The 124654-nt window shown below is 38.8% G+C and overlaps 7 protein-coding genes across 11 annotated transcripts in view; 5 read left to right on the plus strand and 2 right to left on the minus strand.

Moving 5' to 3' along the window:
* znf385c (zinc finger protein 385C) overlaps nt 1–932 on the plus strand; it is a 151745-nt gene extending 150813 nt beyond the window's left edge. For all 4 annotated transcript variants that reach the window (XM_017721222.2, XM_017721223.2, XM_017721224.2 and 1 more), the window contains one exon: nt 1–932. This exon is cut by the window's left edge and continues 7856 nt beyond it. The gene's annotated coding sequence lies outside the window, so the exon portion shown is untranslated.
* Nucleotides 933–5859: 4927 nt separating this feature from the next.
* nkiras2 (NFKB inhibitor interacting Ras-like 2) lies at nt 5860–10493 on the minus strand. 2 transcript variants are annotated; one of them, XM_017721220.2, is made up of 4 exons: nt 10416–10493; nt 9521–9644; nt 9114–9355; nt 5860–8059 (listed from the first exon to the last, which is right to left on the minus strand). In XM_017721220.2, the coding sequence occupies exons 2-4, from the start codon at nt 9612–9614 to the stop codon at nt 7817–7819; spliced, it is 579 nt and encodes a 192-aa protein (XP_017576709.1). In that variant the 5' UTR covers nt 9615–9644; nt 10416–10493; the 3' UTR covers nt 5860–7816. The 2 variants fall into 2 exon arrangements, with proteins under 2 accessions (XP_017576709.1, XP_017576710.1); XM_017721221.2 differs by lacking the exon at nt 10416–10493 and adding an exon at nt 9944–9963.
* Nucleotides 10494–11233: 740 nt separating this feature from the next.
* On the plus strand, nt 11234–35475 carry dnajc7 (DnaJ (Hsp40) homolog, subfamily C, member 7). Its single transcript, XM_037544918.1, has 14 exons — nt 11234–11357; nt 24086–24174; nt 24748–24872; nt 26099–26212; nt 26453–26527; nt 27845–27963; nt 28438–28591; nt 29507–29671; nt 31262–31353; nt 31429–31502; nt 31615–31761; nt 32081–32230; nt 32662–32724; nt 32910–35475. The coding sequence occupies exons 1-14, from the start codon at nt 11290–11292 to the stop codon at nt 32945–32947; spliced, it is 1473 nt and encodes a 490-aa protein (XP_037400815.1). The 5' UTR covers nt 11234–11289; the 3' UTR covers nt 32948–35475.
* An 818-nt stretch (nt 35476–36293) lies between these two features.
* On the plus strand, nt 36294–45785 carry odad4 (outer dynein arm docking complex subunit 4). The gene is made up of 12 exons (XM_017721236.2): nt 36294–37081; nt 37220–37351; nt 37830–37983; nt 38465–38526; nt 38817–38973; nt 40461–40685; nt 40816–40944; nt 41562–41640; nt 41784–41870; nt 41959–42155; nt 43564–43664; nt 45619–45785. Exons 1-12 carry the CDS (start codon nt 36965–36967, stop codon nt 45652–45654), a joined length of 1476 nt encoding a protein of 491 aa, XP_017576725.1. The 5' UTR covers nt 36294–36964; the 3' UTR covers nt 45655–45785.
* Nucleotides 45786–49413: 3628 nt separating this feature from the next.
* LOC108441601 (2',3'-cyclic nucleotide 3' phosphodiesterase) lies at nt 49414–55592 on the plus strand. The gene is made up of 4 exons (XM_017721219.2): nt 49414–49607; nt 52121–52814; nt 53187–53314; nt 53783–55592. The coding sequence occupies exons 2-4, from the start codon at nt 52139–52141 to the stop codon at nt 54257–54259; spliced, it is 1281 nt and encodes a 426-aa protein (XP_017576708.1). The 5' UTR covers nt 49414–49607; nt 52121–52138; the 3' UTR covers nt 54260–55592.
* A 3845-nt stretch (nt 55593–59437) lies between these two features.
* Nucleotides 59438–98470, plus strand: aclya (ATP citrate lyase a). Its single transcript, XM_017721218.2, has 28 exons — nt 59438–59562; nt 65307–65484; nt 67411–67533; nt 70376–70438; nt 70815–71005; nt 73453–73532; nt 74556–74686; nt 76532–76650; nt 80053–80189; nt 81415–81476; nt 81585–81702; nt 83017–83171; nt 84943–85036; nt 85922–86063; nt 87434–87602; nt 89157–89261; nt 89444–89640; nt 90307–90388; nt 90688–90798; nt 90928–91055; nt 91310–91403; nt 92074–92228; nt 92718–92868; nt 93598–93741; nt 94501–94614; nt 94705–94787; nt 96691–96767; nt 97402–98470. The coding sequence occupies exons 2-28, from the start codon at nt 65326–65328 to the stop codon at nt 97494–97496; spliced, it is 3279 nt and encodes a 1092-aa protein (XP_017576707.1). The 5' UTR covers nt 59438–59562; nt 65307–65325; the 3' UTR covers nt 97497–98470.
* Nucleotides 98471–111760: 13290 nt separating this feature from the next.
* si:ch73-141c7.1 (coenzyme Q-binding protein COQ10 homolog, mitochondrial) lies at nt 111761–119485 on the minus strand. The gene is made up of 5 exons (XM_017721216.2): nt 119271–119485; nt 117262–117414; nt 116866–117058; nt 115081–115182; nt 111761–113221 (listed from the first exon to the last, which is right to left on the minus strand). Exons 1-5 carry the CDS (start codon nt 119372–119374, stop codon nt 113063–113065), a joined length of 711 nt encoding a protein of 236 aa, XP_017576705.1. The 5' UTR covers nt 119375–119485; the 3' UTR covers nt 111761–113062.
* Between the last annotated feature and the right edge of the window lie 5169 nt (nt 119486–124654).

A 124654-nucleotide genomic window follows, 5' to 3' on the forward strand; every position in this document is an offset into this window, starting at 1 on the left:
AAAATACGTTATATTCATTGTGGTTTAGAACAAAATGTCAAACCAAATTGTGTTTATTTTTAAACAGACTCCAAGTCTTTTTGTTTGGAAAATTCTTTCAAAAGGTGGCTGGTGAGTTTAGACTGTTATAGCTTGAGCAGTTTCTTTTGGACTGTAAATTGCTTTCAAAATGTCCTCGTACACGTCTGAGCTCATCAGTAAACCCAAGTTCACCAACACCATTTAATTGAAAAACAGAACAACAGCCCCAGACTTTAACATTTGCTCCTCTGTGTTTTACAGAACCCTTAGTTCAGTCTGCTTGGAACTCTTCTCCAGACTTTCTGCACTCAGAAAGTCTACAATAAATATTTTATGAAGTCACCTAAAGAACCTCATTAAAACTTACTAATGGCTAAACTCTCTAAATGTTTTTTTAGGGACCACTGTAAATACAATATTGATAATACACTCAGAACAGTTTCATAATGAGAAAAGTTTAATATTTCTTACATTGAAGATGTTTTCACTTGTCGAGATGTATATTTTTTGCAGTGTGCACAAAAGCACCCACGCAAAGGCACACAGAGACAGACATGAGCACATGGTCAAAAAGCACAAATGAATGTGTCCAGTCTGCCAAATACATGCTTATGTAATAATTCCATCTATATTTCTGTGTTGAGAGTGAGTGTGTATGTTTGTTTGTGTCTGTCGGTGTGTGTGTCTGTCTGTCCTTGTCTATATGTGAACTGTGCTGTTCAGAAATCTGTGAAATACCACATCAAACAAATCAGACATTTCTAAAAGACGTTGGTCAAACGAGAAGATGACCAGTACTCTCTTGAAAGGGACATGGCCAGTATTTATGGATGGAAACCCATGTGTTATTTGTTCATTGTACTATTGTCATTGCGTCTGATAAGAACAGTAAAAGGTGAACGTATTTTGAACAGTTTTTGATCCTCGCTTATCCTTACGTTGGTTGCTATTTCTCTGTACAGAATGTGAGTGTGAATATGAATGAAAGTGTGAGAGAGAGAGAGAGAGAGAGAGAGAGAGAGAGAGAGAGAGAGAAATAAATCAATTAGATCTTCCACTACAGCATGTGCCTGTTGTTTCTAGGGCTTGTGGGAGCTGATATTATTGGCAGGGGTGAGACAGCTCATCATAATGCCACGCTCCATAATGACAGAGGTGTCAAAACAGCACTGAAGCCTGAGGCCAGTCTAACTCACCTCCCTAACTCTATCACTCACCCTTCTATCCCCAACCTGCTTAACATAAGTGAGAATACCACTGATTTTTCAAAATCTCTGCATAATTTAATCATCATCAAATTAACAAAGTCATTCAGAGTGGTTTGATATCAAACTCTGTTCTAGAGAAGCTTATTCAGTCCGAGTTGTGGTTGTGCTCAATACCTCTAAAATCTACCTAAAAAAGCCATTACATGAAAGATCACTTAATGAAGATTCATTACCTGCTGCCTGAAGCATTATTTTAGTTTTCAAAGATATGACTTTGGCCTAAAACCCATTTTTAAAATCCATTGATGGCAGAGAGATAAATGCTGGATGTTGTAAGAAAAAGTTGTAAGACTAAAGTAAAAGACATGTTCACTGGTTGTTCAGATAGTAAATAAAATATCTATATTTGCAGCCCCTGGTTTCTTTCACTATTACTGTAAAGAGATCACAAAGTCTCTGCACTGAGACATTTCATATCAGACCACTTTACATGTCTTTGTTTGCATCTCAGTCATTGATATATGCAGATATTTAGAAAAATCAGCAGATTCCCCTTTAACACCAAATCCCAATGTTCCCTTTCTTCTACACAAGCTACATACTTCATTTGCTTTTTAATATATATATATATGTACGATGCCATGTGCTGCCCCAGAATTAGAAAGACAGTGGAGGCGCGGCGCACTATTGATCAAAATCATTTGCCAACTGTCTTTGCACACAGAGGAATTAGACCTCTGCATTTAACCCATCCATGCAGTGATACACCCTCATATATGCACACTAGTGAACACACTCTAGGGGGCAGTGAGCACACTTACCCAGAGCAGTGGGCAGCCCTATCCACGGTGCCCGGAGAGCAGGTGGGGGTTAGGTGCCTTGCTCAAGGGAACTTCAGTCACGTACTGTCAGCCAAGGGGATGGAACCGGCAACCTTCTGATCACAAGGCTGGTTCTCTAACCTCCAGCCCACGACAGCTGATGTACAAGGATAGCTAGGACTTTTTTAATTGACTTTTTTCCAAAAAAACAAAACATTTGTATGTGATAAAAAGAAAAAAATGGGGAAGAAAAAAACTAAATCAGGGTCTGTTAATCAAAAAATATTAATCGGAAAAAATTTACAATTCTAATAAAACAATAGCAAGAGTGTCAATGTTTTCATTACATCTGTTGATAAACAGTTAAGGTACTCTCTGGAAGAAAAGGATGTGTGCATATTGAGTATTTTCCTGCTTCAAACGTGGCTCAGCCAATCATATTTTAGAACTGAGATTATCCCTTTAAACTTAATGCTTTTTTCATGTACATGGAGCAGCAGAAGAAGAAAAAAAGGTGCCCTACACAGTTAAAACATTAAATTCTAAATTCTCCTTTCAAAGAAACAATTTGAATCATAATTAATACTGCAAAGATCTTTTTTCTTTTCTGCCATTTGCAGCTTCATGCTGTAAACTGACAGGAGTCTTGTGATGCCCTCTAGTGGATGAGAAAACTACTGCAGACACACTGCAGCACTAATGCTGCAGACTTGCTGAGGTCTGAACCCTTTGCTGTTCCTGTTCCTTCATGCTGGTATTTCCTCTTTTAATGTGTCTTTGAATGGACACTACAGGCGTCATTACAGGAGTGGACACAAGTGGGGTGTATTCTTCAAAAATGAATTCTAAGCCTTTTCAGACAGCCTCTCACTCTTTCTCCTGGCCTTTCTTCTGTAAACACACTCATATTCTCTCTCTCTCTGTCTCTCTCTCTCTCTCTCTCTCTCTGTCTCTCTCTGTCTCTCTCTCTGTCTCTCTCTCTCTCTCTCTCTCTCTCTCTCTCTCTGTCTCTCTCTGTCTCTCTCTCTCTGTCTGTCTCTCTCTGTCTGTCTTTCTCTCTGTCTGTCTCTCTCTCTCTCTGTCTCTCTTGCTCTCGCTCTCTGTCTATCTGTCTATCTCTCTGTCTCGCTCTCTTTGTCTCTCTCTCTCTCTGTCTCTCTCTCTCTCTCTCTCTCTCTGTCTCTCTTGCTCTCTCTCTGTCTCTCTCTGTCTGTCTCTGTCTCTCTCTTGCTCTGTCTCTCTCTGTCTCTCTTGCTCTCTCTGTCTCTCTCTGTCTCTCTCTCTGTCTCTCTCTGTCTCTCTCTCTCTCTGTCTCTCTCTGTCTGTCTTTCTCTCTCTCTGTCTCTCTTGCTCTCTCTCTGTATATCTCTCTCTGTTTATCTCTCTGTCTCTCTCTTTGTCTCTGTCTCTCTCTTGCTCTGTCTCTCTCTCTCTCTGTCTCTCTCTATCTGTCTCTTTGTCTCTCTCTTGCTCTCTCTCTCTGTCTCTCTCTCTCTCTGTCTCTCTCTGTCTGTCTCTCTCTCTCTCTCTCTGTCTCTCTCTCTCTGTCTATCTCTCTGTCTCTCTCTGTCTCTGTCTCTCTCTTGCTCTCTCTGTCGTTCTCTGTCTCTCTCTCTCTCTGTCTCTCTTTGTCTCTCTCTCTCTCTCTCTGTCTCTCTCTGTCTCTCTCTCTGTCTCTCTCTCTCTCTCTCTCTCTCTCTCTCTCACTGACACAAACACACACACATTTTATCAGTGATCTACTGCCTGGAGGGAACAGCCCCCATTTTAAGGTCACTGCAGACTTAGCCAAGAATGAAATGAAATACCTGCACCATAAAAGAGAGATAAAGGCCAAATAAAAAAACAATTCTGTTGCTTTGTCCCTGAGGAGCGATGCTGGCACAGTTCCAGCAGGGTTCGGACAGAGAGAAAATGGACTCAGTTGCAGCAGTTATGGAGCTGCATGCTGGGATATGGGAGTGAATATGGCACTTGACCTTAACTAAGATTTGTTCACTTGCACACTGGCTGCTGGTGAGGGAGGGAATCATGAAAAGGCTTTGCAATACAACACTCTCACAAGCTGTATGATATGAGTATTACAGTGTGACATATTGTGGTATATTGCAATTCATTACTTTATTGTGGTACATCATGATTTATCACTTATGCACACACTTTAAAAAATGGTTCTTCAGGGGTTCCTTAGTAAATAAAATGGTTCTATATGGAAGCATAAACACTCAAAGAACCTTCTTCAGATTGATGGAGAATGTGCTGTCAATTTTTCTATATAGAACCTTTTTGAAAAGGTTTATAATATATAGCACCCAAAAGGGTTCTGTTACTATTATGATTGCAAGCCTGTAACAATAGAATAACCCCTTTGGGTGCAGTCTCCATCAATCTGGAGAACCATTTAACAATGCAAAGAACCTATTAATCATGTAAAGGCTTTTTGAGTTTTCATGGTTCTTTTTAGAACCATTATCCTTTGTAAAGAACCCTTGAAAGACCACCATTTTTAAGAGTGTACCAAGCAAGGCTGTGTTGTTGCAGAAACTCAAAACTAAACAAACTGGAAAACTTGAATTTGCCATTACATGACAAAAAAATAACAAATAAAATCATCAAATAATGATTACAAATTAATACCACACTAAATATATATATATATATATATATATATATATATATATATATATATATGTGCCCTGTGGTAACCAGAATGCTCCAAGCTTGATGTTTTGCCATATGGTCATTTTACCCCCAAATGTGGAGTAATTTTACAGCCAAATGCTGAAGCCTCTGAATTATGAGGCTAATAAGCAGCTGAAATACAAACATTGCAATACCCAAGCCAACACTGCTGAACTTCAGTAACTTCGCCAATAGCCGACAGTTTCAGTTATATGTTTTGGTATAAAACAATGTTGATGTTTAATAGTGGACTACATTTCACACATCACCATCTCATTGCGTAGTGTTACCTTGCTTGTAGCATGGATGTAGCATTGTTCATATTTCAATTGCTAAATGATCTTATGACTGAGGGTCTAGCTAAAATTCAAGGGGACAAATGTACACAGTATTCACAGGCATAATGAGCGGCTACAGATTGATGCACCACTTCATAGATCTACTGATGCACCAAAGCTTCTTGAGTGCTAATAGCTCCCCCTTGTGGATATTCATCAGCCTGCAAAACGCCAGTGAACCCGCAAGACATGTTGCAGCTAATAAAAAGCTTTCCCTCCAATATTTGCATATTTAGTAGATGCTTTGTCCAATGTGATATGCATGTGTAGGTGAATGTAGTCTGAGGAGTCTTGTTCATGCACTCATACTGATATAAGCAGCTGTATTTCTGATTTTGCAGGACTATCCATGATAAAACAACTTCTCAGCTCCATCTTGTGGACTAACACTGTGAATTTTGGTATCCTGTTAGTCTGCAGGGCTCATATTAGATTAAAAATATGAATGATTCACTTGTGGTTTGCTTGACTGTTTGTTATTATATCTTTTCAGAAATTTTTACAAAGGCATTTTATTTACATTGATTTTTTTTAATACATTTTCTCTATTTATTTTTGCAAAAAAAAAAAACAACATTTGACCATGTTTAGTTAAAGAGATACATTTTTATGCTGCCTTTTTTCTTGACAAAACTAAAAAAAAAAAGGTTAAATAATAACCCACTGATTCTTTGGCCAAAGTATTGCACTATGACATTGTATTGTTGTTTTTAGAGGGTCACTTTCTATACATCACTGGGTCATATTGCACGAGAAACTCTCTATAAGAACAAATAAAGAAGCACAAGAGATGTGAAACACAGCTTTATTACTCAACAAAATGCCCCAAGATGTAAAACATTAAAGAAGTGAGCTAGACCTCAGGATTTCTCAGTAAGTATGCACAAGCACCTGATCTGCCAGATTCTGCACCTTTATTCAAACTAATCAGACAAAAATGTTTAAAAGCACATGTTCATTTATAATGAGTGATGTTTTACAGCATGTCAGAACAAACAAACAAGTAGAAACGTTTAAAGTATGCATTAATTTTTTTTGTCTTGTCAGCTGTTTATTTTCCCGGCAGCGTTTTTCACACACGTACTTGTGTCAAACACAGATGTGCACAGATCAGAAGGTAAATTGTGTTGTACTTGCTTCCAGTTAATTGAATTGTGTTTTCTATTTGCTGAAATAGCACAGTCAGTGGTTTTGGATGGCAAATGAGATCACAGAAACGGGCAGTTCATTTCCTGAAGGGAAAAAAGTTTGCTACAAAGTTTCAGCCAGTTACAACCTGCTCACTACACTGAACTGTGTTTGAGCAGGGAGAGTAATGTCCAGTACTGCACACTTCCATGACCTGTCCATCTCTGGATTCATCAGTAACATATACATTCAGCAGGTTCAAGTCTGCACTTCTGAATTTTCTACTGAAAGTTAAGTATCTGTACATTTGAAAAATGCCTCTGCTTGTTTATTTGTGCTGTGAGTGAGAAACAATGTTGAATTGCATGCATTTGTTATCGCCAGCGATAACTGTGACTTCTGTCACATGATTTGTAGGTCAGTAACACAGATTCCCTTTCACAGATTCAGCTGTACAGTTGCTCACACACACACACTAATGTGCATTTGTAATTCAGTACGAAAGTGAAACTGGTGTTCTCTTACAGACGTATGCAAACGTTTGAACACCTCCGATCAGATTACATGTTTTGTTGAGGTTCTAACGTGGTGTTTTCTAAGTTACATCTTCTACAGAGAACAAACGTCTGCCTATTTAATGCACAACACCTGTTCAATTGCTGAATTTAGCACAGTGGATTTTTAGTCAACATATTAAACTTTTTGAATTGTGTACGAAAATGTTATATTTAAATGTCTTCTCTGTGGAGGATGTGTTAACTTATTTTTACTTAGAAAATCAACAATACATGCAATCTGATCAGGAGTGCATACAGTACTAAATAATACAATCTAAATGGCATGTCCCATTCTTCATAGTCTCTGGTTTTCCCCCATAATAATTGAATAATTAGAAAAACAGCTGAACAATGTTTTCAGTGAGTTATGGTTAACAAGCATGAAAGGAAAAGCTCTCAGAAATGCATTAAATTCTACACAGAGTCAAGTCTGGACATATTTTTCTCCATCAGCCAACAGAAGCCGTAGGCCATATGAAATACAGCAGACCAAGAATTAAGTACATCAGTATATCAGTATCTCTCACTATCAGTCTATATTTACCTACAGCTTATTAGATCACTGTCAAGAGAAAACCTTGTATTACTGAAACTGTAACTGAACAGGAAAAAGAACTCTAATGTAAGTTAATGTAACAAGATTTTTTGTCCAAGTATTTTTGGACTATGTCTATTTCTCCTTTCATCATGAAACATTCAATAGTAAAAAAAATGACGTTTTCACATGGTTAAAAAAATAAAAAAGTGACAAGACTTTGATATGATGGTGTTACATAGGCATTGAGTAGTGATCAGTCATACATGCATACATTATGCAGCCTGCATTGCGCCAATGTCCACTCAGTTACTTTTGGCACGCCAAACCAAAATAAGACAAGATGGCAGCAATTTGTCAATAATATTCCCTCCTCATCTCTATTCTTTGTGCTTTTCTCTCTCTTTCGTCTCAGTGTTTCTATTATTCTTATTCTCTTCCTAAGTCATTACTTACTCCATTACTCTCTTGAAAGTTTTCTCCTCCCCTGTTCTTTCTTTTTCTTTCCATACTTCTATCTATCTTGCTAGCTGTCTAGTGAGCCACTGCCCTTGTTCTTGTTGCGGCTGAGGGGGAAAGTGGACTTGCTTTGTGGTTGAGTCATTTTGCTGGCCAGGTAAACGAAGGGCTCGATGAGCGTACGTCTTTCGGTCACTGAAACTTCCCACAGCCGGACCTTCTCCTGACGTGCCCACTGCTGCGCAGCCTCGCTGTCCACTCTTCTGTGCTCCGCCAAGTCCAGCTTATTCCCCAGCACCACAATCGTCACCTGAAAAGAGAAAGAAAGATACAAATAAAAAAATACAATAGAGAAGACAGAGAAAGTAAAATTGCAAAAAAGAGCAAATGGGATACTATATTCAAATTTAATGCTTCATTAAGTTAAAGTGGTGATTTGGCTAAAACTCAAATGAAAACCATTTTCTACATATCTCAGATATAGTTAAACAGCCAAGACATGATTTATGTCCATTTGCTTCTTTATTGAGATGCTAAGCGATATCAATTTGACATGCTTATGTGGTTTCTGACATTGATTGAGATAGTATAATCTATAAAAATGGACAAGAGCATATTACACAGCGAAAAACAGTCCTAGCAGCCACCTTAAGCCTGAAATTTTGTTTGTGCTCCATTTTCTCGTTTATTTGAAAATGTGATTCATGTCAGTATTTCACTATAAAGGCCTCAGTCAATGCCTTCAGCTCGCTCAAAATGCTGTTGCAATGCTACTCTATGGTGTGAACGGTCAGGCTGCTCATTCCATATAACCATAGATCTTTGAGGTCTTCTGATCTGCTCCCGGTTTCTTGCTTAAAGCTTTTACAGTTGCTGACCCAAGACTCTAGAACAGTCTACCTATTGACTATATACAGTGGGTATGCTCATCATTTAAAGGTCTAAACTGAATTCAATTTATTGTAAAATTCTCATTTTTTGTCATTTTGTTTGCACTGAATTTTGAGGATTTAAAAGGTAGCCTTGTTCTGAATACTACCTTTACAAAATGTAACTTAGATCTGAATAGATACTTAATTTCTGTAATGTGAATATATATGCCCAATACTTGTCTTCTGTTACATCACACACACGGCTATATTTGCACTAAGGAGAAAACTTTTTATGTTTTTTAGAATTTGCAACCTTGTTGGTATACAGTTATACATTACTGCCTGAGTTTCTATGTCTTTAAGCCCATTTCAGTCTCTATGGGCTTCCAAAACATCCTTTAAGCGCCCTTGGGTTTGTGAAAGGCGCTATATAAATTGAACTTATTATTTATTATTAAAATTAAAACATAAAATGCTATCACAAAAGCGTACTTCTTTTTTGTCGCGGCAGCGGTCAATCTCTTTCTTCAGCGCTTCCATGCGTTTGAAGGACTCCTTGCTGTCGATGCTGTAGACCAACACAAAGCCGTCTGCAAAGCTGAAGTAGTGCCGTGGGAACTCCAAGCCTTCACGTAGGCCTCGTGTGTCATAAAAACGCACCTGCTCACGTGTGCCACGGTCCGTCTCCACTGAGCCAATGTAAATGTCCTCCAACGTCTCCATGGGCTCAGAACCTTCCACCAAAACAAATTTGTTCTAGTGAAGCAGCACTGTATGCTATAATTACATATTACTATGTAATTCACATGGTCATTTTATTAACATATCAGCCACAAAGGTATTGATAAAATTGGCAAATGAAGTCTAATATTATTAAACACATAAGTCTAGTTGCTCACCAACAACATGATTGGCATACAGTAACTGCTCGAGTATGGCAGTCTTTCCCACAGATGCCAGTCCACACACCACCACCTTACAGCTTTTGCCCATGGTCACCTTCAGACTGAAGTCTCATTTACTCTAAAAGAGAAAGGGAAACAAGACTTATGTAAGAGACCTTCATGGGGAGATTAGGTTGGGGTTTTCCTTAGAAAAAGCAAAAATATGAAAGCTTCTTGTCACTGTCCAGCATAAGAATGGGCAAGGAGCACTCCTCTTACTGGACACTGATCCGGCTTAAATTAACTTCATGTCTTAAGATGTCAAAGCGTATTTACATTGTTACTACTGTTAGCAAGAAACCCGTTCTGTTCTCTGAGACTCAGTCACGTCAGAGAGCTACTATTATCCCATTATGATCATGAGAATAAAAAAAACACCTGATGCTATCGCTGACTATCCAACGAGGCCGGAGATGGTTTCTTATTCGAATTTTCCCGCTCCACCTTAAATGGTGCAGCAGTTACGTTCTGCCGTCTGATGCGCCAGAGTGTAACTGCAGCACCATTTAAGGTGGAACGGGAAATTTCGAACAAGAAGCTGATGAAAAGCTGACTCCAGCTGACTTCGTGACTATCCAAGACCTGTCAGTAAATGAGAAACATTTCCGTTTTGTCTCTGTAAATTAACATATTACCTACGCAACCGCAGCTTAAACACAGGGCCAGTGGGTGTTTTTAAGAAACCACAGTGCGGATAACAGCGGCCGTTACGCCCTACCTCCGACAAAACATGTATAACACCCATTTCTAAAACACACTGTTTCCGAGGTGACAGTAATCTAGACAGCACGACTGTCAGAAAAATATTCATTAGAAATTGTACAGACGAAAGCTATAAGCTAAAACTCACCGCTGGATTTAGTGTGTCTGATCTTCCTGTTTACAGTCCGTCACAGTGCAAACAGTACAGAGGAAGGACAGAGCGCCCTCTAGCGACCGGAGAATTACAGTGTGATTCTCCTCGATCATCAACAACAGCCATTCCTACATTAGTACAGAAATTAAATTTGGTATGTAAAACTTATTTTGAATAACCCTGTTTTGCATGGCTGCTGTTTTACACGAGCTTTAAAGGAGCCACCTGGGGTGCTTTTGTATTATGTTAGATAGTTTTATAAAGGTATACATATGCTTAAACCTTGCCGATTGTTGAACACTATTTTGAGGGGAGAGGGATTAACAATCATGTATGTTCAAACTTTTTACTTTTAATTATTTAATTCCATATAAATGTCTATCTTTAAATGTGCATGTGTGTATTCATGCACTGCAGTCCATTCTCAAATGTTTAGATGTAAGTAACAGTCCCATAACTCTTCTCATTTTGCGTATTTCAGTAGTTCCCTACCCTGGAGAACTCCCTGTCCTGCAATTCATTTGAGTTTTTCTAAGCTGATGTAACATTACTTATTAGCGGAACAAGCCCCACAGCTGCAGCGCACAAACCCGGACAGCAAACATGTCTTGGGCGATTCGCAGTGTTTATGGTAAAGGGGTAAATGTGTCAGTCTGCCCGTGTTGAGGTGTGTTAGAGTGGACAAAACGCTAAGACTTGCGTGGTATGGGGTCCCCAACGACGAGAATAGGACCCAGTGGCCTATTTGCGAACGTCTCAATGTGGGCGGTTCTGATGACGTACCCTCAAGAGGCGTGGGCCCTGTGGACCCACCGCGTGATAATGCGCGTTCACGCTCCGCATTCTGTCTCCGCCTCCCCACAGCAAAATGGCGACCGTTGACTACGACGAGGCTGCGGGGCCGGAGATGGAGCTCAGCGACGAAGAGCTAGAAAGGTAAGACGAGTTTAAAGGGGCAGAGAGCGCTAGTTCGTGGAAGACAGTTAAAAGCAGCCACTGCCGAGGATGTCTTGGTGAAATTGTGTGTGTTTCAAAGGCCGTCGTTCTTAATAACAGCTGACAGAGACCTCGAGAATTGCGGGGTGCCGTCGGCCTGGCGAGTCCAGCATCTGTTTCGCTTTTGGGGTCTTTAGCTAGCTCGCAGAGGGAGGGAGGATTTTCCTCCGATCTTGTACTGTATAATCTCTCGTAGCGTTACTGAGTGGGATTTCGGTTGGGCGACTGTAACTGTCCGCATTGTTTCCGGCAACTTGGATGTAAAGCGCAGTTCATTTGATTGCAGGCTGATAAGCACAGCCATGACAGCTGTAACTTAACCTGTGTGGACACTGGTTTCGTTAACCAGCGCAGGCCAAACCTCAGGGGGTGATGACGGAAAGACAGCCGTGTTTTCCAGACCAGACTTGTGTTTAAAACCACTGGAGCTAAATGGCATTAACGTGGCCTTTACGTGCCATTGAATTGGCCGTGGTGCGATTGGGGACCTAACGTTAGATGGTCTGGCCTGGGGGTCAGGAATATTCACCTGTCGGTCCGGTCCGCATTTAGATGGACTGTTAGCCTTTCTCCGTAAATAGCCTCGGCGTGTTCAATGGAGCAGTCAGGTCGGACCCTTCCCTGCCCTGATAGCCTACATATCCCTGTGCCTGCTTCTAGAAGTTTCAGTATCCATTCTAAGGTGATCGCTGCGCGAAATTGAAAGTCATCACTTCAGCTACTGAGTGTAACAGTGGACCACCTGCGCTGCGGTTTGTTTTCCCATATGAGTCACATCATTGCTGACCGCAATAAAGTCCTTCATGACCTTAAGCGTGTTGGAGTAGCAGCACACAAAGCTGAATAGTGCAGGTGGACTGCGGGGCTACAGAGGCGCACTGTACTGGTCTTTTTCTTTCTTTTTGCTGTCGAGATCTTCCCCTGTTGAAGTAGTTTAAATAAACCATTCACCTAAAAGAAGACAAGGTGCTAATCAGGAATGAAGGCTAGTAGAGGACGGCTGGCACCGTGCCGATCTCCTCTACCTTTCTGACTACCTTTCATAGTTGGCTCTGAATGTTTAGGTGAAGCATTCTGTTAAAAGCTATGTAGGTTTTGGGGATTTGGAGACCTCTCTGGTGATTGCATGTAATTGCATGCCGCATGTGGAAGAAAATTTGTGTTTCGGACCTCTTCCCCGGGAGGATGAATCTGATGATTGCTAGCGCATTGCATTTGAGACCTTAAACATTGAGCTGGATTTAATTTTTTAGCCTGTGATGTTAATAAAGATGAAAGATGTGGTCCAAAAAAAATCATCCTGACCTGATGCCTTTGACTTTAATTTTGGGCTTTACAGGGTGACTTAACACATGCTAAACTATGCGTATATTGCTTTTTCTCCTGACCTGATGCTCCTTCCATAGTGCAGGGGACTACAAAAGTAGTATTCCTTTTCTTTGACTACCCTTACTATTTATTGTAGCAATTGTTGGAGGGAAAAATTACTAAAGATGTTATGTCTTGTAACAAACAGATCTATTGTTTGAGTTGGTGTAGCATGATGGCCCACTTTCAGATGCTCATCTTAAGTGATGTGCTTCAGTTAAAAATACCTCATTTTAAAACTTGGTGGTATCAATATTCAGTTTTGGCCTGTGCTCAAGGTTTCTATATTTATATCTGTATCGGGAAAGAAAATGTGGTATCAGGTCATCTCTAATTATTACTCTAATGCTGCTACTGTATAGTTTGAGTGTTCTTAAGACACTACCTAATCTGAGTGTAAACCTCTGGAACTTTCTGGCAAGCCTAAAGCATTTCCCCTGGGGTGCCCACATGACACAAACTGTCCGGGTGTCTGAAAATGGGATCCATTACACATTAGGAAGTAACTAGAATGCATGACATAACTGTCCATAGGCAGCAGCACCAGCAGCTGTGTGAAGTGTAGTCTGTGTGGGGGATCACTAGCACTTAAAGGGAAATCTGGTTATAGATGAGAAATGCGATACCCCAGCGAGACGTTAAATCCCAGCAGATGTTGTGCTTCTGTGTGGTTCTTGCACACAGATTGCAAAATGCTCTGACTGTTCTTATTTCTTTGTATATCTCTCTGACGTTACTATAAAAAAGTGAAAAAAGGCACAGCTTTGATTTCATTTAACTCTATAGTTTATTTTTTGAGGATGGAATTTGCAAGACATGTATTTAAGGCTGCACAGGTTTCACCATATTGCCCTTTGACCCCCCCAAATCACAAAAAGTGATAGACCGGTGGTCCTTATGTCCATTTCCAGCTGATGGCATTCCTGCAACTGCTGTCATCGTGCCTTTGTGCACTTAACCTCTGAGTGCTTTAGAGGGCATGTCACACAGTGCCGCATATAAGCCACTGTGAGCCAAAATATCTGCTGAATTACATAATAACGTTATAATAAGTAGCTTAATCCCCAACACGGGTCACAACAATTTCAGTATCATTGGTTGTGTTCCTCCTTTATTTTCACTCTACAGTGCAGTTTGTAAATTCTCTATTTAATTCTGTTTATGTTCTAAAACAAAACTTAAGAGAAAAACAATGGATAACCTATTCTGGATAGTAAGTATCTATCAGTTGTAAAAAGTACAAAAAACACAAGTATTTCCAGTGCTCTCCTAAAGGAAACCCAGCATTTACAGTTACCTTTAAATGGATAGTTAATCTGATCAGTCCTTCATTTCACACCTTAAATAAGCTGTGCTGATAATGGCATTTAAAAACCATGCAGTGGCTGAAGTGCAGTGAGAAGTCCGGAACCAAACCTGTGCTCTCCTACCTGCATTCTTGTAAACAGTGTATTTTTATATTATAAAGAAAATCCTTTTGTTAAAATTGTTTGTGTGTTCATTGTTATTTAGTCCGTTATATAGTGTTCATATGAACAAATATTTTGTGCTGAGACGATTACTTCTAAGCAGTTTTCTTTACCTGTCTATGAGTTTTGCACAGTACCGTACAATTTCAAAATCTTTTGAGTTTTTCATTGTAATTTGAGTAACACCATTACACACTATTGAAGTAATGGCCTGTAGCTTGTAACTAGAAATGGGGTAGAATCTGTGATGGCAGTGTAGAACCGGTGTTAGGGTTGTGGTGTGTTTTTTTTTTTTTTTTTTTTTGTCTGTGTAGTCCAAAAAAGGAAAGAATAGACAGACTACCACAGCTGGTTAAACACTACTGCACACCAAATTAAATTAACCACACAGCAGATAGCAGATCATACTGCTAAATACGTGATAAAACCACCAGCATAATCTTGTTAATTTATTGTCCTCTCACTTGTTTTTCACAAACTTGAAAGGTTATTATGCAAATTAGATACAAATTTATTTCCAATACAGGTATAAACCATTATAATTTCAAATTAGAACATCACATTTGACTGAAATGCCCACCCCTACTTGCAGCCCACACAAATCTCATTTCATGATGTTGTAAAAGAGGTTTTTTTTTTTTTTTCCTTTAAGAACCCAGATTAACTGAAATGATCAAGGAGGACCATCAATGATTCATTTTCCACGAGTCCCCGACAAAACTGACTGCACCATCAGCCTCGCCCAAATGAAAGAGAGATCACGCCGATCCCGCAACAGCTATTCCTACCCTGCATCTTCAGAGCCATCTCCTGGCAAACCGTTTAAAAAATAGTTTGACATAGAATTTAGTACGATGATGTTATTCTGTAGGTTGTGTGTATGCTGGTTAAAATTTCAGCAACCCCAACCTTGATCTTCCTGTGTCTGTGGTGTGCTCTCCAGTTGCTGCTGCACCTATGGTTGTTGTAGAGCAGAGCTTGCAGAGCTCTAGTCCTGGAGGGCTGGTATCCAGCATAGTTTGGTAAAAACACCTACCACACCTGGCAACTAATAGATGGATTGAATCGGGTGTGTTTGAGCAGGGGAAGCACCAAATTGTCTTGGACGCCAGGCCTCCAGGACTGGAGTTGTGCACCCTTCTTATAAAGAGATAATGTCTGCTATTAGCTTTGCTGCTGTCCCTCCCCCTGAGAAAAGGGCAAGGAGAGACAGGACTGTGGATTGCACACAGCTGTTACTTTAAAAAGAATAACGGGAAAACTTCCAGAGACAAACCATGTCACAAGCTCACACTGTCAGAATTTGATGGCTATAATATGCAGTTACACTCTTGAATAAACAAACTAAGTGTTGATTTAAAATTTTCTTTGCTATTTCTTTTGAATTGAGCAGAACTCAGATATGGCAAATCAAAAAGTGAACCAACTATAAATGACCTTTTGCTTTTTGTGTGTAGGCTTTAATGAACTTTAAAAGTGGTCTGAATTCACTGTCTGGTCTACTTCAGCATTAATGGGATCTCCAACTACTTCTTGTTCACACTACTTCTTTTAGAGCTTCGACTCCAACTAAGGAATGCCGAATTATGAGTAGTGTTGCTCATTCTATGAAATATCTGATTGGCTGGCTATTTATTATATTGTATGTTATGTGTTTGTCGCCGTTTTCTAAAAACAGTAAGCTGCTCAAGTCTGCGTTTCATGACTTCAATTCCAGTAGGTTTGATTTTTGTGTCACATGCGCACCTAGTTTCATCCTGTTATCATGGTAAAAACACACACATGCCAGTGTTACTGTCTCTTTAAGAGCTTACACAAATTATCCTGAGGAGTTCATTTTTACCCACTAAGCACTGGAGGCTTTGTATGTATGCTAAGCGTCAAGATGGTTTGACCATAAAGCAAGCGTGAAGCAGACCGGTGTTTTGTTTGTGAAAGGTATTGAATTATTTGCACCACAAAATAAACCATCAACAAACCACACTGAGACCACCTCCTTGGGTTTGTTTTTGGGTCCTTTTAGAGGGGTCTGAGTTTGTTTGATGTGTTCAGAGAAAGCCATGCAGTGGTCCACTTAACATTAAAACGTTAAAGTGAAACTGCCAGAGTGATGTTGAGTTCTCCCTAAAATGAACAGTTAGCTTGCTAAATGTGTTTTCAGCTCGGAGACCCAGGCCTGTCAAAAACAACAAATTAATTCTTGATGCCTTGCTCTTGTGGTGTTAAGTTTTCCAGGCTTTGACAGAAAACAAATACTGAGCAAGTGTAATTCAGTGACTATGCTTATTAGAGGTAGGCCATCAATTCAGAATGTAAAAGTCAAAACGTGAGGAAAAATGTGCCTCTGTAATGCAAACTTGTGCTAGTGCCCAAGCCAATGGGATCCTAGTATTTTGTTAGCAGTGAGCTATGGCTGTTCTAGATAAAACATGGGTATTTGAAGCTTCTGAAGATATTCTGTGTTTTACTTGAAGCTTCTGACTGACACAAACATTGTACCTTGTAGCAGGTTCACAGTGACGCTTTCAGTAGAGGCCTTGCATAGAGCTTCTGCAGCTTTTCTATTTCTAGCAATCCACCGTTGAGGCTGCTGCTTATATGTTTAGCCAGTGATGTATGAGACTTCTCACTAAATTATTTCCACCTATTGGAAATCTAAACTGTCACATTTGAATTATGCTGATGGTTAATCTAACATTTTCGTCCTTCTCTTAAGCTCTTGGAGTCCTAATCGTTAGAAGAGCTCTATACAGTTAAAATGTAGACATTTTGCTGCCTATTGCTTACCATACTGCAAAACTTTGAACATTGGCTGTTGGTATGTTGCTCTAATCATGGCTCAACAGTTAAATACTCACTCAAGTTTCATACTTCTTTTTCTAGTCCTTGCCCCTGCACTTTTCCCAATGTTACACTCATGTCAGTTTCTTATTTGTGGGTGTAGATATCAGCCTCATTCAGGCAACTGATGTTGGTTTGTTTATAAAAATATTGATATTGCTGCTTTCACTGCTGTTTAGTAAACTAAATGGTTCACTCCTATATAGCCAATGTAAATGAGGGAATGGGGATCTTCTTGAATTACAGCGTGTGTGTGTGTGTGTGTGTGTGTGTGTGTGTGTGTGTGTGTGTGTGTGTGTGTGTGTGTGTGTGTGTGTGTAAGTAATGCAGAAGTCTATCTGTGATGGTTTAGCAGCTCAGCCAGAAATAAACTCAGGCTTTACATTTGGAAGACAAATTTCTGCCCCTCAAAAAACACCAGCACTGACCCCTTAGCATTTTAGCAGACATTTTAAAGCAGGGACCTTCTGGGCTCAAAGTGCTGTGGAGATTAGCATGTACCCTTGTCTTGTTGTTGTTGTTGTTCTTGTTGTTGTTCTTGTTGTTGTTGTTGTTGTTCTTGTTCTTGTTCTTGTTCTTCTTGTTCTTGTTCTTGTTCTTGTTCTTCTTGTTCTTGTTCTTCTTCTGGCTGCTCCCTTTAGGGGTCGCCACAGCGGATCATCTGCCTCCTCTACTTTTACACCAACCATCTCCATGTCCACCTTCACTACATCCATAAACCTTCTCTGAGGTCTACCTCTTCTCCTTCTGCCCGGCAGCTCCATCTCCAACATTCTTTGACCAATATATCCACTATTCCTCCTCAACACATGTCCAAACCATCTCAACCTGGCCTCTCTGGCTTTATCTCCAAACTGCTCCACCTTCACTGTCCCTCTGATCTGCTCATTTCTAATCTTGTCCATCCTTGTCACTCCCAATGAAAATCTCAGCATCTTCATCTCCGCCACCTCCAGCTCAGCCTCCTGTCTTTTAGACAGAGCCACAGTCTCCAAAACATACATCATAGCAGGACGCACTACTGTCTTGTAAATCTTCCATTTCACTCTTGCTGCTATCCTTCTGTCGCACATCAGCCCTGACATCCGTCTCCACCCACTCCATCCTGCCTGCACCCTCTTCTTCACCTCTTTTCTACACTGTCCATTGCTCTGGATGGTTGACCCAAGAACTTTTTATAAGCATGTAACGATACAAAAAATTAACTATTCAGTTTTATGCAGTATGGTGTCTCAATGCAGTACATTATTCAGTACAGCAAAAATAAAGAGTGAAATAAACAAATTCTGATATACAACTTTCCAATGCCTGTCGTGCCACTCTTTAATGAAAGAGTCGTGTATAACTGATTTTTAAAAAGGCCAGTTGTTCAGGCTGTACAGGTGCCTGAATGTGACCGCTTCACCATTTAAGGTGTAATTGGGAAATTCTAAAAAGAAGCCAACTTCAGCTTCATCAGATTTCTTAAGTTATTCGTAACTTATGTGTGTCTCATATACTCCTACCACTGGTTGTCAGGCACTGCTGGAATTTGGAAAATATTAATCATTCTCGCTACCAGTACCAGCTGCTACACTGCTTGTTGTGCTTCCAAGGCCCTGAGACCAGCACCTTGTCTGATGCAGCTATGCGCTATGTCTGGTGTGGTTGGTCGGGTGTTGGGTAAGGAAACTCCAAAAGACCAGCCTTTCTGTTATGTCTGCCACCTCAGAAACGAGGTGGACTGCTTCAGATGCAACATACTAGACAGTGGGAGTTGATCAAGGCACTGCTGCATTTTTATTTAAAATGTGACTGAACTGGCCCTCCACTCTGCCTCAGTCTCTGTAATAGGGCATAACATTATGACGTTCTGCACTGTTTGTACACCTCGTTATCTGCAGTCATGACAAAATACACGTACCTAGTGCTCATTACTGCCCAGTTTGAAAGGTTTCCACAAAAAAACTAAAAATAAAGAGACCCAGGGGTGTATCAGTAATAAAGTTTTAAATCTTGATACACTGTTTCACATTTGATTTTTCATTTCATTTTGGAACTGTTGCATCCTTTTCGTGTGACCTAGAACCCAGCTTCCGCATGTCTCCTTAATTTAAAGCTGCACTCTGTGAGACTTGGCGATCTGTTGCAAATGTGTAACTGCACGCCATGTGTGGAAGAACATTTTGTAACTTTGCACTTCCAGTTAATATTATGATTGAGTGTGAGTTTGCAAACACAACTCAGTCAGAACTTGGTGAAAGACATGTCTTCTAAGGATCTACAATATTAACCATGTCCTCAGTATGAAGTTTACTTTGCATATCGTATCTCCCAAGTGATAACTTTACAGGAGAAGGGGAAAAAATATATACTTTTAATGTAATGTAACAACAATATTTTCAAGTAATGACATGGCCATTGTGGGGTGCACAAGGAATGGACAGGAGGAGGACTGCAGGAAGCTGGTGGAAGAACAAGCTGCAGCGAAACATCAGTAAGACTAAGGAGATGCTGCTGGACTTTAGGAAGTCCAAGCCTGCCTTGTCAGCAGTCACTATTCAAAATAAACAAACTTATTAGGAAGGCTAGCTCTGTTGTAGGAGTCAAGCTGGACTCTTTGGAGGTTGTGCTTTCTGTGCTGCTGTCTGAACTGTGCTGAACCACATCACTGCATCTTCTCTTTGATTAATGCTCACTGTAATATTTCACAACAATTACTGTAATGACACTTCTCACACCAGGACACGCTGGCGTGACTATATTGCCCAGCTGGCCTGGGAGTGCCTCGGAATCCCCCCCGGAGAGCTAGTGGAACTGGCTGGGGAAAGGGAGGTCTGGGCATCATTGCTTAAGATGCTGCCCCCGTGACCCGAACCCCGGAGAAGCAGAAGAGGGAGGATGGCTGGATGGATGGATGGATGGACAGACACTTCTCACTATGCTCTTTACACTACAATATTGATGCAACTCAGTTAGTCATGTCTAATATGTGCTGTTGGAAGACCTCATACCACTCAGTGCATGCTGTCGTGTAAATATAGCATATATATTTATCTATCTCATATACAATGTAAATAGATATTTTATACTTTTTCTCTTGTACTTTTAACTTGTGTCTAGATTTATTTCTGTTTTCTAATTTTCTGCATAGTATGTGTAAGTTTATGTGTAATTATGTCTTGCTACTGAAACATTGCAATTTCCCTCTGGGATCAGTAAAGATCTGTCTCTGTCTCTATCTGGACTGTTTCAACAGGCTTTTTCAAATGATGACAAAAATGGAGATACAACAGTGAGACCTGCATATGAAACCTAAACATGGACCTTCTGTATGATATGTAAAGCTCTATGACGAGGTCCAAAAGACTCCTGTCAAATCCAAAGCCAACACCTCAGACTTTTACCACACTATTTTAGACTAACAGCAGTGCGCAGACATAATGTTTTAGGCTATGTTTACACAACAGGTAAAAGTGCCCCGACACTGATTTTCTCACCAAATCCGATAATTAAAAAAATAAATAAATAAACATCTTTTACATGTGACCTGTATACGGCATCAGTCAGAACAGATCTTGCTCTTAAACCGACGCGCATGCGCAAAAGAACAGTACTTCGCGGAGGTAAAACAGTCATGACGGCCAGCAAATGCCTGTTGCTGCCGGAGCTTTCAGTTTTGTCTTCGCCAGCATCACAGGAACAATTCTGAAGTTCCAGTGGTTGAGAGCTGGCCTCATCACCCACAATGTGTTTGAGCTGACAGTAAAAAGGGCACGTTATTCGGTCATGGCTACTTATTTGGTTCATGTCCTCAGATTCTTTAAACACTTCAGCCTCAGTTTCCTCCGGTCGTGATTTGGCTGTTTCATTCGAAACCTCTTCAAACACACAGTGGTTGTGATGGTTCTTTTCTAACTCTTGGTACATAAACATCACTGTAAATGTTTGAGTCTCAGCAGCTGAGACTGACGTAAAAGTCGCACGAATTCCGATCTTGGTCGGTTGCTGCAGATCGGATACAGATTGGATTTCAGTACCACATATGAAATCATCTGAAATCGGAATTGAAAATGTCAGATTCAGTGTGTCTTTTGCTGTTCACACTGATGCACAAATGGCACATCTGTGTCAAATATGACTAAAAAGATCAGATTTGGGCCACTTTTACCTGCTGTGTAAATGTAGCCCTAGTTTCTTTTTCCCCTCTGATTCAGTAATAGAAATAAACCCAGATATTTGGCTGTTCTCCATTCACATTGTTCTAGGTTCTGCCCTATTCACTTCGTTCTAAAATGTTCCTCCTCATTTACATCAGTTCATTTGGTTTATCAATTCTCTTATGCTACATTCTTAAACAGCTGCCATCGGTGGTGTTTTGTTGGGTTGATTGCTCTGGCTTCTATTGTAGTAATTTGATTCCATTTGTTTTATATTGGGCCATTGTGTTTATAGTGTGTGTGTGGAAAGTTGTGTGCTGTGTGTGTGTGTGTGTAGAGAAGGTTGGTGTATTTGATGCGAGTGACCTAGTTTGTCTGTACTTCTAGGAACGTGTGTTGCCCTCAGCTGTTTCCCATACTTCAGTCTTCCACAGTCCTTCTGTGTATATAGCATTTGCTGACACACAGCTGCTTGCATTACAGTGTTCTGAAGAACCGTCAGGCAGGTCTGGTGCTTTCTGAAATGTGTTTCGGGAAGCCATTAGGGATGAGTGACGATTATTTTATAGCCTTTACTAATGACGAGATCCTTGCAACTGTCATAATCCTGATTTTGCTGTACATATCTTGTTGTATTTCTTTTAAAGGGCTCATTTTTATTTATTTATTTATTTAGTCTAATAAATTAAGTTTGATGTATGTTAAATGATTTTATGGTTTTAAAACGTATGATTCACTTATCAGTCCATATTGTCTATATGTATGTTGAAAATAAGCTGCAAATACACTTTAAAGTTATGGTCTTTGGTGACATAAAAGCAGTCTGAAGTTGTAAGGTTCTAAATGCTGCATTCATAACAAATGTCTTGGAATCGTCCTGCTACTTTTCACCTAAATGCACCACCAAATTCAAGCAACATCATGGAATAGCAGTTCTGAAGTCAGAGCTCTTGAGAAACTCCTGGCTTTCTCAGTGGGAATCATGAGTTTTAGGAGGTTCAAATGGGTTTATCTCTTAAGTTAATATATGACCGTCAAGAATTAACAAATTTGAAATACAGAGGCAAATCTTACCTTAACTGAGCAATGTTATCTTACAGTATCTTATCTCAATCTTAAAGTTAAAGAATCTTAACCTACTCGGTCAAAGTCGACAATCAATTGTCATGTCTTACTCAGCAACTGACCATACATGCATAGCTGAGACGTAAACAATAATCGCATCATGTTAATCATATCAGTTAGCCAAACATCTAGCTACCGTTATCGGTGGTAAAAAGGGCAAACAAAATTGAAGAGCTATATATATATATATATATATATATATATATATATATATATATATATATATATATATATATATATATATATGCAGTTAGTGCATCACTGCTTCCCAGTTCCAGTTTCCCAAACACTTTAGCCTAGTGTGCTAACATTAGTCCTCGTAACAAATGGACACATGTTTGGCTCTGGCTCCTCATTATTCTTTTATCCCAGGTCCTGCTTGGTCATGAATGTAGCATTAGCCCTCTCTGCTTTTTGAATGACGCACAATACAGAGCAGCCAATGAGGACAGGTTATTTATGTCAGATCAAAGGTGCTCTAAGGGAGCAAGAGTCATTAGAAAAATGGTTGTGTCAAAATGGAACATGACTGTCTTCAGCTCATAGAAATGTCCTTAATAGAGGGAAAAATAAAAAGCCCTTTAAAATGTGGCCTCTTTAAGCTAAATTCAGTATTTCTCAAGAAATATTTTGAACACTCCCATATAACTGACATTTCAAGTAAACTTCTGCTTTCTATCTTCAGGACAGATTCTGGTCTTTTCTGTCTGAACATAGAAACTGGGCTAGTTAGGGATACTGTACCTGTCTCCCCAAAAGGCCATATGTGCTCAATCATCTACAAACTTACTATTACTGTACAGAAGCCATGCATAGAACATATTTTTGCCGTATCATCCACCTCTGTGTGTAACTATTTAAGTTGAATATGCACGTGCAGACATCTTGTTTCATATGAGAAATCCTGGAGCTGGTAATGCTTGTTGTATGATATTTCTTTAAGGGCAGCACACACATCTGTTAGTCACGAATCTACAGACACTTCTTTATCTGGAATTTTTCAGTAATTCTGAATTGTTCAGCTGCTATTTGGACAGATTGGGAGTGGCACTGAACACTGCAGGGATGAATTAGATCACTCTGTCCTGAACCATATAGCCTTCTTTTGATGAGCTATGTTCTGGTCTAATCATTAAGTATCTGTTGACACCAGTACTAATTCTCCCTAACTGAAATGCTCAGTAGGTGCCTATAAAGAGTTGAATGAGTTAGAATTTTTTTTTTTTTCCCCATTATTTTATTTTGATAAAACCTGCGTTATGAATCAGAAATAAAACATGCAAGCATGAATGAATGATCTTTATGGTTGGGTAGCTGCACATTTGAATAGCTTCAGAGCAATGTAAGGTCACTTTGCTCTTTGACATGGTTTATCTTTTAAATTCTTAATTAATCAATGTACCAATCCTTGATCGTGGTGCTTCCCCTGAAAATACTGGCAATACAGATTTTACAAGGGCTTTTTTTACGACTGCCTGTGTCAAGTGTTAGTGTTACGCTGCTAGCATTCTGTCTGGCTACGCTATTATTAAATGCCCCCATCCTGACGTGATTCTGCAGTCACTCTGTTTTTAAAAGAAGGTCAGTGCATGGATGGATGCCTTTTTGTTCTGTGTCTTCTAGAAAACTTTCTTGCCCTTATTTATTTTATTTATTTCTTTTTTTTGCTCTTTTTTTCTGTTTTGTCATCTTACTGTGTGTTTTGTTTGTGTGATTATCTCCCCAGGGAAGCAGAGGGCTACAAAGAGCAAGGCAATGCTTTTTACATTAAGAAGGATTATTCTGAAGCATTCAACTACTACACCAAGGCCATAGGTAACTTATGTACATGTATATTTGTGCTATTTTTGCTGACCCCCCCCCCCCCCCCCCCCCCCCCTTTCTCTCTGATCTCACATCAAGAGAATAACAGAGTATACACTTGCTACTGCCTGAGACTTTCTTCTCAGGAATATGATGCATCATATATGTCATGCTTACACACCACTAAATACTGTAGTAGAACTTCTAGATAGACACAGTTAACTCTTCCTTTATAATGCTGCTTATAGGTTCATTTCTTGAACATGGATGAAGTTTAATGTTGAACTAAACTGCATTGCATTGATATGTTCCCCATTAAAATGTCTGGGCTTAGGTTTAAGGCAAGTATCTGTTCACTGTATTTTTCCTCTCATGTCTTGAGGATTTCTAACAGCAAAACCAAAATAGAACTTTTCTCCATGGCAACATCTTGTTTTGGGAATGTTTTTGCCACCTTCTTCCGTATAGACCAAAACAAACATGGCCCAGTGCTATTTTAAGAAAGTTTTCATGATGTTCCCCTTACCTTGCTGAATCGCTTGTTTTTGTGGGCATGTCTCTAGTGATTTCTTTTGATATTTACAGATGTGTGCCCGAAGAATGCCAGTTACTATGGCAACCGTGCGGCCACTCTGATGATGCTGAGCCGCTACAGAGAAGCACTAGAAGATTCCCAGCAAGCTGTGCGGCTAGACGACACTTTCATGAAGGTTGGAAATCCAGATGCTGACATTTTATAATGGAAGTTGCACTCACATGATTTAGAGTACAGGTTTCCAACCACCAAGCTGCGGTTTGGTACCAGTGCAGATGTTTGGTACTGAGCTGCAACATTTCAGGAGGGAACTATTGTATTATTATTATTATTATTAATGGCGTTAATCTTGTTGGAATAGTATTTTTAATATAAGGTTTCACTATTGCTATTGCAAGTAATTGTATGTCATTTTAAACATGCGTTGGCTTACTGGGAGCTTCTGGAGAGGTCAATTCCTGTAGCGATGGCTTCCAGCACTTTTTGGTAATTTCCTGGTTTAAATGCCCCTGATTTAACATTTGATTGCCAGGTTTGTAGGCATGTTTGAACAAGGAACTCACCAGACTGTGCTGGAGTCTGGACCAGAGCTGAATACCTCTACTGTATACTGCTGTATAAATCTCCCCTTTGCATGTACTGGGATTAGGAACATTTGGTCCAGGTGGAGTTTCCTTTGGGTCTTACTACGAAGAGTGCCACTAGAGGAGTGGATGCTGTTAGTGCTGGAACATGACCTCATTATGAGGAAGAGCTCAGTATGTCTTCTGAAGCCAGCAGCCCTTTCAGCATTAAGGACATGATGTTCTTTTGAGGCTTGTGGATGTGCAAAGGATGCAATACACACCACACTTGAAACGACAACAATGTAGGTAAAATAGTGAGCGCATAATACATATTTTAAGTACACATATAGTCATGTTAGACAGGTCAGGTTATGTTATAACAGGTCAGCTAAGCTTTAATAGGTGTTACACTCTACAGATCATTGCACTTTTGAACAGCCATGAATAGCATTCTCTAGACATGAAATAGGCTAACAAACTTTACTTTAGCTTTACTTTTCCAAAATTTAATACCCAGGTGGTTAGGTTATAACTTTTCAAGTATTTTGGAAGTATTTTGCAAAGACTATGGAGGGGGGAAAAAAAACGCACTTTCAGTGATGTGTGCCAAAACGTATACCTGTGTATTGATGTACTTCCCTAAGTGCTGGATTTGTCTTGATTACACAGATGAAGTCATGGAAAGGTGTTAGTGCTTTTTCGTGTGTGTGTGTGTGTGTGTGTGTGTGTGTGTGTGTGTGTGTGTGTGTGTGTGTGTGTGTGTGTGTGTGTGCGTGTGTGTGTGTGTGCGTGCGTGCGCATATGTGTGGTTACTCACTCATCTTCTGTCCCCCAGGGTCACCTACGGGAGGGCAAGTGCCACCTGTTGCTTGGTAATGCTATGGCTGCCAGCCGCTGCTTCCAGAAGGTTTTGGAGCTGGAGCCAGACAACAGCCAGGCTCAACAAGAAGTAAGGCAGTGGGTCATGACACTGTCAATCATGCTACAGCCAGTCATTACAGAGCTCACAAAAGATGCCAATCATGGCTTCTTATAGTTGTTTAAATTAGTGTTCAACCCAGACTATGACGTATTGTGTGATATACATCAGAGAACTTTCTTTTGAAATCTACTTGTTCTACAGAGAACTTGGTGGTGATGGTGTACATGTCCTGCTGAAGTGATAAATTTGTATTTTTTTGTGTTGCAGTTGAAGAACGCTGAGTCAATTCTGGAGTATGAGCGCATGGCTGAGATTGGTTTTGAAAAGCGAGACTTCAGAATGGTCAGTTCCTGATACTACAGTAATATGAGTGATACATTGCTGTTATCAGAACAACACCTCATATCTCCAAAATGGTGAATTTACAGGAGAAGGAAAAAACCTATTTTACTTTTAATGTATGTAAAATGGAACACAACTTTTTCATTTTGGGTCATTTCTTCATAAAATTTACACAGAACGTAAAGGGCAACAGGCATTTTCAAATTATGTCAAGAACTGAAAAATGACAAAAAATGGAGATACAAGGTTTTCTTCTGACAGCACTGAAATATTACAGCAATAAGTCACAACATGCCGTGCATTAGTGATTGTATCACAGGTAATTCCTTAAAACTCCCTTACCTGTGATAAAATTACTATAATGCATGAAGCAGACTACTGCTTTTATAAAATGGACAACCTAATGTATGATACATATGTAACTTTTCAATAAATCATGTAAGTAGACTGTTATTAATGAAAAACTTATTCCACCAGCATATTTTGTTCCTTTTAGTGTTTTATTGCTAAGCAAGCATGGACTGCTGAAAGAGGAGAATGACAATGATGTGTGTTGCAGTCATTTCAGAAATGTTTTCACTTTCTTATAATAATGAACATATTATCATTGGGCACTGTTTAATGCAAAAACCTTTGCTTAATGTGACCATGGTAATGTCCATTAGCACATATGTGATTTCCAGTCTTACACAGTGCATTATGTAAGAATTAAAATAATGACTCCTGCACCCAAACAGTGCATAATATGTCTAACAAATAGCCATTTGGGATTTAGCCACATGTGTACAAGCCAGAATTCAATGACGTACATAGAACACTATATAGGAAGTACAGAGCCATTTGAGATTCAGTCTGGGTTTGATGCTTTCTTTTGTGAAGGCAGAACTTAACAGATATGTGAAGCATGTGAGACAACTTTCTCACAGATTTATGTTACAGTTTTATAGTGAATCATATATTAAGTACTTTCATTTAAAGCCTGTGATGTTAATTGTGAAGTTGTTTAGCCTATTGGCCTATATTTTAGCCTTCTTACTTCATTATGGGTACACTCAGTGGTCCATGCGAGCAGCATTACCAGAAGGTTGAGAAGATTGTACCATAAACTGCAAAGGGTTTTTTGGTACTGGGGTGCAGTGATACAGAATTCAGCTGTGAGGTGATTAAAGTTGTGCGTATATCAAGTATTTTACAGTAGCTTTGAACATTGCTCAGCCAATCAGATTTTAGAATCAGAACTATTTTTACAACTTTTTATATTAAATTGCAGTTACTGCCTAGAGATTTTAACCACTTTCCTGCTCTGTGTGTATGTAGGTTGTGTTCTGTATGGATAGGGCATTGGAGTCGGCGTCTGCATGTCACAGGTTTAAGGTGCTTAAGGCAGAATGCCTGGCACTGCTTGGCCGCTACCCAGAAGCCCAGTCTGTTGCCAGGTAAATGTTTTTGGTGGAGGCATCAAGGATTTCATAGAATTAGTAGAACTTACTGATTTGGGAAAGTCAGTTAGAAAGCACTAACAATTATAGCAAAATTAAAAAAAAATTAAAAAAAAAAAGATAAAGTAAGCAACATGATTTTTCAGTTTGATTCAGTTTTTGTCTTGTGCTTTTTGTTTGATTTGGTTTTTGTTTTGGTTTGTTTAAGTTGTTAACTGTCTGAGTGGTTGTCAGTGGCATTACAGTTAGACTAGAGGGAGGACCAGGGTTATGTTAAGGTTAAGGTTAGAATGAGTGTAAGGTTTAATAGTAAGGGGAAATTAATATAATAAACTGTCTTGCAGATTAAACGTTTTAGTTCAGTTTAATGTTACAGACAAGGTGATCAGCAAATTAAAGTAGTGTTTGCCTTACTTCTTTTGCTTTGCTTTCTTTTAAAGTCTTATCCCTCTTTCTTTTACTCTCACACAGTGATATTTTGCGGATGGACTCCACTAACGGTGATGCCCTGTATGTGAGGGGCTTGTGTCTGTATTATGAAGACTGCATTGATAAAGCTGTGCAGTTTTTCATTCAGGCACTCCGTATGGCCCCCGATCACGAAAAAGCCCGTCTGGCCTGCAGAGTGAGTCAGCACTACTGGTTTTCACTTGATTGCAAATCTAATATGATGAAATGTATTGATGAAGACAGTCTTTCAAACAAATAGCAGGCGAAACGGTGAATACCTCACAGATAAAGGGCCTACATCATGGAAAACCAAGCTTTCCTCACTTTCTTGGAAGTTTAAGAATTTGATAATATACCGTCAGAGTTTCAGAATGTACTGTTCACTGCCCAGTCCCAGGCACACCGCCTGTATGTGAAAACTAAGCTGCAAAAACAGCCTGCTTGAAGTCACTGTTTTTGTAATGTCAGTATCAACATATTTACAAATATCTGCCTATTCATCCTACAGCAGTTTGGCCCTGCCCATTCACACTGAAGTTATAGGGTTTTTAAACCTGAACTGCTTTGAGGCATAAAAAAGGTCAGCCAGTCAAAACAGAGATCATTTCCATTCATCAGTCTTAAAGGCACAGTAACAGACAACTTTTTTTGAATTCTGATGGATAAAGAGAGGGTGGAAAATGATAAAGTAAAATAAATTTTAGAACATAAATTGACACACATTATTTGTGAACGTGAGGGGACAAAAGTGGAATAGGAGTCCTTTTAACTATATTTATGTATTGTTTCAAATCTCACTTGCTTTTTTCCATGATATCAGCCTCATAAGACAGGGCCTTCCACTGCAGGTCCTGAAGTAGCCCTGTTCACACACGATCCAACTAATCAGCTAATTATCAAGCTCTTAATTTGAAGTGCATGTTAGAATGGAAAACAGTGAAAGATGCATGACATGGTAAAATGTTCTCCATGATCGGGGTTAGAAACCAGGATTAAGAGGGTGTGAACTGCTGGAATCACTCACTGATGCCTGATGTAAACCTCTCCCCTGCTAGTCATTCATGACTATATCTATATTGCTTACTTGTAGAATGCCAAAGCACTGAAGGCTAAGAAAGAAGAGGGAAACAAAGCGTTTAAAGAGGGTAATTTTGAGGAGGCCTATGAGCTCTACTCGGAGGCCCTGACCATTGATCCTAACAACATCAAAACCAACGCCAAGCTCTACTGCAACCGGGCCACTGTTGGCTCCAAGGTATATCTTTAAACCTTTCGTCCTGTTCTGGAGAAGGATGCATGACGATAATGGAATCATATGCTTATCGGCAGGTAATTGCTTCAAAAAAAATTATCAGTATTGGCCAAATGTTTAGAGTTGACCTATATTTCAAACAGAACTCTAAAAGGGTAGAGCGTTTAGGTGATCCTGAGCTGCTGTGCTAAAGTGGTTGTCTTATTAATTTCACTGTAGTTGTAATACTAGAAATAAATCTTATTTCTCTGTAATGTTGATCCAGGTAGATGTAGTCCTAATACCTACATTTTTTTTAATGGTTATAATTTGGTATCTGCAGGTATATACATTTCAAAGCAGTGGATATTGGCATCGGCCCCCAAAATGGTGCATCCTTATTTTTGAGCTACATCTTTTGATTTGCCTCATTTTTGCCATTTATGTGTCTGAACAGATGCCTGAAGAGTTTTTCTATATCTCAATTTTTTTATGGATTTTTAAATAATTAATATTGGCCTGCTGTTCCTTTAGTGGCATTTATGTATTAATTTATCATTTTACCAATTATCCCTTTTTGATTAGCATTCTTCTTCTGGTCTGTGTGTGTCGACACAGAGTTTTATAACAAAGCTTCCCACTGTATGTGAATCTCTCAAAGTCATAAACGTTTGCATGTTCTTGTGTTGGTGAGAAACACAGGGTGTAGAAAATGAATCTAAGCTATCTGAAGTGTCACCCACACAATCTCTGATGCTGTCACACTTAATTGCTGGCATGCGTCCTTGTTTGTATGTATTATCTTCACATAATGTCTGATGACCTGTATATTGCTCACTCTACAGTAGCATAGCCTCTCGCATACATTGCAGCCCTTGTGCGCCTCAATCATTCCTGCCAGCTTTTAGTCTGTCTGTCATTCCTGACCAAATGCAGTATGAAACTGGGTCATTTGGTTCTTCTTCTTAATAGCTATGTGTTAATGCACATTTAAGGTTCTTCTTGTTGCTCAAATGAGGCAATATTCTTACCATAACATTGGTCATATAAACACCTTATTCTAATCTCGTTTACCATGTTTTTAAGACTTTTCTAGAGTTATTAAGGCATGTAAACAATTCACTCCTAATGGTATCCACTGAATTTCCAGCAATTTTAGACCCATTTAGATATATAACAGAGGGTTATTTAGCTCCAGAGTGGCAATGACTGAGGTGCCCTCCCCATTATAAGTCAGTGTGACATCAAAATGATTTTAATGCTGTTATAACAATTTTACCTTAAAATATAATGTTGCTTTAAATTTAGCAAATAATCAGTAGGGTTGCCCACATTTTTGCATATGACTGATTATAACACGTTATAAGTTTAACTTGGGTTCTCACCTACTCTTTGGACCACACAGACTCATTTTTGGGAAACCGACTGCTGCTTCATGTAAACAGGAATGTTAATCATCTTGGCATATATTAGCTCTATAATCAGGTTATTATCTTATTCATAAACTGGCTGTACTCATAGTGATAGGTCTTTAGTATCACTTTAGTAGTTTCTCTTCTGCTAACCGATGTAAACAGAAGCTCAATATTCTTTCCTTCTTTTTTTTTCTTTTAGTTAAAGAAATTGGAGCAGGCCATAGAAGACTGTACAAAGGCTATTAAACTGGATGAATCCTATATTAAAGCTTACTTAAGAAGAGCCCAGTGGTAAGCCTGTTTTTGTACATGTGTTTCTGTAAGTGAGTGTATGTGCAAGCACTGATCTCTGTATTGTTCCTGTAGTTACATGGACACAGAGCAGTATGAGGAAGCAGTGCGAGACTACGAGAAGGTCTATCAGACAGAGAAAACTAAAGGTAGGTTTGTTGAAAGTGCTGGTCAGAATGCACAGTAACTTTTGAGCTCTAAATGTTTCCTGATGCTCCTGGTGTTAACATTTCACTGCCTTTTAAAATTCTTATCCTTCAGAACATAAACATCTGCTGAAGACTGCTCAGCTGGAGCTGAAGAAGAGTAAAAGGAAAGATTATTATAAAGTTCTTGGAGTGGACAAAAATGCCACAGAAGATGAGATCAAGAAAGCTTACCGTAAACGAGCCCTTATGCACCATCCAGGTAGTGTCCCTCTGATTTTATACAACTTTGTGATAATGTAAACATCACCTCTGAGATGCACGGTGCAATTGTAATGCATTGAGATTTACCATTAAATTAATAATCCAGTGTTTTTCAACTTTGTCTCTGTCTGGTACATCTATAGCACATAGAATTACCATGAGGAGTAATTTTGATGTTTGCTCTTACTTACTAAAAAGTAAAATAAATAAATAAACACAAAAAGCCAGTAGGCAGATCCTGAAGGTCTTTCACTCTTCCCTCTCCATGCCTTAATTTTCTGTCTTTATTTTATCAAATTTCTTTCTTGCTCTCTCAGACCGTCACAGTGGAGCAAGTGCTGAGGTGCAGAAGGAGGAGGAAAAGAAGTTTAAAGAGGTGGGCGAAGCCTTCACTGTGCTCTCTGACCCCAAGAAGAAATCACGCTACGACAGTGGCCATGACCTGGAGGATGATGACATGAACATGGGTCTGTCTCTTAATTTGTCATACAGAAACATTTAATATGCTAATTGTTTGAGGCTTTTCACATCGTCTATCAGTAATGAATGTATGGCATTCTGAGATGCCTAAAGAATAGGTTGAAATTGGTTATTGTCAATATAACTAATTCAGAATAGTCCACCAATCAGAAATATTCAGTGAACAGTAGTCCTGTGGTCAGAAATTGGCCTTTAATGAAGGATAAGAAAACCGTAAGCCTGCCAAACAAAACTCAAACTAAATAAAGACTGCAAGGAAAAGAGAGCAGTTTGTAGAGCTAAATAAGAAAATGAGATGGCCCATGTGTTTGTGTGCATTGTACTGTGGAAACTGTATTAGTTTTATTAAATGGTCTTAAAATGGTATTGGAAGTGTTGAATTTTAAATTCAGCAAGGATGTACATGTTTGTGTTCCAGATTTCGATGCCAACAACATCTTCAAAGCGTTCTTCAGCGGGCCTGGTGGATTCAGTTTTGAAGGTAGGGTCTGCGGTTCAGCACACTGAAGCAGTTCTTATTTTATTACTCTGCATTGATACTGTGATTGTGCAACACGTCATATGGTGTTTTCTAGTAGATACATGTATAGTAATTGACATGGTTTGAGATGTAGATTCACCATTCTCTTTAGGCTTGCTCACATTTGGCTTTTCTCTGTTTTGTAGCTTCTGGACCTGGAAATTTCTTTTTCCAGTTTGGCTAACTGGGCATTCTCCAGCACGTATGCAGTAGACCCACACGACCTCCAGACTACCCCAAAACGGACTCTCCCACCACTCACACTCTATACTGCTCTGTTCTGTACTGGACCCTGAGTCCGTGCCATTGACTTGATCTGATGCAACAAGGTGTTTACGGCCAGTAAATGATCATTCTGTAAACAGCCGTTTTCGAAAACGTCAAAAAGCACTGCAAAATGCACCAATCCTCTCTGAAATAAGACCCCTTCCTTTTGGATCGCAAGCTTTTTAATTAGGGTTTATCATGAAACCACTGCTGTCTCCACAGTTATGTTTCAGTACATACCTTAAATAATGGTCCTCATTAAGTAACCACTTAAGCAAGCCAATGGCATTTTGTTAGCTTGCTCACCAAACTGTGTAGTTCATGCATTCTCATGTGGTGAATGTAGAATGCTACGGTTCATGGCTTCCACAGAGGAAAAGTTTCACAATATTTATTATGTCAGAGTAAGAATTGCACAGGAAGTCGTCTAGCCTTTAACTCCCATCAGCCCCAGTTCCCCATGCCACCGAAGCTGAACTTACACTGCTTGCTTGTAACTTTGGTCTTGTGATACCCAAAGGGGGGGACTAAGGCCAGTACCACAAGTTTACAAATGAGCAAATCAAGCGAAGTCATGGTTCTTGAATTAAAGTGAGCCATAATTTCTTCTTTTTTTTTTTCTTTTTTTTTTTTCTCTCAGTCTCCTCAAATGCTGTGATGCTACGTGAATACACATGCCTGTCCCATGCCAAATTAGAAACACAAAACTGAGCCCTGTTTGTTGAATATTCTCCCACTGGCTGGGTTAAATTTACCTAAATTTCGCTTTTCACTGTATGGCTTGACTCGACTTGCTTTTGGTACCAGCTACTTCATAGCATGGGGTACCGGATTTGCCAACTGTACTACTGCATATACAAGTGCAGAGAGTGTGGTGATCCAGCACCTCCTAGTGGTCTCTTCTCTCTCTGCAACATTCATGTTTCAATGTTGCCATTCACCTGTTGCTGCATTGTACATTTTACTGGAATGTAAAGTGTTTTTGTGTTGATAGTTGACAACTGTTTTTTTTTTTTTGTTTGTTTTTTTAAACTATGAGATGCATTACGGTGGCCGACAAGACCCTGTTCACCGTACAATTAAAAACGCGTTGCAAACTCATAAATGCAAAAAACACTCATCGGAATGACTACACTTGAACTGAAATTTTGCAAACATGCTGCAAAAACAGAAAACACTTTCATTAAAATGACTAGAGAGAGCAACATCAGAGCTACATTTTACAAACACACTGCAAATAAAGAAAACGCAGGCAACTTCAGAAACACTGCAAAGCCAGTCAAAACACCTAGGAAGTGAGCCACAACACAGTGGAAATGCTTCTGGAAGTAGGATGAAATATTACTGACAAAAGTAGACAAAAGTAGTCCGCAGACACACACATACCAAGTTCATGATTAACCTGGCTGGCAAGTTTGCTGTCTGACATGTCATGGCTGTACTGTGGTATTTAATCTGGTATTGTTAGTTTAGCTCTGACAGTTGCACAGTACAGTGGTACAGTGATGGTAGTAATTTGCTCAAATAATTTTTTACTGATGAGTGTTTATGCTCCATTGAAGTCTGAATGGTTCCTTCCTCTTTGAGCATCCTCCAGAAACATCTCTGTTGTGTGGTGACTGGCTTATCAGCGTTTCTGAAGTTGGAGCGCGTTTGTGAAGTGTAGCATTGTTGCTGTCATTTTGATCAAGGTGCTTTCTAAGTATGCAGAATGTCTAATGAATTTGCAGTGTCTTTGTAAAGCGCAGCGCCCATGTTGTCATTGTGTTGAAAGTGTCTTCTGCATTTGCAGCTTGTTTTTTTTTTTTTTTCTTTTCTTTACAGTTTGCTGGGGCTTCTCGGCCACCGTGATATATTCACTTTTTTGATATCAATATTTATTGTAAATTCACAGAGCCAGATGTGAGCCACTGAGGACTTGAGTGTGGATGGATGATCTTTAGATGCACCAGGATCTGTATGTTTACAGATGGCAGGGCTGGGGAGAGATTTTAGTAGCTTTCTGCTTTTCCACCAGGTTGTAACTAGCAACTGGTGAGGTGGGAGCTGGAGCCACTCGGACTGCTTTTGCCTAGTTTTGGTTATAGATGGCTCGCTTTCTGTGAAGGGATGTAGAGCAAATAGATGAAGGTATAACTCATGGACCTGCGTGGAAGTCCACACCATACCGTTGAAGGATAACTGAAGAGCATTTTTAGAAACTGGAAATTTGCTGTACAGGTGTCTCCCTCTGCATGCTACATTAAACATTACCCTGTTTGCCTAAAGCCTCAAGTATGCTTCAGTTTGACACTAAGCTACGTTGCCTGTCCTAAGATCCCTGTGGTGCAGCCAAAAGATAACATCCACATTGGTGTGGCTCATGCTAAAGGAACAGTCTTGACTATGGACCGTGTTCAAATAGCCATGTAAATAAAGTTAGTTTTTCTGGTTTCTCCCCCTTTATTTGACTTTTGGGGTTTTTTTTTTGTTTTTTTTTTGTCCTCCAAATGACCAGGTGATTATGTACAGTGGACTTGTCAGTCATGCACTTTGGTGGTAATAATAATAATAATAATAATAATGATTGATGTATCCAGGACATTTGTGTGTAAAAGTGGAATTCTGCTGGATATTTCAAATTTATTTATTTTAATTTTTTTGGATAATTATTAAAATGTATAATTGTTGACAAACATCTAAAGCCTTTATAAGCTACATGAAATTATTAGAAATACATTGCCTAATGCGTGAGGCATACTCCGAGAAAGTTTTGGCTTTTTTAAAACCCTATTGGGCACATGGTGCCACGGCTGCCTTCCTGAAAAAGATCAGCACAGACCACCATGGATTGCCAGTCTTAGCTGGTTTTATGTTGGTCTGGTGCTGGTTTACATTTGTCACCCAACATGACCAGCATCCAAAACACAGCATGTGCTGGTTTTGCTGGTGGTTTATGCTGTGTGTGGTTGTTTTTTGTTTTTTTTTTTGTTTGGTTTTTTTTTTGGTTTTTTTTGTTTTGTTTTTCTAACAGGGTATTATCAAGTAAAATAGCGCCCAAATGCTGTCATGTTTCTACAGTAGCTCCGTAAGGACAAACCAAACACCGACTTCAGAGAGTGTCTCGTGTTTTATGCTGAAGTGGCAGCTTGAATTTGGAGGCGCTATAGCACAGGTTGGAAGACCTAGAAGAATCAGTGGTCGCTGCCGGGCTATTCAGTTAATATTTTATTTAATGTCCTTTTATTGATTTTTCTCTGTCAATTTATTTCGTAGTTCTGTTTACTTTTTTTGCAGTTTTTTTTACTTATTTACTGTACAGCTGTTTATTTATTATTTAATTTTAAAAAGGGTGTTTTAAGTTGAGTGCAATCTGCAACCAGACCACTAGATGCCACTAAATCTTGCACATCTGCACCTTTAACAGCTTTCACGTGATAGGACTTGCATTCACAATATACAGGCAGAGGCATAACAGTGAGACATTCAGCAACGTTTGAACTCAAATGCAAGGTACTTCTAGTGAATAGCAGATATTAGGTCTTCATCGCATCTCTTTGTTTGTTTGTTTGTTGAATTAATCCGTTTGTCTGACAGAGTACGAACACAAAGGCTTGTGGAGCCCCTTGTCCCATCAGAGACTGCTGATGAATTACTGGAGGACAGGTTTAGTTAAATACCAAGCATGAAAATGCTTCAGAGGTTTTTACTAAACAGCAGCAACCCACACTTGTGTTTTGGTAGTCAAACCTCTCTTAGCACGGTCACAGAAATTAGCTTAGTGCTAATCTGTGGGTAATTGGAGCCGTTAGGCTAAGCTAACCTTAACGCTGGTTTTGTTAAGCGGTTGCTAGGATACCTCAGATGGGACAGTCCTGAGCGAGGAGCTGCTTGTACCAGTGCTGCTGGCAGGTTACTAACGTAACTCTAATACTTTAGCCACAATTAAACTAAAATGTCTGATAAGGAGGAAGAGCAGGGTCCGAAAAGTACTTTTTCCACCTATATGGCAGAAGGTGACCAACTCTTTCACAAACGAGAATACACCAAGGCCATTGAAAGCTACTCCACGGTAAGTTCTGACTTAGTGAGCTAACGTTAGCCTAACCTAACCTTCTAGTCTGGTGGCCATTGCTGGACAAAATAAACTCGCCCGTTACTTAAAGCAGAAATTATAAATATAGCTATGAAACTTGTTCGTTTGCTTTAGGCTCTAACATTACAGCCAGACGACAAGAACTGCTTGGTTGCCAGATCGAAGTGCTATGTGAAAATGGGGGATTCAGAGAACGCTCTGAAGGATGCAGAGGATTCCCTCAAAGAGGACAAGAACTTTTTCAAGGTGTGCATGAACAGTAAAGTATTAGCCGATTGCGTTTTGCGACGCAAAACAGACTTTTAGCCTCAATTTGTATTATTATTCCAACATTTTTTTCAGAAATGACATTTTATGAATTTATAAATTGGCATCTGGTTTCTGTTTAATGTAAGTCGGTGAGTGTTTAGTACTAAGTTGATTAAACGGTGTGGGCAGGCTTTCGCAGACCCTGATTAAGCCTAAACCCAGATTAAAAATGTTGATTTACAATTAGAACTGCAATTCAGTCCAAGAATAGGTGTAATCCATGTCTGGGATACCAGCCCTGTGTCAGGAAATAGGCAACATATGTCCATATTTGGTGAAATACTATAGTTCACTTGTTATGAATTTTGTCTTTTTTGAGACTGGAGATGTTTCGACACTCTTTGTTCTCAGGGTCCTCAGATTAGGAGTCTGTAGCACAGTGCTGTGGCTGAGAGGTTTTTCTCATCTCCCTCAGGGTTTGTATCAGAAGGCAGAGGCTCTCTATACCATGGGTGATTTTGAGTTCGCTCTGGTCTTCTACCACCGTGGCCACAAACTGCGTCCAGAGCTACAGGAGTTCAGGTTGGGCATACAGAAAGCTCAGGAGGCCATCAACAACTCTGTGGGAAGTGAGTACCTGTGGTGAATACCCTCCAACGATTCTCAGATTGACTAAATACAGAAAATATGGCGTTTATTTATGATACACCTTGAAAAACTGTTTTACAAAACCTGTGATCATTTAAAAAGTATAGTTTGCTACAATAGACAATTTTTAAAAGCCAGAATGAATGAGTTCCATTTAGCTGTGGCTTAAGCCTGCTGTATTTCCTTGATACCTTTTTAGAAAAATAAACAGCACTAGTCAGAAAATTGCCTCTCTAATGATTTATAGTAAATTTCATGGCGTATATTGTGTTTTGTCAGAATATGGGCAGATTACAAGTACACATGCCAGCTGAGCAATAGTATGCCCATTAAAACTGTGGGTTGAAAAGTACAAATTACCTTTAGGTGAACTAACTCCAAATCTAAAATTTAGAAGTTGTGTTTAGTAAATCTGCTTCATGAAGTGAAACTACATTGTCTTCTGTCTTTCTGCCTCTCCAGGTCCCTCATCAGTGAAACTGGAGAATAAGGGTGATCTCTCCTTCTTCCATAAAACTGATGAGGCAAGTATGCCCCCTTTTTAGCTCCTCAAGCAGTTTAAAAAGTTATTTTGTTACAATAAACAGTAACAATAAGAACACATCAGAAATAGCTCATTTAAATTGTATATCCAATGATACACACTCATCATAGAGTGCTTGGTTTGGGTGAACTGTAAAAAGGATCATGTAAAAATGTGTAGAAAAAGACATTGTTTTACGTTGGACCATTAAGTTTGATTTTAATGATGTACGTATCTGTTTGTATGTCTGTATGTGTGCCTGTCTTTCTATATTTATTTTCTGGCAAAAAGCTGAAAAAAGTTCGACCAAAGCCTTTGATCCGTTCTGTGAAGAGAGAGCCGAGACAGCAAGGCCAGAAGACGCCCAAGAGTGAGAGAACAACAAAGCAGCTACTGGGAGAGCTGTACACAGACAAAGAGTACCTGGAAAAATTGCTTAAAGATGAAGGTGTGTCTCTGAGTGGAGCTGTGAAAAACAGGAGCTACAATATCATTCGAAAGTCAGTCTTGTAATAGTGTAGAACCAACTTTGTTGCAGATGCAGTGCATTTGTACATGTGAAAAATAACTGTAAGGTGATATTAGTACTTATATCACAGCAGGCGGAAGGCAGGATACACCCTGGACAGGTCGCCAGTCCGTCGCAGGGCAACCTCTAAACCACTTTGATAACAGCATTTCTGGGTGTCCCAGCCCCATATAACTACACTTTATTTTAAAATTTAAATATTATAATTATCCAAAAATGCCAAGCATGAATCTGTTTCATGTCTTTTTTAAGCATTCGTTCTTCAACATTCACTTGAACCTGTGCAGACCCCTGTGCAGTTCCACAAGTCACATATTCAACAGGAATTTCCGTAATCTGAATTTCCGTATTATCCAGGGAAGTAGAAAAGAAAGTTCTCTTATTCTTTTTTTTTTTCTTTATTTTCACTGATATTGTGATACTGACTGACAAGGACCCATTGAAAGTGCAACCCTGCTACTCACATTATAGAGTGAAAAATACAGTTTAACCCTTGTGTGATGTTTGTTTTTGTTACTCATTGGTCTGATGGACCCACCGCATTGTTTTATCAAATAATAACCATAAAAGAATTTTTAAAAATACAGATGTTAAAAGTATCACAAGTGTCCAGCATAGGGTTCTCCTTTAGCAGCTGTAGCCTGTCCATGACACACTAACAGCAGGCCATTTAGGAGGAGAACCGAGTGAAGGGACACAGCACCTCCACACTTCTATTCCCCCCCGGGTTCACCCCAACACCACTATGTGTAATAGATAAATGTGAAGGGGGTGAAATCATTGAAAACCTTGAAAAAAAAAAAAAAATCACTTATTTTTTATTTTGGTAAACATTTAAAATGGGTCCCACAGACCCGAACACCACACAAGGCTTAAGTAAATCATTAGAATGCCAGTCATGTCCTCATGCTGTTAGCATGATTGCTAGTTGACCACATTTTGAGCATTTGCTAATTCTTTGCTAAAAAAACAAAATCCTGTGTCTCTTATTCAAGGCACTGTCAGCAAAGAGCGTTTGTTTATTAAAAAAAAAAAGTTCCTATATTAGTAAAGTTAACACATTTTTTGAGTTTTGAATCTTTGATTCAATGAAAATAATAAAAGGATGTTTCATTTTAAGGAATTGTAAAGGCTAAATGGAAACTCAATCGTGGAATCAACCTGATACCCAAAACACCTGGTATTTGAAAAGTAGTGATGAAATCTCAAGGAACATAACTTGAGAAAAAAGTACTATAAATAAATCATTATTTATCATTTCACTTTCTTCTTGCTAGTGTATATTATAAAGTTGACACTGTATGGCTTGTTCTTGAATACAAAAACAGTTAATATGACAAGTGAGTTAAACATTTAAATAATGGCGCATGTTTGTTTATGTGAGTATTTACTGCTTTTCCCTACAGATCTAATTAAAGGAAAGACGCGTGGCGGCGAGCGGCTGCAGGATGTCATCTTGAACTGTATTTCGTATCTGGACACGCGGAGCGAATTCTGGTGGCAACAGAAGCCCATCTATGCCCGGCAGCGAGACCGAAAGCTTCTGCGGGAGCAGTGGAACCGCGCCCGCCACCTCCCTCCCTCTGACCCAACCTGCTACATTCTTAAAAACCTGGAGGAGATTGACGCAGGTGAAACACTGCACTAGTGATTGTTCTTACCTGTTTGCCCAATCAAAATGTTAGCTATTAATGCTTCAATGCTCATTTGTCATTGCAGCAAGCCTCTATTGTTTGTGTGCTTTGAATGTTTGCGTTACAGCACTGAGTGCAGGCAATGCAAATGGCAGCCTGAAAAAAGCCCGGGACGTCTTGAAGACTGTGCAGGGCTGGTCTGAGGAGGCTTTGCCCAATAAGAGCGAGGTGCTGGGAAACCTATACAGTTGCATTGGTAATACTGACCTGGCTTCAGATCCCTTATTCACACAGGCTGAGAAAATGTGAGTCAGTAAAAAAAACTGACCGGACAGGATCAGCAAAAGCTAGAGTATACACTAAAATTAGTGGAGATACTAAACCAATGCAAAAATGCATTGTGATGCATCCGCATAAAAGCCATGATTCAACTGCATTGATTTTGTAATGTCGAAATTGATTAATCTATTATGCTATTAATGTAAAATTATACAATAGTACTATTATAATTCTATAAGTATGCCCTTATTTTTTTGTTTAAAATAAAATTATTGGATCAAAGACTGCACCGCTCCCTCACATCCCAAAAACACAACCTTGGTATTTTATTTTTATTGTCCATATTGTACATATCTTAGCCACATTTAAGCTGAAATGTATGATAACAGGGGTGAACAGGTGTCAGTTCCTCCAGCCACATATGTGAATGTGTGTTTTTAAATAGTTCTAAACTGCACAAAAATCATCAAATTTGAATCATGGTGAATCATTTTCTAAAGAATCATACACAAACTGAATCCTATGAGGTCAGAGATTTATGCTGCTGTGGGCAGAGGTCAGTTTTCAGGCTGTGTCTTGTTGCTCTGTGCTCAGGTAATGCTCTGATGGACCTGGGAGACATGGACAAGGCGTTGGACAACCACCTGAAAGATCTGGAACTGGCCCAACAAAGGTGAGTCTTCAAAATGATCCAGAATACCTGTGATGGCTGGAAAGTGGGTGTGTTGTTGCTTCAGCTTTTAAAAAGATAAAAAGTAATTTGTTTGAAAAATTGTGTTCTTGTTTGATTTTTTTTTTTTTTTTCTTTTTCTGCAGTAAATTAGTGGACAGTAAGTCCAGGGCTCTGGACAACATCGGCCGAGTCTATGCACGTATTGGCAAATTTCAACGAGCCATAGAAGTGTGAGTGTGTCTGTCTTCTGTGTTACATACATTGTTGGTATGAACATGGTCATTTTATTGTTGTAAGGTTTTAATTGCATGTACATAGCTGGGAGGAAAAGGTACCTTTGGCGCAAGGTGGTCTAGAGAAGGCCTGGCTGTTCCATGAGATAGGCCGCTGTTACCTGGAGCTCAAGCGTCACATGGAGGCCAGAGATTATGGAACTCGCTCTCTTAGTGCTGCAGATGACATCAGTGATGAGAATTGGCAGCTCAATGCAAGTGTGCTGGTGGCACAGGCTGAGTGTGAGTCCAAACTGCATTACTTGGAATACACATAAAATTACAGAAATATGTTACGGTTAATCAAGGTCATTATTTTCCTTTAAAACCTCTGATCTAAATTTTTTTACAGCATTCCTGTAGGATAAGAATTTTAATATACAGCTGGAAAGCAGAGCAAATATTAAAACATATTCAAGCAAAGCAACAGAGCATGTTATGACTTAATGTCCAGATGGTTTTAAAAGATTTTAAAGTGAAGTTCCAAGAATTAGATTTAGCCACAGGGTGAGCACTGAGATCCTGTTTACACCTGGTCACTGCATCCTGAGTATCAGGATTATATCTGGATCAGGCCAAGCCATATAAAAGTGCAAGTGTTAATGCACTCAAAACACCTTTAAAACAGAAACAAACCTGGTCACTCAAACCACTTCAGTAGGTGGTGGAGATTAATTTGAGCCACATATTTTAGCAGTGTAGATGCATCCATCTATCTCTCCAAGACACATTTAGCATCCAAATGCCCTCCCAGTACAACTGAAACTCCTCCCCATGCAGTACGTCACTGGGTGTGTGATCCATGTCTATGAGGAAGATAACAGTGAAGGATGCACATGGTTGGGCACGGGCTGATGCCTGGGTACAGACACAGGGAAATGCTTAAAAGGAATATGGACAGGCACTACTGTGCAAAACGAACTGCAGATGACTAAATAAATAATTTGTCATTTGTTGCCGCATAACAAGCATATTTGCATAATTTGTCCCACACAGCAATCGGATTAAGTCTGACTAACCGTAGACGCATTTAACTGCCAAGTGTAAATACATGTGGCTAAAATCTTATCTGGATACAATCCAGATACTTGTTACATGAAGTGACCTGGTGTAAACAGGTTCTTTATGTCCCATTGTTGCATACTGCAACACATTTTCTGCAATTAAGTAAACTTTTATGAGTTTTAATGAAAAAAAAACTTTAGGTGTGTGTAACTGTTTAAAAGCTGTGTTTGCTGCTCAAAATGACCTAAAACTGTTGCTACGGTAACATTCACTACTAACACATTTGGTAAAGTTATGATAGTAATAAAATGAAATGTTTAATCATTTGGTTTATTAAAATAAACAAGTTATAGGGTCATTCAGAGCAAAAGGATTTTAATCTAAAGTTCAAGTCAGATAAATGTCTTTTTTTTTTTTTCCAACTTTTAACCATTTTAGTAGAATGATCCATGTATACATCAATAGAAATATTTATACTTACATGGTTTAAACATGGTTTAAATGTGTTGTTGCTTTTAAAGTGCATTAGCATCTTGTTTATTTGCTGTTTTATTTTGCCTCTTCCCTCTGCAGTCATCTAGTTTGTAATGTAGCCCACAGATATTTTTGCTCATTTTCAATGTCTTCATCTTTCTTCCTGTCTTAGTAAAACTGGGTAACTATAAAGCCAGTGTGTTACACTTTGAGAGGGCGTTGGACAGAGCTAAACTGCTGCGGGATGAAGCTGCCACAGACGCCATACAGAAGGTCAACACAGACATTCCTCCCCTCTCCTCTCTCGTTCATCCAGGAACTATCTTTTGCTCTTGTTTTACTCCTACCGGTTTTCTATCACCGCATTCATACTGAATTAAAATGGCTGAGATTCTGAATTACTGAGAATTTTACTCAACTGCAGAAACTAGTGTTTCTCTGTTGTCCCTGTAGCAAAGCACAGCGTGACAGCAATATAGTAGTGTATATATAAATATTCAGAAGAGTCTCGGGATGAATGGGAATGTTTAGATCACAAGGATGTTGTTAGTCCATTACTCAGCTGTGGTTTGCTGAAGGGGCTGGACCAGCATAAAATGAAAATGAAACGACTATGAAAATCAGCAGTGGGTTCCTTCCATAGTGAGGCAAAATATGACAGAGCAGAGGTTTCCAACAAAATACTGTAGAAGCAGCAAATGGTGTCAGAGAGGAATTAAATTATTTGGTTGGTTAAATTAGCAGATACCATAGTAGTTAGTCAGTTTGTACCAGGAGTCAATTAGATGACAGATTTTCTTATTCTAGTGCTTGATCACTAAACACAGATCAAACAAATGATGGTCAGGAATGATTAACCTACTTTTGATGGCCAAGAGTGTTGAATATTGGTGCTAATGTCACACCAAGCACTAAACTCTAATAATAAATACACCATATATCCAATCATTTGTAGACATTTCTTCTGAAATCAAAAGTATTAATAGGGAGTTTGTCCCGCTTTGCTGCAATAACACCTCTGCTCTTCTATTAAAGCTTTACATTAAATGTTGGGACATTGCTGTGAGATGTTGCTTGCATTCCGCTGCAAGAGCATTAGAAAGGCCAGTTCCTGGTATTGGAATATTAGCTCTGGCTAACAAACTTCATTCCAGTTCATCCCAAAGATAGTGGATCATGCTCCATCACTCCAAAGAATGCAGCACTACTGCTCCACAGAGCAGTGCTGGGGGGCTTTATACCCCTTTAGCTGGCATTGGGCATGGTGATCATTGGCTCATGAGCAGTTGCTCCAGAGTGTCCTATTCTACTGGCAATGCTTTTTGTTGAATGTACAAGCTGTATGAGCACAATTGATCGCCTATGCCAGTAGTGGCTGCATATATAAGGGGAAATTCCGCCCAGTTTTCAAAAATGCTGCATAATTAATTTGTTGCGATTTAAACAGTCAACCAAAGTAGTTTGATGCTAAATGGTTCATTGTAGAGGAACTTACCAACTCAGATTGTCTTTACAATCTGATAGAAACCAATGGTTGCAGTGTCTACAACAAAGATATAGCCACTTTACTTACTATGTAAAACCATCAGTGAATCAACACATCTTCTCAGTGTTTATAATTTTATGTTAACAGCAAAATAGTGATAATTGTGAAAAACAGTGGAAAAATATGGTTTCTGTAGGTACTATTTTTACTTATTATGACACTCCACCATGAGTAGATTAAAAAAACAGTTTTAGGCCAGAACTTTAGTGCAAAACTATTGAAAAATTGCATCAGGCAATTTGGAACAATTTTTTAGTTTTTAGTGGCTTTTAACTCTTCAGACATTTGGTTCCTATCACCTCCACTGCAATAAATTCTGATTCTGTTTCCGTGAAATGGAGCATTCCACTTCTAATCACTCTGAAAGACTTTATTTATTAATTATTATTATTGTTGTTGTTATTATTGTTTTTATTTATTTATTTATTTGATAAATTGGAAATTCAGAGGAATTCCTCTTTAAAAAGGACAAATTCCCTATTTAGAAAAGGAGTATGGACACTTTTGGACATACGATGGATGAGATCACCTGACTGCCTACTTTTAGTACTTCTTAGTAGGGCTAGATAAAACATTTACTTTTCCTTTAATTTCAGGATTTAATTCTGAAACTTCTGTCTTTTGTGATTCACTGGTGCCATTTTATTCTTTGAACTGACATCTGACTCTCTGGTCCATCAGGCCCTTCGTGAGACGAGGCAGCAAGCAACACAGTGAGAGGACTGTCTGTTTGCTTTTCCCTTCTGATGGACTTTTCCGTGACTAAATCAAATATGAACCAACAAATCCTGATTGCTCTTCGTATTCACACTTCCGAACACTGAAATAAAGCCTGCATGGAGAAGATATGAATATGTGTGGGGTTCAGTTGGAGAATGTTGGAAACTGGGGAATTGGCCTTCTGCTTATTTCCATATGTGTAAATATGAAAAACATCAGTGAGATCACTGTGTACACAATCTGTCACTGTATTAAAGAATGAACAAACAAGCTCAGTTAGTTTTAGGATTTAGTTGTTACACGCACATGTGCTGAGGCTTTGTCTGAGGTCAGATGATGATTGAGATGTACTTTAAAGGGCCCATATGCTATATTTTTCCTTTCATTTTTTGCTTTGGGTATTTCTGTGGGTTTATGTACAAAAAACAGTCATTCATTTTCACATTAACAATTTCAACCTCTCTTTATTGCTTAGAGTAAAACTGTTTGTTTATTTGTGTTTAAGGATATACACTCACTGGCCAGTTTATTAGGTACACCTTGCTAGTAAAAGGTTGGACCCCCTTTTGCCTTCAGAACTGCCTTAATTCTTCATGGCATACTTTCAACAAGGTGTTGGAAACATTCCTTGGTTGTAACAAGTGGTTATTTGAGTTACTGTTGCCTTTCTATCATCTCGAACCAGTCTGCCCATTCTCCTCTGCCCTCTCACATCAACAAGGCATTTTTGTCCACACAACTGCCGCTCACTGGATATTTTCTTTTTCTGGCCGTTCTCTGTAAACCCTAGAGATGGTTGTGCGTGAAAATCCCACTAGATCAGGTGTTTCTGAAATACTCAGACCAGCCCGTCTGGCACCAACAACCACGCCACGTTCAAACTCACTTACATCACCTTTCTTCCCCCATTCTGATGTGCGGTCTGCACTTCAGCAAGTTGTCTTGACCACCTCTACATGCCTTAATGCATTGAGTTGTGGCCATGTGATTGGCTGATTGGCTATTTGTGTTAATTGAACAGGTGTACCTAATAAAGTGGCCGGTGAGTGTATGTAAATAAACTGTTTTGATTGGTTGCCATGTATTGGGCCCCAGACTGAAAGACACTTTATAACTTCAGCATCTGTGGGTGGGGCTAAACTGCTGTATGCTGTTTAGGTGTTTGTGTATGTATATGTACATGTGATGGGTTTTGTGACAATTCATTCTAAACTACCTGCAGTCTAGTTTCCTTATATGGATTAGGTGGGCCTAACAGCATGTACTTTTTTTTTTAAGTTTTGGAAGTACTGATATTGTTATGGTGGGGTTGGTGCATAAACATAACCTTTTTAATCAGTTTTTCTCCATTTTCTATGCGGTGATAGTTTCTAAAGCAATGAAAGGCCAACAAAAGCTCTTATCTCCTTTGGACAGTGTGTAAATAATGGTTTCTTCTGCATCTTGACAAGTTCTGTTTTTGGAGATAAAAAGTTTTTGTCGCACGTTGACAAAAGGTAATACAAGCAAATTTTATTTTTGACTTCAGAGTGTTTCAAAAGAAAGATGTGCCAAGGTTAATTGCATAATATTGAAAATGTGTGTGAATGTGTTTGTGAGAAAGTTATGCAAGAACATCACATACCAGTACCGGTTAGAAAGCAGTTTCAGCTTGTCTATATTTGCCAGAGAGGCCTGGAAAACCCTGAGTCGCTCCATGGGTTGCAGAAGAGTTAGATGAGCAGATTAGGCCCTGATGTTTTGTATGATGTCTGAACACATTAGCATTGCTTAGGCTAGCACACCCAGGGCTGGACTTCTGAACACAGATTCATTGTAGTCCTGTACTAAAATACTTTCAATTGTCTTTCTGTTTTGATAATGGCTCCTAGTCCAAGAGCAGACTTAATCTGGCCTAATCTGTCTTAATCTGTGTCCAGGAAAAACCCTTGATATGCAATTTAGTGCCATGTAAGTCAGTACTAAGAGCTTACAACATACTAAGAAGATCTGGCTGGTGGACTGTAGATTGTGTAACTAAACGGCTCTTTTAGGCAACAGCTCTTTCTTTCATTCTCTTGATGTCCAATATGTGTTGAGGGTTTAAACTGGAAGAAGAAACAGGGCCACTAATAACAACAAAAAAAGTCCTCAATCTATGTCGGACTACAATTTGTGAATTTCCCCGCTGTGGGACTAATAAAGGATTATCTTATCTTATCTTAAATGTATAAAACTTAGAGGAAACTGATCAAAACTGATTTTAATTACCTTTCCATTTTGGTCACATTCGCCAACATCTCAATTCTCCTGGGTTAAAGATTCTCCCATTTTAAGACCTTATTTTAGTTTCTTATGAAAACCCGCAGCATGAAGCAAGGCAGTTAATGATTTTCTCAATAAGAACTACTTTGAGTCACTTTCCCAAGCATGGCCTAGGGACAGTTTTGGACTAAAAAGAATTTCCAGTTGTGTGGAATTTCCATTGTTTTAATCTTCTATTGACACACCCCCTAACAACAAACTTAAGGTAATTCCACCAATTTAAAAAATGGATAATTGAATAGTTGAAATGTAAACAGCGTCATTCAGATGAGCTGGATGTAAAATGCTTCATTATAGAGAAACGTGCCAAATCTGAATTGTTCATGGTGGTGAAAAAAGGACCTGGCTATCCAAAAAGTTGAATAGCTCTAAAAGCTCCCTCACAGAAAGCTGAGAAGTAGTTGGGAACGAGAAATTATGAGTGTGTTGCCTGACATTATTTTAGGACAGTTTTGAGAACATATTTTGGTCTATAACGACCTTTTTCTCATCCCTTCGTGGTGGAGAGGTACATGCAAGGTGTTAAAAGCCAAAACAATACGCAGATTTATTTTGTTTTACCATTATATCACGTAATAATCTCAGTGACTTATATTGAGGCCTTCCTCGGCTACATGTTACTTATTGTAATAAACTGAATATTTTACGTGAACGAAAAAATATTCACCCCTGAGTCTTCATTCTGTCACGCATGTAAGGCCGAACTTTGGTCAAATGTCTGAAACTCAAATGTCTTTTGGAGGAACCGAATGCAACTACTCAGCATTCCTGAATGAGATCATGGCCACGCCCACGCATATAAAGTACGCGCTTTTTTTTATTATGCAAATAATATGCATTTAACCACGCCCATTAAACGTCCCAAGACAGTGTTACCAACAGGGCCCGGTGGGGGGTGGGGGTAGTGCTCTAAGGGACATCTCCACCCACACATGTAAGGATGAGTGAGTTAATATTAAGCATTAAATAACTGTGGGAAAATGTTAACTGTTAAAAATGTATGTTTTAATAACAGCAACTAACAAATCACCTCACAGCGTATGAATAAATACGTTAATAAATAAATAAATAAATAGACACATATGAATACTTTCACAAATTTACAGCGTCGTGTAACTCAGTTTTTTTGTAGATTTTTTGTAAGCAAAGTTATCAGCAACATTTTCACAAGACAGACAGTTAATATTATGAATACCATAAAAAGACTAAAAATGCATCTATATTTTTTCTTCACAACTCAGGGAAATATCCGTTTATGTGTTTCAAGTACGATTAGACCACGCCCCTGTCATTTTAGAGCTTACTGAGGCTTCATATGCTGCTCTTACTGTTTTGCTTGTGATAAATACGTATTTAAAAATATTTCACATTAAAAATTTTCATCTTAAACCCCCGTCCAACTTATTATACATTCGTAGTGGGCGTGGCCTTGGGCGCCGACCCTGCCCACTCAACTCGTGCGGCAGCACAGCTCAAGAGCGCCGTGGCCTCTGCTTCGCTTCCCCTGATCACTGCTCGGCCAGGCGGGGGCAAATTTCCACCAAGCAAAGAAACGAGGGGGAAAAGGACAACAGAAAGGTGCTGTTCGCCGCTGCACGGGCCCAGTGAGCGGGAGCTACACGAGTTACTTTCAGAGCTTCAGTTGGGTAAGGAGAGCTTCTTTTATTCCTCTGCCTGCTTTTCCTCTCAGTGTCTCCACCCGCCTTTCTGCGCAGAACAGTTTCCTCTTCTTGTTTTTTGGACGTGTTTTGGGTCTTCTCGAATGTCTTGGGGCACCACGTGGCTCCAGCCAGCGCTTTTTGGCCTCGGTTCCATCAGACGCCGCGTTTTTGCTCTTGGTGTGTGTGTGCGTGCGTGTGTGTGTGCGTGCATGCATTGTGGCGGTGCTGCCACTCCCCACATCTCCCCAAAATCCAAATTTGTCCTCATTCTTACCCACGAAACTGCCTAATTTCTCCCCCACCACCATTCAGCTTCTGCCCTGTAACCAAAATGCCACTTATTTCCTTTCCCCCTAATTACCTACAGCTGTTTCCAGCTGCCCTAGTTTTTCTGTGTTATCTAAAACTGTAGGGTGTATCTTCTGTGAAATTAGGCTCTTCTGTAGTTCTTGGTTCCTTCTTTGTGTCGCTGAGAGGCTGAAGATGTCTGGGGGTCTGCGTTTCTTTGTCTAGAGTGGAGGAGCGTGCGGCGTGGCCCACATCGAATTCGGTCGCACAAAGAAAGCGACGCAAACCATTTGCAGGTGTTGCTGTCTCACGCTGGCCGCGCCCGGCTGGTCCTCTCTGGCTTGTGCTGTTCCTGTCCCCCTTTGTGTGCCCACTTTCCCCTCTGTTTTGGACTGTGTTCAAGGTAAAACTAACGCAGCTGCTGGCCTGCAGTGGCTTTCAGTCCACATTCTCCTCGCGTGGGCTCGAGGACTGTACACGGGCCTGCTGTCTGAACGGCTGTGGGGTTCTGGTGGTTCTCTGTGTGAATGTAGGTCTCGCTGAGTTGGTTACATTTTAATGAAAACGTGTTTTAAGACCAGGAACAGTGGGTAGAGGAAGACTGATGGGCGTCACTGTCTCCTGGGTTGCGTCTAAAGTGTTTTGAGTGTTGAAGAACAGGAACACTGGTCAGCTGATACTTTTCGTGCTTAGAGCCACGCAGCTGCAGTGGGGGGGCTGTAAAAATCGAGAAAATGACAGTTGGCAGTTCGTGAATAGGAAAGATGTTTGAAATAAAGGGGGTTGCGTTTTGCCCTGGCCACTCTGTGCCTGCCTGAGGGGGGGTTGACCGTGCGGGCGAGACAGCAGGAGAAAGATGGCCAGGGAGGAGTGTATGGGGTGGGGGTTATATAAGGACAGGGAAGAGCAGACAGCAACCTACAGGGATTGCTTTTACAATGCAGGGTGGTGCCTCGAATTTGAACCCCAAATCCTTCTGGAAGTCAGAGGAAATTTGCTTTTTTTCCCCCTTTTATTTTAAGTTTACCTGGCCAGGCCTGCATTGAGGCCTGAAAGAATGAGCTCATGTCTGTGGGAAAGAGTCAGTTGGATTGCATTTTCAGGCGTTTGAGAAATCTAACAGTAATGCATTCCACATGCCGTTTTTATTTAAGGGAAATTCCACTTGTTTTTCAAACTAACGGCATGATTCAGTGATTTGATATAAGCATAGTCTTTCAGATTGTTTGGTGTCCATTGAAAATACCAAATGAGCCCAAAATAGTTTAGACAATGGAAGGGGGAAAAAAAAGGTTAAAGTGTGTCTGGCATCAAGCAACGTATCCCATCACTGCTGAAAATGACTCTGAATGACTTGTATAAATTATAATGATTGAATTCTACAGATATGTAGAAGAAGTCCTGGAACACTTTTTTTAAAAGTCCTGTTCAGGAGTGGCTGTAACTTAAATTTTTGTCCATTTATTTATTCAGGAAATTAGTCAGAATTACTTAGAATGACTTATGACTAACAGTTATTTACATGCATCATATCTTTATTTCATGATGTAAATGTGCCTGTTAAAGTTTAACCAGTTGCCCTACTTTCATTAGCTGTGCCTGGGCAGGTTAATGTTTGCAATAGTATAACAATAGTTTAGCATTAATAACTCTGACTCCTCCTACCAAAAAAAATCACCATGTTCTCTGTTGCTAAACTTGGAGCTAATACGAGGGTGGTTGTGGTTCTGTTTTGACACTTCCTGATTGCCTTTAAGTATCTCAGAATTAGGAACGCTATTTTGCTCAGTGTGTCTTATGAACTAAATGAGTTCTGCACTGAACAAGGAAGATTAGAATCTGGATTAACACAACTAATACTGTTATGAAAACATAAGTGACAGATGCTGGATTATCATCCAGAAGCATTTTAATTAGCCGTATGTTATGTCCCTGTTACAGTGAGTGAGGGGAATAATACTTATCTGACTGCTGCTGATGATGATTCCTGTACAAATGTGGATCAGTACTACTTTCTTGTTAGTTTTAGTGCTGAAGGTATGTGGACCACAAACTTGTGATGCACTACATGTTCTTTATCCACTGTATGCTGTGTAGCATCTGAAACAATAAGGATGCATGTCTTGTGTCTAATCTGTGTTGCTGAGCTTCTTGGGAACTGATAATTATCTCATGTTTGTTTGTATTATTTTTTTCGTCCTTCTCTTCAGACACGCTGCTGTTGAGGAATGGAAGCCAATCAGGAAGTGCCAGAGGCTGTTGCTGAGTCACAGGCCGTAGAGGAATTGCCCACTCCTGAGCAGCCCAAGCCTGCAGAGGTAGAAGAGAAGCCCTCAGAGCCAACCGAGTCACCGCAGAATCCTCTAGAGACGGGGGAAGCACAGACAAAAACTTCTGAGCCAGAGAAAGCACCCGAAGTGGAGCCTGCTGAAGCCAAAGCATCTCCTCAGCCAGCGCAGGTAACCGAGAATGTGGATGCAGCAGCAGACCAAGTGAAACCAGAAGTGGAAAAGCCTCCTCAGAAACCAGCAGAGGGTGAGACAAAGACAGAAAATGAAGTAGTGGAGCAGAAGACCACTGAACAGGTGGAGAAGAAGCCAGAAGTTGCTGAGAAGTCTGCTGACCAGTCAGAACAAAAGTTAGAAGGAAAGAGTGCTGGGGAAGTGGAGGCCACTGCAGCTACTGCTGCAAAGGAAGTGGAGAAAGCAGGTGCCCCAGAGACGGAGCCTGAAAAGCCATCTGAAGCAGAACAGGTTCCAGCTGAGCTCCCCAAAGAAGCAGAGCTTCCATTTTTCTACGGCTGGTTCCTGCTTTCAGAGGTTGAGGAGAGGATAAAGTGCTCCACAATGGATTTCCTCAAGATTCTGGACACTTTGGAGGCCTTCAAGAAACATCTCAATGAATGTGAGTGCTTAGTGGTTCTAAGTGTCAGTTTGCCATGCCTAGTGCAATCACTGTTGATTATATTAGTTGTAGAGTAATGTACTGTTTGACAATGGAGTAGTCAGAGTTTGGAAAACAAAAAAAAAGGTCACACAATAAAAATTACATATGGGATAAAAAACATGCATAACCTTTAAGAAAATCCAGAATATTTTATGATGATATAAATATTTAATTTAAACAAAATGTAATCACTATTTGTTGGTGGTTTTTTGTTCATTTTATTTATTTATTTGGTTTTATTTTATCATTGTATTGATTTCGTCATTTTATTTGCTCTATCTGTGTGGTGTTTTTTGACATTCTTTTTGTAATCTTTCATTACATGTTTAGTTACTGGGGAAGCGGAGAAAGAGGTAGACCTGGAGCAGTATTTCCAGACCAAAGAACCTCTCCACTGCACAACCAAATTTTGTGACTATGGAAAGGTAGAAGGATCAAAAGAATATGCTGAACTACAGGTCAGTTTCAAGTGAAACAAGGTAGTATGAATCACACAATGTGTCACTTTTCTACTTGTTTTTCTCTCCTAATAAGTTTTTAAAAGGTTAATATCAAAGGTTAAAGCTGCACTGTGTAAATAGTCATTGCTTTACAGATGTGGAATTGTTTACACTGCAGTGGAAAATCAACAATAGAGCTTTTTTTTTTTTTTAAAGATTAGAACTGCATACTTTGAGTATTAACAACCAATTCAAAGTAGGCTTGCAGCAGTGTGGGAATTGTGGAACAAGGAGGAGTACATTTTATTTCTGTAGGGTTACAGATGCAACAAAAATACACATTTTAGAAGTTTTAAAACAATTATTTGCTGAGATCAATATGATTCATAATCAATCTTTTAATTTCAAGCGTTAATCAATGCAGTTGAATTGTCACCTTCAGATTGATCACACTACTGCTGAACCTCACTCTGTTTCCATGTGTAGGTAGTGAAGGACTCATACGGCAACTCAGCTGAGCTGTCTGTTGTGGGTCTCATGGTGACCCCTCGCACGTTTGGTGCCCGTGTAGAGCTGACCTCAGAGCAGCTGCAGCTGTGGCCAGCGGGAGCTGACAAAGAGGGTGTACCTGAGACCTCCCTGGCAGGCGTGGAGGCTCTTCCGGTGGGCAGCCGCGCCCATGTCACCTTGGGCTGTGCAGCAGGGGTGGAGGCGGTTCAGACCGGCCTGGACCTTCTGGAGATCCTGGTTCTGCAGCAGGAACACCATGAGGCATCTGCCGTGGAGGAGCTAGAGCTGGGCACGCTGTCCTACCTGGGCCAGGGCCGCTGGTACCTGAGCTTGAGGGAGGCGGTCACATGCGACACCACTTTCTCCAGCTTCTCCGAAGACAAGCCTCCCGCTGAACCAGCCAAGAAGGAGGGTGGGGAGAAGAAGAAGAAGCCAAAGTGCTCCATTCTGTGAGGGAGATGAAGAAGATGTTTCTTGAGGGTTCTTGGGGGGGCACCACTCCCCAACTGCCTGAGGCTGGTTTTCTGTATGTGTGGTTGCTGTGGATTGTGTGTATGTGTTTTTTCAGCTTTAGTGTACGCATAGGGCTGGGGTGGGTGATTTTGTTTTTTTTGGTACATACTGCAAGCCCCTGTCATTCCAAAGCACTCCCAGCCCTCCCTTTAGCAGGTGCCTTTCCCCCTCTTTCGCTTGGCAGCACAAGCTCTGAGGCCTTAGAATCTGCCTTAAGGTCATTTCTCACCCTGCTGTAGTTCATAGTTCACTCGTTAGGTGCTACTAGCTCACCCAGCTTTGGCCACTGCACTATCCCTGTTCTCTTCTACGCTGCAGCATTCAATCAGTCTTCCCTGCACTCAGTATGATGTTAGCTTGCTTATCAGGCTGTGTTTATCTGTGTTATTAGTTTAGCTACACTGTTGTCACTGCTCGTCACTTCCAGTTTGGTTTAGTTTTTTTTTTTTTTATTTTTTTTTTTTTTTTTTTTTTTTTTTTTTCTTTGTTATTGTGTGTGTGTGTGTCAGGCTGGAGTTCTAGAACGTCTGTTCAGATGCTGCAACTAGATGTAACATTATTGGTGCCAAATAGGTATGTCTTGCCACCAGGTTAGTTCAAAAATTGAGCCTAGATTTGATTCCTGCACATGAAAGGCTGTTTGTTGGTGTGCGTATGTTTGGGACGTCTGCGTATTTAGTGCATTTCTTCTCTCTCTGCAGTAGTGATATGGCTTTTGTGACAAACTTCAGTAAGACTGCATGCAGCATCAACTGTAAAACCCCACACCCCATTCCTTAGTCTTCAGTGCACAGGCATTTTCAACATAGTTTTTTGCTTTGTTCCACTTTTTTCCTCTCTCTATCCAACATGGCTGTATTCTGTCTTTCTCAGTGAGTGAAACTGTGAATGTCTCTTTCGTAAAGCTCTCATGTGGTGCTACAGTCACTCCGTGGGAACTTTCTTTCTGAATGTGCCGTCTGCCACATTAGCTAACATGGCTAACACGCTACACTTTGCCTAACCATATCTTCTGTCGATTGGATCGCCTCGACACAGCACTATTTTGAGCTAGTCTCATGTTCTTTCCCATTGCTGTCACTTTTCGACAAAAGGTGCACTCAGAATACTGTGACTGGTGACTGCCTCTTGCCTTCCTCCGCAATTGGGCGCTCGAAGGCAGCAGCCATGCTTATGTAGGCCTGCGTCATTGAGGCGCTATGTTTTTTGCACTTACCTTTTTTGATTTTGTTTTGTTTTTTGTACACTTAATAAAGAATTTGCTTGGCTCTGACAACCGTGTCTGCTTGTTCTGTTCTGTTTTGATGAAGCATCAGCTATAGCTTTCACACTTCCTCATTTTGGGTCTTCTCATTTTGTTTTTTCAGTCAGCCTTCCAAGCACAATGTGCGTGATCATTGGTTGCAAATAGGCTAAATGTTGTTGCAGCCCAGCCAGCCCCCCCCCCCCCCCAGATGAACCAAGTGACCATTTACTGTAGCTAAAAATCACAGGCTGGTAGATTGCATTAAACCTGGTCCTGATTTGTTGGATGGTAGAACTGGTAGTGTATATTAAGGGCAGTCTAACCAGTCTGCTATGCAAATGAATTTCATCGCCACAAATGATGGACTGTTATCTACAGTTATATTTAAATGGTGGCTACTGCAGTTTCCAGATTCTTCCACAAGGAGGCACTAATTAACCCCTTAATTTTTGTAGACCCAAGGGACCTTGTAGACCTATGGGCCAGTTTTCTAGATCTAGAATGAGTTTAAGCCTAGTCTTAAAAGCCTATGTGACACTGCATTCAGTCATGAGTGTTAGGTCAGGTACTGATATTGGATCATCTGGATTCAGTTAATATCAAAATCATTAGATGGAGCTTTATCACTCCAGAGAGCACAGTTCCACTGCTCCATAGCCCAATACTGGGGGCTTTATATTCCTCTAAACTGGTGCTTGGCATTGGGCATGTAAACCTTAGGCATATCCAGAGCACCCTGTATTCTGTTTGCAATGCTTTCTAATGGGATTATAACTTTTGTGTGCACAATTAAACGCCTCTGTCAGCAGTTAGGTGCATGTTAAAGGGGTATCCCACTAAAAGCTATGTAAATTAACTGTAGAGATATAAACCAGGTCATTCAAGGTGTTTTGGTGTGAATGTTACATTGCAGAGAAACTTACTGACTGATGGAAACCAGGGGTTGCCACGTCTGTGACACAAATACAGCAACTATTATCCAAAAACAAGTGAACGTCTTATGTTGTAGCTGTTGAACAGCCTCGAATTTTCAAAAGTCACTTTTCAATAGAAGCATTTTAAAGTAAAATTAAGAAACTCTTACAGTTCTTAAAGTGCTTTTTAGCCTTAAAATACCCTGCATATCCACCTCCATGTAGATAAAAAAAATTATGGAATTTAAGAACTCCAGTTAGCCTTTGCATTGTCAGTTTTATGCTGAACAGACCAATAGCAATGATCCAGAACTACTTGGAAAACATTGCTTGTTTTTTTCCTTCTGTATTGTTAGCAGTTTGAAGATATGTTTTGTTCTGACAGTGACAATGTTTTAGGCCCAAACTTTGTCTTAAAACTATTACAAAACATGTCCCAGACATCAGGACTCCTATTAGCATCCATTTCATGTAATAGCTCTTTGTGTAGTAGCTTTTAGAGGCATTTGGATGTCTGGTTACTCTCAGCACCACTTCCACTCCATTGGTTTTTAGAACGGAGCATGTCAAACCGCTGGTTGGTGTGGATACTTCTGGGCATGTAGTGTATTTTAAAGGTTTTTGCTTACTAATCAGTTTTACCTTTCCATTTAGTCATGGATACACAAAAAGGAGAAATGATTTCAGTTGCATAGGTTGAATTTTAAATTCAGCTGATTAGGTCAGTTTCATATTGCTGAATCGCTGTAACCTAGTGGTTTCTGGCCTTTACTAGCTCAGCTGATGATTCTCTGCCAAGACTGCCCAGCCTAATCTCCCTGGATGTGTGTGAATGCACATGTTTGTCAGAGAGACAAAGAAAAAGTGATCAAACTTCTAAACTTCCAGAATCTGTTTCTTTATCTATATATCACCCTGTATTCATGGAATTGAACTCAGAATTTGTCCAGTCCAGTCTGTTGCATGATTATTGCAACGTCCTCCTTATCAAAAACCTAACATAACAGTGTTTGTACTTATTCAGTGTCACTGGAGATCAATGAGAATGTTTCTATTTAAAGCTGGTATCTTTTTTTTTAATTTATTTATTGAAGCCAGTTGACTCATGTCTTTTGGCTGGAGTTCTCAGACTGCATTAAGTAATCATAGTGGAGATAAAGAGCCAGGCTGTGTATTAGCAGCACAGTCAGGCCTGCCTGTTTTAATGGCCAACAATTTAATGTGACCTACCTTACCTAGAGAGGGTGTGAGTGATATAAATCCTGCACTGTATGAGGTAAAAAGTATAAATCCTGTCCTGTGTGACGTGATAAAGGACTGGACCGTGTCGACACCCTTTCAATAAAGGAACATTAACTAGGACATACATATTTATATAGCCTTAAATGAACTCCGCTTACAAAATCTTGCGGTGTATCTTTAGTATTACTGCATCTTCCAAGTCTGTTGTGCATTATGAGAATGAGGGAGCAGTTATTTTACATAAAAATGCCATTCACATTCAGTATGAACTCTTATCAGCCACTTTAAGAAATCTGATGATACACAATTTGTTAACCATCCTCAAACCCAGTGAACCAAAAATGAATGGACCCCATAAAAGAATGACTCACAGGAAACAGAAATGTCATGCAATTTGTTGTTAGCTCTCTCTTGCTGCTTTGTGTGCATTTGACTACTTATTTAAGACTTTAAAAATGAATTTTGAATCTGAGTTATAAAAAAAGGCTAAAGGCAAGAGGAGAGGGAGAGAAAGAAGATGGAGGAGACTGCCAGAGCTGAAGGAGCAGATCTGATGGAGGTTAGTGATTAATAAAAAAGCGAGGGAGTACGGACACCTGCTGGTGGCATCCCACATAAATAAAAAGAATGTGTGACGCCTTGTTAAGGCATGGAAACAAGATAACTAAGCCGTGGCCATGACTTAGTAAGGCATAGGAACACAGTCATGCTTTATTAAGCTGTGGTCAAGGATTAAGAATCCCATTCCCACTCCTAACTAAGCCACGGCCGCATATTAGGTTCTCATTCTCACGCCTTACTAAGTCATGGCCACGTTTTATTTTTTTTTCAATTTATATTTAATGCCACCAGCAGGGCTTCGTAAGCGCTGTTTAAGGGTTCAACTGATATTACTACTGAATTTAATTGAACTTAACTGAGAAAATATTTGACATTATGGCCATGAAATTCAGTCACCCAGCTTATTCCCCTGGCCTAATCACACTCTTTCTGATGGCACTAGCTGAGGCTGAACTAATCTATAGCCTGTGAATTTAATAGCACATTTAGGACCTTGCAGTTGTTCTCATAGAGGAGATATCATAGCTTGGCTTCAGTGTCTTTGCCAGCTCTGTGACTGGGTATAGTGTTTAAGTCATGCCAGCTCTGTGTAACACAAACCACAAAGAGACAGGTCTACCGTGCGCCAGTTTCACCAAATAGCCATTTTTGATCATTTTTAAGGTTGTTGCTTCTCTAAAGGTGCGTGATGAACAGACATTTTGGGGGCATGTTCCTAGACCCTCCTAGTACAGGCTTAGCCCTCCTTTTCATGAACCTCTAGTAACGCCTGGTGGATGAAGAGCATCATGGCAACGTTTTGAGAAAGCGTTACTGATGGTGATCATTTATCTTGAGAAAGTTGAGATGGTTGCAGATCATTTTAGAAATCCGTGATTTCAAAACTGCGTTGATCAACATTAGCTTTGGGTCACATCCCATCATTTTACAAGCTCCATGCTTCTTTCTAAACGTCTAGCAGGAGACATCTACGTGCTCGTTAAGGCCCATCTGATTGGTCCTCTCAGAGACCGTGAGTAACGCCAGCCAATCAGAGTCTGATCCGATCGGTGAGCCGCTGTTTCGGCGGAGAAACGGAATGGGACAGATCTGAGAGCTGATTGGCTGGATCTGGCCAATCGGCGGGAAGATACATCGGCTCAGTCTATCGTCTGACTCGAAGGAGGGGGAGAAAAGAAAAGGAGCGGTGAAGAGGAGAGCAGAGCACGCTGGTGGAGAAGAGGAGAGCGGTGACCTGGCGACTCTCTCTCTCAGGAGTTCTTTCATTCATTCACCATCGGGTAAGTTCAAGCTGAACATAAACCGGAGGTTCAGCAGGGCTGCAGCTTAGTTCGTGGAGATGAATGGCGGTGGTCTTTACTTTATGCTGTCTTTATGCTTGCTGTGTGTCTAACACGTTCCTGTGCCACAGTATGAAGTCTGTGATGTTGAACGCACGAGTCCAGGTGGGCAATACATACATCTAAATCAAACAGAGCAGTGTATGATAAGTTTCAGATTTGTCCTGTAGGACGACCTTTTCAAGGAAACAATGAAGTGAACTCGTGTTTTTATAGTCACTTCCTTATGACAACACTAGCTTAAATAACTTCTGTCTGTTTCCTCATGCCATTCATTCATACACCGCAGGTTAAGGCAGCCTGTCAGTCTTTTCTGTATAATGTTTTAGTAATCCCACAAAGAACAGCAGGAACATCTTTTCAGAGATATTAGGGCTGCTTTTGTGGATGCCGTCTTGGACAAGGGGCCAAATTATAAAATCAGTGTTTTTCCATTATAAAATCCTTTTTAGTCAAGGTTTAGGCCAAGTCTGGGAAATAGTAATAATTTTCCTCATCATTTGTGTCTTCCCTGAAAGGTGTAATGATAAACTGGTTAGTAATTGTGATGGCGATATTCATTTTTATTACCATGTCTGTTCCCATTACTGTGAATAAAACTACCTGACTTCAGACGAGGCCTTTGTCGTACACTTTCAGACTCAAAATCACTTTGTTGGACAAATGCGCTTACATACACTAGGAATCCGCGTTGATGTGTAAACATAGAATTAAAATGAAGAAACATTCTCACTTTCTTGAGAAAATCTCAAAATGTAAAATCGGTTTGTATTGCTCCATTCATCATGACATTTTATACAATGTGAAGGGCAGCTGGCATTTTCTAATAATAATAATAATAATAATAATAATAATAATAGACTTCAAGGTTTTATCCCAGCAGCAACATAGTGCAAAGATACAGCCTCAAAAATCTAAAAAAATCTACATATTCACAGTAAATATGCCAAATAATAAGGTTAATTATATAAGCCAATTGGTTTCATGTGCACTGCTGCTGATGCTGGAGAGAAATGAAAACAAGCTGGATCTGAGCTGGATAGGCCTTTTCTCTAACAGGCTGATGTTTTCTTTCCTCATTAAAGCTGGTTAGACTCAGAAAAGGACACACGCATGTAGTGAATACTATTGCACAGGCAGCTGTTGTTATATGTAACACTCTCAACCTGCTAAGATGTATAGTGTGATTGATCTGCTTCCTTCCTCTTCTCCTCTGCCCCCCCTCTGACCCTCTCTCTCTCTCTCTCTCTCTCCTTCTGATCAATAGAGAGAACACTCTGAGTCCTGCCAGTAATACAAGTGATTTAGACAGCAGACCCTGTAGCTGGAAGTAGCTGTAGGGTATCCCTTTAAAGTGGTAGTTCAATGAAAAAAATCCAGTTTACACAGTTTTTCACAGAATTTAGTCAGTTAGTCAGGATGTAGTTTCTGAAGCTCCTGTTCAAAAGTTAAGTATCAAAACTCAGATATCAAACTTGTCATTGCTGACCAGCTACACTGAGAGCAAGACGAAATTTGCCTTGCAGATTTTCACCAGACTGTCTCTTTATGACGGGACTGGTGGCTGGTACTATGTAAACAGCTCCTGATTACTGCCTTGTGTTATAGCGTGTCAGTTCCTGGGTCACGGTGTTGTAAATATGTGATAACCACAGCATGTGGGTGGGTGAGAGTGTATTCTTGCATCTCACTGCCCAGTTTTGACTAGCTGGTATAAACTGACCTTCTCGTTGGAGCTGATGGCTGATTTATTTGTTGGTTATATAGGTCTGTGGCCTGCTGGGGTTCAGCTGTTTGTTAATCAGTAAATTGGACAGGTCAAGGACCTGCTAAGTTTCTCTTAACTAAACACTTCTGGCTTAATTGAACACTTCTGTCTCCTACTCATGCCTGTCAAGGGCCTCTGAGTGCATTTTATTTTGGATGTTTTGGAGAATGAGCTGGTGAAGGATAAGGAGAACACCCTTTTAATCGCCTGCTGTCAAGGGAGAGATGTGAGATGTTTAGTACATTTTGTTCAAAATGACTTAAATGTATTGATCTGCTAATATTGATGAACTGGAGAGGCATTTAGGTAGACTGTTTATCCCTGGGAGTAAAAGCTGCCTCCTGTCTTCAGTTTATGATGGAGATCTTTTTATTTCTTCGGATGGTAATACATTTCCACCTGAACGTGCGCTTCAAAGAGCCCATATTTGTTAATTCTTGAATTTCAAAAAGTGCACTTTGTATGTTTTTTTTTACCCACCAAAACAGTCTTTATTCATTTTTTCATGATCATTAATCTCCCTTTATCCCTTAGAATAAAAAAAGCATTTTGTGTTACTGGTATATGTAAATGACCACAGTTCTGATTGACTGTCCCCTTTAGAAATACATGACATTCATAAAGTGGTGCAGGATGAAAAGTATGGAATATACTTCCCTACAGTTTGAATTTAGGGACAATAAGCTTCAACAACTCCTTTTAGATTTGGGGATCCTTTGGAAGGCTACAGCAGTCCATTTGCTTCCTGACAGTGACAGCATGTAATCGTTTTCCCCACATCGTGCACTTTGATAACACAGACTAGCCACCTTAACTCTGTATCAGTTCACTGGGTGGAGCTGAACTGCTGTATGCTGAATGGCTGGTCATTTGTTCATGTGTTTTCGGTTGTGACATCACAACCATGATACATTTAAAACAGGCTGTTTTTCAGCTTGGTTTCCACATATGGCCTGTGTGGAACAATGTTTATGTAGTATGTCAAACTCTTCTATTTTAAAAAAGCAATGAAAATGAGATTCGTCATGATATATGACATTTAATTTGCACCACTGCTGATGCTGGGGGCAAATGAAAAGAAACTGAATTTGGAAATAGGCTCTCCTTAAGTGACAGGCTGGCATGTTCTCCTTTCTCATTAAGACAGGTTAGACATAGTGAAATAGGGACCCACACATGCAGAGTGTTAAGGCTGATTGGTTGACCTTTTCTGTGTACTGATGTGAGTGTGCTTCTTATTTACTTGCATAGTTTCTCAGCATCCAGATGAAATGTGCCATCTGTCTGTATCTGTTTCACTGTTTAAGACGTTCAACAGTGAGTTTCTTGCTGTCATAATAGAGGTTTTCAGTTTTGATGGGGCCTTTCCTCAGTGATGGAAGGGTCAGTGTGAAGCCCTTTCTGACAGCTTCCTTTCCTCATTCTAATGCAGAACCCTGACAGGGTTCAGACAGGGGGCTGTGATGTCATCAGATGGAGGCAGCAGTCTGCCTGTCACCAGGCTGCTCATGTGTGGAGCTGTTAGGCCCTTTAGAAAGAAGCCATGTTATGGTTTGATTGTTAGGTCTAGACACTGGTAAGACAAGGCAAGTTTACTTACCTTACCAACTGACATAGCATATTTTATGCACAAGCATTGTTCAGGAAGTTCTTTACAAATGCAATGTTTTAAAAATACACATAGATTAACTTTGTATTATCTGTGTGATGTGATGTAATGTTGTTAACTGTATTGCTCTACAGAAAGAAATATAGAGTTCTCTGAGCATGACCGCCTACTTTTTAGATCTAAAGTGAAGAGCCTCAACTAAACTACTAAAGTGTAGTAGTTTAAAGGCAAAATACTGAATTGATAATGGCTGATACTTCAGTCAACGTGGTTTCATCTCATCTCTAAAACAGAAAAAAGACAGAAAGATGGAAAACATACTTTTGAGCATAGTTGCAGCTTTTAAACCTTAAATAAATTTAATTAAAGTTGCTGCAAGTATTTTCAAAATGACTAACACACATTGTAGTGCAGGGTGTTCAATTTATCCTCAAAGGGTCAGTGTGGCTGCAGGTTTTCATTCTAGCAAAGCAGGAGCACAGCTGATTAGCTGTTTGAAGACTAAGAATACAAAGTGTATTTTTTTGCTTGTTTGGAATGAAAACCTGCAGCCCTTTGTGGAAAAGACTGGACATCCTGTCATAATAGGATGGTACTTAAAGGTATTTGAAAATATGATGTAATGTTCTAGCAACTTGTTCCATTGTTGCTGTCAGAACAACAGTCTCCATTGTTGTTTTCATTTTTTTGACATAATATGAAAATACGGTCTGTTTTTCACTTTGAGTATAAATTTCATAGCAACCAATAGCAAAGGTTCAAAATGAATCTGAATAAAGTCTCTTTATGTTAAAGTGCGTTGGCAGACATGAAATGATAACCTTCTCCTGTAATGTTGTCATTTTGGAAATACAAGGTTTTGTTCCAGCAGCAATGAAATGCAACTTTCCCAAAGTCTTCTCCAAAAACACTGCATATTTGGTTTCTGGCACTGTATAAAATGCTGTTATCTATAAAAATAGACAAACATTTAGAGTTAACATTTAAACTACAAGCGTTCAGACAGCTAAATCTACTGGGTTTTTTTTCTTTGTTGTTGTGCAGTGTAAGTTTGTCCATGTTTATAGATAACAGTGTGCCATACAGTGTCATTATTTACATATATAAGCAGTGCTATTTGAGATTACTTAATAACGTGACATGCTTTCAGGCTAAGATATGATAATGTGTCGAATGCTGATTGGTGCAATATACAGTTTGCTACATTAGCCTCTTTTCTCATTGCAAAAATGAAGAAGCCAACTTCAGACACCAAACATGTCTTTGCTGACTGGCTACATTGAGTGTAAAAGAAAAACTGTTTTATCTCTGCCTAAACTATTTCCTTTAAATAGTAGAGCAGTGATGGGTATTTTTGATTACTGCTATGATTTTGAAGAGCCAGGCATAAGTAAGTCCTGAGTGATCAGGCCTGTACAGTCTCCATTGTGCCTGATTGCCCTGCACAAGCATCAATCAAACCCTGGTGGGCGCAGAGCAGAGCAGGGACTGGGCGCTAATCATGTTAGCGTTAGGATCAAGGCTATTTTTAGTTATGAGGAAGGTAAAGAAAAAGATGAGCAGGCAGATACGAGGTGGGTGGGGTTAAAGGGTGCTAACTCTGTAGTTCTTAAGCAGTGTTTACAGTGGTATTTATGGTGACTCTATATAAACACTGATGATTTTGTTTATTCTTGATTCTTTAAGTTTCCTCAATCCAGGAGTGTAAATCTGTGGCCTCACAACAATTTGAGTATGATTATACATACATACGTGCGTGCATGTGTGTGTATGTATGTATATATATATATATATATATATATATATATATATATATATATATATATATATATATATATATATATGTACGTGGTGGTCATACTCTTATGGCTAATTGAGCACAAACACACTAGCATGTTTCCAGTACTTTCTATTAGCCAAAGTCCCAGTCTAAAAAACATAATTTTCCTCTTGATAGGCCAAGTAAGCATTTTAAACTCTTAAATGACAAATCACTTACCTACATAAATAATATGGCTCAAATAAAGTGTGAGGTGGTCGGCTGTTTAGCAGAATAAGTATAATTTTGGTGCAAGTGCAGCATCAGCATTAATAAACAATACCTCACACATGCACTAACCTGCCTCACATTATTTACATATATTATTGCAAAATCTAAGCAAGACATTGTCTGATTCTGATTAAGCTGGTGATTCCAATCACTCATTCTTATTTTTGTCAACTATAATAGTTTTCACATTCAATAGCTGATGCATTTGAATCAGCATCTTGAGATCTCTCTCACTCTCTCTCTCTCTCCTTCTCTAGTTCTGTGTGATCTAGCAATATGTCAGCGAAGGCCATCTCTGAGCAGACCGGGAAAGAGTTCCTGTATAAGCACATTTGCACCACTTCAGCTGTGCAGAACCGCTTCCGCTATGCTAACGTCACTGCAGCTACAAACTGGGAGCAGCTGGCCCACGACCATCCGTGGCTTCTGACTGAGGTTAGTATGAAAGTGAAGGAAACTGTCCTGAGATCAGACCAACCATTAGATAATAGTTTGTTCAGAAGTGTCATTCACCATAATTGAAATATTTTGTTGGAACTGAAATAAAAAAAAAAAAACTGAAATAAAAAATGTGCTGAATAAACAAATGTGACTTGAATACATTTACACTGTAGCAGTAAATGGACAATAGACGCAATACAGTAAGCCAAAAATGAGTGCATATTTTATTGAATATTATAACTGAGTATTCTTGGTTAGTGCATTTCAAAATTGCCACAGCTGATCTGGCCTCTTTCAGCATCACTGTTTCTTAGTCTAAAAGTGTTCGTAGATCAGCAGTTGCACTCTGAGAAGCCATACATATTTGTCCCTTCTTTTTCTCTTTATTGTCCTGGAAGAGAGCTGCTGTCTTCTCTCCTCCATTCTTTTTTCTTTTTGGGCATCCCTCTGTCCTCATTACTTTTTCCTCCTTCATTTGCCCTTCTTCTTCTTAAATGGTGCACTGACAAGTCATTCAGTCACTGGTACAATCAGTGACTGTTTGTGGCAGCAGCAGAGCAGCACAACCTCAATGTGTTCAGCCTGCAAATGTACGGTGAGCTTTCAGTAGTCCTGCTCCACATAAACACTCCTGCTGTGTCACTATCCCTGACCAGCATGCATAGATGTAGAGCAGTGCTTGAAGAAGGGAGAAAAGGAATGGTCGTCATTGCTGAACAGCATGCAAAGAATGAGCTAAGTAAAAGGAGCAGAGATTAAAAGGTCCATCATAATATATCACCGCAGAGAAATCTCCCTCCAGAGCAACTCTAAAAGCACTCTTAATCACCTTTATGGAGGAGACCACAGTGTAATCTTATTAGATATGACTCATCTCTCTCTCGCTGACTCGCTGGCTCGCTGGCTCTCTTGCTCTCTTGCTCTCTATCTGTCTCTAAGATAGCATTGATTAGTAAATTGCATTAATGTCCACCTTTTTGTTTCCTCCTGCCTTGTGTCTCTCTGCAGTCAGTGTCCTCAGTGGTCATACCGCAGACTGTTACTCCTGCTAAGGAGTTTCCATAATTGTTTGGCAAAGGAAACACCCAAATTAGGAAACTTTGCATCCCCAAAACAGTATAGCAGAATCAGCTTTAAAGAAGATAGAGAAAATCCCTCAATTCCTGGTTTGGTGTGAAATGATGGTTTAGGGAGAAATGTACCGATTCTGATTTCTTTCTAGTGGTGGTGATAGGAAGCTGGGCTCACAATGTCTGCAACTTACATATGGCCATTATATTTACTGTCCAAAACCATCAGTGACCATACCTTATGGGTCGTTCTAAGTAATGCTGATGTTGGTAAAATACTACTAAATCTGAAAAGTCTGTTTGAATAACTATATTGCCTTGTAATACCTTGCATGTACTGCTCCACCTTAAATAAAGTTGGAAAAAAAAGTTTTCAGAATAAAATTTTATCTTAAAACTATTAAAAACAATGTCTCAGACACAGCATTATATGTAATAAGTTTGTGTGATGTAACTTTGTGTGATGAGGCATTAAATTCTTCTGGGGTCTGGTTGCCTTCACCACAACTGTAAGCAGTTCTGACTCCGTAAGTTTCTCTAGAATGAAGCATTTCACATCAAACCACTTTTTTTTTTACATCCTAATCATTTCACCGCTGATGCTCGTGTCTCATTACACACTTATTACCTCAGAAAATCACAACCAGTTTGCACTGAAGTACTTGTAGTTACTGAATAATAAGCCTTAGTATGTAATACCTGAGATTTTAAGGGGCTAATTAAGCAGAAATTCCTCTTTGGGTTTTGTTACATTAAAAGATATTTAGATAATTTGTCATGAGATGTTCACACAATGTAAAGGGCAGCTGGAATTCTTTAACACTGTCAATGTATTTTTTTCTTTCTGCAGCGATTGGTTGTGAAGCCAGATCAGCTAATCAAGCGCAGAGGGAAACTAGGACTGGTGGGTGTGAATCTAGACCTACAGGGGGTGAAAGAATGGCTCAAACCTCGCCTGATGAAAGAGGCTACGGTAAGGTCACTGAGAGTGACGCTGTCCATCATTCAGTGAGCAGAAAGCCAGCTGATGTGTGTAAATAAGGAATGATAAGTAAATAAAGAATGAAGTCCATCTAGCTTCAAAGCGCCTCAGAACCTGCGCTCAATATTAGCTTAAACGTAAATCTTAAGATAATAAATAGATCAAATAAATGAGTTAAATTGCTCTCAGTGATGTTTATTAGTCAGATACACTTGTCAGAGAAATGGAACTCGATGTACTCAACATAGAGCGGGACACTGAGACAGACTACAGAAGTGCTGGTTGGTTGTACTCAATGATTCATCCACATTTCAAGCAATCCAGTAACCCTTCAGACAGGACATTGGTCTGGACTTCAGAAGCAGGTTTTGTTGATTGTGTTTGGCGCTTTTATCAACAAGGAAGCAGTGTCATATGCCACTTTCGATAAGTGGAAATACTGATTATTGCAATACTGAATATCGGTTCAAATTATTGGTCGACCCCTATTGTCCATGTGCCTCAGGGCCTGGTTTTAGTTGCAGTGCACAGTGAGTGCATTTACATGCACCTAATATTCCAATAACTGCAGACAGTCAGAATTTGTCTGTAATTATTAGTGGTACTGCAGCTTTAAGAGTGAGAATTACAGCTGGCAGTTTATGTCAGATAAGCATTCAGACAGTGTAGTTGATCATCTTCATTGTTTTTCATCTGTCCATGTCCTGCAGCCATTTTATACACAATATTTAATACACAATTACTGTTTATTCATTAAGTTTAACATATTAGAAAAAAATATAAAATGTGTGCTAACTTTGGTACAAGCCACATTTTTTCCCCAATATGTTAAATACATAAATGAAACCGTAATTGTGTATTAAAGTGTGCAGAAGTGTGTTCTCTGTAGAGGATGTGCTCACTTATTTTCACTGTTGATTTAGAAGTGTATATTTATGAGTTCCTTTCTTTGTTCTTCTTTTACTCTTTGCGTTTTTCTTTGCCCTCTTTTCTCTTTCTCTCCTTCTTTCACTCTCATTCTTTTTGTTCCTTTGTTCTGTCTTTATTACCGTATTTCCTTATTTACTTCTTTTTTCTTTCTTTCTTCCTTCCTTCCTTCCTTTCCTTCCCCTTTTCCCTTCAGCCCGTTCAGAGTTTTGTACTGAAGCTCTGTAATGTGCCTCTCTCTCTAAATGGGCTCTTGTCCCTGGAGGCTCTTGACTCCGTTTTCTCTGCTTTTCATTTCTCCACCTCGTCATCCTCCCTCGCTCTCTCTGAAATGTCACCTCTCCTCACCACTTTTCTCCTGTTGATTTATATCTGGAGCCCTCTCGCTCCGCTGTTGTGACTGCACAGCAAATTAGATGTGTGTGTGTGTGTGTGTGTGTGTGTGTGTGTGTGTGTGTGTGTGTGTGTGTGTGTGTGTGTGTGTGTGTGTGTGTGTGTGTGTGTGTGTGTGTGTGTGTGTGTGTGTGCTGCTTGCAGTGATGACTGTCCAGTTTTTCTTTTTTTTTCTTTTCTTTGTGAAACCCTGAGCATTTAGGTCCATTAAGCTGCAGTTTGGTGTGTCACTTCCAGTGTAAATGCTGTTGAGAAACACAAAGCCATTAGACTGTGTGACTCCATTCTGTACACAGTTCTTCTCCACAGTACTCAGTCATTTTATTTCCTTTTCTCTGGCTTCTCCCTTCAGTTAGATGTTAATTAAATTTGGCTTTGCTGATATGAAAACTATTGTTAGTAAAGTATTGTTAGTAAAATTCTGATAACCAGTATTATCAGCCAGTATCATCTTTATGTTCATAAATTTGAGAGACACAACAAGTCCGCTGCAAAATTAAAAGGACAAACACACGCACACCTATTTACTAAGACGCTTATCCTTCTGGATTGCCACTGATTGTGCAAGTTCTCCTACTTAGAAAAATGAGAGGTCTCTAACTATGAGAGACAATATGAGAAAAAAAAATCCAGGAAATCACATTGTAGGATTTTTAAAGAATTTATGTGTAAATTGTGGTGGGAAATAAGTATTTGGTCAATAACAAAAGTTCAACTCAATACTTTGTAACATAACCTTTGTTGGCAATGACAGAAGTCAAACTTATTTTACTTATTTTCCACCAATATTTATATAATTTATTCTCATTTTGTCTCTCATAGTTGAAGTGTACCTAAGATGAAAATTACAGACGTCTCATCTTTCTAAGTAGGAGAACTTGCACAGTCAGTAGCTGACTAAATACTTTTTTGCTCCACTGTATGTATTACTATATGTATGTTTAATATACTATATTACTACATTAATCTGTATGTTCTCCTCATATTAGAGCCACAATGAAGGGTTTGAACACATTCAGTGATTGAATGAATGAATGAATGAACTCATTACAGACCAATTCCAAGAATTTTCTTTTTTCATTGTTAGGAGTGGTTTTACACATACAGGAAACATCAGTGCAAATTAATAATAGAGAAGTAACAGCAAATTTATAATGATGTAAACAGCATTCGAAACATGCTCACACACTCGCTCAGTAATTATCACAGTGCACCCAACAAAAAAGACAGCATGGAGCTTCGTTTATACAGTGCTAGAAATCGCAGGAGCCCACAGAGAGCTCCAGTTCCACACGCTGATCCATTTTGCTCTGACCAGAGTGGACATGAACACACGCCAAGTCCTCTGGGGTGGATTTAAAGGAGAGTTTAAGGAGATAAAGATCTTCAGTACAATGCATCTTAATGTACCTTCAGTCATCATGTAAATTACTTGATCTCTCAGTTACTCAGACCTTTTTCTCTCTACATGTCCGCCTAAGGCTTATGACTAACTCATTTCTCTGTGTCTCAGGTGGGGAAGGCCAAAGGCATCCTGAAGAACTTCCTGATAGAGCCTTTTGTCGCTCATAAGCAGGTAAAGCCTGAATTATTCAGCATGAAAGAGAATATGTAATGAGTTCTTAAGAACATAGCCTTAGGATAATTTTGCAAGAAGCAGTAATATCTGCTTTATTATGCATGTTTTAAACAAAGAGCCAATCCCTTCTCCTTCTCCTTCTTCTCCTTCTCCTTCTCCTTCTCCTTCTCCTTCTCCTTCTCCTTCTTCTTCTCCTTCTCCTTCTCCTTCTCCTTCTCCTTCTCCTTCTTCTTCTTCTTCCGACAGGTTTTCCATCAAATGACGTCAGAGCATCAGATCAGCTGTGATTGACATTTTATGAACTGATTACGCAACAATTTACTGATTTTGCTCATCTCCTCTCTCCCTCTTTTTCTTTCTCTTTCTCTTTCAGGAGGAGGAGTTTTATGTATGTATTTATGCAGCGCGTGAGGGGGATTATGTGTTGTTTCATCATGAGGGTGGGGTCGATGTGGGTGATGTCGACTCTAAAGCTCAGAAGCTGCTGGTGGGTGTGGACGAGAAGCTCCGCCCAGATTCCGTCAAACAGAAACTCCTCACGCACGCTCCTGCAGACAAAAGAGAGTGAGTGTGAGCATAGGAAAAGATTGAGCATGGAGAGGTGGATATGATTTGAGCAAGAACCAAAGAAACACTAAAACTTCCTTAAAACAAAGTCGACCAATAGTTTTTGTTAGTTTTGTTCTTCTAGCAGTTTACTATGGTGCCTGACACTACTCTCACACTCTCAAGCCCCACCACTCTTCATTCATGGCTAAAAGAAATGCTACAGATCTTGAAATATGGTCGGTCATATTAGGGTGGGAAATAATTGTGGGCAGGACATGATTTTATTCTTCAGGTTTTGATACAAAAATGAAGATGAGTCTGCAGCAGGTTGTTCAAAGGGAGTAGCTGACATACATGTATGTGCAGGTGGAGGTGATGACAGTTTTCTTCTGATGTTTAGTCAGGGTGGTGGGAGGGGAAGGGAAAACCTGCTGATATATTATTGATTAGGATCATTTTCCCTGACACAAGAACACCATGACAATTTAGAGGCACTGCGCTTTGATAAAAGATCACAGAGAAACAAACATTTTGTTTTTCGAATGATAAAATGCTTTATGCATAATGTGACCAAGGATATGAACTAACAAGGTAAAAAGGTCTATTTTGATTTCAGGCTGTTTGTTTTGTTTTTTAGCTTGCTAGCAGAACTAATGCTAATCTTGTATATTTTTTGAGTATCGTATTCAAAGTAGTAGTTAGAGACAGTAAGACTGTCTAAAAATACTCAAGCATGACAATTGCAGCTAAATAATTCAACAACTATATAATAGCTGTTTAGTTATTATTGAACTATTTAGCTCAGTTTTGGATCTGGCATTGTCGCTGACGTGCAAAAACCTTGTATCTTCTTGCTGTTTTTTTTTCATCATTCCAAAACTCCACTACTTAGGAATGTCATCTCTCAAAAGAGCTTAACACTGAGCACAACTATACAAATTTTTCATCTGAAAAAGACAAGAGTTGATGAGTAAGGGAAAAGAAAGAAAACAGAAGGGGAGATGATTCTTTTACACTTTATACACTTTGACTTAGTGTCAGGTATGGGGGGGGGTTCCATTAAACAAATGAAATTCTCTCTCTCTCGCTCTCTCTCTCTCGCTCTCTCTCTCTCGCTCTCTCTCTCTCTCGCTCTCTCACTCTTTTATTTATTTATTTATTTTTTTAACCTTATTCAGATCACGTACCTGCAGCCTGTCACTTATATAGATGAGACAAACCCACACATACACACACCTCTTTCTGGCTGTACTCACTGTCTTGGCTGACATTGAGATTGACTATTCAATAAATGCTTCTCTCTCTCTCGCTCGCTCGCTTTGCTCTGCCCTCCTTCAGTCTTGTTTCTGCTTTCTGCTTTATAAAAATCAGTCTCAACCCATCTCTCAGGGGGGTAATGGACCAGAGGCAACAAACTCTGCACACTAGACAAACACACACACACACACACTTCATCTAGAACAAGCACACTCCTTCCCCACATGCCTTCATCATTGCTCTCTTTATACTAGAAAAGGTCAAATCTGAGATTTCCCATAAATTCTTGCTTTTTTATATGTGGTTGTTTATACAGATGTACAGGTGCAAGTTATGTTTTTTCTTGTTTTATTCACCATCTTGCTTCTCATTCTTACTCTCCCTCCCTCTTCTCTTCATTCTCTCTATCCCTCCCTGTAGTAACTCAGCTCTGTCAGCTCTTGGTCCTCTTGTGTAAAGCACACTCTCTGAGGCGTGGCGTAGCAATCTGCTTCCCTACCAGAGAATAAACAACTCGTGTTTTTGTTTGTTTATTTCGTCATTTTTAAATTCTCTACTTCTCTTCTATTTATGTAATGCTCACTCATTTTTCTCTACCTCACCTAACACCAGCTCTGTCACTTTCTGTCTCTCCCTTTTTCTCTCTTAATCTTCCATCTCCATGTTTGTTTCTCTTCACTAGACGGAACCCCAGCTGTTCCAGCTTAAACCCCAGACTGAGAGCAGTTATCTAATATGCATATTAGACATACCTCTGTATTACTGCACTCTACTCTTTTTAAGGTTACTTCACAAACATTTATTCCATGGTAGACAGAGTACAATAATTCTGTATTTAAGCTAAAGTAGAAGTATTTTTGGTAAAATACTATTTATTACTAAGTGTTGATCTATATTTTACTTTGGGTAAAAGTACAAAAGTACTTGATTAGAAATGAATGAAAGTAAAATAAAAATACTTTGAGTTATTAGACATCTTGAACTTCAGCATTTGGTAACAAAGTACATTTACAAGCAAATACATTTGTACTTTTATTCCAAGAGGAAAAAAAAATACTTTATAAAAAATAATAGTATTTTTTAATCAGAAATTACAGTACAGTTTCAACTATATTCAACTAAATTATATGATTTAAGCAGCATTTTGGCTGATTTTTTAAAATATGTATACAACATCTAAACTGTCTTATTTTGTGTCTGTTTAGGGTACTGACCAGTTTCCTGGTGGGTTTGTTTAACTTGTATGAGGATCTATACTTCACCTACCTGGAGATCAACCCCCTGGGTGAGTCTCAATTCTAGACAGCCTCATCAAACCACCACCTCCCACATCACCTACAGTACTTTTTCCCGTCTGCTGCTACTGGTTTAACTTAAATTGACGTCACTACTTAATCAAAGCAGACTAAGAAAGTCGGTATATGTTCTCTAGTCCTGAGAGAGAGAGAGCTATTTGATTTAGGTGGCTTGGAGGGATAAACTACTGAATGATTTACACGGACAGTTTGTGGTTCAGTAGTAATTAGGTGGTTTGTGCCCTGGAACATCTGTTCCTCCGTTTCCTTCACTTACTTTGAAGTTCCTTTCCATATTAATTCATGTTTCTAAATAAAGCTTGATAATTTCCCCTGCATTAGTTCTGAGATGCTTCATTACATGCACATATACACATACTTGCACTATAAGTAATAGTTCATCACCGCTCTGTGTATGACTGTGTGTATATATAGTGCTGATATGATGGAAAACAGCATGATAGTCGGACAGTGTTGGTATGCTCGTAATTATAAGTAATAAATATTTATTAGCGTAACTTAGTGTTATTTTGGGTATGATAGTAGTAATATTATTATTATTATTATTATTATTGTTGTTGTTGTTGTTGTTGTTGTTGTTATTGTTGTTGTTGTTATTGTTATTATTGTTGTTATTATTATTATTAAGTACAGTTGTACAGTTAAATGAATAGCACGGTTGTATGTAAGTTTGAACACTGCTTGTTAAATAACATACATATACTGACAAGTACATTCCCTGTATATGTTAACATACCCTTTTACAGGGAACTAACTGAATATGACATTTTTCTGTACATTTTAGTGCACATTTACTATTAATTTACTCAGTTTAACATGTTGGGAGTGAAAATTAAATTCAGCAAATAAACAGTAATTGTGCACTAAAATATGCAGAAAGTTATACTCTTTAGAGGATATGTTTACTTATTTTCACAAAATCAGTGGTGCCCAAACTTTTGCAAACAGCTGTAATAATAACACATTTTAAACTCTGTCTTCCTTTTTCTCAGTGGTGACTAAGAATGGAGTGTATGTGTTGGACATGGCTGCTAAGATTGATGCTACAGCTGATTATCTGTGTAAGGCTAAATGGGGTGACGTGGAGTTTCCCCCTCCTTTTGGCAGAGAGGCCTATCCTGAGGTAAGACACACACACACACACACACACACACACAGTGTTATGTGTAATGCTGTGTGAGTGTGTGTTTGAATATTTAAATGTGCAATATCCAAATATATTTATGTAAGCGCTAGCCCTATCATGGGGGCATCCATGTTTTTTCCAGTTTATAGCTTGAGGTCAAAAATGACAAAATTCTGAGTTCTGAGCTCCGACGTCCCACTTCTGATCCGAGTACAATATGGCATTAAAGCTCTTGTCCAAACATGTTGAGCTTGCCAGTACACCCTTTTTACACTTACTCAGCACAGCAGAAGTTGTCATAGAGAAAACATTACCGCAGAGGGGGAGTTTATGAATGTGAATGCAGACCAAGTCCTCCTTTATAATGTCTCTGATGTAGAGGATTCCTTTTTAAGCCATTTATCTATTTTTATGTTTATTTGGAACAGTTTTCATTTGTAAAGAGCAAGCTTGGCAACATCTACAAGCATTTCTTTAAGAAAAGCCAAACATGACAGGACCTCAACTAAAGTTGAAGCTGTCTAAAATGGACTAGGTTATTGTTGTGCCAGTTGGAAGTAATCAGTGTCCAGTAGTGTAAATTGCCTGGCCAGTGTTCTTTTATAGGTACTGTTACATATTCTGTCTCCCATTCAGACAGCTTCTTACCTTGAAGCTTTTTACCTCTGAATTCACACCGCTCGCCTCCCACCCAGTGCTGAAACAGCAGCATCACTAGCTAGTTTGCTCCTCTTTAAACTCTTCGTTTGAAAAGATCTTCATCTTCATAGCTTGGTAGCATCACATTATCGGGAAAGACCTAGCTAGTGGCTGGGGTCTGGCCACTACTAAATAAAAAAAAAACCTGAAATGTATTGATACAGATTAATCTCAGAAAATGACCCATACAATATGCAGTTCCTTTCTTTGCTGACTCAGTGGAAGCACAAAGCTCCCCATCATGTGTGGTGTTAATACATTCAATTTCACTTACAAAGAAAAATGTTTTTAATATTTAATTAGAAGTACTGCTTAATAAATAATTCATGTTGCCACCTGTGTATGTTATATATGAGGAAAATTATCTGGTGCTGGTGGATCACCTCACTACATGATGGAGGGAAGTAGTGCATGTTGATTAGAGTGTGTAGATACTGTTGTTGTGCGGTGGCTGTAATGAGATTGAGCTGTCAGCGCATCTGCTATTAAACACAGTGATATTTATGTCATTTTTTTTGCCTTCTGGCAGATTGCAGTGTTTTCTTGGCCTCTGTAAGTGCACACATACTCATTTTGGTCAGCTGTGACAGACTGACGAGATTCATTGGGCTATCAGTTTATACACATACACACATGCAGCAAGTGAGGTTCTGGTCTTGCATCAATTTGAGGATTGTTGGGCCAGATGGATGGGTGGGTGAGCTTGCCTTTGATTGGCCAAGGTGTCTCCGACTGTGCAGCTGTGTCTCTTGCTGTTCATCATGTGGGGGATAATTTATTATTCTCTATGCTCTGCCTAGCCGTTAAATTTTATATTCCAGTCAGATATATAGTCAGCAGTCTGATGAAGGACCTTTAGAATTTGTGGCCAACCTCCTGACAAGTGTGTATTTACATTTAACAAAGAAAAATACTTGTGTTAAACAGTGTCAGCAGCTGGGGTACAGTTGAATAAGAGAGTCATGCTTAAAGGGGTTTTTACAATGTGATCTAAGTACCATTTATGTGGGCAAAATGGCATTTATTCACCCTCATATTGCAATCTCAGAACTAACTGTAGAGCAACTTTCTTTTTATGTACCATTGTTTATTGATCATCACTGCTGTCAGTGTTAATATTTGTGTAATGTTTCTCCCCAATAGGAAGCATATATATCAGATTTGGATGCTAAAAGTGGTGCCAGTCTTAAACTCACTCTACTTAACCCCCGCGGACGTATCTGGACCATGGTGGCAGGGGGTGGAGCGTCAGTTGTGTACAGGTACAGCAGCAATCTGATTTCCTCATTTTACATATCGGCCAGCATTCTGTTCTGTATTGTGTATAATGTGTGTGTGTGTATATGTATATGTATATGTGTGTGTGTGTGTGTGTGTGTGTGTGTGTGTGTGTGTGTGTGTGTTTTTTTTTTTTTTTTTTGGTCCATTCATCATGAAATTTACACACAATGTAAAGGGCAATAGGTCTTTTCAAATTATGTAAACAGAAAAAATAAACTGAAAAACGACAGAAATGGAGATACAAGGCTTTCTTCAGACAGCAGCGATATGTAGATGTTGCAGTGAGGGGAAACAAGTATTCAGACACACTTCCAGTTTATAGATCCACTTCACATTTACACAATTCATTACACCCTTTTGACTTTGTACTTACAATATGAACAAAAACATATGTATTCATAAGCATAAACAAAGATGGGTTTAAAAATCTAAAGTAATAGTTAAAAAGTACTTAAAAAGAACTCTTAAAAACACTTTAAACACTTCAAATGAAAATTTGGTGTCATTATAAAAGACATTGCCATTGGTTGGAAAGATATCACACAACACATAGCAATCATGGATTAGATCAAGTATGGAGCGGCATGATATGGGGCTGCTTTTCTGCAAACTGTACCTTGAGCATTACACATTATTGAAGGAAACCAGATTAGAGTGATGTACCAGGAGACATTAGAGGGGAAGGAGAGAAGACTGAGGTTTCAGCAAGACAATGACCCCAAACAAACAGACAAAATAACTCCAGCTTGCTCTAAAAATGTGAAGGTGCTCGTATTGCCTATAGCCGACCTCCTGCTTTAATCCCATTTTGAAAAATTATAGAACATTTTGAAATTGCGAGTCTGTGGGGAATTAAAGACAGTGTGCCCAAAAAAATGGGATTTCTTACCATTAATGTCTCAAAGCTGTAATTGCTATTAAGAGCTTTGTGATAAAGTATTAATATCATTCGTGGTGCATAATATTTGTCTCAATTTAGTTTTTTCAGACACATCTTTTGTTTATACCTACAAAAACATGCTTTTTTTTGGTTCATATTTATGTACAAAGTCATAAAACATCGTGTCTGTAAGGTTGAAGTGGATATATGCACTGGACGTATATTAAATACCCAAAATAAAAGGCTCTGGAAACTCGTTTCCCCTCCCTGTACACTATTAGAAGGAAAGGTTCTGTGCAGGTACATTTTTCATTCATCAAAGTACTATGCAAATGTACCCTCAAAGGTACAACAGTGGTTTTAAGTTCCAGTTGTATAACTTAAATAAAATAAAAAAGCCTGGAGACAATAAAAAATAAAAAGCCTGGAGACGAGACGGGGTGTGTGGAGTCTGGTACAATTATGTTCCCTAACTAAAGGTACTGAGATGTACTCTTGAGGGTACCACCACAGTGACCAGAGGGGAACTGCCCCAGTGACAGATTAGTACCTTTTATTTCTGAGAGTGTAGATATCAAATATTTGAAGATATTGCAACCTGCAAATGGAATTAAGTGTTTTTATTCAAGCCTAATTTATACTTGGTGTTTATAAATGACTTGCTTACAAATATTGTTACTTAGGCTAGATTACTGATTATTTCTCTTTAAGTGTGAGCTCATTATATGAACTATGAAAACTGTAGCAGATGCTGGTGCTCATTAGCTCAGAGAGCTGAGTTCCATCAGCCAACCATGCCTGAGAAAACACTGTCTGGAGGAATGAGGTCTGAGCTCACTGTTACACCAACACTCCTTCTCTCCGTCTGTTAAAAGATGGAACCAGAGAGTGTGGACTAATTAGGGTGTGTGTGTGTGTGTGTGTGTGTGTGTGTGTGTGTGTGTGTGTGTGTGTGTGTGTGTGTGTGTGTGTGTGTGTGTGTGTGTGTGTGTGTGTGTGTGTGTGTGTGTGTGTGTGTGTGTGTGTGTGTGTGTGTGTGTGGTCATCTCACAGAGGAACCCTCATTTTAACTTGATGTGCTCAATTATGTGGAAATTGAAGTGGCATGAGCAGTACCTCAGGAATATGTAAGATGTTGTGTTCTTTTCCTCGAGTCAAATGAAGGTCACTTTTTGAAATGTCACATATTTTTAAATTAATTTAAGAAGGGTCATACGTCAAAAGTGCTAAAAAGTCTCTGATTGCTGCCATTGAAAATCTAGGATTTAAATGCCAGCACATGGTTATAGTTTTTGGCAGGCTTGAACATTGCAGGATGTGGACTTTGCATTGAAGGAGTGAACAAGTGAGGCAAAACACGGTTCCTTTTTAAGCCTTATGGTGATGTTATCTGTAACATCTCTGTGAACTAATGAACTGTATAACGTGTTGGACAATTTTAAGGACATTTAATTTCTGTTGACCTCATTTTGTACACATGAAAACAAATAAACTATATAAAATGAATTATTGTAATCTGTCAGTAAATGTTTGTTACGTATATTGTTCTGATGTGTTCTGATGTGTTCTGATTCTAATTTGTGTGTTTATCTGTACTGTGGCAGATGTTGTTTTGTCCTTGCACTAGTATTCACAAGTGTGGAATCATTTGTCATAATATTAAGTGCTGTTGTTTTATTCAATGACATTCTGCACCATAATTTTAGTATAACCTTTTTTCTAGGTGTTATAGATATTTATGAGTTCTCGTAGAATCTTCTGTAGCTCTGTTAATCATTGTGGATACACCTAACGTTTCTTCTTTTTACAGCTTCCTACTAATTATTAGAACTGTGCAGCTGTGGAAGAATAGCATCATATCATGCATTGATCTGCAATATTTTGTTTGCAGACATGTTTTCTTTGTCCTCTTTGATTCTGACAGTGTCTGCAATAGGCCCATAAAAGTGAATTACAATATCTAATATGTATTTTAATGATCATATAGCATTTACAGCATTTGGCAGACACTCTTATCCAGAGCAACTTACAATTTGATCATTTTACACAGGCAGTCATAGGTAGTGTTTCATAGGTAGTGTGTCTTGCCCAAGGACTCTTATTGGTATAGTATAGGGTGTATGCCAAGGCAGGAATTGAACCCCAGTCTACAGTGTAGAAGGCAGAGGTGTTACCCACTACACTATACCAACCATTTTGCCCACCTCTAGCCAGAGCACACTGACCCAACAAACACAGACAAACAGAAATATTTTATTGTTGAGTCACACCAGTGATCCTGTGTGTTCTGGTTCATTTAGTTTATATGTTCATTTTCTTGATGTGCTATAAACAACTGCGACTATTAGCATGGTGGTGTTTGGTGTGCTGTGGCCTGGATACTCTATATGTAGCTGGAATGACAAAGTTGAAGTATTGGAATTTGAGGAGATCAGAGAGATGATTTTCACTGTTTTTGCTGTTAAAACTTTGTTTAAATTGGTACTTTTTTCTGTCTCCATAGTGATACAATCTGTGACCTGGGCGGAGTCAATGAGCTAGCCAATTACGGAGAGTATTCTGGTGCTCCAAGTGAACAGCAGACTTATGACTACGCCAAGACCATCCTGTCTCTCATGACTCGAGAGAAACACCCCAATGGTACGTCCTAATGTCAACAGCATGAAATAGCACCATATGCTGTGTAACCATTATGGGATTGATGTGGTACAAATCCATTTTACTTGTGTATTTACCTTTTTCAGTGTGATGGCCAGTGTAGACCCTGTGATTTATTGGGGTGGCAAACTACTAGAAAAAAACAAACCTAAAGAGCAAATAATAAGGTTCGCCTGTTCGTATGTCAGGTCTTACATAAAAGACAAGTATTAAATTTACATAATTCTGTGCTTAATGTTCTAAACTTTTGTACACAATTATTGTCAAAAGTAAGACAAACTAAGGACAGAACTGTGGTAATTACCTTTTCCACCTTTTCCACCTTTTATTAGACAGTCCACCTCAGTGCACACTTTCAAGAAACTTTTAAAAGTTAAAAGTCTGTATTGTGGTATTTTTCTTTTAATTTGATCTGCCATTTTCTTATGATTTTGAAATTAGTACTCAAAATGTCTTGTATTACTGTTTATCACCTGCCTGTAAAGCACTTTGAGCTGCCACCAGCATGAAAAGGGTTATATAAATTAAGGGTTATATTAATTAATTAAATTATTTTATTATTTTATTATTATTTTATTTAAAATTATAGCTTCATTTTAAAATACATTTTCTTGTTGTTTTCCTGTTTTCTGTGAAAAATATTGTTTCGTTTAGTCCCTATCCCATTTCTAATCTCTGCTTTACATTTTTTTTAAATTTTCTGTTAGTTATGTATGCACAGCGTGAAATGTAGCACAAAAAATGTTCGTGTATTGATGTACAGATTTGTTTAGTTGCTTTGTTGTATTTTCCTTTGTCTTAAGCCAGTGTTAACTGCTTCATTAAGCAAAAAAGCAACATTTTTAGCTTTCATTCACGTCTGTCTGTTTGTTGGTTACGTATGTGTCTGTGAAGTAGCCAGTAGCAAGATTTGTTTTACTGAGTGCAGCGTAATCAGACTTGTAACTGATTTTGAACTAGACTCATTTTTCACTATGAATCGTAACCATTCACATGGGGTAGATGGAAACACTATTCTGAAATCACTCCTTCATTGATAATAGCTAACGGCCTCACTTTGTTAAACTAAGGAGGCCAGAAGGATGGCCATGCTTCATGTGAGGCTGATGACCATCCCTTGGATATGCCCCTACCTACCAAATCCACATTCACAGCATCCCATGTTGTAAACGGAGTGAAAAACTGTAATGTGTGCTTTTTCCTGTAGGGAAGGTGTTGATCATTGGAGGAAGCATCGCTAACTTCACAAATGTAGCCGCAACATTTAAGGTATAGAATGGAAAACTGCAGATATGAAGCCTGAAGTATCATTATGTGTATTGTGTGCAAAGTTTCTTAAGTGTGTGTGTGTGTGTGTGTGTGTGTGTGTGTGTGTAGGGTATTGTCAGGGCAATCAGAGACTATCAGGAGCCTCTGAAGGAGCATGAGGTCACCATCTTTGTGCGACGTGGTGGCCCAAACTACCAGGAAGGTCTGAGAGTAATGGGAGAAGTGGGTACGTCAATGTGTGTGCAAATGTGGTGTCCATGTGCAAGAAAGAGAGCATCCAGCATTGTGATGTTCTAAACTGGAAAGTATTTCACAGACCAAGATTAGTAGCAGGACCTTTAAGTCCCAGCAAACATATTGCTGCTGTCGGAAGAAAACCTCATATCTCCATTTTTGTCATTTTTCAGTTTTTGACATAATTTCAAAGGACCTGTTGCTCTTTACATTGTGTGTAAATTTCATGAATGAATGGAGCGAAAGAAACAGCCCAAAATGACTTGGAAAGATGTCTGGTTCCTTTGACTTGCATTAAAACTACAGTATGTTTTTTTTCTTTCTCCTGTAAAGTTCTAATTTGGAGATACAAGGTTTTCTTCCAACAATAGCGATATTAAAAAAAATACTAAAACTGAGTGCTGCCTTAAACATACTGCAAAGTTTTAATGGTAGAAACAAGATACAGATATAATGAAAGACAGCATTGAAAAACTTTGTCAGGCCCATCTGAGATCTGTCTGAGCATGGCATAATATTACGATGAGCGTGTTTCATTAACAGCCCTCAGTCTAACACTCCTCTGAAGCAGAGCTAAATACAGCAGCCCAAGTGAAAAGAGAAATGATTGAAATGGCTTCTACATATGCAGGTGGTATTGTAGACCCTGCTGTGCCCTCTCACAAAAAAAGCCTTATATGTGATGACATCTTAAGGACTGTTCTTTTTCAGTTTTCTGTTGGCTGTGGATCTAGAATATGCTCAAATGGACGAGCAGATAGAGACTGATAACAGGCAGACAGATAAGCTAGCTTGATAGCTCAGCTATGTATTTTTGGTTAGCTTTCGTTTGGTTCTCGGTCAGTTCCTCTGACTCAAACACAAACAGATTGAATACTTAAAGCTGTGTGGGTGGGAGGAGCCACATCAGCTTTGTGAATGATGAGAGACTGCTTACATACACTTTACCCACAATTAGGAGCGACAGTTCACTTCAAAAGAGCAGAATTCTGGTACTTCTGCCATTTAGTGGACATTGTAAAGTTATTCACAGGACATAAATGCAGTGCATATGTATTTGTGTGGCCACAAGAGCAAGATTACTACTTGGTAACCTACTTGGAGAAAATCTGCTTGTAGAATACCTACCACCAATAACACCCAACAGTGCCAAACTCAGACTGAGTTGTTTAATTCAGTTTTTGTGTGCTCCTGTGACAGAGATTTGTGTGTGTGTGTGTGTGTGTGTGTGTGTGTGTGTGTGTGTGTGTGTGTGTGTGTGTGTGTGTGTGTGTGTGTGTGTGTGTGTGTGTGTGTGTGTGATTAGGCAAAACCACGGGCATCCCCATCCATGTCTTTGGCACCGAGACCCACATGACTGCCATCGTTGGAATGGCTCTGGGCCATCGGCCAATTGCCACCCAGCCACGAGTCGCTGCCCACACTGCCAACTTCCTGCTGAACACCAGTGGCAACTCTTCGGTGTGTTGTTTGTTTTTGTACATATGCAGAACAATGTTCTGAATCAATAGGACACCTCTCATATGTATTGCTCATATATGTATTTCCATGCAATCACTGGCCACTTTATTAAGCACACCTACCTCATATTTACACTCATTGCCCATTTTATCAGCTCTGCTTGCCATATATACTTAATGGCCAAAAGTATGTGACCACCTGCCCATCACACCTATTTGAGCTTGTTGAATGTTTTATGCCAAAACCATGGGCATTCATTTGGAGTTGACCCCCTCTTTGTAGCTCAGCTTCCATTCTCTGGAAAGTCTTTCTGTGAGATTTTGGAGTGTGTTTGTAGACATTTGTGCCACAGGAAAGGGTCTTCCTCAAAGTGTTGGCACAAAATGGAAAGAATACAATTGTCTACAATTTCTTTGCATGCTGTAGCATGTGTGTAGGCACTACATATGGATCTTTTTGTGTACTAAATTTACACAATTTGCTTTTAATTTGATGAAGTCCAAAGACGATTCTTCTTTGTGACATGTTGGGTTCAGGCAAAGCTAACATATGTCTGAACTGATGTGTACAAAGCCTTCCATCACAACTGGCACTACTACATCTCTACACTTCAGAACAGTGCTGCCCTCAGGGGGCAGTCGTTTTCAGAAGGCCTCAGTTTGAAAAGCCACTGTGTTGGCAGTAAAGCTTCGTGTAGCCTGCAGCATGCCATTAGATGCCAGTTGAGCAGCGCTGTTCAGTGAAGTGCATTCTTATTGTTTCTGTTCCTCTTTCTTTCATTTCCTTTTTTAAAAGATTTCTGAGTTGGTGCCCCAAATGATGCATGGTCAAAAACTGGCTGAACAAAACAATGTTATTGTGCACATTACTGTAGAATCACGGTACTTAGTAGGGCTACACGTATATTGTTCTGTAACAATATACATGGCAGAATTATTAGTGCAGGACAGCCCCTAACCACATAACATCAATATGTTAGAATATGTTAGAAGCTAGTTTGCAATTGCAATATATAGCATTTTAATCGGAGTATTGTATTTTGCCCATATGGAGCATTGTGATGTACTAATCAGAGCACATAGGTCAAATTTGATTCGATATTGATCAGCTACATAATTTGGGTAAGATATACTAAGTTACCGATGAACGTTTCAGTGCCAGTATGCCAGCTAAATGCATTTGTGTTTAATGTTGGTTTATTGTGACATTGATCTCCATGTTGATTTGGCTACCACTTACTTTAATATTCTGCAGTGAAATCATTTAATGTTCATAGTGAGATGCACTGTTAACTCATTTTGTGCTTTCCTTTTCTTGTGGACTACTTATATGAAATAACCGTTTAATAGCCTTTCCTTTTCGGTTCTGAATATGCTGCTTACACAGTTGAAAATCTGAAACAACAGTTTCGTTCTCAACCAGCCAAGACTTGTGAGTGAACAATGATCTGCTTTTAGTAATGTGCATCTAGTACACGCCACTCACGGAAAGTAGACTGTAAGCATTATAGCTGCTCAGTCACATTGAACACACCAGTGTTTAGATGAAAAAGGGCTCACAGTCAAAACATTGGCTATTGAATATTATATTTGAATATTATATTGAATATTAGAACTGTTTGAAATGTAGCCAAGTGTAGCGTCTGCTTTAGCTTGTCGGTTTTCATCTCTTTCTCCCTCTTTACCTTGTTTTCATCTGGAACTTCATTTACTGTTGTGTATCTTTCTCATTCTTTTTTGTCTCTCTTTCTGTGTGTCTGTCTGTTTCTCAGACCCCCAGCTCAAGCAGAACTGCATCTTTCTCTGGGGTGAACAGTACAGAAGGGGTTGCTTCTGTAGAAAAGGCCAGACCAGGAATTCCACCAGGTTAGATGCATACACAGATGCAGTGCACACACAAGAACATCAACAGATGTGCATGCAGTATTAAATCAGGGTTTGCGCTCCCCCTACAGGCCACTAAGGGAATTGGTCCAAGTAACAATCTTGGTGTCCTCATACTGTTGCTGTTGTGATAACGGTGGTTGTTGAGTATAGCTGGACAGCACTGACTTTCTAAGGATATTTGAAAAGTTGTTTGGAACCTTTTCCTTTCACGTTTACTGTTTTCAGATCTCTACAGTCATATGCAAAAGTTTGAACAGATCTGGTCAAATGACACATTTTGTTAATTTTCTGTGTGAAAAAATGTAAAAAAAAATTGATAACCAATAATATTAGCCAATAATAATAACCAATAATAGTATAGATTTATATAATTGTAAAATGTATACATTAGGTTTTAATTTTATTCTCCAGTAGATACCCAATATTCTTAACACGCAAAACGTATCACACAAACATGTGTGTTATAACAAAAGATGTGGCCCTATTATTGGGACTTATGAGTTCAAGACCCAGTGGTGCTGTCAACAAAACTTTAAGTAATTATTGGTGCATCATCACACGTTATTGGCCAATCGATATCAGGTCTGTTTGTAAACCTTTACTTGTTCTTGTAGTTGCGTTTGTTGTAATCATGTTTTGAAAGATATTGCATGTTGTGCTAGCTTATGTGCAGTATTTTATGATTAATGAATTAATCATAAGATTAATAGAATATTTGCGGTCATGAGTGCCTTTTTATACTGCTCTCTATGGTCTGTTCAGGACATTTCTTTTGAAACAAACAAACAAAAAAATCCCATCCTATATCATACCTACCCATGATTCATGTTTCTCTGGTCCTTTTTCCCTCTTTTGTCTCTGCAGCGAAAGCTACCACTCTTTTCAGCAAGCACACAAAGGCCATCGTGTGGGGCATGCAGACGCGGGCGGTGCAGGGAATGTTGGACTTTGACTATGTGTGCTCTCGCAAAGAGCCCTCCGTGGCAGCCATGGTCTACCCCTTCACGTAGGCCACCAGCTCATTCTGTTCACAATTAATGTTCAAATGTAATTTCCACAATTTCTCCTTATCCCAAGTATAATCGGACTTCCAAGACATGCTTGATATCTAAACATTGTTTAATTAGTTGTGCACTGGACCAGGCATGTCTTTGCTTATTGGCTACATTGTGCAAATAAAAAAAAAAGCATACCTGAGTGTGGGAAAGGAGCTTTTTTTGCTGAACTATGCCTTCAAGTGGTTTATGGTTGGTATTTTCTTGTGGTGAGCAGCTTTTATTGCATGCACTCTCTTCATGACTAATTCAAACTGAGTAGTCAGCAGAGCAAGCACGTGCAAACCCACAGAACCTATGTGGCAGATTATGCTGATTAGTTTCAGCTGTAGAGTAGAAAGAGGAAGGAAGCTGTTCTACATGTTATTCATAGCTGTTTAGCTTTTCGCTCACTCTAATAACCCTTACAGCCACAATCTACACTGTCACACAAGACTCCATTCAGAGTTATGTGCTTAAAGCTGTTTTAGACAGCATTTTTCAAGATTTTCACCATTTTTACTGATGTTATTTATTATCTGTGTGTGTGTGTGTGTGTGTGTGTGTGTGTGTGTGTTTTGGTTGAGAAGCACTTTTTCATAATAACTGTATCATTCTGCTGTGCACCGGATGCTTAGTCACAGTTTGCTTTACACTTAACCATTACATTTGCACAACTTTAGCACATCCAAAAACAGAAAATGGAAACATTGTATTTCTATATTTTCTATATGATAGTATTTGTCATATAAATAAACATAAATAAACAGATTCTGAGGAAGAGTGTGACCACAGTTCTACATCAAATTTTAAGCTGAGCATTGCTCCTAAGCATTTTTAGAAATAAAAATGTACATTTGACACACTGTACATTTGACATCATATATGGACAAAGCCTACAATTCATATACTCACATTGGCCCATATTTATCCAACTCCTCACGGTACGAATGCCAGGCTGAGATCAGCCTAGAGTTTTTATATAACACTAAAAAGAATTACGTGAACTGATGAAACCTGATCTTAGATCATTGTTCTTACTTTGAAAGACTTAATAAATATGGGCTATTGTACAAAAACCGCTTGGTCCAACTGGGAGAATGGTCACTAAGATGCTTGAAGAAAAGAGGTTAAATTTCCTCCCTCAATACTGTACAGCTCAGCTATTATCGTGGAACCATCTACAGCTTCTAATTGAAAAGTGAAAATTATTCCTTCCTACTAATAGTTTAATACTTTATGCATGGATTTGCAACAAAGTTGGTTTTATATGATTGAAAACAGTAATTCTGTGTGCATGCAAACTTCCTGTTGTGAATTTTCTGTATGTTTCTTCCTGTAGTGGAGACCATAAGCAGAAGTTTTATTGGGGTCATAAGGAGATTTTGCTGCCAGTTTACAAGAACATGTCAGATGCCATGAAGAAACACCCAGAAGTGGATGTGCTCATCAGCTTCGCCTCTCTGCGCTCAGCGTATGACAGCACCATGGAAACATTACAGTACCCACAGGTCTGAGCACCATGCCACCAAGAATATAGTAATTTACTGTACCATACCAAGGCAACACATGTCATATCAACATCATTAGCTTATTTCTAAGTAGCACGGTACATTGTGTGAGTATTTCGTGATGATTGGACCAACAGAAATGCTCAATGTATTTGGAAATAAATCTTATACATTAACTTACATTAGAGCTAAGAACATTTGGAAAGCACTGCTTGTAGGTCTGCTTCTAAATTCTTACTAAATGATTAGATAGCAATTAATAAGGTCAGCATTACTGCGATAAGAAATCATTATGATTCGTAATAATCATGATAACCTACAGAGCATTTTTCATAAAGGTGGCAGCCCAAAGTGATTTACAGGCCGATGACACCCCACATAATTGATATTATGTTTCTTAATGATATCACCTAGAGGTAATATATACAAAGAGAAAAGCATAAGCTGACGTAGGAACAGAGTGAAGATAACGTGGACAAACTTAATTTATTTGTAACAGCTGTAAGCTCCTGATCATTGATAACAGAGGAAGATGTTATTGCTGAAGATCAGAGAGGTTATTAGAACTTCTTTCAGCTCGCTGTGCAATGCTCTGTCTTATTAAGGTTATTTTATTTTGAAAATTGATTACAAACTCTATTTTAAAAGATAAATTGCCTTGAAATTAAACAGAAAAGTTAGGGTTAATCAGTCACTCTGTGGTGGATAAAAAGCTTTGCGTTTTCTTTGTGTCTGTTAATTACACTAGAGAGGTATGACTGTCTGTATTTTTGTGTTCTTGTAGGTGAAGATCTGCTCTTTGAGAATATTATAATGTACTTGTAGTTTAGTTTTCCTCTATAAGTGCTCTGATTTATGGCAATGTCTCTTGACCTGGTGTACTTTATCTTTCATCCACACATTTTTATCAGTATGCAAGTTTTTTTTTTTTAAACATTTGACTGGTGCAAGAATGTCAAATATTTCCGTGAATCTTGCATTCAGATAAAACCAGACCATTTCAGGAGAGAGTCAGAGCTGTAGATGATGCACTAAAAGTATTTTTAAATTTCTACTGCAGTGTTTAAGCAGCTGCAATTTTTAAATGTGACTATTTACTTGTATTTACGTGGTTATTGTGAATTCAGATCAATATTACTACATTGTTCATATTTCTTTATAAATGGAATTTTTTGTGCTGAACTCTGCAGTGAGTGATGCAGCAAAGGCAGTGCCACATTCAAAATCACCGAGATCTCAGCACAACCCATTCTACTGCCAATGTTTGTCTATGGAGATTGCATGGCTATGTGTTTAATTTTTACATATAAGAGGCAGAAACTGTGGGGTGTCCACATACTTTATATAGGCTATATAGTGTATGTTTCTATTTAATATGGCATTTATAAATTGCTTGCTAAAAGTTAATAAACTTTAAAGAATCTAACATTTTCTCTTCTCCTGTAAAGCTCTAAAGTTATAGCTTCTATTGCAAAATTGAATGCAATAGGTGTGAATTCTGTGCTACTTTGATTGTTTTTATTTTTGATGGGATGCATGTGTGTGTTTTTGCAGATTCTCACAATTGCAATTATAGCGGAGGGCATTCCAGAGGCACTGACCCGCAAGATCATTAAGAAAGCAGATGAGAAGGGTGTGACTGTCATTGGGCCAGCAACGGTAGAGCACAAACACCACCATTCATTTTATGTCACATATAATGTTTGAATGTCTGTGTCTTTTATCTGCATACACCAAATACTTTTAATAAATGCTAAGTACATGTTGTGTAGTCTGTCAGTGGAGGAGGGTTGTATTAATGTTGATGCCCTTCTGTATGTCTGTGTCTGTATGTGTTTTAGGTGGGGGGTATAAAGCCTGGCTGTTTTAAGATTGGTAATACAGGCGGAATGCTAGACAACATTTTGGCATCCAAGCTGTACCGTCCAGGCAGCGTAGCCTATGTCTCTCGCTCCGGGGGCATGTCCAACGAGCTCAACAACATCATCTCCCGCACCACAGATGGAGTGTTTGAGGGCGTCGCCATTGGGGGAGACAGGTGTGTATGTATGTCTACAGTGTATATATCCATCCATCCATCCATTTTCTAAGCCGCTTCTCCGTCAGGGTCGCGGGGGGGAGCTGGAGCCTATCCCAGCAGTCTTCGGGCGGAAGGCCAGTGTATATATGTACATTGCAAAAATCAGAGACCACCCTCTCATTTTGGTTTTCAGTTAATAAGCAATTGAGTACAAGTTTCCTTTTGTCAGTGTCAGTGGTTTTCACTTACTTTCCTTTGACCTTCCCATTTCTTTATACAAGTGGATTATCTTAAGTCTTATCTCCTTAGAAATATCTCCTTTTGCCTTGTTAGATGCACATGTGAGGCAGTTTGAAGGGGAACATAATGTCAGGGAGATCTCTGCAAGCAGCTTTCCTTGGGAGGACTCAAGGGGTTTAAGATCAAAAGGATGGAAGAGTTAAAGTGACAGTAGAAGCACAAACGTAATTGATTGAGAATATAGTTAGTGTTGGATGCTGTTGTGTACTTTTCTCTTAAATATGTTTTCTGCTTATTCATGACAATGGGAAAAGTACTTAATAGCCAATAATAAAGGGTGGCCATGACTTGCACAATACTGTATATGTGCATGTAAAGTTTGTGTTCATGTACTTGAGTGTTTGTGCAGTATGTATGTGATTAAACTGTTGTTTTGTGTCGCAGGTACCCCGGCTCAGTGTTTATAGATCATGTGTTGAGGTATCAGGATACACCAGAGGTGAAGATGATTGTTGTGCTGGGAGAGGTGAGACTTCTGTAATGTCCTCTTGCACTAGATTGCTCACGACATATCACTTTTTCCTGCATATTGTACATTTTATGCATTTTTTTGTTTTGTTCTTTATGCCTGATTTAAGATCCTTTATCTAAAACAAGTGAAGGAATTAATTTCCTTGATATGGGCCCTTTAAGCCTTGCAAAATCCAAAGTAAGGCACTAATAATAACATTCATTCATGCTGCTTCTTTCACTCACTTCTCTTACTTTTTTTCTTTTTATTTTTTCATTTCCTTTTTTCTTTTTCTTTCCTATCTTTCTTTCTAGATTGGTGGCACAGAGGAGTATAAGATTTGTCAGGGCATTAAAGACAGGAGGATCACTAAGCCTGTTGTCTGCTGGTGTATCGGCACCTGTGCTACCATGTTCGCCTCTGAGGTTTGTGTGCCTCTTCAGAGGGAAGAGTGGGTTATTTTTGACTGATTCAGTAACTGGAGTGAGCTGAGGGAGTTGCTTTCTGGTTATGAAAGAGATCCTTGACCCGTTTTGGCCTTGTTTTGTGTGCAGGTGCAGTTTGGCCATGCTGGAGCATGTGCTAATCAGGCCTCTGAGACTGCAGTGGCCAAAAACAAGGCACTAAAAGAGGCTGGAGCCTTCGTTCCCAGGAGCTTTGATGAACTGGGAGAGGTCATCAAGTAAGGCTTACAATACTTAAATGCTAACGTATTATTACTGTGATATAAGAAGCTTTTAGTTTCATTTTTTTCTGATCTTTTACACAATTTGTCGGCTGCCCTTTACACTGTGTAAACATTTGAAGAGTGGACAAACAAAAATGGTCCAACATTACTTATTTATATAAAGTCTTGTTACATTAACGTACATTAAAATTTAGAACATGATTATCCTGTTACTGTTTTCTGTTTACTATTGTGTTTGCATGTTCTAGGTCAGTTTATGATGACCTGGTGAGCCGAGGTGTGATTGTGCCTGCTAAGGAAGTTCCCCCTCCCACTGTACCGATGGATTACTCTTGGGCAAGGGTGAGTATAGGGCAAGGGTGAGCCCTTTCATTATTGAACTTTTTCCATACCCACATACTAGATATTTTGCATTAATATGTATATCTAATCTTGTATTTAACAGTTAAAACCAGTTTAGTGCAAAGTGTTCTTTGACATCAAATTAAACCAATAATTCTTCAGTGATGTCCTCTTGCTGTAAGGTATTATTTGACAAGAAGATTGATACTTTGTTGATACCAATCTCTTACATTGAGCAGTTTTAACTCCATACAAATTAGTAATTTAACATACCTGAGGCAAGTAGAGAATCTTCAGGAGATTCTGTCTTGAATTTAATATTTAAAAGTTGAAACAGTCTTTGTCAAATGACATATTTTGAAGTGAAAGTAATAGGGAACAAACTTAAATATTTTACTGCAAACTTAAGCACACAATTTCTATTTATGTACAGAGTTTAGTGTGAGTTAAACATACAGTTTAAAATGTGCCCCAATTTCACAATATGTATAAATATTAATAAACATGAATATTAATAAACATTAGTATTATGTGATGTCTTATTCTCTCTTTCTCTGTGTGTATCTCTCGGTCTCTCTCCTTCTTTCTTTCTTTCTTTCTTTCTTTCTTTCTTTCTTTCTTTCTTTCTTTCTTTCTTTCTTTCTTTCTTTCTTTCTTTCTGTGTATAAAGGAGTTAGGTCTGATTCGTAAGCCGGCATCCTTCATGACCAGTATCTGTGATGAGAGGGGTCAGGAGCTGATCTATGCTGGAATGCCCATCACAGAGGTCTTTAAGTCAGAGATCGGTCTGGGGGGCACTCTGGGACTGCTCTGGTTCCAGAGGAGGTGAGTGTGCATGTGATATTGCTGTGGAATTTGTGTATTAATTACGGTCTGTGTTCTTTTGCTACTGTAGCTCTCAAACGTCCTCTTGGGTATCAGTGAATTAGGGATGCATGATCATATCGGAATGAAATATGTGTCAGGAAGGCAATTACATAAAAAACAAACATTGGACAGATGTTTAGACTTGGCCAATATTTTAACTGACATTTGATGACATATTTTTGGACTCAGCAGAACATTTAGGAGACCCTGGGGTACTGTGCTTAAAAAAGGGCTACATGTTAGTAATTTCACTGAATTTGTAACTTCAAACAAGTAAATGTTATTTCATCTGTAATTCTAATTTTCAGTGTTTACATTTTGTAAATGTTAATGTATCAGCATCATCAGATGTGTACACGAGGAATGTCTGGTGTCTTTCTGTCTTATCTACCACATATCTGTCTACTTATCTATATCATCAAATACATATCTCCTTGTGTGGTACAGGCTTCCACGATACGCATGTCAGTTCATAGAGATGTGTCTGATGGTGACTGCGGATCATGGCCCTGCGGTGTCTGGAGCTCATAACACCATCGTGTGTGCCCGCGCTGGCAAAGACCTCATCTCCAGTCTTACATCCGGCCTGCTCACTATCGTAAGACCAGTTTCAGCAGCATTCACTTGTAATGATTTTACTTCAGTTCAGTTGTTTAATGTGGGATGGGTTTCATAACATATTCACTCATGTTCACTCTCCACCCCATGCGTACATACTTACCCTGACCAACCACTTTATTAAGTACACTGTCTTGTATCTACACTCATTGTCAATTTTATTAGCTCGGCGTTCTATGTAGGTGCATTTTGTTGTTCTACAATTACAGACTGTAGTCCATGGTTTTTTTTACATACTTTGTTAGCCCCCTTTACCCTGTTCTTTAAAAGGTCAGGACCCCACAGGACCACCACAGAGAAGGTACTATTTGAATGGTGGAACATTCTCAGCACTGCAGTAACACTGACATGGTGGTAGTAGGTTAGTGTGTTGTGCTGGTCTGAGTGGATCAGACACAGCAGTGCTGCTGGAGTTTTTAAACACCTCAGTATGACTGCTGTACTGGGAATAGTCCACCAACCAAAAATATCCAGCCAACAGCCTGGCAAAAGCATGTTTAATTGTAAGGATTAAAGAGAGGTTGAAAATGGTGACTATTTTTAGTATTTTCAGTCAATTATGACTGTTTTTAGTAAGCAGACACAAATATTAAGTGGACTTAAGAGAAAACTGTGCACATTTGAAACAGATGTGGAATTTGAGTCATTTAGAGTTGTATTATTATTATTATTATTATTATTATTATTATTATTATGTGTTTGTGTTCAGGGGGATCGATTTGGCGGTGCTCTGGATGCTGCTGCTAAGCAGTTCAGTAAGGCATTTGATAGTGGAATGTTGCCTATGGAGTTCGTCAACAAGATGAAGAAAGACGGCAAACTAATCATGGGCATTGGACACAGAGTCAAATCTGTGAGTAAGCACAAACCCACATGAGACCACTGCTGCAGCTTTGATCTCTGCTGTCATGGCAACTAGCTTCCCTTTCTGTACTGTGGTTGCTAATTTCACACCTCACCCTGCACTCTGCTTTCCTTCGCTCACTCAACCTAAAAAAGCATTGCTACACATAGAGCTGGGCGTCAGAGCAAAAATATAAGATCATGATACTTTTACAATAAACAATGTCACAATATTTTTTTTTTCTGACATCACATAAGTTGGCACAGATAAAGTAGTGCCACAATTAATATATTTTGTCAAAAACTATTAGCATTTCACACACTACGTTGCACTAAAGACAAATAAACAGGACACATTATTCTTTGTGATTGAATATGCAGTTAGGAAGTTTTTTTGTTTTTGTTAAGTATTAACAATATCCATGATAAACGTCTAATAGCTTATTGTGACTTAATAATCACAATAATGCCCAGGCCAATGTACTTCCATGATAGACTCTTGTTCTATCATTATCGATTGCAACAATTTTTAAAGAACCCATTGTTCATTTCACCATGATCTGTTCTGGGTTTTAAAATAAAAAAAAGGACAACACCCAGTGTGATCTTAATTTGAGATACAATTTTAATTAAAATCCTATTTCTGTTAAAATATTGAATGAATTTAGAAATCATTAATCAATGATTCAGAAATTCCACAATATATCCTTACATTTACATCAAAGCTGGATTTCTGCACATGGTTATTTTTGTGTGGTTTGTGTCTCAGATCAATAACCCTGATATGAGGGTGCAGATCCTGAAGGACTTTGTGAAGCAGCACTTCACCTCCAGCCAACTACTGGACTATGCACTGGAAGTAGAAAAAATCACCACTTCTAAGGTACAATGTGTGTGAATCACAGTCTGTTGTGGTTGATGATGAAAAGCATGCTATTCACTAACAATATATTTGGGTCTCTGTTTTTCTCAGAAACCAAACCTCATTTTGAATGTAGATGGTTTTATTGGTGTGGCCTTTGTGGATCTGCTGAGGACGTGTGGAGGTTTCACAAGGTGTGTATGAGGACTGGAGAAGAGCATACACATGTTCACTGATCTCTCTCTCTTTTGGGCTCTGTTCACACTTGGTTTTAACCTCTGCCCAGAGAGATCTAATAATAAGTGGACATTAGCCACGTCTACATGCAGCCTAATAATCCATTAATAATCCAACTAATAGCTCAATAAGAATAGAATACGTCCAGCTTATGTGTCTCAGAACACAACGTCTTTCTCTTGCCGCTTCCTTAATACATGTGAAGGACATTTTTCTGCAATAATTTTAAAGCAATTAAAAACACAAGTGTGCTAGATGGAAACTTGTCTCACTCTGACTGGTTCTCAAGTGATGCTTGTCGTCATGTCCACACTAAGAGGTACCTTATGCATGTGCATCATTGGATCTGATCTTGTAGTGTGCATGTAAATGGAGATTTTCCATGAGACTGTTGAGTAGAGTGAGCATATAAACACTTCAGTCTTAACACTATATTGCCAAAAGTATTCACTCACCCATCCAAATCATTGAATTCAGGTGTTGCAATCACTTTCATGGCCACAGCGGTATAAAACAAAGCACCTAGGCCTGCAGACTGCCTCTACAAACAGTGAAAGAACGGGTCACTCTCAGGAGCTCAGTGAATTCCAGCATGGTACCAGTTGTGAAATTTCCTCGCTACTAAATATTCCGTAGTCAACTGTCAGTGGTATTATAACATAGTGGAAGTGATTGGGAACGACAGCAACTCGGCGCATAGTGTGCAGAGGTCACCAACTTTCTGCAGAGTCAATCGCAACCTCCAAACCTAATGTGGCCTTCAGATTAGCTCAAGAACACCAAGCGCAATGCAAATGCATTGGTGTAAAGTGCCGCCGCTGGACTCTAGAGCAGTGGAGCCATGTTCTCTGGAGTGACGAATCACACTTCTCCATCTAGCAATCCGATGGATGAGTCAGATTGGCAAAAGTCTTTGCATGTAAACACAGCCACTGCTACAGATGTAGCTGCAACATCTGCCATTTCCATGGGTCTTGAATACTTCCTCGGTGACCTGGTTTTGTGATCGGTAAGGAAGGGTACCACCTACATTTACTCACCATTCTCTATCTGCATTTGGTGTCAGACAGAAATGTACTGCAACTCCATGTTTGTGTAAATGAAGGACTGTTACAAACGTTAAGACCACCTGAACCACTAAAAGAGTTAAAAATTAAGCCGTACAGCTGCTTTCATGTCTGCTATGATGACGCAGTTGATGAAGATGGTCCTTCACCACTGTTAAAGACAGCATTCATATTATAAATATTATGTGGTCATATGAGTCCCTAAAGATGGTTTGAGAGATCGGATCACTCTGTGTCTCCAAGACCCTTTGTACCCTGTTCACTCTGGTATTTACTACTGTCCACTTATGATTGGATCATCGAGGACACATGTTAGTGCCAAGTATGAACAGGGCCTTGCATTCTTTTTCTCTCTCTCACACACACACACACACACACACATACACATACACACAGCATATGATTATGATAATGGACTTTGCATCATTCACACTTGCAGCCCATTAACATTTATTTTTCTTTATATTTCCAATAATCCCATTACACAAGACGTGACATCCTCCTGTTTGCTTCTTGTTGTCAATATGCTGTGCTAATGTTTTAAAACATAAGATGTCAGCATCTAGTGTGATATTTACGTAATCAATGTGTTTCCTGGTAATGTTTTGGCTCACAGGAGCCCTCACCATAATTTCAGGGGAATTGTAGTAGTTTTTAGCCAGTTGGCTGATGCATCAGTCATTGTGGGATTTTGATACTGACTTGCATTCATACTAACCCTCTAATTACTTCACTGCTGTCAAACACCTGCACAGAACTGTATGTGTGAAAAAGACTCACTCTTGTTTTACAGGGACGAGGCTGATGAGTTTGTGGAGATTGGTGCCCTGAATGGAATCTTCGTTTTGGGACGCAGCATGGGCTTTATTGGTCAGTGTTTGCGATGTTTGTGGTTGTGTATTTATCTGATGTTCTCATGCTCTTTGGTTCAGGGAGAAATAGGAGTTTCTACTATAAAACTATACAGTTTTACTTCAACTAATTGAGCTCATAGATAAATTGTTTGTGCATTGTTAATCTGAGTGTGTCCCAAACTTGCAGCTGAGACTTTTAAACCAATTTGAACTCTTAAACAATTTATACTCTCGTTTTCTCCTTTCTTTTTTCCTCCTTTCTTTATTTGTATCACTATCTCTTCCTTCCTCCTGTTTTCTCTCTCATGCGCTTTATCTCTTTCTCTCAAAATATTTTTTTATTTCTGTTTGTCTTCTATTTGTGTTTCTCCATTTTTTTTTCTTCATGTTTCTCCCTATTCTTTTTCTTTTTCTCTCCGTTTTCTTTCTTTGTTTTTTCATTTTCTCTCTGTTTTCTTTCTTTCTTTTTCCTTAATTTTCTCTCGGTTTCTTTCTTTCTTTCCTTATACTTCATTTTCTCTCGTTTTTTCTTTCTTAATTTTTCTCTCCCCTTTTCTTTCTTTCTGTCTTCATTTTTTTCTCCCCATTTCTTTTTCTTTCTTTCTTTATTCATTTTTCCCTCCCTACTTTCTTTCTCCCTCCTTTCACAGGCCACTATTTGGATCAGAAGCGTCTAAAACAGGGTCTGTACCGCCACCCGTGGGACGACATCTCCTACGTCCTGCCTGAGCATATGTCCATGTAACCGTGGAAACCATGCCATGCAGCCCATCACTAGCAACTTCACCCTCTGCTTTGACCTCTGACCTCCAGGTGTACGCCAGGGGTGAGGGGGTGGTTGTGTCATTTCTGTGGAGTGTGTTAATATCCGTGAAAAGCCCTAAACTACTTGTGAATGTGTTAGTGTTTGTGTCTCGTGCCGCCTGTAAGTCAAACTGTGGTAAATGTGTTGTCTTTATATCCCTGTAGTGTCGATACAGTAGCTGAAAAAATGTTCAGACATCATAACATCCATAAACCTCACTTAGTGCTCTCCAGTTGAGAAGAGAGCTCAGTCAAATAGCGTAATTAGCGTAAGAAGTAGTTTTAACATGATGGAACAGTTCATCAGAACAAGGCATGTAGCTTTTGAAGAATATTTGATTGAACTCTCTCTCTTTAGATTAGTATGACCTTTCTGCAGCCTTTGCTGCCATCTCTAGCTAACAGTTTGCCATTAGCGAGTATTAGTGCAATAATAAACCTAGTCTAGAGGTGGGCAGGAGCTTTATTTTGTGTTTAAATGTCTGTGTTGGAGTTAAAAGTGTTGGGAAAATCAGAATGTAGTGCACTATTTTTGAGAGTTGCTGTACATAAATATGTTGCTATACATAAAAATAACAATAAATAACTATTTTGGACAGTGGTATTCATAAAGATGATGTGTGCCATAGTATTGTGCACAATGTTTACAATACAGTAATAATTAGCCAGTGCAACTGTGTGAACAACCATGTTATCCTGTGGGATGTTTACCGTATCTGTGCCCATTATGTGATGTCATTCCATTTGTGTATATTTAATTTTTGTATGCCTTATGTTAAGCTGTGCTTTTATAAAGTGTGAAACACCGAAACACACATTCAGCTACAACTGTGTCATACTTGAGCGAGAAAAAAAAACAAACAAACAAAAAAAAGTTCCTGAGTTGTGTCACTTGTTATTGTTATAAAGCTGTGCTTTAGGGAGGCTAAATCTTGTAAATCTGGAGGTGACTCTTAGCTGATCTCAAACAGCTGTGGCTCGGCCACTGACCACTGTAGCCCTGCGTCATTCTGTAGCCCTCGGCTAAGCTTCATTTCTCTACGGCCAGAATGGAAAAATCCTGCTTTATCGAAATGTTCTACCGTAGCGCATATGTTCTAGTAGAGTCGTAAGAAACCTCCTTAACAGAATAAAGCCCCTTATCAAAATTACCACCTGTGTTAAAACTACGAGGCTGAATTTAGCTTCTTCTTTCGCTGCTTATTTTCCGAACGTTCCCGTTCCACCTTAAATAGTGCAGCAGCTGTGACTGTCACAAACATCAGCACGAGACAACATACTGACCTGTCGGTTCTGTGAAACTAAATAAGTTAATATTACTCAGCGGAAATAGCTCAGAACGTGACTGCTGCGCCATTTAAGGTGGAACGGGAAAAGTCCAACAAAAAGCTGGCGAATGTCCCGAGAAAATGTCCTCAGGACATGTTACCAGCACTGAAACAATGATTAGGATATTCTGACAGACTTCTTTTCATCTGCCTTCAGTCTGTACACGCAAATCTACACTGACAAAATTCACATGGCGTGAATTCAGTGCGCCCGCGTTGAAAGTTCACAGGACAAAACGGATCGGGTTCTGAACATGTTACTTTAACACGGTGCGATACCCAAAAACCCAATTCATTCTGGCCATAGAGAAATGCAGCTTAGACCCGGAGGTCCTAATACGGGCATAAAAGCATGGAGCCGCCTCCAAAATGACGACACGACGACAGTGGTCTGCAGACACCTGGCCGGGGATGCCACGCCGCCCTGGGCCAGAGTAACTTCTTGAGATGTTCAGGTATGCAGCACACAGGCTACAGGCCATCATAATCGCTGTGCTCATCATGTGTCTAGCTAAGCGTTTATGAGTGCAGTCAACACATTAAGAACTCCTATGTGTCATTATTTGTTTGGGCTGCTAAGGTCGCTTGGTAATCCAGCATGCTTTAGTCTTGCTCCAGCAGCTGCTGGTTTAGGCTGCAGGCTCGTTATTTTAGAGATTATATGAGAAATTGAAGCTGTATTACCTACTCATAACATACTACAGCCAGCACGAGCAAGTGCTGTGAACCAGTATACTGATGCTATAGCAGCGTAGCTAACATTAATAAGAAATCAGCATATTAGACTATTTTTGGCTCCCGTTTTCTGGGGTTTGGTGTTATAACGTTTAATGTGTGCTTTTTCAGTGAACTAAAATCAATCTGAAACACTCACTTGCTTACAGCCAACAGCTTAAAACCGGCATAAACATAAATAGTTAAATGGTTAAATAAATAAACAGGAAAGGAGTCAAATTAGTGAATGAAAGAGCAGTAGCACAGAGAAGAAACAAATGAGAGGAAAAGGTGCATAACAGTTATGGGTGGGTACAAAAAGGAGTAATTATTTGGTGAAGGAGAAACTGGAGGGTTGGTGTAATACTATTCACTATGCGATGGAGGTCACATAGGACCTCACTGAATTTGATCCTAGTTACTCTGACTGTGCTCACTTTGGCCTGTAGATGGCAGCCTTCACGTAAGGGAAGTGAGGGAATAAAGTAGGCGAGACTAGTTTCTTTGCACCCAAGCATCATTAGGTCTAAACAATGTTGGAAAAAGTCGCACAGCGCTTTAAATATCTAATCGCTTTATCTCCAATTCTTTTGGTTTCCCAGCCTCATGATCAGTGTACGAATAGAAAAGCTCCAGACTAAGCTGTGCTTTAGTAAATTGATGTGTGCTTTGTCAACTTAATTAATCAATTCATAATACTTTTACCGAAATATATTAATGAGGTGTAATAACTTACTTTTTATTCTGTTACAATTCAGACCTTAACATTTAGATACTAATTCCACTGTTGTGTTTAATTTCATTGTGTTCCTTTGGTTACAGCATCTGTACTGCATTGTGGTTGGCCACAGGTTTGTCATTTTATTTTACACCAAGATTGCATCAAAAAAAGAATAATAGAGCCTAACATACGTCACTTCACTTATTTAAGTAGTGTTTTAGAAAGGCACTTTTACACCACAGCCAGGTTTGTCATTTTATTTTACACCAAGATTGCATCAAAAAAAGAATAATAGAGCCTAACATACGTCACTTCACTTATTTAAGTAGTGTTTTAGAAAGGCACTTTTACACCACAGCCATTGGTGGCCAGGAGTCCAAGAAAGCATATTATCGCGTGTCTCTCTCTGAGTGGGTTGGACGGCCTCAGTATCCCCATGTCCCCAGGTCACTCAACATGCTGCTATCCAATACTGGTGTCTGTAAGCTGATGTAACAGCATTGGCAGTTAGCATTCTCCTCCGTGCATGCTGAGCTGTCCAGTGTGCCACTTCGTGTCAGAGGAAGCATGAGCTTTCACCCTCCCTGCATGGTAGCATTGTGTGTTTCAGGGAGACCTAGCAAATGAGTGGAATTGACAAAAAATAAATTGGGGCAAAATTGACAAAATAACTTTTACTTCATTATTAGGCACGAGTAACAATAGGGTTACATAAGTATGGATTTAGGCTACTCTGCCTGCCTCTGGTTCGCACTTCAGAGGCGTGAGTTTTTGTTATGACTGTGATGATGAACTCCGTTAAGTAACCTAAATGGCACAGCTTTGTTCATAGTGTTCATATAGAACAAAGAGATTTAAAATAGAACACATTAAATTTAAGTTCCTGCTCCATGTTGGCTAATATTTACATTACGTTGTCTTGTTTTTAAAAGATTGTATTCTGAGAAGCTGAATGTGTAGATGTAGCGGTGCATCTTGAGCAGTCATTTACTACATCCCGCTAAATCACTCCCCATTCTCTCTAGTTCCTCCGTGAGTGTGGACGTGTAGACCGAAGTTCACTGTGCCTACAGTGTATCCCCAGGTCTAGTTGCACTTTCCCAGGCCAACCCTGGATCAACAATATAAAATAGCAAGTCTTAAACTGGGTCATATGAGGTGTTTAATTCCTTTTGCTTGCAATGTATTACAGTGTTTTAATGAAGAGTTTTCTGTTGCAGTTAATATATGATAAACCCATACCAACATATCTGTTAGGCATATGTTACAGTGAAATTTATATTAAATACCGCTCATCTCAAGAAAAAAGCCTGCCGTCATTCAGTATAACTATATTAAAAGCAACTAAATGATGAAGACCTAAAAGTAAAAGAATATATTATAAATAAAGAACTTTCTTAAGACTGTAGTTAAGCTTCATATTCTAATCAGATACTAATAGATGGCATTTTACAAAGCAAATGCAATTATAAGTTTCAGTTAAATCATTCTGAGCTGTATCTATTGCATATATTGTAAAAACTATTTCACTTATTCTTTATGGCCTCTAACTGCAAGGTTGTGTAAGCGGGTAGAAAGGTGGCCAGGCTACTGCTTCCTTAGGACTGTTAATAATTTGTGAGATGGTAGCCTTTGTTGTTGCTATATGTGAAAATGTGAACCCTTTTAGAAGTGAACTGGCTCTGTTTACAGCACTGCCACCAGGGCATACAGTTGCCTGCATTATTATTTTACAAATATTTGGTAAGGCTAAAGCAACTTAATGCTTCAAATAATCCTTGTTCTTCCTATGCACCTAAAACGTTTTGGTTCGGTTTTGTGTTTTGTGGAGATTTGGAACAAATGCCTGTAGATACTGAGACTTTCAGAAGTTTAACCCTTTCATCTATGGTCTCCACATTCATGGACAATTCCATACGTTTTGATTAAGCGATGTTTGGAAGAAATCAAAATTTATATATTTGTTCTCTTTAAAGATAACTAGCATAGCTCCAGTAGGCTAGAGTTCCAAGTGACAGTCATGCAAAGTAAAGGTCCAGGTTCCCACACAAGGATTATCAGAATCTAGATTAGAATCACTTAATTTCGCCAATACACCCCATGAAATGTTTCCTTTTATGACTGTATTTGATCTCCAGTTAAACCATTTGTATGGATAATTTTTATGTAATAGAACAAAAACAATTGCATTTTATTAAAAAAAAAAATTAAAAATGTCATTCAGTAACGGGTATTGCCCCTTTGACAGAAACATTATGTAGGCATTTCCTACAGTTATGTAGACATTGTGTACCACTTTCTGACATATATTGGATGTCACTTTTTGTCCACACCTTCATGCAGAATTCTTTTACTGATGCAATGTTTGAGGGTCTGATGCATGTACAGCTTGTTATTAATCCTCCCCACAGCATTTCAGTAAGATTTAGATCTGGGCTTTGACTAGGCCATTCAGCAAACCTCTATGTCTTCCTTTTTGAGCCATTCCTTGGTGGATTTACTTGTATGTCTAGGATCATTATCCTGTTGGAAGGTCAATTTCTTCAACCTCGATGTTTTAACAGATGGCCTCACATTCTCCTCAGGCACTCTCTGATATGAAAGAGAATTGATAGTCGATTGTATGAGGGCAAGTTGGCCGGGCCCTGAGGCAGCAGAGCAGCCCCAAACCCCAAACCTTTTCACCTCAGTGCTTTACAGTTGGTATGAGGTTCTTCTGATCAAATTCTGTCTTTGGTTTTCACCAAACCTGGCTTCTAGTAGTGTGGTCTGACAGCTCTTGACTCGAATGTCCAGGTCCTGGTTCTTCCTAAAATATTTAATAACAAAATGTATTCTTGCCCTGATGGTCTTTTTAGACAGCACTGGTTTTAGAGACCTCTTTTAGCATGTTATAGTCTGCTCCCAGGTTTAATTTGCAATCTGCTCTGGACAACTTGGCACTGCTTATAAAACTTCTCTGCTTGTAAATGTTCTTCTACATGAATGATAGATTTCCAATATTTTAGAAATCTTAAAGCCCTTCCGACGCTCACAGGTATGTAGACTCGCACAGTCGTCTTTCTGAAGGCCTCTGAGAGCTCTTTTGATATAGGCATGAGACAGGTTCCTCCAACATGTTCTCTTACACTGTTCTAAATATTAGTGCCTGATCAGATGCACCTGATTTCAATTTCACTTATATGTAGAGGTGAACTTACTGTTTCCATATTAGATAATTGCAGTTATGTTTATTTAAATTATATAATTAATGACAAAATGTTCATTACAAATTGTTAAAATTATATCACCTTCATCTATCAATATAATTTAAATGAAGACTGGATGTCTGTATGTTCAAATATGTTGAATGTTGAAGTCTAAACTTTTTATAATGTTTACTTCGCCATTTCACTGTATTTTACAGATATAAGGAAGTTGTCTTGGCAAGTGCACACATTTATGATGTACTACACAGAGTGGATAAGCACGCAGACTATAACAAACATTCAAAAGATATTAAGTTAGTCACTAAATGAAGTAAAATAAAAATAAAATAAAGAATAAAAGAGTACTTATATGCAGCGTCTGAGAAGACTTAACTACCATTTGCAGTATATTACAGCATGATATGAACATTTGTAAATATGAAAGCCTTAATTTTGGTCTAAGCTGTTGTGCTGATGGTGAGTACCCCAAACCTAGTCTTGGTTTAGTCTCATCATAAGTTGATGATCAAAGTCCTCTAAAGATATCATAATGGAGAATTCCACCAAATTCTCAAAATTTCTGCGTAATTAAATCTTTAAGAAAGTCAGAGTGTTTGTTTTTTCTAGAGGAATTTATTAAATCACTGTTGTTCATAACAGACGACAGGGAGCCTTTAATGATGCTAAAAGCTAAATCACAAAAGTTTTTAACATTTTGGCCTAAATGTATTTTTTAAATGCATGTAAGGTGAAAAGATGAATGCAGGATGTTGTAAGACAGTAGAAAAACATTTGGAGCACTCTTTTACGATTATCAGCATTTCATATAAAAGCTCAGAAGACGTGTAGGCTCACTTCTCATTTTGGATAGTAACTAAAATGGTTATATTTGTGTTGTAGGTATTGCAACTCCTGGTTCTTATCACCAACACTAAAGAAACCCAAGTCTGTAGGTTTCTCTACAATACACTATTTAGCATCCAACCACATTGTACAGAACTATTGAAAAATCTGAGGAATTCTCCTTTAAGCCAAATGTCAAGCCTGTCCAATACACAAAGGCACATTCCTATCAGATAATCCTCACTTTGCATGCAAGTTGTCCAGCTCACTGAGAAATCCTGCTCTGTGAAATACCTCCTAGATTTAGAACTACAAGATTTTGATCGTGACACAGTGCAGAGAAAATATAAAAGTATATTGCCAGTAGAGGACAGGCCTGGAGCTGGAAAACGCAGCTTGTAGCTTTGAGCTTTTAGCTATAGACTATGCTGACAGGTATGCAGGAATTAGTCTGAGGTGTGTCTGAATGGGGTGGGGCGCCATGGAGACAGGGGCTTCTGCGACATTGCTTTGTAGAAGGATAATTACATACCATTGTAAGTGACCTGTGGTATCTCAAACTGAGGGCCTCTGCAGTGTTCTAGCCACTTTTAGTGTGAGTAAACACTGGGAAGTGTAACAGTGGTGTACTGTTAATACCCAGATGATGTGCTAGAACCACTGAAAACAGAATTTTCAAATGGTGCACTCAGTGCTCACTGCAGTCTGGAGATCTAAAATCACAGACGCACCAAATGAGACTTAAATGGGCAATCTGGATAGCTTTTAATGTTGTTTGTTGCGTTATGTAATATTCTGTAGTGCAGCATTACATCCTTCAGCCTCATCGCTTTGACAGAATTCACGATTTTGTATCCTTTTACTGTGTTTTCATCCATCATTGTTCTCTCACTACACTACTCAGCATGCATTGCGAAAATATGTTGTACAACCATATGAAATCGTGAATCCCCGCACAGTAATAAAGATATCCTGACTGCTAGTGTAGACACTGATACAGTGATTAATAGTACACTGATAAATACAGAGGTGATGTTCAGCTTCCTAACATTAGCTGCTTGACTTCTTACTGCATTAGCCAGCTAGCTTAAAACAAAATGAAAGATTTCAAGCAGGCCGCTCTTATGTGTCCAACACAAATCACTTGTAGTTTTTTCTTCCACCTCTAAAATACGTCTTCAGAAAGGGATTTTCCTAATGTTTAAACTGGGAGATCTGACTCTAGATACTACTATAGCATTGTTTAAGAGGTGAGTAGGCATGTTTTGGCCAGAGTGCTCCTTTAAGGGCAAAATGTTTAGGCCAAATGACAGGTTTTGTTGATTTTCTTGGTAAAAATATAACAATACAAACAAATAAAACTTAAATATGACATTGTTCTGCTCATTTTAGTGTGTCTGTTTGCTAAGCTTTACATATTGGAAAAGAGCATAAAATATATAATAAAATATTCCATGATGAATTTTTTCCTCAACTTTGTTCAATTTTAGCAAATAAACAATAATTGTGCATTAAGATGTGCAGAAGTGTGTCTGCTGTAGTGGATGTTTTCACTTAGAAAATCAACAAAATATGTAATTTGATATGGGGTGCCAAAATTTTGGCATACAACTGTGTCTGATCACAATTTTTTGATGTTGTTAAAGGTCTTTGTATAAACTGAATATTGTCTTATTGCCAAATATCCATGGGTGGGTTTGAAAGATGTTTATAAATACAACTGTTAGTAATAGAAGTAGTAGTGGCACTTTTCTATGCTGTAGCTTTTTTCTTATGCTGTCATTGCCTTCCTCACTGATTGAATTCAGTAGGATTGTAGTAACCCAATCCTCAGTTAAATTGAGTTACCTTTAAAGTAGCAAGATTTGCTGTGCTTTGCCGTACGTCCTAGTGCAGAGCTTCAGCAGGTGGTTCAAACCAGTGTGAGACGTGCAGATGTCTCATCTCTCCTTGTACCGAGTATCAGAATAGCCTCAGAGAGCAACGCCCTTCACTTCACAACACTTAAGTGACACTAGATGTTGGCCAAAGAAAGAGGAATATGTGCCATGACTATTTTACACACAGGCTGTTTAGATAGAAACAGGACAAGTATTTTCACCTTGCAACATTCTTTATTTTTACAGGTCAAGAGGTTCACACAGGTCAGTTGGTTAAAAATAATTTAAAGCATGAGTTGAAGAAAATATAAAAGTAAAACCCCTTTAATACAAAATAAACAAAACTTTATTGCTGCTTGTCCAATCAGATTGCATTTGCGTAGGCCTTCCTCTGTGTCCATTTGGACATTCTGCAATAAAATATTGTTTATTGTGCATTAGACAGTATTACTTTTAGTACTTGGTACTCATAAATTGATTGTTTATTGATCAGTTACAGATGTCTGCCCATTTTTGAACAAAACTATTCCATTGCTGCTTGTTGTTATGGGTCTGAAACATTGCAGTAGAAATCTTATATATGTTTCTCTTTGAATAATGTGTTACATGCCTAGATACATAATTTATGCAGAACTGATAGTTAAATACCAATTCTATACATTTCAGCTCACTACTGATCGGCACAATTCAGTTCAGCTCCAGTATGATTCAGTTCAGTAAAATTCAGGCTGTATTGAAGCATTTGTCATGCCTTGTAACAGAGCTCATATATATCTTGCCTGACTATACTATACATGGTTAAAGGCTCATGCCTGTGAAACTAGGCTTTTAATATGGTGTAAAGGACAGATTTACTAAAAGCCAATAATTACTGACAGTGTGCTGCTTGGGGCAGCCAGTTTAGCATCTTAATTATCCTATGACTGGACAAAATAACCGTGTGTTTGGCTCACATACTTACTGTTTGTTTAAACAAAATAGGAGAAAAAAAAGGCCTTTTTCTGATATGAAAATGTGACTAATTCATTAATTGTTTTCAATTATTTGACTTTTTGAGTAAGTCCAAATAATGGCTACATGAAAAGAGAAGTCAATGAAATATGCCTTTATTTTGACAAAACATGACACTGTTTTGACATAAGACACTCTGAATTGTTTCAAAGTTTATTTTGGGATAGGATTATTTTAGGATGACCCAAACTTGAGCTGTGCATTTAGAAATTCAAAGAATGGCTATGACATTTCTGTCAGAGATAGAAGCCCCAGATGCCACAACCTGCAAAGTATTGAAGTAACAAGTACCTTTAGTACTGTTTGAAACAATGTTAATCATTGTTTAGACAAAACCTGCTCTTAATATGCTTTTATAAATGTAAAATGTACTCAAAGTATTAGTAATGAATACTTTAAAGCATTGCTTTTTTTCCTAAAACTATTTGGTTTCATTTTTTTTTTTTATTTCCTTCATCAGATTATCGGTAATGTCACATTCTAGATAACAAGCTTTAACTGAAAATAAAACTATTCAGCCATCTTCTGTCTGATGTTAAATGTGCATTTATAGACAAATTCTACCAGCTTTGGTTGTCACATGTTGGTAAAAACTGCAAGGTCTTATCGCCGAGTCAATCAGATGTCAAGAATAGTGCCGTGGGTAACATAATCACCCTGCATACAGATAATCGAGGTTCAGACCCCATCCCTGCAGGATGTAAGAATGAAAGTAGTTGAGCATATCTCCAAATACTGCACTCACCTACCACTGTAAATTGCTCTGGATTGGATTGTTTAATGAAATCCCTACAAACAGCTGTTCAACCATCAGTGAGTACTGTTGAGTGAATGTTGGATCAATTTTGAACATGGTTGATTTTCCAGGATTGAATTTCCAGGATTCAACATCAGACATCTAGGTGGATTCAGTGTCCACCCTTGCCCCCCCCATCAATTCAGCATTGCCTCAATCAAAATTTACTATCTAGGATGGCCAACATTTAAGTGATTATTTCATTTGACCTATAGTTGTATGTAATAGACTCTTTTCCTCCGAGCACAAACAATAGCTGCTAATCAGAGTAGGTGCTTCATTATAATAATCTCCTTACGGTATTTTGTCCTTTGGTAGGGTTTCTGGCACAAAACATTGGCAAATCTACCCCTAAAACATAGAAAGCAGACTATTAAAAAAAAATACAATGCAATAAAATAAAAATTTGGATCATTTTTTATTACACACCCATATACACTGTCAGAAAAAAGGTACTGTGCAGGTAGATTTTTCATTCATCAAAGTACAGACATGTACATGTACCCTAAAAGGTACAACAATACTTTTAGGGTCCAACTGTGTCCTTTATATAAGTTTGTCTCAGGACAAAGTTACATATTTGTACCTTTTCATATTCTAACATTTTAAAACAGAACAATAAAGATTGGAGACAAGATGGAGTGTGTTATATAATTTCAATGGAATATAGTATAATTATGTTCTCTAACTGAGGGTACTGAGATGTACTACTCCAGTGATAGTTTCATGCCTTAGTACAGAGTGTACTAGTTTATGGCCAGTTGCAATGAAACAGGCTGTATCAAATCTTAAACAGCAAAATGTGTCCTTCCCTCTGCCCTCAACACTATGTCTTTCAAAAGGATGGAAGTCCCACTGAGTGCAACATGTATATCATATCACTTCAGGCATAAATAGCAGCAATGAGAGGGATGCCGAGGCCAACCTTCAAAATCACGAGTGTCATGTATCGAATAACTGCCTTCCCTCATAATCCCTGCAAACCAAAGCACCTAAGTGTGTGTGTGTGTGTGTGTGTGTGGATATACATGGGTGTTTCTGCTTTATGTCTTTGCTGACAAGCATGCCAGCGATCAGAGATGATCTGAGTTCAAGACAGGGCATTTTTTTGTCCTTCCGTGCTGCACCTCTGAATGGTTTGGTGCTCCAACACAGCTGCTTCTCCTTGTCAACTAACTATAAAGCCTTTGATGAGCTCAACCAGGTGTACAGCAGAGAACACATGATGCTGTGCACAACTGGGGTTGCCCATCCCTGCTCATATGAAATGCAGCATAACATATTTCAGCTACCTTATAGTGTTAAGACAGTCTTCCTAAGACTTTAATGGGAAATCAAACTGTCCTTGCTTATTTGGACTGGTTTTACTCTACTATGTGAATGATGTTAACCTTCCAATCACATTGTGTTTTACTCCTCAGAGTACAGTTCATATATGGCATAAATTGCATTGTAAATGTGCATTTACATGGGGCTGGTGTGGAGTGTAGTTACTGCAGACAGCCTGCACCAGAGTTTTTCGAGGGGAGAGAAATGTTCAAGTGATGTGCTGTTTCTGACTATCAGGAGGCAAACAGGCCATTGCAGCCATCCAAAATATCCAAAAGAATGGCTGAAGTTTTTTCTAATGTCCCTGAGGATTTCAGTCCAAACTTGATTTTTCTCTGTAGATTTCAGCATGGATTGCTTTTTGGATGAGGTGTAATACATGGCAGCCAAACAGAACAGAGTCAGTTACATATATCAATCTTAATGGCACAGTTGGAACATATCCAAGCCAGCTCTAGATCAAGGATGATCATATAAATTTCACCTGTTTTCAAAAAAAGTGACAGCCCAGCCAACTTAAGTAAACGTGACATCTTACAACACACAAAAGGCTTAGACTTGCAAGGCCATCAGATTCCATAATTCAATGTTTCACAAAGTTCAATATCCAGTTTTTCCAGGAAACTTATAAACCTACATCATCAGGATCTCTTGAAATTAATCATGTTTATAGTCCCAGTGACACAGTTTGCAGTTACGTGTATATGAAGTAAAGGCCAGAAACACTAAGACCCAATCCCATTTCACCCTTTCCCCCCTAATGCTTAGCCTTTACCCCTCTGTTTTGCGCGTTCACATTTTGGGGTAGGATGTCCCGATTTTTGTTATTACCAGTGCCCCTACATGTGACTGCGAAGTTTTTATATAATGTTTATCATGGTGAAATAGTGATAAATCAGAGAAAGAAGTTTTCTTGTGCTCTACAGTGCCCTGCATGTACAGTAACATTCAAAAGTATGAACATCCTCAGTCAAATTACATATGTCATGAGGCCAGTGGTATCATTGATTGCACCCTATAATTATTCAGTTCTTAAACCTAATGTCTTTTACAAGGTTAAAATGTCTGTCAAAGTTGTAAAAGCTATAGAGAAAATGTTTTCCTAGTATTTGGACCTGGTGTGTGATCTGATGAGACCTGATGTTGGAGCAACATGTATAATGACGCATCACGTCATCGACGTACACAGTGCTGCTCACATTCTGTTTATGCCCTATTACTGAATAGTTCATAGAAAAACACACTGTCAGAATTTGAAATTCAAGGAATTTCTGCTTTTGTATGCTGTTTAAAGGAATGACTACCTATAATTACCTGTCATCTTCTACCTATAATCAGCAATAATTTCTCTGTACTTACAGACAGAAAACTCACTGACTCAAAACACTCACAACAGAAGCCACCAGCCTATTATACATGCTATTGTAACTATTAAACTATTATTATATATAAACTATTAACTTATTAAGATATTTTAACTATTAAAGCTATTAAAGCTATTATTAATGTGCTTGAATTCATTTCAGTACCACTTTACAAAAAGACTACCCCAATAAAGGGAATATGAATGGTTAAAGTTAGTTAAAAACAATGAATAATTGGTTATAAAGCATGTTAAAAGGGCAAAAGTGATTTCTAATGACTGAATATCTGATGAAGCTGATAAATATAGTGTAGACTGATGGAGAAGACAAAGTAAGATAAATAACCAATAAGACCTGACGTTTTAATAGTTAATAGATAAGCTCACTATGGGCAAGTCAGGCTACTGTTGCTTATTTTCCTGTAATAACTACTTATAATTCATTTTAATGTGTATGATGTGTATTAATAAACATAAACTAATTTTAAATGTATTTATAATCCCTTTATAAAGGTAGTGTTTTTATAAAGTGATGCCTTCATAAAATGTGGCTATTTAAAATGAAAAGATATTAATGATATAATAATCCCAATAAAATAACAATACAGCCATTCAGAATTAGTCTAACAGCTATTTATAATGTTTATAATATTCTTCAATCTCTATCAGTCTATCAGCAGGCTGTAGAAAATGAAAACAGTCTGCTAATGGAACATCCCTAGAAATCCTCCCGTTCTCAGAAGGGATTTTTGGAGACTACATGTTCTTATGTTATTCTAAGGAGGTGGGTCAAAGGTTCTGCAGCTAGTTCTGATTTGCTGGCACACACACAGGCCAGAAAAGCATTGGCTGTGGAAGAAAAGGGGGTGTGGCCTTTTTAAGGCCCAAAGTGGGTGGAATGCTTACATAACTTTTCCTCCTGTCATGTGAGTTTCTTGGAACTTTCCCAGGCTTCACACACACACACACACACACTGGGGCCCAGAGCTGGTGTAGCAGGTGTTTGATACCAATGTGACCAAAAACTGATGGTGAATTGCTTAAATACTACAGTTTATTAAAAAGAAAAATCTATGAACATTGCTTTAAATCGATAACTCCAAGGTTGGTAGAACAGAGGAGTTAGCAACAGCATTCCACACACACTAAAAGAAAATGTAAATGTTATATTACTTACTGTATAAGAAACATATTATTAAACAAAGCACAATATTCTGCCTGTGAAGTGAACTGTAAATAATAGACGTACATGTACAAAGGTAAGCAAGGGCACAAATATGAGTCATTGGATACTAATTATTCACTTTTTAATAGACATTTCTGAGTATATTAGAATTCTAATACTCTGAATAACCAGTACTCTGATACTCAGTGGCTGTTCTGACTAGATATTAAACACTTGAAAGCATGTTGTCTGACTCTGAAACACTTAAGTTTATTCTAATATGTATTTATATTACACCTGGGACCTGACTGACTGTTGAGATGAGTTTCAGACACACACCCTACACTATGACATATCGAAACACCTGCTAAGATGGATTACAAAATACATTTTCAGAAATGTGAGGAACACATCCCATCACTCACTGCTGGCATATTCCCACCTAAGAAGTGTAGATAAAAATGTTAATCCATGACAGAATGTTACAGGCCCCATTTGTTTCAAACAAATATAATTTAATAATAAAAAATTACTAAATGTGTTTACTCCAAAATGTAATAAGTAGTCAAGGTGCTCAAGACTTTACAAGTTGGTAAAGAAAACAGATTTTTACCAAATTAAAAATATATTTTTTGTCCATGAAAAACTGGGAAAAAAGTGCTTCATAGCTTAGTGCTAACTTAAAAACAAAATATATGGTTTATCAATCTTACGGTCATAGGCCAAAATATACAAAAACTTTACTTCAACATAAAAACATAAATAATTACCCAGGAGAAACTCATTCAAAATCAGCAAAACAGCTTGGTGCTGTTACTTGGTCATATACAGAATCACATTCTTATACTTCAAGGAAAACTAATCTCTGTGTATCCTAAATATTACTATTACCCAAAATATAAAATGTATATCTGCGATAAATACATTCAAGTAAATAAATTAAATCATGTGCCTGAAATAAAAAGCCATGTCATCTCATGTTCATTTCGCTTTGTCACTGAGTTTGTGCACATTATGAGTATAGCAGCGTTTAGGGTCTGCTGTCCGGGACGAGACTAAACAGAAGCACCAGTCTTCTCCTTCTCCATAGTTAAAGGCTCTGATTGTGAACAGTGATTGTGTCGCACAGTAAGGAAGTCTTTTTTGTAGAAAGTCTTTGAGTAGTGTTCTCAGGTCGCTCTCCTCTTGGTGGTCTCCTGTGGATGGCTATGGGGACCATAAAGTTTTCCAGCTCGCGTCTCAAAAGCGTTGACCATTTGTTTAACTACCTCGTTGAAAAACAGTGTCGCTAGCTGAGAGTGGAGCAGTGACTTGAACTCAAACGACACCTGGACAGAGAAGGAGAGAGCATGGATGTTCAGTTAGTCATTATGAACGTGGCCTAAAAATCTGTTAAAAAGTGTAATACAGTCAATTTACACCTCTCAAACACTTCTACATCTGAAAAGTGTCCTGTTTTGTTTCATCGGGAGGAAGACAGACCAATCGCTATGCTTTAAGAGAAAACAAGAAGACCTTAACTAACATCCTTTTACAACTTAAAAAGAAGAGATTGAAAGATTAGCTTTTTGAGTTCTAATTAAGGGTGCATGATTACATCATGATACAGTTTTCAAAGCCTGTTTTGAATATCATCAGTACATAATAACACTAATCAACTGCATGTCTCAATATACAGAAATCTTAATTAGTTCTCTTTAAGTGGATTTAGTGCAGTACATTAAAATTTTGCATTTTAAAATTTATTAATTTTTGCATTTATACTTTTAATTTAAACATGGCACTACTGGTTCCTTTATTTTTTTCCAAAATATTTGGCACCCCTGGTGAAATTATGTCTCAGAGAAGTACAGAGAGCACATTTTGCACTTGCAGTTTAAAGCACAGTTACTGTTTATTTGCTGAATTTAATACATTGGTAAAAATGAACAAAGGCACCTTCTTACTAACTAGCTTTTTTCATTTTAGTAGCACCTCATCTATACATTTTGTTTCCAAAAATATAAAACATAAAACATGGCCTGTGCAAAAGGTATGGCACATTTTCTATTTAATATTTTCCACAATATGTTAAACTCAATGAAAAAAAATAAGCAGATTAATGCCATATTAGATGTTTCCCTACAGAGCATGCATGAATGTATTCACTCAGGAAATCAATGAAATGTAATTTGATCAGGGCAGCCAAACTTTTGCATATGATTGCATTAAACCTCAGAAAAATCAAATACCTTCATACATATCAAGTACTATTATGTCATATTTTTGCTTTATTGTCAACCTCCCTATAGCTTATATGGTAAAAAAATGGGTAAAATGATATCCTACTGAGCCTTTAAAGGGATTTTTTTTATAAAATATATATATAATAATTTGAAACCTGTGTATGCACACGAGCATGCTTTGCAAAGGTCTCTTTAGAGGTTCAGTAACTATTTTATGGAAGTGATGTTTTAATCCTAACATTTATTAGTTCCTATATTCCATTAACGTTATTGTGACAAATTAGGTCACAATAGACTTTTCTGGACAATTGTTATGGGTATCAACATTACTCAAAGAACACTGACCAACTGCATGTTTCATTGCAGAATTAGTCCTGTTTAATTTTAGTGCAGCGCTAACTGTGAAGCAATGAATAAAAATCTTATTAAGGATTTTTATAGCATGCTTTATATGTTGCACTACTGTTGCATTTTGCCTGTTTCAACTTTTTGTATCATGATACTACATTTTTGCCAAATCTCCTGCCTTTACCTCCAGTCCCTCAATCACAAGCATGCTCTCCTTACAGCTGCTGTTTTATCAATGAGACTATAAATAGCTTGTCTGCCAAATCCCTCCAGGCTTGTGTCCTGTTCCCAGTCATTCCTGTGTCTAATCTCAACTCACAATCAGGTCACAGAGCATCCACCAGCACTGGGACCCTTATAGCACACGACTCCACTGCTGGATATTTGAGGAACAGTGGAAGGAGACCTGAGCGAGGTATAAATAACCCCTTAATCTGCTCTAATCTCTAACTAGGAGTTAGGAGACTAATCTCTGAGAGAATGAAACGGGGATGGGAAAGTTGTATCAGAACTGTTCAGGTGAAGTATGTGTGTGCATTTTCTTTGACGTTATGACCTCAAGTTAAAGCTGGTGCCATGGCAGAAAGCGCTGTGTTTAATATTGCAATACTTACGTAGAACTCCACGTTACAGGAATCACCCTGGTTCCCAGAAGCAGGCGTAAACCGCCAGAGCGTCTCGAGGTGACTGAAGAGCGATCCGTCTGTGCACACAGCCTGAAACACACCCACTCTGTCAGACTTGGCCCCAGACAAAAGGCAGCAGACAGCAGACTAGGCCAAAAGACAAGATTGGGTCCAACCTTGGATCACATTTTACGGCCTAGCGTAGACCTTGACCTTGGGGTTACACTTATCCTATGCTGTTTGGACACTGTGATGAATTAACTCAGTCAAACCTGTCTACAGTAACATCCTGTATCTTTCCTAATGCCAATTTACTCAGTCTTTCGTTAGATCAGGCTATACTGATCATGCTGATGTCTCCTGTAGAGACGGCACCAATCCAGTACTAGCTGTCAGCAGGAAAGAGGAAATCTCTCCTGAAACGGCACATATTGTCACTGATATCATGTTGTTAGTTATTTTAAAGGTAATTGATTTTTCTGTTGCTAATCAAAGTTGCACTATTGATAACAGTATTGAAAAAGAAAAAAACAGCACTGTACCTTCTCTAGTCTTCTGACATGGCCTCTTTAGCCTTTACAGTGCACTTTTCTTACCAGTGCACTCATTTAAAGGTCAAATCAGAGCAAAATGCTAATCTCAACCAAGAACTGTCTTTAGGTTTTATGGAAATAATAAAAAGGCTCTTGCCATCAGTTATATTCGTATCTGAGGAATCTGTTGATTGGTTTAAAGATTAATCGAATATTTTGTTTTATAAAGGCCAAAGAATAAAAGTGAAATGACCTGAACAATAACAAACCATGCACAGTCTTTAAAAATGTCAAAAATGTAGATGCCCTTAAAAAGACTTGAATACTAAAACTTTACTGATGGGCAGCATTTATAAGGCTACATAAACCTATACAGACATTTATAAAAAAGCTTAATACCACAATCACCAGTCATAATACAGGGAGATTCACTTGAAAGCGGCTCTGAATATTCTGTTGTAACTCATGTTAGGATGAAGCAATCTGAACCAAAAAAATACACCTTATACCTTCATGTTTGTGTAATCGATTGCATTACATTTGAAGCTGGAAATGATCTCGGGTTTCTGGCAGACACATGAATGGGTACAGAGATATGCACCCGGAAGTTGCAAACGGAGGTTAAACGTAATGACGGCTGTCTGGTGCCTACCTCATCTCTCCAACGCAGGGGCATCCCAGCTTGTTCGAAGTTTCATACACTGAGGAGCACATTGTATGTTGTTTTGTTCAGACTGATTCATCCTAGCAAGAGTTATTACAGAATATTCGGGGCCTCTTTCGAGTGAATCTCCCTGTACATTTCATAATTCTTGCATTACATTAGGAGGATCATTTATGACAAGTAATACTGGTTGGAATAAGCCTTTGTAAATGTTTATGTAGGTTGTATGATAGTCTTAACAAAGGCCATATATATCACTGCTGCTGGAACAAAACCTTGTATCTCCGTTTTTGTCGTTTTTCAGCTTTTGACATATTTTGAAAATGCCTGCTATCCTTTATGTTGTATGTAAATTTCATGATGAACGGACCAAAAGAAACAGAATGACTTGGAAAAAGTCTGGTTTCATTGACTTAAACTAAAAGTAAAGTGTGTTTTTTCCTTCTCCTTTAAAGTTACAGTTTTGGAAATACAAGGTTTTGTTCTGACAACAGCGTCTTTGTGACACCCCTAATATCCCAAGCTAGGTGAAATTTCTTTCTGACTCAGTATGAGTATCATGGTAATGGGACTTACTCGGACTTGGTGGTTGGGGATGACTGTAACCTCGGAGACGTAGCGCTCAACAATGGGAGGGAATCCGATTTCCAGCTGTGCCTGCACATCTCCATTCCGCCCCTTCATGACCTTTGACTTCTTGCACCATGGCACAAACTGCTGGTAGTGTTGCACGTTGGCTACTATGTTGTATATCTGCTCTGCTGAGTACCTGGAAGCAAGTATTGAGATGATTTTCTGACCCAGATGAAAATCACACAGTATCATACAGTATCAACACTAACAAAATGGTTTATAATGACATTTTGTAAAGAAAAAGATTTTTATTTCCCTAAAACTGAGCAAGCAAAACCGTTTCTTTTTGATTAAGGTTAGGTTTGGGGTCCGGCTTTGGGAAAGTGACTGTCCACTCACCCAATAGTCCGCTTCTCAGAGTACTCCATTCTCCGTGCAACAAGGGGGGCAGCCAGGTTAATAAAGTTCCGAGTGGGCGTGACCTGTGATGTAACAGGTGGGAGGGGCAAGCTGGAACACCTTGTTGCTAAGATACCACAAGAGCTCAAATGTCTGGCAGAGAAACAGCAAGACAGAAAAAGAGCAAGTAAGTACAGTGTTGTAGTCAATAGTGGCTGATAGGGTTGAAGACTTTTGGCTGCAGAACTATATATATATATATATATATATATACACTGCATTAATAGTACAATATATTTTTTACAAAATAATATAGTTTCTTTGTGTGAGGAATATATGTGCAAAAATAGGGGAAAAGCATTTAACATTTTATTTTAATAGAAAATTATGCCTCGACTGTAAAAACATCAGGTGAGATATATGGCCAAGCAGCGTGTTTACTGTTATAACAACACATTCTAGTGAAGAAGGGATGTACTGACAGACCATCACTTCTGTGAAATCACACACCTAAAGAGCACACAGGCAGTAAAAGCAAACATCCTGAACCTTATTCAGGTGCCATGATGAGGTGTTCGACAATCCAAACGTCATCATCTACTGACTAACATAACAGCATGTACATAGAATCAGACAGAGGCTAGAAAATTCTAGTGTGGTTTGAAAAATGTTTCTCGTGGCGGATCTTTTATCCACTGTACAAGCAAACTGCTTCTGAAGCTGCGCAAGTTCAACCAGTAGATAATCACATTACCCAGTTTATATTCTTATTATTGAGTTGCTACGGAAAATAACTTATATTCACATTAACCAGCTGATATTAACCCATTAATGTCCAATTACATACAGTATAATATGAGAGAGAAATTGCCAGAGAACTTCAGAGAAGTTCTGATCGGTCTAAAATGTTCTTGGATTCACATCTAACAGTGTCCATTTTAATTGCTCTGACTACATAAAATGGTCATATTCTTATTCACAATCAAATTTGGATATTTTTGGGTTAAAAATCAGTAGTTTCATGTGACAAAAATACTGAATTTATGCATGTGGTTCAATCAATTTTGAAAATGTCTTCAGATTTGTAGTCAGATTAGATCACAGAACATATGCACCAAATGAAATAAAATAAAATCTAGACATTAATAAGTTAAAAATTGAGTTTAATTCAAACAGTGCTCGCTCTCTCTCTCTCTCTCTCTCTCTCTCTCTCTCTATATCTCTCTCACACAGCCTCTCACTAATAACACTGGCGTCTCCTGACTTAAAATTCCTGTGAAAGTTTCGCTCTCCCTCTCTGTCTCTCTCTCTCTCTCTCTCTCTCTCTGTCTCTGTCTCTCTCTCTCTCTCTCTCTCTCTCTCTCTCTCTCTGTCTCTCTCTCTCTCTCTCTCTCTCTCTCTCTGTCTCTCTCTCTCTCTGTCTCTCTCTCTCTCTCTCTCTCTCTCTCTCTCTCTCTGTCTCTCTCTCTCTCTCTCTCTCTCTCTCTCTCTGTCTCTCTCTCTCTCTCTCTCTCTGTCTCTCTCTCTCTCTCTCTCTCTCTCTCTCTCTGTCTCTCTCTCTCTCTCTCTCTCTGTCTCTCTCTCTCTCTCTCTCTCTCTCTCTCTCTCTCTGTCTCTCTCTCTCTCTCTCTCTCTCTCTCTCTGTCTCTGTCTCTCTCTCTCTCTCTCTCTGTCTCTGTCTCTCTCTCTCTCTCTCTCACACACACACACACACACACAGCTGCCCCCTCACAATACAGAAGTTCATCACTAAGTCCAAGTTTCAGTTCGAGGGTAATAAACTACAGTAAGCACAGCTGATCAGTCGTATGTTTAAGAAGTACAGCCAACATTTCTGTGAAGTATAAACTCAGAGCAACATGAAAACGACTCAAACTCGACGCAAATTATTTGATGCCATATCAAAACAAAATGTGGCTTTTTATAAGTTTCTGATTTTTACAGTTACTACTGTTGACCGATTTTATTGTTTCCAGTACAGGTGTCAGGAAGACATCAGCTCTTCTTACCTGATGGTGCTTTTGCTGGAATTTCTCCTCAGCACGTTGTACGACTGAGCCTCTGTCATCTCCACCAGAGCTCGGAGGAGGAACGGGCTGGTTTTCTTCGCCATTAATTCAGCTGTAGTGATTTTATAGCTGCGAGTAAGTTTGCTAAACGCGTAGTTCACTAGACGCTCCCTTATCTCCTCACAGCCGGCTTCAAGTGGTGAAGGCTGAAGAGAGTGCCGGACGCCTAAGCGATATTTTCCCACCTGTTTTACGACAAGCCCCGCCCCTTTGCTACGATTGGCTGTAAATATACTTTATACATGCACACGTATTTGACAGTTGGGGGTATTTGATTAATGAAATCTCTGTTAATATTACTGAAAACTGCCAACAACACTGTTAACAACGTGTTTTCATTAGAATTTTAGGTAAAAAGATTTACCCATATTTGAGCCATTTGGGTAGAAATTTTAATAAAAACTGGTTAATATGTTTGCAAACCGATTTATACGGGTGTCATCTTTTCAAGGTTTAAAGTACACTGGTTAATGTGAATACAAACCGGTTAATTTGCATATTATCTGGTTCTCTCCTGCAGCTTCTTTTATTCTAAAAATTGTCTGAATTTCCTCCTAAATTTTTAAGGTTTGCTAACATCTGTGTTCCTGCTGTTATGATCCAAAATGCGATTTTTTAATGTAAGTTTTTTTTAGTTTTGGGCGGACAACTGAACTGATCCCAGCGTTGGAGGGGCGGGACTTGCCTGAATACGGGTTGGAAGTTTAACGTGTTGCCTAATACGGGCTGCACGTCACGCTTTGACGATTCACTAAGAGGAGGAGTTTGGGATTACATGGAAAAGTTTCTGGAATCTACAGTCTTTACTCGGTATTAACATGCTCACGTCACTCTTACTTTTATACAGACATGAACCCTCAAAAAAGCCTTTGCAAGATTAAATGGTTCTTTGCTTTGTGAAAGGGATCTTCAGATTGATGGAGAATGGTTCTATATAGCAACAAAAGGGTTCTGCTGTTGTTACAATGTAAAGGATGTCAAAGAACCCTTTTTCTTGCCATATAGAACCATTTCACAAAGATGCTTTATAGAACCATCTACGGTACATTCTCCATCAATTTGAGGAACCCTTTCACAATGCAAAGAACCCTTTAGAACAGATGCTGTATAGAACCATTTAATCAGTGTTCAATAAGTCAATGTGTTCTTTGAGTGTTCACGTTTTATATAGAACCATTTCCTTTTCTATAGAACCGTCCTTTTTAAGTGTGTAGATATTCACAACAAGTGTTACAGAGGACTGTGCAGTCTGTGGTACCATCAGTTATGATCTGTGGTGAGAGATCAACCTGCAAAGAGATCTTAACTGATATCAGAGTTTCAGAGCAAGCAGAGAAAGCAATGCACAATTATTTTACAGCAAATATTTGTTGTTTATATTTAGAAATTAAATGTGATGAATAAGGTATTATATTAATATGATTGTAGTTAAAGGGGAATTTGACCAGTTATTCAAAATTCAAAGCTCTACGTAATTAAATTAATTCAGAGTAGTTTGAAGTACTCAGTTCTACAGAAACACGGTCAGAATTGTTCCCAGTGGTGGTGATAGCAGACGTCTGAAGAGTTTAATGTCTCTAAAAGCTGCCTCACAAAGTTATTACATGAAATCGTTATGAATACGCTGCTTGATCCCTGAGAAGTTGTTTTACAATAGTTTTGGACTTAAATGTATAGTTTTTAAATCCGTTCATGTCGGAAGTGATACATGCACTTTTCAGATTTATCACGATTACCAACATTACACATAAAAACTCAGAAGAACACATGCAGGTTTGCTTGTGGCTTTGAATAGTAAATAAAATGAATGTATACTGTATTTTATTGTAGACTTTGAGACCCGTGGTTCCTATCACCACCATGTTAAAGAATTTTGAAAGCCTGTAAGTTCCTGTACAACACACTAGTTTACATTAAAACCTCACAGTGACTTTGTCTCAGACTGAATTATGCAGAAAATTTGAATTATTTTTGTAGTTTATTCAAATCCCTGTAGAAACATTTATTTATTTATTTATTCCAAACTTCGCATTACTGTGTAGATCAGGAATTTTCCTGCATTAGGACAGTTGTCCTGGAATCAATCAATCAATCAATCAATCAATCAATCAATCAATGAAGCAAGCAAGCAAGCATTAGAATGTATGTACATATGGAGTGCATCACAAACACACATACTGTAGACACACATTTTCCTGTGGACATTCTTGTTAATTGAATGAAATAACTGTGTTATACACTGTAAAACAAAGTACTTTCACTCTCAGATTACTGTAAAATTTAATGGTCAATACCCATTTTGGAAAAAGGGTTAAATGTATGTATTTAAACATACACATATACTGTTCTTCAACACTGCTGTTAATTCACCGAAACATACTACAAATTCACAAAAACAAATGATCATTCTTATTTAACAGACATTTGTGTTTATTTTAACGGTTGTTAATATTGTTGTTGTTGTTGTTGTGGTAAAATATTGTAAATCAGAATACATGTAGTTGAATTTGTGAAAGTGTTGAATTACAGGAAAAAGGCAGTATTTGTAAGAAATAAAATGACTGTTATTTTACAAATTTTACCATCAATGAGAAAACACACTTCTACTGTTAAGAATGGGTTTTATCTGATGGCCCTGCTGGACTTTTTCCTGCTGATTTTACGTTGTAGCTTTGAGTTTCTGACTGTGACTGTAAGTGTCTACTGTTGATCATATGATAGAGCTCTGGGTGAATGTAGCACAGAAAACATTCAGAGTGATCAGGGTTACTCAAGAGTCCACTTCACATCGGTAGGCCTTTCAGCATGTTCATCTAGGTGTGCACTTTGCACTAATCGCATGCATGCAAATCGTGTGATTCGGATGCCCTTTGGACTCTCCACTCTCACACAATAAATTTATTGTGTGTGTGTGTGTGTGTGTGTGTGTGTGTGTGGGTGGGTGTGTGTGGGTGTGGGTGTGTGTGTTCTTATCTGTGTTATAAAAGGTTAATGCGAACTGTGTGTGTGATAATATGGTCAGTGTCTTGCCATTGAACTACACTTTTGCCTAATATAGCTTTTTGGGTTTGGTTACCTGCGAGGTCACTTTATGGCTTGAATACATTTGGCACTTAGTGTATTGACCATTTTATCATGCCGTTCAGCTCTGAACTGATAGTTGGGCCGGCCCAGCTCTATATATAGCCCTGCACATCAGGCATGACCACAAGGGCCACATTAACAGTGTGAAAATGGAAATAGATGACTAATGACACAGCTGGGACTGATGAATAATTGTCATATAAATGTGATTAGCAATTTAATTATCTTTTCTTGTTAATAGTTTGCAATTCTTAAAATTATAAGTCTAAAGTCTCTGAGTGAACTTATTATCCACCTAAAACATATAAATAAAAACTCATTCTGCCAGCATACATAGTAAAAATGTTAGCATTAGCTATATAGCTAACAAAAAATATTGCTTAATGCCTAGTTAGAAGTCAGAGGTTATAACCTTTTTTTTGTTTTCATGATGTCTCAAAGGATGCATTTACTTTCTTTTACTCTCCTTTTTTAGTCAGTTTAAATAATTGAGATAATCTCAAATAATTGCAATTAGCTGATTATGTAATAACTGTGGAATTCGTTACTCTGTACAGCAGTGCTCTTGTAGCTGCGCCCTCAGCAAGTTTATTAGTTAATAAACTGCAATCTTTGATTCTGATGGTCATGATCCTGCATGCAGATGATGGGTTCTTTAGATACAGGCTAAAGATATGTGGTTCTCAGGCCAAAACCAGTCACCTCGATCAAACCTCCTTTACTCAGCAGGGCCTAATTAGGGCACCTAACCAATCCTGGATTGCACAGGAACTACCAGCTAATCCAATCACATGCGTAACTGTTACCACAGGAGTAACATACGGCACAGCTGAACATGTGAAACAGACATACAGAGAAGGACATTTCATTCACTGCAAAATGCACTTATATCTGTATATAATTTTAACATTAAAATGCATTTCAATGATACTGTTTTGTCAGTCAGCTCATATTCAGTTGGCAATGATTGTGTTGATGTAGTATTTTTAATTCATGTGGAAATGATGCCCACGTTTGAATCAGCTAAATTCAGTGCATGACTTAGAAGGTGTTTTTGCAGGTTGCTACAGAATCATCATTACAGTTCTAGACTATTTAAGTAATAACAGAACAATGAAAATACGGCGGCACTGTGGTGTGGTGGGTAGCGCTGTTGCCTCACAGCGAGGAGGGCCTGGGTTCGATTCCCCGGCCGGGCGGCCAAGGTCCTCTCTGTGTGGAGTTTGCATGTTCTCCCCGTGTCTGTGTGGGTTTCCTCCGGGTTCTCCGGTTTCCTCCCACAGTCCAAAGACATGGAGTCAGGCCAATTTGACAGGCTAAATTGCCCCTAGGTGTGAGTGACTGTCTGTGCCCTGCGATGGACTGGCGACCTGTCCAGGGTATATCCTGCCTTCCGGCCGAAGACTGCTGGGATAGGCTCCAACAACCCCCCCCCGACCCTGACGGAGAAGCAGCTTAGAAAATGGATGGATGGGTGTTTCAGCAATGTTCTGGACAGTCCACTGTGCTGAGAACATCACCAGTTTCTTTGTTTGATTTGCAATATTTAATTTTCTCAGTAAGAGCTTCTTGACAGCTACACATCTTTTGAGACCCATAGTGTTGAGTCGTCTTCTCACAGTGGAAGGATGGACAGAAACACCTGTGGATGTTTTCAGATCTGAAGCAGCTTGATTTTCTCCTCTCTCAAAGATGAAAGCTTTGTGTTGTTTATCTGATGGGGACAGTTTTCTTGGTCTACCAGGTCTTTCGTGGTTGTTCAGAGTCACATTTTCTCTTAGCTTTTAATCATTTTTTGAACTCCAGTTTTAGAAACTTCTGTTATTCACTTATTTTCCTTTGACATTTTCTCTTCCTTCTGGTAGTGGATCATATCTAATCTCCTCAGAAATATCTTCTGAAAACTTGTACTCAATGACTAATGGACTGGAAGTTAAATAAATGTAGGCGTTTGCACAGTGCTGTATAGTGTATGATGACAATTTTTTTTTCTTGTGTCCACCATTTGCTTAGCAGCGCCACCTGCTGCTCCATTTCTATCAGTTTCTTTCATCTCAAAACTAAATAATAATCTTCATGCGTCCATTAACAACTCCTATTACCATATATGCAAAAAGCAGAGCTTAATTATAAACATATTTTTCAGTCGCTGGTGTTATATGAATATGATGTAACACCAGTGACATTCTGGTTAAAACTGAGGATTTTGTAAATTGGCTGACCTGGTGGTCAGGTGACCT

This window comes from Pygocentrus nattereri, chromosome 14 (genome assembly GCF_015220715.1).
Source record: "Pygocentrus nattereri isolate fPygNat1 chromosome 14, fPygNat1.pri, whole genome shotgun sequence".
Lineage (NCBI taxonomy): Eukaryota > Metazoa > Chordata > Actinopteri > Characiformes > Serrasalmidae > Pygocentrus > Pygocentrus nattereri.

Excerpts from the sequence above, each read along its gene's own strand:
- nkiras2 (XM_017721220.2), bottom strand. The coding sequence starts at position 9,614 with ATGGGCAAAAGCTGTAAGGTGGTGGTGTGTGGACTGGCATCTGTGGGA. Across the intron at positions 9,356-9,520 it reads GTATGCCAATCATGTTGTTG|GTTCTGAGCCCATGGAGACG; the intron begins GTGAGCAACTAG and ends TTTTGGTGGAAG. Across the intron at positions 8,060-9,113 it reads GCTGCCGCGACAAAAAAGAA|GTGACGATTGTGGTGCTGGG; the intron begins GTACGCTTTTGT and ends TTCTCTTTTCAG.
- dnajc7 (XM_037544918.1), top strand. The coding sequence starts at position 11,290 with ATGGCGACCGTTGACTACGACGAGGCTGCGGGGCCGGAGATGGAGCTC. Across the intron at positions 31,503-31,614 it reads TCAGACAGAGAAAACTAAAG|AACATAAACATCTGCTGAAG; the intron begins GTAGGTTTGTTG and ends CTTATCCTTCAG. Across the intron at positions 32,725-32,909 it reads TGGTGGATTCAGTTTTGAAG|CTTCTGGACCTGGAAATTTC; the intron begins GTAGGGTCTGCG and ends TCTGTTTTGTAG.
- odad4 (XM_017721236.2), top strand. The coding sequence starts at position 36,965 with ATGTCTGATAAGGAGGAAGAGCAGGGTCCGAAAAGTACTTTTTCCACC. Across the intron at positions 38,527-38,816 it reads TCTTCCATAAAACTGATGAG|CTGAAAAAAGTTCGACCAAA; the intron begins GCAAGTATGCCC and ends TCTGGCAAAAAG. Across the intron at positions 38,974-40,460 it reads AAAATTGCTTAAAGATGAAG|ATCTAATTAAAGGAAAGACG; the intron begins GTGTGTCTCTGA and ends TTTTCCCTACAG.
- LOC108441601 (XM_017721219.2), top strand. The coding sequence starts at position 52,139 with ATGGAAGCCAATCAGGAAGTGCCAGAGGCTGTTGCTGAGTCACAGGCC. Across the intron at positions 52,815-53,186 it reads CAAGAAACATCTCAATGAAT|TTACTGGGGAAGCGGAGAAA; the intron begins GTGAGTGCTTAG and ends TTACATGTTTAG. Across the intron at positions 53,315-53,782 it reads AAGAATATGCTGAACTACAG|GTAGTGAAGGACTCATACGG; the intron begins GTCAGTTTCAAG and ends TTCCATGTGTAG.
- aclya (XM_017721218.2), top strand. The coding sequence starts at position 65,326 with ATGTCAGCGAAGGCCATCTCTGAGCAGACCGGGAAAGAGTTCCTGTAT. Across the intron at positions 91,056-91,309 it reads GAACTGGGAGAGGTCATCAA|GTCAGTTTATGATGACCTGG; the intron begins GTAAGGCTTACA and ends TGCATGTTCTAG. Across the intron at positions 92,229-92,717 it reads CTGCTCTGGTTCCAGAGGAG|GCTTCCACGATACGCATGTC; the intron begins GTGAGTGTGCAT and ends TGTGTGGTACAG.
- si:ch73-141c7.1 (XM_017721216.2), bottom strand. The coding sequence starts at position 119,374 with ATGGCGAAGAAAACCAGCCCGTTCCTCCTCCGAGCTCTGGTGGAGATG. Across the intron at positions 115,183-116,865 it reads TCCCCAACCACCAAGTCCGA|GCTGTGTGCACAGACGGATC; the intron begins GTAAGTCCCATT and ends GGTGTGTTTCAG. Across the intron at positions 113,222-115,080 it reads CCTGTAACGTGGAGTTCTAC|GTGTCGTTTGAGTTCAAGTC; the intron begins GTAAGTATTGCA and ends TTCTCTGTCCAG.